General features: G+C 50.3%; 2 protein-coding genes across 3 annotated transcripts; one reads left to right on the top strand and one right to left on the bottom strand.

Annotated features, from left to right (window-relative positions):
- The first annotated feature begins 9,247 nt into the window (after positions 1-9,247).
- On the top strand, positions 9,248-31,480 carry MFAP2 (microfibril associated protein 2). 2 transcript variants are annotated; one of them, XM_082273933.1, is made up of 9 exons: positions 9,248-9,324; positions 25,011-25,069; positions 26,235-26,285; positions 26,380-26,406; positions 26,525-26,677; positions 27,542-27,580; positions 27,957-28,044; positions 28,888-28,961; positions 30,927-31,480. In XM_082273933.1, the coding sequence occupies exons 2-9, from the start codon at positions 25,033-25,035 to the stop codon at positions 31,028-31,030; spliced, it is 573 nt and encodes a 190-aa protein (XP_082130059.1). In that variant the 5' UTR covers positions 9,248-9,324; positions 25,011-25,032; the 3' UTR covers positions 31,031-31,480. The 2 variants fall into 2 exon arrangements, with proteins under 2 accessions (XP_082130059.1, XP_082130060.1); XM_082273934.1 differs by lacking the exon at positions 9,248-9,324 and adding an exon at positions 17,060-17,165.
- Positions 31,481-33,930: 2,450 nt separating this feature from the next.
- CROCC (ciliary rootlet coiled-coil, rootletin) lies at positions 33,931-108,356 on the bottom strand. The gene is made up of 37 exons (XM_082274555.1): positions 108,158-108,356; positions 101,982-102,123; positions 100,984-101,132; positions 85,224-85,415; positions 83,885-83,968; positions 83,448-83,545; positions 81,308-81,473; positions 80,673-80,779; positions 80,152-80,379; positions 79,952-80,036; positions 77,999-78,103; positions 75,872-76,117; positions 74,526-74,725; positions 74,200-74,382; positions 66,888-67,032; positions 65,757-65,903; positions 65,293-65,523; positions 65,014-65,207; positions 62,945-63,072; positions 60,091-60,260; positions 58,969-59,148; positions 58,701-58,835; positions 57,601-57,744; positions 57,175-57,413; positions 52,934-53,093; positions 51,123-51,290; positions 49,738-50,122; positions 49,455-49,657; positions 48,969-49,089; positions 48,700-48,863; positions 48,319-48,534; positions 45,647-45,871; positions 45,291-45,440; positions 44,934-45,134; positions 44,674-44,805; positions 35,276-35,455; positions 33,931-34,404 (listed from the first exon to the last, which is right to left on the bottom strand). Exons 1-37 carry the CDS (start codon positions 108,215-108,217, stop codon positions 34,318-34,320), a joined length of 6,150 nt encoding a protein of 2,049 aa, XP_082130681.1. The 5' UTR covers positions 108,218-108,356; the 3' UTR covers positions 33,931-34,317.
- Between the last annotated feature and the right edge of the window lie 22,471 nt (positions 108,357-130,827).

The raw sequence follows: 130,827 nt of genomic DNA, 5'->3' as shown, positions 1-130,827 counted from the left end.
CTATTAATGCACCTTAAAGGGACCGCAGAATTTTCTATTTCCACTTTGCTTTCTGATATGTATTTGTTTTATAGATCACTGTATGCAAATGTACAAAAACCCTGAGGAGCCAATCAGACATCGGCTTTCCTGGTTCTGCATCTGATTGGCTGCTACGTGTTTCTTATAATAAACTTATTTTTATTACATATTGAAATGTTTCGTTTTACTGGAAATTATCGGTGATAAGAGAATGGAGTCCTGCCTACGTGTCCGTGACGTTTTGTTATAAACATTGTAACAGCAACACTGACCACTAGGTGGCGCAGAGAGCTCAGAGACATTTTCAATGATATCCTTATTCTCCAAATATAATCCATACACATTCACTGCTTGGTGATCGGGTGATCTCATTTTCATTCAATTCTTATACTGTCCTCCCTGAGCTCCTGGACCCCTCCTTTTCCCCATCACTTTCTTTGTTTGGAATGAGCAGTGCACATTAGTTGTGGTCATGTGCACATCCCATAGAGCAGGGGTCCCCAAACTTTCTAATCAAAGGTCCGTGTTACCTGCCTTTCAGACTTTAGGGGGGCCAGACTGTGACCATCGGGAGTAGAAAAGGCCCCAATGTGGGGAAAAAACAGTGCCCCATCTTTTGTGTTAGTAGGAGAAATTGTCCCCCATTGTTGGAGTCATTGGGAAGAATTAAGTCCCATCCTTGGTGTCATTGGGTACCATTGTTGGTTTCATTGGGAAGAATTAGGTCCTATCCTTGGTGTCATTGGGCCCCATTGGTGGTATAATTGAGAGAAAATGTGCCCCATCATTGATGTCATCATGTCCCATTGTTGGTGTCATTGGGAGAAATTGAGTCCCATCCTTGGGAGGAATTGAGTCCCATCCTTGGGAGGAATTGAGTCCCATTGTTGGTGTAATTGGAAATAATTGAGTCCCATCCTTGGTGTCACTGGGCCCCATTGTTGGAGTCATTGGGCCCCATTGTTGGTGTCATTGGGAAGAATTGAGTCCCATCCTTGGTGTCATGCCCCATTGTTGGTGTTATTGGGAGGTATTGAGTACCATCCTTGATATCATTGGGCCCTATTGTTGGTGTCATTGGGAGGAACTGAGCCCCAATCCTTGGTATCATTGAGCCCCATCCTTGGTGTCATTGGGCCCCATTGTTGGTGTCCTTGGGAGGAATTGAGCCCCATCCTTGGTGTCATTGGGCCCCATTGTTGGAGTCATTGGGAGGAACTGAGTCCCATCCTTGGTGTCATTGGGCCCCATTGTTGGGAGTCATTGGGCCCCATTGTTGGTGTCATTGGGAAGAATTGAGTCCCATCCTTTGTGTCATGCCCCATTGTTGGTGTCATTGGGAGGAACTGAGCCCCATCCTTGGTGTCATTGAGCCCCATCCTTGGTGTCATTGAGCCCCATCCTTGGTGTCATTGGGACCCATTGTTGGTGTCATTGGGAAGAATTGAGTCCCATCCTTTGTGTCATACCCCATTGTTGGTGTCCTTGGGAGTAATTGAGCCCCATCCTTGGTGTCATTGGGCCCCATCCTTGGTGTCATTGGGCCCCATTGTTGGTGTCATTGGGCCCCATTGTTGGTGTCATTGGGACCCATTGTTGGTGTCATTGGGAAGAATGGAGTCCCGTCCTTGGTGTCATGCCCCATTGTTGGTGTCCTTGGGAGGAGCTGAGTCCCATCCTTGATATCATTGGGCCCCATTGTTGGTGTCATTGGGAAGAATTGAGTCCCATCCTTGGTGTCAGTGGGGGGGAATTTGCCCCATTGTTGGTATTAGTGGATTAAATGGTGCCCCAAGGGCTGGAAAAAAAAGAAATAAAGAAAAGAAAATAGTTTAGAAAGCAGAGGGTTCATAGTATTCTGCATTTATATATATATATATATATATATATATCTCATTTAAATGGACTGCTGAACCTGCAAGAAATGCAGGAGAAGGTCCGACACCTTTTCTAAAGCTGCATCTGTGGGGAAACTGCAACATGCCATGTTACCCAGTATGGGAAAATAGCTGCAGTTTCCAATGTGTCCGGGTGCCATTACCAGTTAATGGCGCCCCCATGTGTCTGCTAACAGCAGCAGGTTTTTTTCTGCAGGGGTGGGAAGATTTACACCCCGACCCGCACAGATCTGATCCTAACCTACCAGGAAGCCAGATCACCGCAACACAAAGGAATCTGTAGACTTGGAGGAAGCTGAGAGCCAAAGAAGGGACTATTATTATACATTTATATATCTCTGACATAGACCGCAGTGCTGTACAGAGAACAAAAGACTTATTTAATTATTTTATATTCAGCATGTGTGCGCTCTTATTACCTAAAGGGTCGCTCAGGTGGCGCCCCCTACCCACCCAGAATCATGAAAGTCCCCTGAAAGACAGGAGGTGATGGGACTTCATAAATCAAGTCGGCCGTCCTGTACAGAATAGGATCCCCTCAACGTCTCCAGAGTTCACCCAGCGGCCCCCGAGTCTTCACCCCACCCAACTGGTGGCCGGCCAGAGAAAAGGGAGGGTATTGCAGGAGAGGAAGGGAAGGGGGGAGGAGGAAATGAATAGGAAATGGAAGGTGCAGGAGAGGAAGGGAAGGGAGAGGGAGGAAATTAATAGGACATGGAAGGGGCAGGAGAGGAAGGGAAGGAAGAGGAGGAAATGGAAGGGAAGGGGGCAGGAGAGGAAGGGAAGAGGGAATGGAGAGGAGGAAATCAATAAGAAATGGAAGGGGTCAGGAGAGGAAGTGAGAGGAGAGGGGGAAATTAATAGGTAATAGAAGGGGTAAGTAAAGGAAGGGAGAGGGGAAGTAAATAGGAAATGGAATAGGGCAGGAGTGGAAGAGAAGAGGGAATGGAGAGGGGGAAATTAATAGGAAATGGAAGGGGGCAGGAGAGGAAGGGGGGGGGGATTAATAGGAGATGGAAGGGGGCAAGAGAAGAAGGGAGAGGGAGGAAATGGAAGGGGGCAGGGTAAGCGTAAAGGGAGAGGGGGAAATGAATAGGAAATGGAAGGGGCAGGAGAGGAAGGGAAGAGGGGGATGGGAAATCAATAGGAAATGGAAGATGGCAGGAGTGGAAGGGAAGAGGGAATGGAGAGGAGAAAATGAATAGGAAATGGACGGTGGCAGTAGAAGAGGAGAAGAGGGAATGGAGAAGAGGAAATTAATAGGAAATGGAAGGGGGCAGGAGAGGAAAGGGAGAGGGGGAAATAAAAAGGAAATGGGGGGCATGAGAGGAAGGGAGAGGGGGAAATTGAAGGGGGCAGGAGAGGAAGTTAAGAGGGAAGGGAGAGGGGGAAATGAATAGGGAATGGAAGGAGAGGAAGGGAGAGGGGAAATAAATAGGTAATGGAAGGGGGCAGGAGAGGAAGGAATGGAGAGGAGGAAATGGAGGGGGCAGGGGCCAAATGAATGGAGAGGAGGAAATGGAAGGGGGCAGGAGAGGAAGGGAGAGGAGGAAATTAATAGGAAATGGAAGGGAAGAAGGAATGGAAGGAGCAGAAGGGGGGAGGGGAAATGAATAGGAAATGGAAGGGGCAGGAGTGGAAGGGAAGAGGGAATGGAGAGGAGGAAATTAATAGGAAATGGAAGGGGCAGGAGAGGAAGGGAAGAGGAAAGGGAGAGGGGGAAATAAACAGGAAATGGGGGGCATGAGAGGAAGGGAGAGGGGGAAATTGAAGAGGGCAGGAGAGGTATTTAAGAGGGAAGGGAGAGGGGGAAACGAATAGGAAAGGGTGGCAGGACAGGAAGGGAGAGGGGAAATAAATAGGTAATGGAAGGGGGCAGGAGAGGAAGGGAAGAAGGAAGAGAGAGGAGGAAATTAATAGGAAATGGAAGGGGCAGGGGAGGAAGGAATGGAGAGGAGGAAATTAATTGGAAAGGGAGGGGGGCAGGAGAGGAAGGGAAGTAGGAATGGAGAGGAGGAAATGGAAGCGGGCAGGGGAGGAGGGAGAGGAGGAAATTAATAAGAAATGGAAGGGAAGAAGGAATGAAGAGTAGGAAATGGAAGGGGGCAGGAGAGGAAGGGAGAGGGGGAAATATATAGGAAACTGAAGGGGGCAGGAGAGGAAGGTAAAGGGGGAGGGGAAATGAATAGGAAATGGAAGGGGTAAGAGAAGAAGGGAGAGGGAGGAAATGGAAGTAGGCAGGGGAAGAGTAAAGGGAGAGGGGGAATTTAATAGGAAATGGAAGGGGCAGGAGAGGAAGGGAAGAAGGAATGGAGAGGAGGAAATGAATAGGAAATGGAAGGGGGCAGGGGAGGAAGGGAAGGGAGAGGAGGGAGAAGGGAGAGGAGGGAATTAATAGGAAATGGAAGGGAAGAAGGAATGAAGAGGAGAAAATTAATAGGAAATGGAAGGGGGCAGGAGAGAAAGGGAAGAGGGAAGGGAGAGGGGGAAATAAATAGGAAACTGAAGGGGGCAGGAGAGGAAGGTAAAGGGGGAGGGGAAATGGAAGGGGGTAAGAGAAGAAGGGAGAGGGAGGAAATGGAAGGGGGCAGGGGAAGAGTAAAGGGAGCGAGGGAATTTAATAGGAAATGGAAGAGGCAGGAAAGGAAGGGAAAGGGGGAAATGGAAGGGGCATGAGAGGAAGGGGAAGGGAAAGGGGGAAATGGAAGGGGCAGGAGAGGAAGGGAAGAAGGAATGGAGAGGAGGAAATGAATAGGAAATGGAAGGGGGCAGGGGAGGAAGGGAAGGGAGAGGAGGGAGAAGGGAGAGGAGGGAATTAATAGGAAATGGAAGGGAAGAAGGAATGAAGAGGAGAAAATTAATAGGAAATGGAAGGGGGCAGGAGAGAAAGGGAAGAGGGAAGGGAGAGGGGGAAATAAATAGGAAACTGAAGGGGGCAGGAGAGGAAGGTAAAGGGGGAGGGGAAATGGAAGGGGGTAAGAGAAGAAGGGAGAGGGAGGAAATGGAAGGGGGCAGGGGAAGAGTAAAGGGAGCGAGGGAATTTAATAGGAAATGGAAGAGGCAGGAAAGGAAGGGAAAGGGGGAAATGGAAGGGGCATGAGAGGAAGGGGAAGGGAAAGGGGGAAATGGAAGGGGCAGGAGAGGAAGGGAAAGGGGGCGGGGAAATGGAAAGGGCAGGAGAGAAAGGGGAAGGGGAAATGGAAGGAGGCAAGAGAAGGGAGAGGGTGGAAACGAATAGGAAGAGGCAGAAGAGGGGATAGAAGAACGGTAAGTAACCTTCCAGTCTCACTATCTCATTTCGGAGGCAGCTGTAGATACAATTTGTGGTTATTTTATTACTTTTTTTTTTCTCCTGTTCAGGATTTTCTGTATGTGAGAGACAACAAGGATCCAGCAGTGGGCGTGTCTGATAACCCTTCCCCCAAATCACCAGCCGGGGGTTCCCACATGACGGACAGAAAGGAGCGGGGTGGAGGGTGCAGTAATATGGAGGTAGGTAAGCTGTGCCCCCTCCCCCCATCCTGGACGTATCCTGGGGTTTAATCTATTGTGATTGGTGTGCCTCCATGTTTATTATCTTCTGTCTGGTTTTAATAATACAGCAAAGTTGCCCCCTGCAGGGGGAAGGGAGGTTATCTGATGATTAGTGAGGTGGGAAGTGGTTTAAACCATGGGGTAATGGCTCAACATGACCTGACTGCCCACTCACATTCAGGAAGAATATGCACAGAGAATATTGGCATGTCATTTCTCCAAGGGTTCCCAGAAAGGACCCGGCTGGATCTGGAAATCTATGTGCTGCCAATTCTCAGATGCCGGTAACCAGTGGTGACTGGTGATAAAAAAATCTTTTGGGGGCCCAAACAAACCCCTCCAGGTCCTTACCTGCAAACAGAGCCTCGGGCCTGGGCTCACAGCTCCCCTGATACCCGCCGGCTTCTGTGTTCCATATCTTCCGCCTCCTGATTGGCCGGGATGAGAAACTTGTCAGACCCACATGCAGTATTGCTAAGGGGTCCACGTTGCCTGACTATTATAAAGGTGCTCTCACACGGTATAAGAACAGTCAGGCATATCCATATAGTGAAACGCTGATAACAATAGGAGCAGCGGCGTACCCACACTCATAGATGAAATGCCGGCTAAGGGGGCGTGGCGACGTCACGTCTGGTACCGTCCAACGCGTTTCGTCCTAGGGGGTGACCATGTGAGAGCACCTTTTTTAATAAACTAGATTGCAGTTTTAAAACAGTATGACGCTACGTGCCTATGGTACCCCCTTTTACCTCTATGGCTCCTATGACCTTCTCATGGATGTGTTCCCACCCTGACATCCTGAGGATGGACACCTGGCGTTTTTGGTTAACCCCTTGTTAAGTGCTACTGGCCTCTCCATTAGTTTGGGTGGCCATTGTGATCTGGTAAGTTGCTATTTGGAGTGTTTATCCCACGGGTGATCTCTTCCTGTTTTGCTGTGAGAGGAAGTCTGGATAACATCTGCATGCTGGGACTTGTGGTTCCTTTTCATTTAACACAATTTTCTGTGTGAATTCCTTTTCATCTAAGGACTATTAGATGGACTTTTTATTGTCTTCATTTACAATTATGCACATTGTCTATGATTATTCATTTATGTCGCCATTTATTGTTAGCGTTACACGTTTTTTTTCTGTTTAATAATTCCTAAATAACAAATAATATTTTTATTTCATTATTATCACTATTATTATTGTTATTTAGTAATTATTATTATATTATTATTTAGTAAATATTATTGATGATAATAATAATAATAATAGTATAGATGGGAAGTGTTCTGTAGTCCACATAGATTGCTGAGGACAATGTATCTGCACAGGCAGGGAGTGCAGGAAGTTATCCGATGATCGGATTTCCGGCAGGATCAACAATGATTTTGTTTTCACTATTTAACTGTCTGTAATGGGAGGCAATTATAAAATAACATTATTCGTTAATTAGTAACATTTATTTTATTATTATGATTATTGTTACTACTTGGCGCGATGCGGGAACCCAGCGAAGTCACTGCGAGTTCTGCATCGCACCCGACTTACAGGCAGGTCACACGGCCATATGAGAATCGCTGGGGGTGTCAATACAAGGTTAACGACACCCCCAGATCCGTTCACATATCGCAGTGCTGTCAGTTCGGACATGAATCGGATCGCATACCTGTGAACACCCATGCGATCCGATTCTGGCGCTGACCAAAAAAATGGTCCTGTGCGACTTTGGTCCGAATGCGATGCGAATTCAGCCGTACAATCTGTATGGCGGAGATCACATGGCGCAGACATCTCATGTGATTTGCGGGGGGGGGGGTGAATCGCATGCAATGTCTGACGTCTCTATAGTGTGAAGCGGCTCTTACTGGTTGTCAGGATTGTTCCTGTCCCCGGATGGGACCCCCGGGGGCCCCTCAGGGCTCCTTCTCCACCATCACACATCTGTCTTCACTCTTCTCCTGTTTATTCGATGTTTTGTGTTCCGAGAACAATAAAAAAAAAAGATAAAACCTCTTTCCAAATTTCTGGACAATGTGAGACCCCCCCCCTCCCCCCCCCCCACAAAGTTCTGATGATTATCCCGCCAATGTCCGATACGCCATCCAGGGGTGCCAATGTCCTTTGGGGGGGTACAAGGCCACAATTCTGGGGAATCCCCCCTCCCCCCTCTGATACACAGAGAACCCCTTTAAATCTTCACTTTGCTGTACTTTACCCCCCCCCCCCCAGCACCCGGGGGGGGGGGGGTAGTCAGCGGGTGTGGAATGTGGTAATAGGGTGTGAATGGGACACAAGGAATCATTAATGGGGTGTAAAAATAAAACAATGGAAGCCGCAACAAATTGGAGGGGGGGGGAGGGGGGGTCACATTACAAAAACATCTGTTAGAGGGTCACACAATCCTCCAATACAGAGGATATCAGTGTGGGTCTGTGAGGGGGGGGGGGGGGAGGGAGCGATGTTCTGCAGATCTGTAGAGGGGTCAGTGATGGGATAATCTGCAGAATATATCAATGTGGGTCTGTCAGGAGGGGGGGGGGGGGGGACAGAGCGATGTTCTGCAGATCTGTAGGGAGGTCAGTCCTGGAATAATCTGCAGAATATATTAATATGGATCTGTCAGGAGGGGGAGGGGAGGGTGTGATGTTCTGCAGATCTGTAGGGAGGTCAGTGATGGGATAATCTGCAGAATATATCAATGTGGGTCTGTCAGGAGGGGGAGGGGAGGGTGTGATGTTCTGCAGATCTGTAGGGAGGTCCGTGGTGGAATAATCTGCAGCATATATTAATATGGATCTGTCAGGAGGGGGACGGGAGGGAGCGATGTTCTGCAGATCTGTAGGGAGGTCAGTGATGGGATAATCTGCAGAATATATTAATATGGATCTGTCAGGAGGGGGAGGGGAGGGTGTGATGTTCTGCAGATCTGTAGGGAGGTCAGTGGTGGAATAATCTGCAGCATATATTAATATGGATCTGTCAGGAGGGGGACGGGAGGGAGCGATGTTCTGCAGATCTGTAGGGAGGTCAGTGATGGGATAATCTGCAGAATATATCAATGTGGGTCTGTCAGGAGGGGGAGGGGAGGGTGTGATGTTCTGCAGATCTGTAGGGAGGTCAGTGGTGGAATAATCTGCAGCATATATTAATATGGATCTGTCAGGAGGGGGACGGGAGGGAGCGATGTTCTGCAGATCTGTAGGGAGGTCAGTGATGGGATAATCTGCAGAATATATCAATGTGGGTCTGTCAGGAGGAGGGGATGAAGCGATGTTCTGCAGATTTGTAGAGAGGTCAGTGGTGGAATAATCTGCAGAATATATCAATATGGATCTGTGGGGAGGGGGAGGGGGAGGGAGCGATGTTCTGCAGACTGTAGAGGGGTCAGTGATGGAATAATCTGCAGAATATATCAATAAGGATCTGACAGGAGGGGGAGGGAGCGAAGTTCTGCAGACTGTAGAGGGGTCAGTGATGGAATAATCTGCAGAATATATCAATTTGGGTCTGTCAAGAGGAGGAGGGGACGGAGCGATGTTCTGCAGATCTGTAGGGAGGTCAGTGATGGAATAATCTGCAGAATATGGATCTGTCAGGAGGGGACGGAGTGATGTTCTGCAGATCTGTAGAGGGGTCAGTGATGGAATAATCTGCAGAATATATCAATATGGATCTGTCAGGAGGGGGAGGGAGCGATGTTCTGCAGAGAGGTGATTGGTGGAATAGTCTGCAGGCTCCCCAGCTGGCTGTAGTGGGTGTCTCTAGGACCCAGTAGGAGAGTCAGTCTGTAGGTCTCTCCCCCTTGTGAGCCTCAGACAGACAGACTGAGAGCAGAGAGAGTGCAGGACAGACAGACGGAGAGACCACACTACAGAGGGGTAAGAGATCCATGTGGGGGGCACAGATTCCCCCCCCCAATTATTACAGGGGGGGGGGGCCCTGTGTCTGGGGGGGGGGAGGGGTGATCACTGAGGGGGGTCCCTGTGTCTTGGGGGGGGTGATCTCTGGGGGTGGGGGATTGGGGTGTTGTGATCTCTGGGGGTGTGGGATTGGGGTGTTGTGATCTCTGGGGGTGGGGGATTGGGGTGTTGTGATCTCTGGGGGTGGGGGATTGGGGTGTTGTGATCTCTGGGGGTGGGGGATTGGGGTGTTGTGATCTCTGGGGGTGGGGGGGATTGGGGTGTTGTGATCTCTGTGGGGGGTGGGGGGGCTGATTTGTGTGAATGGATTTTCCTTTGAAAGAAGCTGAAACTTTCTCCGGAAACTTTTCAGGAAACTTTGTTGCAATAGAAGTCTGCAGACAATGAAAAGTTCTTATCGCTGTCTGTAGCCCCGCCCACAGCCCAACATGGAGTTCCCCTTTAAATATTCAGCAAGCGTCCATTGAAGGAGAAATTAATTTTTTTTTTTTTTTTTTTTTTATTCTAACTTTCGAATTTAAATTTTTAAACCATTATTCAGACGTTTTCCGCCTCCAGCAGCCCGGCATGGAGTCTTTTGGCTTATTTTCAGCCGGTTTCTGCGGTTGAACCGCCGCATATGTTGGCGTTGTCCCGCGGCAGAACCATCGGTGCGTCCACGGCGACCGTCCGCCAAGTTTGATCTGCTCTGCTCCTGCATGAGGGGACCTGGGATCAGAACTTTCCCCTTTTACCAGTTTGGGGAACGCAGAATATTCTTCCTGTCTTCATATTGCTGGATATACGGCAACGCACAGCGACCCGCCATCGCCACACCCCCAATATTCCACAGCAAATCGTTTTATTACACGCCAAAGTCCCTCCCCCCAAATTCTACATTTCTATATATTATCCTTTATATCGCACTGACCACCACTCAGCGTCCCGCCCCCCATACATCCGGGTGCAAGGATATTCTGGGGGGTCTTCCACCATTGTACGCGTTACATATAACGTCCACCATTGTCCACGTTCCGTATAACGCCCACCATTGTACGCGTTCCGTATAACGCCCACCATTGTCCGCGTTCCGTATAACGCCCACCATTGTCCACGTTCCGTATAACGCCCACCATTGTACGCGTTCCGTATAACGCCCACCATTGTACGCGTTCCGCATAACGCCCACCATTGTACGCGTTCCGCATAACGTCCACCATTGTACGCGTTCCGTATAACGCCCACCATTGTACGCGTTCCGCATAACGCCCACCATTGTACACGTTCCATATAACGCCCACCATTGTCCACGTTCCGCATAACGTCCACCATTGAACACGTTCCGTATAACGCCCACCATTGTACACGTTCCGCAGAACGCCCACCATTGTACGCGTTACATATAACACCCGCCATTGTCCACGTTCCGTATAACGCCCACCATTGTCCACGTTCCGTATAACGCCCACCATTGTCCACGTTCCGTATAACGCCCACCATTGAACACGTTCCGTATAACGCCCACCATTGTACACGTTCCGCAGAACGCCCGCCATTGTCCACGTTCCATATAACGCCCACCATTGAACACGTTCCGTATAACGCCCACCATTGTACACGTTCTGCAGAACGCCCGCCATTGTCCACGTTCCGCAGAACGCCCACCATTGTCCACGTTCCGCAGAACGCCCACCATTGTACACGTTCCGCAGAACGCCCGCCATTGTCCACGTTCCCCAGAACGCCCACCATTGTACACGTTCCGCAGAACGCCCACCATTGTACACGTTCCGCAGAACGCCCGCCATTGTCCACGTTCCCCAGAACGCCCACCATTGTCCACGTTCCGCATAACGTCCACCATTGAACATGTTCCGTATAACGCCCACCATTGTACACGTTCCATATAACGCCCACCATTGTCCACGTTCCGCATAACGTCCACCATTGAACATGTTCCGTATAACGCCCACCATTGTACACGTTCCATATAACGCCCGCCATTGTCTGCGTTCCGCATAACGTCCACCATTGTACACGTTCCGTATAACGCCCGCCATTGTCTGCGTTCCGTATAACGCCCGCCATTGTCTGCGTTCCGTATAACGCCCACCATTGTACACATTCCGCAGAACGCCCACCATTGTACACGTTACGCAGAACGCCCACCATTGTACACGTTCCGCAGAACGCCCGCCATTGTACACGTTCCGCAGAACGCCCACCATTGTACACGTTCCGCAGAACGCCCACCTTTGTCCACGTTCCGCAGAACGCCCACCATTGTACACGTTCCGCAGAACGCCCACCATTGTCCACGTTCCCCAGAACGCCCGCCATTGTCCACGTTCCCCAGAACGTCCGCCATTGTCCACGTTCCGTATCACGCCCGCCATTGTCCACGTTTCGTATACCGCCCGCCATTTTCCGCGATCCCTATAACGCCCGCCGTTGTCCATGTTCCCTATAACGCCCGCCGTTGTCCATGTTCCCTATAACGCCCGCCATTATCCTAGTTCCCTATAACGCCCGCCGTTGTCCGCGTTCCCTATAACGCCCGCCATTGTCCGCGTTCCCTATAACGCCCGCCATTATCCTAGTTCCCTATTACGCCCGCCATTGTCCGCGTTCCCTATAACACCCGCCGTTGTCTGCGTTCCCTATAAAGCCCGCCGTTGTACGCGTTCCCTATAACGCCCGCCATTGTACGCGTTCCCTATAACGCCCGCCATTGTACGCGTTCCCTATAACGCCCGCCATTGTACGCGTTCCCTATAACGCCCGCCATTGTACGCGTTCCCTATAACGCCAGGCGTTGTCCGCGTTCCCTATAACACCCGCCGTTGTCCACATTCTCTATAACGCCCGCCGTTGTCTGCGTTCCCCGTAACGCCCGCCCTTGTCCGCGTTCCCCGTAACGCCCGCCCTTGTCCGCGTTCCCCGTAACGCCCGCCCTTGTCCGCGTTCCCCGTAACGCCCGCCCTTGTCCGCGTTCCCCGTAACGCCCGCCCTTGTCCGCGTTCCCCGTAACGCCCGCCCTTGTCCGCGTTCCCCGTAACGCCCGCCCTTGTCCGCGTTCCCTGTAACGCCCGCCCTTGTCCGCGTTCCCTGTAACGCCCGCCCTTGTCCGCGTTCCCTGTAACGGCCGCCCTTGTCCGCGTTCCCTATAACGCCCGCCGTTGTCCGCGTTCCGTATAATGCCCGCTGTTGTATGCGTTCCGTATAATGCCCGCCGTTGTACGCGTTCCGTATAATGCCCGCTGTTGTACGCATTCCGTATAGCGCCCACCCATGTGCCTTTGCGCTACAATCACATCTAAGCATTCTGTGTTATTTATTATTAGAGGCATCCTAGACATGCAATAAATGCGCAAATTCAACACCCAAAACTACATACGAGCTTCTTTTGAGCATTTGTTGTGTGTAGGGGCGGTCCATTTGAATGAATGGGCGGTCCTAAGTGTGTAGCGGCAAAAAAAAAAATTTGCGTTCGCACAATGCTGACATGTGATTGCGGCCAATTCTTCGTGGCTCGAAAATGGAAAAATTGTGACATTGTTTAGAAAGGAAATAAATTTGTTTCGTTGTGTGCTGAGTGGTGAATGTCCCCCGGAGTGTGGGGGGAGGGGTCATGGAACCCCCCCAGGCACATTTTATATACATCATAATACTGGGGCGGGTGGGGGGGGTCACTGGTAGTCCATACTGGTGTGGCCCCCGATATACTGAGAGCACTGGGATGGGTCTCCTGTGCATTCGGCAGAGCGCCCCCCATAGGTGCCCCCCGCTCCCCGGCTGTATTCTGGGTACCAGCGGAGGGTCTGTCTGGTCATGTCTTTGTCGCTGTGTCTCACTGCGGGGGGGGGGGGGGCTGAGATGAAGGGGAGGGTCTGGGAGTGCTCCCTGGAGGGGGGGGAGGGGGGGGGGTATGATGAATCCCAGATGTTTCCATACTGTACGAGGAGAACAAAGAAATTCTTTATTTCACAGGATGATGGCGATCCCAGCTGTGCGTCACGCGCTTCACCATGGGGGGACGCCCCTCCAGCACCTCCGCTATTTACCTGCTGCACATCTCCCCTCCCCAAAAAACAAAACCACTGAGCCACAGAGCTGACAATCGCTGAGTCCGGAGACCGCAGGTGTCCCCACAGCTGGACAAACAACCGACCTCCATCGTCTCCGGGGACCGACCTCCATCGTCTCCGGGGACCGTCCTCCATCGTCTCCGGGGGCCGACCTCCATCGTCTCCGGGGACCGACCTTCATCGTCTCCGGGGACCGACCTTCATCGTCTCCGGGGACCGTCCTCCATCGTCTCCGGGGGCCGACCTCCATCGTCTCCGGGGACCGACCTCTATCGTCTCCGGGGACCGACCTCCATCGTCTCCGGGGGCCGACCTCCATCGTCTCCGGGGGCCGACCTCCATCGTCTCCGGGGGCCGACCTCCATCGTCTCCAGGGGCCGACCTCCATCGTCTCCGGGGCGGACCTCCATCGTCTCCGGGGGCCGACCTCCATCGTCTCCGGGGGCCGACCTCCATCGTCTCCGGGGGCCGACCTCCATCGTCTCCGGGGACCGACCTCCATCGTCTCCGGGGACCGTCCTCCATCGTCTCCGGGGGCCGACCTCCATCGTCTCCGGGGGCCGACCTCCATCGTCTCCGGAGACCGACCTCCATCGTCTCCGGGGACCGACCTCCATCGTCTCCGGGGGCCGACCTCCATCATCTCCGGGGGCCGACCTCCATCGTCTCCGGGGCGGACCTCCATCGTCTCCGGGGCGGACCTCCATCGTCTCCGGTGGCCGACCTCCATCGTCTCCGGTGGCCGACCTCCATCGTCTCCGGGGGCCGACCTCCATCGTCTCCGGGGGCCGACCTCCATCGTCTCCGGGGACCGACTTCCATCGTCTCCAGGGGGCAGAAGTCTGCTCACCTTCCACTTGTCCACCATGGTGCTTCTTTACCACCCTGTGCCCGCTTCCCTCTGCCGCTTCTCATTGGAATCCCCTCCTGGCGGCTTGTGGTATTTGTGAAGTCGCCCCGTCTTCCTCCAGACATCATGAACCCCCATTTCTGGGATCTCCTCAGATGGGCCACTCCAGATCCTTCACTGCTGCAGACACTAAAGGGGGGGCCCCAGCCATATGTTTGGGGTCCAGGTGTGCGCCAGGTCTAGTTTTCCTTCAATGCATTCACCTCCCCATCAGTTTAGCTGGGTACTGCAGAGATCCTATGCCATGCTTCACAGTAGGGATGGGGAACCACCACGCTTCACAGTAGAGATGGGAAACCACCATGCTTCACAGTAGAGATGGGAAACCACCATGCTTTACAGTAGGAATAGTGAACCACCATGCTTCAAAGTATGAATGGGGAACCCCCATGCTTCACAGTAGGGATGGGGAACCACCGTGCTTCATAGTAGGGATGGGGAACCACCATGCTTCATAGTAGGAATGGGGAACCACCGTGCTTCACAGTAGGCAGGATAGTGAATCACCATGCTTCACAGTAGGAGGGATAGTGAATCACCATGTTTCACAGTAGGAGGGATTGTGAATCATCATGCTTCAAAGTAGGAGGGATAGTGAATCACCATGTTTCACAGTAGGAGGGATTGTGAATCATCATGCTTCAAAGTAGGAGGGATTGTGAATCATCATGCTTCACAGTAGGAGGGATGGTGAATCGCCATGCTTCACAGTAGGCGGGATAGTGAATCATCATGCTTCACAGTAGGGGGTGGTGAATCATCATGCTTCACAGTAGGGGGGTGGTGAATCACCATGCTTCACAGTACGAGGGATGGTGAATCACCATGCTTCACAGTAGGCAGGATAGTGAATCACCATGCTTCACAGTAGGAGGGATTGTGAATCACCATGCTTCACAGTAGGAGGGATAGTGAATCACCATGCTTCACAGTAGGAGGGATAGTGAATCACCATGCTTCACAGTAGGAGGGATAGTGAATCACCATGCTTCACAGTAGGAGGGATAGTGAATCACCATGCTTCACAGTAGGAGGGATAGTGAATCGCCATGCTTCACAGTAGGAGGGATAGTAAATCGCCATGCTTCACAGTAGGAGGGATAGTAAATCACCATGCTTCACAGTAGGAGGGATGGTGAATCATCATGCTTCACAGTAGGAGGGATAGTGAATCACCATGCTTCACAGTAGGAGGGATAGTAAATCATCATGCTTCACAGTAGGAGGGATAGTGAATCACCATGCTTCACAGTAAGATGGATGGTGAACCACCTTGGTTCCCAGTACGGGGGGATGGTACACCACCATGCTTCACAGTAAGGATATTGTCAGCTCCACAACATTAACATTAAACGATTTGACACATTTTTATTAGTGCACCAGAAAGCGGATATCCAATGTGCGTTGCTGTAGAATGTGACACGCGTGCCACAAACGAGACAATTCCCATCACCATTTTCACAGGAGAGTTCCAATTTGTGCGACCGAGAACAGAACGGCGCGCAGAGGTTTTGGGCGCATAAAATAAGAAATCAGTCGCCCACTGCACAATTTTGCAGATCTTTTCCCGCTCGCGGTTTGTCGCTCTGCGTCACGGGCAGTTCATGGAATCGCAGCGTTCACCGGTGTGACCGAAAGATTCGGTTTTAGTTTCATCTCTCCAAATTCACTTTTTCCCGAAGTTTTGTGGCGATCTCTGGCGTTGGAGAATATTTTCCAGATTCTGGCTGGGGGGGGGTGTAAACTTATGATGGCAATGTGTGCCGAGTGTCCCCATCCTGCAGGACAGCCCTCTGCTTTGCCATATGCCCCCTCCCCCCCACATATAATCCCCCTATAGGGACCCTCCATGGCCAGGGTCCCCTCATATATGGCCGCCATCAGACCATCACCGCTAGAGTCGGGAGACGCCGCCCTGTGACAGTATTGTTACCATGGCAACCAGACATTTGTTTTTTCTGGGAAAAACCGGCCACACACGTTACAATCTCATCGTTCAATCAGCTTTATATTTACTCTTCATTTTCTGTATTCTTCTTTAGATTTACCAGACTAGAGCTGAAGGCTACATAGTAACGGGAGAATTGCATAAACTGGGCATACACTGTACAATCTGATTGTACAATCTCCTTTAGATTTACTAAAACCATGCAACATGAGGTCACACTGAAACAATCCCTTCAATTTGTATCCAATCAGGTCGAGTCGTGTAGTACATCGTTGCTGGAAGATCTGCAGAAGATTGTACAATCAGATTGTATAGTGTGTGGTTGCCTATAGGCGGCGCCATTCACTGGGAAGCTGTTGGTGAATCCTAATCTGCTCTGTCCAATCCTCCGTAGATTTATAAAATCGATGTAATACGAGGACACGCCTGAACTCTGTGTTCTGTATCCTATGAATCGTGTGATTGTATCGATTGTATGATCTGATTGCGGCACACGCTGCCATGGGCGACCCCCCCCCCTCCCCCTCCATCTCCTTGAGATAATGGAACGTTTCCCACACACCATATTGGGTATTGATTAGGTGGGCGGAGTCTGTCCGATCGTCTGACGCACAGCCTGGCGCTCGTGTAGCGCCGTCCTGCGTTTCCTGTGCGATGCGAATGAGCGATTGGCGTCTCGGGGGGTCACATGACCCAGCGCTGTTTTAACAGCTGGCATACCTCACCCCCTCCCCCGTCCTCCCCCACTGAGCACTGCCATGATGTCATCGTTTCCGTTTCTTCCACCTTTCCAGCCCCAAGCGAATGCAAAATTTACGTCAGCGAACGACCGCGCGCTCCCACCATAAAAATGGCCGCCGCTCCTCCTGAATCTGTGAGATCCATTCGACTTTTTTTATCGTATTGGAATTGGAAGCCGGAATCCTCCGTGTCTGGAGGGGATAAGGAGGCATGGCAAGGGCTCAGTGTGTGATGAGGAGGAATGTGGTGGGGGGATGGGGGGGCCACCCACGGTGGGGGGGCCCCTCAGGCCCTCTGTAATTGGATGCCGGCGCTCTGAGGGGGTCTTGTCTGAACTCGCAGAATTCCGGGAATTGGCCGCCGTCCAGCCGTCTGATCTGCCCGCAGGATCCTCGCAGCTCGAGGCGCTGTTATGTCTGCAGCCGCCAAATAGAGCGTCAGCTCCTCTGCACGCACACAGTACTCCAGTGCAGGGATGGAGGACGCATGTAGGGATCACATTACCTGATGGATACCCCCCCAAACCCCACCATGTCACCTCCATCACCTCGCCAACCCCACCATGTCACCTCCATCACCTCGCCATCCCCACCATGTTACCTCCTTCACCTCACCAACCCTACCATGTCACCTCCATCACCTCGCCACCCCCACCATGTTACCTCCATCACCTCGCCATCCCCACCATGTCACCTCCTTCACCTCGCCATCCCCACCATGTCACCTCCATCACCTCGCCATCCCCACCATGTCACCTCCTTCACCTCGCCATCCCCACCATGTCACCTCCTTCAACTCGCCATCCCCACCGTGTCTCTTCCTTCACCTCGCCATCCCCACCATGTCACCTCCATCACCTCGCCATCCCCACCATGTCACCTCCTTCACCTCGCCATCCCCACCATGTCACCTCCTTCACCTCGCCATCCCCACCATGTCACCTCCTTCACCTCGCCATCCCCACCGTGTCTCTTCCTTCACCTCGCCATCCCCACTATGTTACCTCCATCACCTCGCCAACCCCACTATTTCACCTCCATCACCTCGCCAACCCCACCATGTCACCTCCTTCACCTCGCCATCCCCACCATGTAACCTCCTTCACCTCGCCATCCCCACTATGTCACCTCCATCACCTCGCCATCCCCACTATGTCACCTCCATCATCTCTCCATCCCCACTATGTCACCTCCATCACCTCGCCATCCCCACTATGTCACCTCCATCATCTCTCCATCCCCACTATGTCACCTCCTTCACTTCGCCAACCTCACCATGTCACCTCCTTCACCTCGCCATCCCCACTATGTCACCTCCATCATCTCTCCATCCCCACTATGTCACCTCCTTCACTTCGCCAACCCCACCATGTCACCTCCTTCACCTCGCCATCCCCACCATGTCACCTCCTTCACCTCACCAACCCTATCATGTCACCTCCATCACCTCACCATCCCCACCGTGTCTCCTCCATCACCTCGCCATCCCCACTATGTCACCACCATCACCTCCCCATCCCCACTATGTCACCACCATCACCTCGCCATCCCCACCATGTCACCACCATCACCTCGCCATCCCCACCATGTCACCTCCATCACCTCGCCATCCCCACTATGTCACCTCCATCACCTCGCCATCCCCACCATGTCACCTCCATCACCTCCCCAACCCCACTACGTCACTTCCATCACCTCGCCATCCCCACTATGTCACCTCCATCACCTCACCAACCCCACCATGTCACCTCCATCACCTCGCCATCCCCACTATGTCACCTTCTTCATCTCGCCATCCCCACCATGTCACCTCCTTCATGTCACCTCCATCACCTTGCCAACCCCACCATGTCCCCTTCTTCACCCCCCCTTCCCAACCCCACCATGTTACCTTCACCCCCCCCTTCCCAACCCCACCATGTCACCTTCTTCACCTTGCCGTCCCCACAATGTCACCTCTATCACCTCGTCAACCTCACCATGTCACCTCGCCAACCCCACCATGCCACCTCCTTCACCTCGCCATCCCCACCATGTTACCTCCTTCACCTCGCCATCCCCACCATGTCACCTCCTTCACCTTGCTTACCCCATCATGTTACCTCCTTTACCCCCCCTCCCCGCCCCGCCATCCCCACCATGTCACCTACTTTACCTCGCTTACCCCACCATGTCACCTCCTTCACCTCACCATCCCCACCGTGTCACCTCATTCACCTCCCCATTCCCCCCATGTCACCTCCTTCACCTCGCCATCCCCCCTGTGTCACCTACTTCACTTAGCCATCCCCACCGTGTCACCTCCTTCACCTCGCCATCCCCACCATGTCACCTCTTTCTCCTCGCCATCCTCACCGTGTTACATAGTGAGGTTGAAAAAATACATCGGTCCATCCAGTTCAACCTATGATGTGTGTGTGTTTGATGTTAACCGTACATTGTATACCCCTGTATGTTGTACATTGTATACCCCTGTATGTTGTACATTGTATACCCCCTGTATGTTGTACATTGTATACCCCTGTATGTTGTACATTGTATACCCCCTGTATGTTGTACATTGTATACCCCTGTATGTTGTACATTGTATACCCCTGTATGTTGTACATTGTATACCCCCTGTATGTTGTACATTGTATACCCCTGTATGTTGTACATTGTATACCCCTGTATGTTGTACATTGTATACCCCCTGTATGTTGTACATTGTATACCCCTGTATGTTGTACATTGTATACCCCCTGTATGTTGTACATTGTATACCCCCTGTATGTTGTACATTGTATACCCCCTGTATGTTGTACATTGTATACCCCCTGTATGTTGTACATTGTATACCCCTGTATGTTGTACATTGTATACCCCCTGTATGTTGTACATTGTATACCCCCTGTATGTTGTACATTGTATACCCCTGTATGTTGTACATTGTATACCCCCTGTATGTTGTACATTGTATACCCCCTGTATGTTGTACATTGTATACCCCTGTATGTTGTACATTGTATACCCCTGTATGTTGTACATTGTATACCCCCTGTATGTTGTACATTGTATACCCCCGTATGTTGTACATTGTATACCCCCTGTATGTTGTACATTGTATACCCCCTGTATGTTGTACATTGTATACCCCCTGTATGTTGTACATTGTATACCCCTGTATGTTGTACATTGTATACCCCCTGTATGTTGTACATTGTATACCCCCTGTATGTTGTACATTGTATACCCCCTGTATGTTGTACATTGTATACCCCTGTATGTTGTATATTGTATACCCCCTGTATGTTGTACATTGTATACCCCTGTATGTTGTACATTGTATACCCCTGTATGTTGTACATTGTATACCCCCTGTATGTTGTACATTGTGTACCCCTGTATGTTGTGGTCTTTAAGGTGCCCATCTAATAGTTTTTTGAAACTATCAATGCTCCCTGCTGATACGACTGCTTGTGGAAGAGAATTCCACATCCTTACTGCTCTGACAGTGAAGAACCCCTTACGCACTTTAAGGTTAAACCGCCTTTCCTCTAGTTTTAGTGATTGGCCACGTGTCTTATTGTATTTCCTTTCTCTGAATAGGTTTTTCCAAATGCTAGGGTCCCCAGTACAGTATTTGTACATTGATATCATATCCCCCCTCAATCGTCTCTTCTCCAGAGAGAATAAGCTCGGTGCTTGTAGTCTTTCCTCATAGCCGATGTCCTCCATTCCCCTAATTATTTTTGTTGCCCTTCTCTGGACTCTCTCCAGTTCCAGCACATCATTCCTGAGGACCGGTGCCCAGAACTGGACAGCATACTCCAGATGTGGCCGGACCAGAGTCTTGTAGAGAAGGAGAATAATCTCTTTATTTCTGGAGTGAATCCCCTTTTTTATACATCCCAGTATTCTGTTGGCTTTGCTTGCAGCTTCTTGGCATTGCATGCCACTGCCAAGCCTGTTGTCCACCAGTACCCCCAGGTCCTTTTCCATCCTAGACTCACCCAGAGGTTCCCCCCCTAGTGAGTAGCTTGCTTTCTGGTTTCTGGCCCCCAAGTGCCTTACTTTACATTTTTCAACATTAAACCTCATCTGCCATGTAGTTGCCCCCCCACCCCCACCCCGTTATTTTGTTCAGATCCGCTTGTAAGGTTTCCACATCCTGCATAGAAGATATTGGCATGCTTAGTTTAGTACCATCCGAAAAATACTGAGATTGTACTCGATATCCCCTCCTCTAGATAATTTATAAATAAATTAAACAGGATTGGCCCCAGGACAGAACCCTGGGGGACCCCACTTTCCACACCCGCCCAATCCGAGTACTCCCCATTAATCACCACCCTCTGTACTCTCCCCTGGAGCCAGTTCTCTATCCAGGTACTCACCTTATGGTCCATACCTACCTTCCTTAGTTTGTACAGTAAGTGTTTGTGGGGAACGGTGTCAAAGGCCTTTGCAAAGTCCAGATACACCACATCCACAGACCTTCCTTTATCTAGGTGGCAGCTCACTTCATCATAGAAGGTTAATAGATTGGTTTGGCAAGAATGATTTTTCATTAATCCATGCTGATTACTACTAATAATATCATTTTCATTACTAAAGTCTTGTATGTGGTCCCTTAACATCCCCTCCAAAATCTTGCAGACTACAGATGTTAGGCTGACCGGCCTATAGTTACCCGGGATATATCTCGGCCCCTTTTTAAATATCGGTACCAAGTTGGCTTTTTTCCAATCAGCTGGCACCATACCCGTCTGTAAACTATCCTTAAAGATCAAGAATAATGGTCTGGCAATCACCTAGCTGAGCTCTTTAAGAACCCTCGGGTGCAAGCCATCCGGTCCCGGTGATTTATTTATGTTCAGTTTCTCTAGTTTAGTTCTAAGTCTATCTTCTGTTAGCCATGGCGGTATTTCCTGAGGTGTATTATTGGCCTTACAAGCTGGGTTAGTGTAGCCCCCCGATTCCTTTGTGAAGACTGAAGAGAAGAAATTTATTTAACACTTCCGCCTTCTCTCTGTCCTCAGTGGCCATATTTCCTTTGTCATCTTTTATGGGGCCAATGTGTTCTGGCCTCGCTTTCTTACTGTTTATATACTTAAAGAACTTCTTGGGGTTCTTTTTACTCTCCTCCGCTATATGTCTCTCGTGTTCTATTTTAGCCGCCCTGATTTCGTCTTTACATTTCTTATTACACTCTTTGTAATGCTTAAATGCTGCCAATGACCTCCTTCACCTCCCCATCCCCCCTGTGTCACCTACTTCACTTAGCCATCCCCACCGTGTCACCTCCACCTCTCCATCCCCACCGTGTCACCTCCTTCACCTCGCCATCCCCACCGTGTCACCTCCTTCACCTCCCCATCCCCCCTGTGTCACCTCCTTCACCTCTGGTAGTGAACAAGCACGTAGCAGTCCTGTGAAATGCATCTACTGTCCTCCCCTGCTGTACCTTCTACCACTTATGTGAATAAAGGAACTTTTCTTCATTGGATTCCATGGTGGTGTGCGACCATTTTCTTCTTTTATGCTTCTCCTGGTGGGGAGCCGAGGTTCAGCACCCACCCTGAATCGTGGACTTTGATTGACCTGAGAGGTGTTATCTGTCTTCATTGTATACCTCCTTCACCTCGCCATCCCCACCATGTCACCTCCTTCCCCTTGCCATCCCCACCATGTCACCTCCTTCACCTCGCCATCCCCACCATGTCACCTCCTTCACCTCGCCATCCCCACCATGTCACCTCCTTCACCTTGCCATCCCCACCATGTCACCTCCTTCACCTTGCCATCCCCACCATGTCACCTCCTTCACCTCGCCATCCCCACCATGTCACCTCCTTCACCTTGCCATCCCCACCATGTCACCTCCTTCACCTTGCCATCCCCACCATGTCACCTCCTTCACCTCGCCATCCCCACCATGTCACCTCCTTCACCTTGCCATCCCCACCATGTCACCTCCTTCACCTCGCCATCCCCACCATGTCACCTCCTTCACCTCGCCAACCCCACCATGTTACCTCCTTCACCTCGCCACCCCCACCATGTCTCCTCCTTCACCTTGCCATCCCCACCATGTCACCTCCTTCACCTCGCCAACCCCACCATGTTACCTCCTTCACCTCGCCACCCCCACCATGTCACCTCCGTCACCTCACCATCCCCACCATGTCTCCTCCTTCACCTTGCCATCCCCACCATGTCACCTCCTTCACCTCGCCAACCCCACCATGTTACCTCCTTCACCTCGCCACCCCCACCATGTCACCTCCTTCACCTCACCATCCCCACCATGTTACCTCCTTCACCTCGCCACCCCACCATGTCACCTCCTTCACCTCACCATCCCCACCATGTTACCTCCTTCACCTCGCCACCCCACTATGTCACCTCCTTCACCTCACCATCCCCACCATGTCACCTCCTTCACCTCGCCATCCCCACCATGTCACCTCCTTCACCTCGCCAACCCCACCATGTCACCTCCTTCACCTCGCCACCCCCACCATGTTACCTCCTTCACCTCGCCACCCCCACCATGTTACCTCCTTCACCTCACCAACCCCACCATGTTACCTCCTTCACCTTGCCATCCCCACCATGTCACCTCCTTCACCTCGCCAACCCCACCATGTTACCTCCTTCACCTCGCCACCCCCACCATGTCACCTCCTTCACCTCGCCAACCCCACCATGTCACCTCCTTCACCTTGCCACCCCCACCATGTCACCTCCTTCACCTCGCCAACCCCACCATGTCGCCTCCTTAACCTCGCCACCCCCACCATGTTACCTCCTTCACCTCGCCAACCCCACCATGTCACCTCTTTCACCTCGCCACCCCCACCATGTCACCTCCTTCACCTCTCCAACCCCACCATGTCACCTCCTTCACCTCGCCATCCCCACCATGTCACCTCCTTCACCTCGCCACCACCACCATGTCACCTCCTTCACCTCGCCACCCCCACCATGTTACCTCCTTCACCTCGCCACCCCCACCATGTCTCCTCCTTCACCTTGCCATCCCCACCATGTCACCTCCTTCACCTTGCCATCCCCACCATGTCACCTCCTTCACCTCGCCAACCCCACCATGTCACCACCCCCTCCCTCCTCTATTCTATTCTACTCTTTTATTTTATTTTCTATTTGTTTCTATTCTGCTTTATTCTTTTCTATTCTTTTTGATTTTTAATATCTGTTCTATTCTGTTCCAGTCCTTACTGTATATTCTATTCTGTTTTATTCAATTCTATCCAAATCTTTTCTATTCTTTTCTAATCCTTAATTTTCTATTCTGTTGTATTCTTTTCTATTCATTTCTATTCTACTCTATTATATTTTTTTATTTTCTAGTCTGTTCATGTCTATTCTGTTCTATTCTGTTTTCTATTCTGTTCCTTTCTATTCTGTAAAGCAGCCTAAGTAAGAATCCTCATCTTATTTCACTTTTATACGGCATTTTATTTATTGCAATAAGTTTTCATTTCCAATTCAAAATATTTCTTTAGTTCTAATTTATTTTGGATAGATTTTCGTTACTATTGTGATTCCGATGCATCAGAATTGACCCTAATTTCGGTTTGCAAAGACACAAATCACACTCGTCTGCTGGTGATAGGTGAGGCCTTTGTTGCTATGGGTTACCGCACTGAGTGAAGGTGATGGATCAGTTAATGGTCACAGATATCGGTGCAGCCAGGACCAAGCGCTGCGAGCCCCTCCCCCCTCCATGAGTAATTAGTGCAGCCATGCACACTGATTGGCTCTGATTTCCCCCCGCCGTTCCCGGGCAATTCTCCCAATTCCCGCAAACTTCAAAGAGAGAATTCCGCAGTGTTCTGAGGAGAGGAGGGAGCTAATCGGAGGGAACGCGGCGGGCGGAGGGGTGGCGGGATCATCGGGGTCCCAAATACAGGAGGAAGAATGTCGTCTGATATCTGAAATACCGAAAATTAACGAATATTTCTCTCCTGCAGATAAAAAACAATCACTGCAACTATGAGGATCACATGTCTCCTCCTCCTCTGCGTTCACGGTGAGTGCGACCCGCCAGACCGCCACCATCATGGTACAGCATCCTGTATGCCGGGTGTAATTCTCAGTATCTGTTCTTATTCTGTATGTATGGACTCTGCACAGTACTACTTCTCCTGTCCTGTATGCCGGGTGTAATTCTCGGTATCTGTTCTCATTCTGTATGTATGGACTCTGCACAGTACTACTTCTCCTGTCCTGTATGCCGGGTGTAATTCTCGGTATCTGTTCTTATTCTGTATGTATGGACTCTGCACAGTACTACTTCTCCTGTCCTGTATGCCGGGTGTAATTCTCAGTATCTGTCCTTATTCTGTATGTATGGACTCTGCACAGTACCACTTCTCCTGTCCTGTATGCCGGGTGTAATTCTCAGTATTGGTTCTTATTCTGTATGTATGGACTCTGCACAGTACTACTTCTCCTGTCCTGTATGGGGGGTGTAATTCTCGGTATCTGTTCTCATTCTGTATGTATGGACTCTGCACAGTACCACTTCTCCTGTCCTGTATGGGGGGTGTAATTCTCGGTATCTGTTCTCATTCTGTATGTATGGACTCTGCACAGTACCACTTCTCTTGTCCTGTATGGGGGGTGTAATTCTCAGTATCTGTTCTTATTCTGTATGTATGGACTCTGCACAGTACTACTTCTCCTGTCCTGTATGGGGGGTGTAATTCTCAGTATCTGTTCTTATTCTGTATGTATGGACTCTGCACAGTACTACTTCTCCTGTCCTGTATGGGGGGTGTAATTCTCAGTATCTGTTCTTATTCTGTATGTATGGACTCTGCACAGTACTACTTCTCCTGTCCTGTATGCTGGGTGTAATTCTCGGTATCTGTTCTCATTCTGTATCTATGGACTCTGCACAGTACTACTTCTCCTGTCCTGTATGCTGGGTGTAATTCTCAGTATCTGTTCTCATTCTGTATCTATGGACTCTGCACAGTACTACTTCTCCTGTCCTGTATGCCGGGTGTAATTCTCGGTATCTGTTCTTATTCTGTATGTATGGACTCTGCACAGTACTACTTCTCCTGTCCTGTATGCCGGGTGTAATTCTCAGTATCTGTTCTCATTCTGTATCTATGGACTCTGCACAGTACTACTTCTCTTGTCCTGTATGCCGGGTGTAATTCTCGGTATCTGTTCTTGTTTTGTAGGGATTGTGGCTCAGCAGTATGACGTCGCCCCGCAGTACGATTTCTCTACAGGTGGGAAGTAGTAATGTGTACGGTGGGTCAGGTGACCCGAGGCTGCAGACTCTTCTGTGTGATGTTTCCTCATCTCAGTTTTTTCTCTTTACAGATCCTCCATATTTCTATGAATATGAAGGTAAGTGGGGGGAGGGTGGTGGCGCCCTCTGCAGTTGGAATTCTATGTTGGCGCTCGGATCCATCTTGGGTGAGGATGGATTTTCCTCCTGGATTGAGGATTTGGATTTGTTTTGCAGAGCAATCGCCGGGGCAGCAGCAGCCGCAGACGGGTTTCCATGTTCTGACCCAACCGGACCTCCACCAAACTCAGGACAACTTCGCCCCCCAACAGTTCGTTCCGCAACAGCAGCAGCAGAGCCAGCAGGAGGTCATCCCCGTCCCGACCTTCGGTAAATATGGAACAGCAAAGAGTGACCGGACAATCAATGCAGACAAATTCCCTCTGCCGGGCTGAGTTCCCGGGTCTGTACCCCCGCTGTGCCCATTATGAGGGGTTCCCCCATCCCTGTGCTGAGTTCCCAGGTCTGTACCCCCGCTGTGCCTATTATGAGGGGTTCCCCCATCCCTGTGCTGAGTTCCTGGGTCTATACCCCCGCTGTGCCCATTATGAGGGGTACCCCCATCCCTGTGCTGAGTTCCCGGGTCTGTACACCCGCTGTGCCCATTATGAGGGGTACCCCCATCCCTGTGCTGAGTTCCCGGGTCTGTACCCCCGCTGTGCCCATTATGAGGGGTTCCCACCATCCCTGTGCTGAGTTCCCGGGTCTGTACCCCCGCTGTGCCCATTATGAGGGGTTCCCACCATCCCTGTGCTGAGTTCCTGGGTCTGTACACCTGCTATGCCCATTATGAGGGGTTCCTACCATCCCTGTGCTGAGTTCCTGGGTCTGTACACCCTCTGTGCCCATTATGAGGGGTTCCCCCATCCCTGTGCTGAGTTCCCGGGTCTGTACCCCCGCTGTGCCCATTATGAGGGGTTCCCCCATCCCTGTGTTGAGTCCCTGGGTCTGTACCCCCGCTGTGCCCATTATGAGGGGTTCCCCCATCCCTGTGCTGAGTTCCCGGGTCTGTACACCCGCTGTGCCCATTATGAGGGGTTCCCACCATCCCTGTGCTGAGTTCCCGGGTCTGTACACCCGCTGTGCCCATTATGAGGGGTTCCCTCCATCTTGGTAGGTCGGGGGTTGGATGTATCCTGGCGCTGTGAATTGATATCTGCTGTCACATATAAATCTTTATTTCTCATCTTGCAGATACGTATCAGACGGAACCCACAGAGCCCGGCCCCTTAGGTGAGTTCAGCGCTTATTTTCTCAATATTAGGTGAGACGGCTCCTGATTGGCTGAACACATCTGGCAGTAACAAGCCAGGAGTCCATAGAGAGACTGATAACAGAGTAATGGGGAAAGAGAAACACAGAATGAACAGGCTGCATGGACTGCAATTGTCTTACAGGTTGTGGTGGTTTTATGACACTGTAGCGGATTGGTGGAATATTGATGTGATCCGGGATTGGTCAATGATTTTCTTGTATTAATCTCCCAGCCTGTATTTTCATGTTTGGTCCATCGGGGGGCGGTGTGGAGCTGGCTGGTGTTTCTTGTCACCCTGGTTGGTGGGTGTTATGTCTCTGCAGATACAATGTAACATCATGTCTCCCCCCACAGATTGCCGTGAAGAGCAGTACCCGTGTACCCGCCTGTACTCCGTACACAAACCCTGCAAGCAATGCCTGCAAGGAATCTGCCTGTACAGGTAAGTGACTGACGCAGATCAGCCCCTGATAGGAGGGGACCACCAGTCCTCCTGTAGGGGGCCCGGGTATACAGCACGGGGAATCGGCACAGTTGGGGGGGAGGGGCAATTACAGAAGGAAGCCCTGTGCGGCTCTCTGCAGCAGCTGAAACCCAGTTACTCCCCCTCCTACCGGCTTTCAGCTGCTGCGGGGAGAGACAAAGGGCATCGTTCCTATAATTCCTTCTCTGACACCGATCCCCCCCCCCAGAAATGCTTCCTCCTTCTACAAAGTTACAATGTATAGTCTAATCACTGGAGGAGGGGAGACTGAGGAAACGCCTCTTCCTGCCTGCAGCAGACTGATGACATCATCTCAGCCTAGGCAAACTTACTGATTGGACCAAGGATGAATACAGTGGTGTAGTGGTTGGCACTTTCACTTGGAATCCCAACCACGACACTCCCTGCCTGGAGATTGCATGTTCTCCCTGTGCCTGCGTGGGTTTCCTCCGGGTACTCCGGTTTCCTCCCACACTCCTAAGACACGCTGGTAGGTTAATTGGATCCTGTATAAAAAAAAAAACAGTTCTGCTTCCTCTCCATGTACAGGTGGACTGGTCTTGTCTCTGCCCCCCTCCTGTAGTTTTTTGTAGTGGGTGGAGCCTGCTAGGTCCCTCCCACAGCTCTGCACAGGCTATGTACGGTGATGACATCACTGTGACTTTCACAAGGTAATATCTGGGTGTGCTAAGGCACTTTGCGCACACAAAGTAGATTTTGAACCTTTGTGGATATCGAGGAAATGATGGCATTTTCCCTTCTCCGACTCCAGACGCTGATCTGCTTGTTTCTGTTTTGCAGTCTGCGGCGCATGTATGTAATAAACAAGGAGATCTGCACCCGCCTGGTGTGCCAACACGACGAGCTACTGAGAGGTGAGTGCGTAAAACTGGCCTAGGGGGTGGGGCTTAATCGCTGGGTGCAGGAAGGCAGGGCAGCCAATCAGGGGCTCATTGCTGGTCTTTTTTGAACTGCATTTTTCATTGACCACATTTGATGGGTATACTGACCCCCTGAGGTGGGGAGGGAGTTGGAAGGGGGGGGAGGAGTCTTTTATGAACTGCGGTTTTTCATTGATCACATTAATGGGTATACTGACCCCCTGGGGTGGGGGGGGGGAAGGGAGTTGGAGGGGGTCTTTTATGAACTGCCGTTTTTCATTGACATTGATGGGTATACTGACCTCCTGGGGTGGGGGGGGGGGTTGGAGGGGGGAGGGAGGGAGTTGGAAGGGGGTGGAGGGGGGGAGGAGTCTTTTATGAACTGCTGTTTTTCATTAACAACATTGATGGGAATACTGACCTCTTAGGGTGGGGGAGGGGGGGGAGTCTTTTATGAACTGCCGTTTTTCATTGACAACATTGATGGGTATACTGACCTCCTGGGGTGGGGGGGGGTTGGAGGGGGGAGGGAGTTGGAAGGGGGTGGAGGGGGGGAGGAGTCTTTTATGAACTGCCGTTTTTCATTGACAACATTAATGGGTATACTGACCTCCTGGGGTGGGGAGGAGGTTTGAAGGGGGTGGGGACTCGGGAGGGGTGGTTTATGCTCTTTAAAGAGACCCTGTTACCAACTGCAGGTAAGAGCAGAAATGATTAAATATTTGAATTGCTCGTTTACCTTTAATGATTCTTCATGTGAATGAAATGTGCCGCTGATCTCTGACTACTCCAGGAGAGTTCATCCCCAGCACAGGCCCCTCCCTCCTTCCACACCATACCCCGCCCCTTTCCTGGGAGTGTCTAATTATTCTTTGTGCTGGCCCAGCTCCCCTGCCCCCTCCCTATGAGGTATCCACCCCCTCCCACTATAATATCTGCTGAAATGGAAAATCTCCCCCACACTATGAGAGGAATGTATATGAAAAATATTGTCCCAGTGCAAAATTCACCACAAAAGGAAATGCTGAAGAAAGGTGAAGAAATAATCTTTGATAATCTTTGCAGTGGTGAATGGTGGCCCTGTGGGTGAATGGTGGCCCTGTGGGTGAATGGTGGCACATGTAATCCTATGGAGGGAATTGTATGGTGTGGTGTCAGGTCTCTTTGTCTATGCAGTTGGCACCATGCCCACTTATTGTATGTTGGCACCATGCCCCCTTATTGTATGCTGGCACCATGCCCCCTTATTGTATGTTGGCACCATGCCCCCTTGTATGTTGGCACCATGCCCCCTTATTGTATGTTGGCACTGTGCCCCCTTGTATGTTGGCACCGTGCCCCCTTATTGTATGTTGGCACCATGCCCCCTTATTGTATGTTGGCACCATGCCCCCTTGTATGTTGGCACCATGCCCCCTTATTGTATGTTGGCACTGTGCCCCCTTGTATGTTGGCACCGTGCCCCCTTATTGTATGTTGGCACCATGCCCCCTTATTGTATGTTGGCACCATGCCCCCTTATTGTATGCTGGCACCATGCCCCCTTATTGTATGTTGGCACCATGCCCCCTTATTGTATGCTGGCACCATGCCCCCTTATTGTATGCTGGCACCATGCCCACTTATTGTATGTTGGCACCATGCCCACTTATTGTATGTTGGCACCATGCCCCCTTATTGTATGCTGGCACCATGCCCCCTTATTGTATGCTGGCACCATGCCCCCTTATTGTATGTTGGCACCATGCCCACTTATTGTATGCTGGCACCATGCCCACTTATTGTATGTTGGCACCGTGCCCCCTTATTGTATGTTGGCACTATGCCACCTTATTGTATGTTGGCACCGTGCCCCCTTATTGTATGTTGGCACCGTGCCCCCTTATTGTATGTTGGCACCGTGCCCCCTTATTGTATGTTGGCACACCGGACTCTCTAACCTCTCTGTTCTCCCTCCAGCTGACTTCTGCAGAGACAAGTTCTCTCGCTGCCCCGTGTTTGCCGCCAGCGGGAACTGCCATTCCATTGGATCTCAATGCAGCAAGAGCTGCGGCAGCTGCTAGAGGAAGAGTGTGTGCCGTGCAGGGAGGAGAACCCGCCACCAGAGGGCGCCCCGAACCCTCACTCGCAGTCAGTGTGATTACTGGAGGTGGGGGTGTGGGAGATGCTAGTATTTTACCCATATTATTACCATTGTGTACTGTAAGTGCCGCAGCCGGGGGGCGCTGTGGTCGTTTTAGCCTTCTGTCCAGTGTCTATTATTGTGTCCTGTAGCCCAGCGCACTGCACCGCTCCTCACAGTGACTCCGCTCTGCTTGGGACTGGCTTCTCCGGCAGCTGATGAGTCCGGGGGGCTCCGGCCAGTCGCCTGCCGTGAAAATGGGGGGGGGAGGGGTCATTATGGGTGATAGAGGAAACACGGCTTTGGCTCATATTATGCCCCCCGGGGGCACCAGATTCATTTATTGTGTACTGTATGACTGTCTAATGCCCCTCCCCCGTCTGTCCACGCTCTAGTCACCCCCTTTATTTTTTTTATTGTTGCTGAATTTTCTGCTTTTCATTATTGAATTTTTGTTCATTGGACTTTTTTTGTAATTTTGTTTTGTACAAAGATGAATAAAGTGCAGAATTTTACCGTCTGCGTCTCTGTATACCGTCTGCATGTCGTAACATTTACACCCAATGCAGGGGATGCCCTTTACTCGGGACGCTGCTCTGGGGCAGGTAAGTGCCATTGAGAAATGTAGAAATCAGTACTGGGTGACATTTACATTACTATGTGCAGGCTTCCCTTCCTCTAGCATCTCATTGCTGCTAATCCCATGCAGCCTCTTTGCAGCAACTTCCTGGTCTACATGCGCTCTGGCGATGGCTGCATGACATTTCTCAGGGCGGGTTTCCTGATGGTGACAACAGGGGGACTAAGCCTGTGTAATGTTTGTTGAGAGAGCCCCCATGGGCTTCTAATAGAGATTACAACACAGGAGAGAGATGGGTGGCACCCTATAACAGGAAGTGCCCAAACAAGGACCTTCATGGCAGGATCACCCGGGGGGGGGGGGGGGAGTTTATAATGGAAGCTGCAGATTGTAAAAGTTTGAAAATGATTTTCTGGCACTTTTTGTTTACAAGTTTAGATCAGTATTGTGTGCTAAAATATTACTTATATCCCCTCAAACATTTGTTTTTTTTTAGCAAGAGACCCTGGAGAATTATATGGTGATTGTTGCAATTTTTTTTTTGTCACATGCAATTTTCTTTTTGGTAAAAAATACACTTTAATGCATTTAGAAAAACACACAATATATCTACCCAATTCTTTACATTTTTTTGTAAAATATTTAAGCTGATGTTACATGACAGGCTTTCAAATTGCGCACGCTCGCAGAATGTTGACAAAACTACGGTATTTAAAAATCTCCATAGGCAATGCTTTACATTTTTTTACAGGTTACCAGTTTAGCGTTACAAAGGGGGTCTAGAAGTTTTGCTCTTGCTCTATCATTCGTGGTGATACCTCCCATGTGTGATGGGAACACCGTATACATCTGTGTGCAGGCACGAAAGGACGGGGACGCTTTAAATGTATTACTTTTTTTCGTATTTATTTTATTCTTTATTTTACTGTTCCTTTAATTTAGTTTTTTTAATTACATTTATTCCTATTAGAAGGAATGAAAACATCCCCTGTGATATAAATAAGGATGACCGCTCCTCTTTATGGAGAGATCTGGGGTCAAAAAGACCTCTAATCTCTCCTTTACCTTTAAAGAGGAAGTAAACCCTCCTCTACAACTTGTACCTATAGGCAAGCCTATGATAAGGCTTACCTATAGATACTGTAAATATCTCCTAAACTTGCACCGTTTAGGAGATATTTACCTTACATGTCGCCAGTGACGTCACTGGCGCATGCGCTCTGAAGGAACGGCCGATCGTGCCGTTCCTTCAGAGACCCGTGCCGTGACTGTCGGCTCCCGCGCGCGTGCGCGGGAGTGACGTCACCGCGGCTCCGGCCAATCAGATGGCCGGATGCCGCGATCCCGGAAGACGGGCGACTAGACATGTCGCCCGTCATAGAGGTGAGTGAGCGGCACGGCGGGGGCTCGTTCTGAGGTAAGTATTGCATAATGAGCTAATATGCGATGCATACTAGCTCATTATGTCTTTCTTTTGCAGGGTGTAAGAAAAAAAAAAAAAATTATACGAGTTTACAACCTCTTTAAGCAAAAGATCACATTTTTTTTTTTATTGATCTTTTGCTTTTAAATAAAAAAAAAAAAAGGTTTACTTCCACCCTGGACCGGGATTAACGTAATTGTTTTGCTCCAGTCCTCCAAGGCCAAAGAGGTGGTCAGAGACGATCTGGTCTTTTATCTCCTCTGTGAAAAAAATACTGGGGTTATGGAAGAGATCTTCAGCCACAGCCCTGGTAAAGCACTTGGAAACCGCAATGTATACGTAATGTGGTTGGCAAGTCAGTACTGTGCCTGAATGACCCCCCCCCCCCCCCCCCCCAGTTGAAGCACTTCCTGTTAGGGTGACAACACTTTGTCCTTGCCTCCCAAATGTACTCCTGTGTTGTCTCCCTTAAACATCAACTTCAATAGAGACTAAAAGTGGCCACATTATTACACAGACCACTGTTGTCACCATCAGGAAACCCGCCCTGAGAAATGTCACGGAGACAGGAAGTGGGTGCAAAGAGGCTGCCAGAGATCAGCACTACTGAGCTGTAACAAAGGGAGGGAAAAAAATGTATATACAAGGATTGATTGAAGAACTGTTAGAGAGTTCATGGTGCACAGAGCAAACCAAAAACACCATCCAGTTAAGAGGGGGGGGGGGGGGGTCACCTCTATTTTTAAAGTGGAATTCCAGCATGACCCCAACTCCTCCTGAATGTACAATAATATGTAAAGCGCTGTGTAGGATGTCGGGGATATATAAAAACCTGTAATAAATAACAAACACATTTTTATTTGGTCTGGTAGATTAGAAAAAACAAGTGATTTCAGCTAAATTCACAGTTATGTTGGGGCCCCTGGAATGGAATGTTTGGCCCCGGATTGGTTACATTCAGTGTCTTCACCACAAGGAGTGCAAACGTTATAAAAGTGTGCTTTCTGGAATACAAAAATACTAATATAAAAAGGTACAAAGTGTCCATGGCCCCTCGGGGGATGGCTGAAAAAGTCTTCGCCCCCAGCTCAGAAATGTGCAGGGGCCGTCCTCACCTTCAGTGCTCAATCCAGCGTGATTCATTAACAAAAATACAACGTAAGAAATTATTCAAGGTGGCTGGGGGAGGGGAAGCTGAACATGAGACCCCCTGATACCTTCGCTATTATTTCCCTGAGAGCAGCGCAGCCGCCGTGTAGCGAGACGGGCAATGGCGCAGCTCCTGCTGGAGTTGTTCCTTCAGGGTGGAGATCTGTGGGATGGAAGGACACAAAATGTAACATTTCAGGTTTCTTTGTGGTTTTTACTTTGTTTTTCTCTCCGGGTTTTCCCAGCTCCGGCCTGAACTATCCTCAGTCCTTCCCCCACAGCTCCAGCTTAACCCCCCCCCCACAGATGGCTCCTGCTTAAACCCCCCCCCCCCCACAGGTGGCTCCTGCTTAAACCCCCCCCCCCCCACAGGTGGCTCCTGCTTAAACCCCCCCCCCCACAGGTGGCTCCTGCTTAAACCCCCCCCCCCACAGGTGGCTCCTGCTTAAACCCCCCCCCCCCCACAGGTGGCTCCTGCTTAAACCCCCCCCCCCCACAGGTGGCTCCTGCTTAAACCCCCCCCCCCCCACAGGCGGCTCTCGCTTTAACCCCCCCCAACACAGACGGCTCCCAGCTTCACCCCACCGCCGCAAGCAGTGCAAGGGTCCCCCCCCCCGCTGCAGGCAGCTCCAGTTGGGAAGGGGCGCTCTGCTGACCTTACCTTGTGGATCACTGTCCAGGCCACAGGTGTCAGTACAGGAAGTGAGGGGACACAGCACCGATAATCCAGTGGAAACTCTTCCTCACTTCTTAGCAGATTTTAAAAATGTGCCATAAATGCCCCTCTAAAGCTGGTTTCTATCTCCTACTAAGGACCTGTGGCTGCTACCCCATCTAAGGACGGAGACCTTATTGGTCATTCAGGAACTCCTGCTGGACCAGGAAATAGCAGAAAGCAAGCCCCTGGGTATAAAGGGAAACTCGTTTCAGAGGGACACACACACAAGCTTTCTATCCCTTAACGAGGAGAAGAGAAGGCGGTCATATTAATAAAGCACAGAGACCGCTGCCCATCAGCCGGTGAGTGGACTCACCTGTTCCTCCAGGCCTTTGATCCGCTGGCGGTGTGCCCTCTCCCTGGCATCCAGAGTGCGCTCTGCCTGGAGCTGAGCATTCCGCAGCCTCTCTATCTCTGCCTGCAGCTCTTGGCGGTGCCGCGCCGCAGTCTCCATCAGAGTTTGGGAATGCGTCTGCTCCATGTCTGCGATCTGAGCCTGGAGAGGAAGGAGAGGAGATTATCGGTGTGTGGACACAGGAAGTGGATGCAGGAAGATGGAGTCCCGCTAGTCTAGAAGAGCCGGATAATGACTAGCTAAGAGGAGGAGGATGAAGAGGCTGTAAGTAGAAGACTATTGATCTGTTTAGAGAGAATCTCTAATATGAGTCTGAAGAAGAAGATGATGATGTCTAGAGCTGCATGCAGGGAGAGCAGAAAGGGGGGGGGGGGGACATAGTGCTGGATATGCCAAAAAATACAACTATGACCTGGGGGAACAGATGGAAGGCTGGGGGTGCAGACAGCAACATAGCAGAAGACAGAATGAGAATAGCTATGGGGGATAATTAGTAATCATTGGGGTTCACATCACAGACGGGATGGGCAGGAAAAGGAGGTCTGGGTGTTGTGATTTGGGGCACAGGGAGGACAGGATTCATTCGAGGGGCTGACAGTTGGAATACACAGCTAGTGGTGAATGCCTGGTATTAACAGGAATGGGGAGACATAGCAAGAAATCATATGGTGATGGAGGATCAGCAGTAATAATGGGGGTTCAGGAGACATCAATGGGTTGAAAAATGACTGCAGTACACAGGACAGTGATGGGGGATCAATAATGGTAATGGCATTCAGAAGACGTAGGGGAGGGTTGGATGGCACCGGGGACAGATGATGGAGGATCAAAAATGAAGACATTCAGTATTCCATAGTTGGTGTACAGGGGAAGGCAATGGAGGATCAATAGTATTAATCACATCCAATATTCATAGTTGGGGGCTGGACTACAGGGGGATGGTGACATTCATTAGACATAGTTGAGGATCAGGTGGTTGAGGTAGAGGACAGTAATGGAGGATCAGTAGTTATGACATTCGGTGAGCATAGTCAGGGGTTGGATAGTTGAGGTTCAGGGGAATAGTAATGCAGGATTAGTAGTGATGACATTCGGTAGACATGTTTGGGGGTTGGATGGTTTGGGTACAGGAGGATCAGTAGTGATGACATCTGGTAGACACATTTAGGGGTTGGATAGTTGGGGTACAGGGAATGGTGATGGAGTAGTATTAATGACATTCAAAAGATAAAAGGTGGGGGCTTGGGTACGGGGGATGACGATAAGACTCAGTAGTGATGACATTCGATAGACCTGGTTTGGGTACAGGAGGATGGTGATGGAGGATTAGTAGTGGGGTTGAATGGTTGAGATACAAGGGATGATGATGATGATGTAGTAATCCTACATTACCATCCCTTGTATCCCAACCATTCGACCCCAAGTATGTTTGCTAAAGTCATCACTACTGAGTCTTATCATCATCCCCCATGCCCCAGCTATATCTTTTGAATGTAATTAATACTACTGATCCTCCATCACCATCCTCCTGTACCCCAAACATATCTACCGAATGTTATCACTACTAATCCTCAATCACCTTTCTTCTGTACCCCAACCATCCAACCCCCAAATGTTTCTACCAGATGTCATCACTACTGATCCTCCATCACCATCCTCCTGTACCCCAAACAACCCAATGTTATTACTACTAATCCTCAATCACCTTCCTTCTGTACCTCAACCATCCAACCCCCAAACATATCTACCGAATGTCATCACTACTAATCCTCAATCACCTTCCTCCTGTCCCTTAACCATCCAACCCCCAAACATAAATACCGAATGTCACACACACAGTTGACATTCAATGGATATAGTTGGGGTACAGAGGGACAGTAGTGATGACATTTGTTAAGACTTAGTTGGGGGTTGAATGGTTGGGGTACAGGAGGGCAGTAATGGAGGATCAGTAGTAATTATGTTCTATAAACATAGTTGGGGTGGGATGGTTAGGGGACAGGGATGAAGGACCAGTAACATCATTGCTATTTATTAGACATAGTTGGGGGTTGGAGTATGGGAGGATGGTGATAGAGGATCAGTAATGATGACATTCAGTAAACATACGTGGGATTGCGGTACAGAGGCAGGTGATGGAAGATCAGTAGTGGTATTATTGACATTCTATGGACATAGTTGGGGTACAGGGGGATGGTGACGGCGGATCAGTAGTGATGACATTAGGCATAGTCGGGGGTAGGATAGTTGGGTCACAGGGGACGGTGATGAGGATCAGTAGACACATTTGAGGGCTGGATGGTTAAGGGTACAGTGATGGAGGCTCAGTAGTGATGACATCTGGTAGACACATTTGGGTGTTGGATGGTTGGGGTACAGGGATGGAGGCTCAGTAGTGATGAGGATCAGTAGACACATTTGGGTGTTGGATGGTTGGGGTACAGTGATGGAGGTTCGGTAACGATGGCATCTGGTAAACACATTTGGGTGTTGGATGGAGGTTTAGTAGCGATAACTCTGGGTAGATATAACGGAATTTTTGTAAAATCTTACCTGTAAAATTCCTTTCTCTGAGTCCTCCGACAGTCGCCGCCTCTTCATATTCGTCACATATGGGGTATTAGACTTTGCTCCGAAGGAGTAGCTAGGCAACAGAATATGTTAACAATAAAGCTTTAACATATCCCACCCTCAAGGGGTGGTCCCCTCAGTCAATACCCTCCTACTTCCTGCAACCATATCTCAGTTTTAGTGGAATAGCAGTAGAGTATACAATCAAACCCCAAAAGAGGGGCGGGGGCGGCGACTGTCGGAGGACTCAGAGAAAGGAATTTTACAGGTAAGATTTTACAAAAATTCCGTTTTCTCTTACGTCCTCCGACAGTCGCCGCCTCTTCATATTCGTCACATATGGGGACGTCCCAAAGCAGTGCAAACATGAGGGGTGGGAAACGCATCCGCGCCGAAAGGCAACGCAGTCTCCGCATCAAAGAAGGAACCTTACCAAAGGAAGGAAACCAGCTGGGCAACAGCAAAAAATAAGTGCTCAACAGGAGCAACAACCCAGGAAAAGACAAAAAAACCAGGGGATACAAAACTTATCCCAACAGCCAGGAGTCCCCAACAAGGGACCCTAGGGAACAGCCGCACTAAGAACCTTGCGGCCAAAGGAAGCATCCGCCGATGCCTGAACATCTACTTTGTAGAATTTTGTGAAAGTGTGCACGGTCGACCAAGTCGCCGCCTTACACACCTGGGCTACAGAAGCCCCATGACGACAGGCCCAAGACGTACTCAGAGATCTAGTAGAGTGCGCCTTCACAGGCACAGGGGGAACCTTCCCCTGCAAGGCATAGGCCTGTTCAATGGTCTGCCTGATCCATTTGGCGATGGTAGAGGCCGAAGCCGCCATGCCCTTCCGAGGACCCTCTGGAAGAACAAACAAGGAGTCCGTCTTTCGAAAAGACTCAGTCGATTTAAGGTAAACCCTTATCGCCCGAACAACATCCAGAGAGTGCAATCTCACCTCCTTTGGATGTTTAGGCTTCGTGCACAACGAAGGCAAGACAATATCCTCATTAAGATGGAATTCCGAAACTCGTTTCGGCAGAAAAGAAGGATTAGGTCGCAAGACCACCTTATCCAAATGAATAACCAGGTACGGAGACTTGCAGGACAAAGCCGCCAGCTCCGACACTCTGCGAGCCGAAGTGATCGCCACCAAAAAGGCGACCTTTTTGGACAACATAGACAACGAGATCTCCCTGATCCGTTCAAAAGGAGCACGTTGTAACACAGATAGAACGAGATTCAAGTCCCAAGGGGGCAGAGGATCCCGCCTCAGGGGAACCAGATGCCGCACACCCTGAACAAAGGTGCCAACCAATGGGTTGGAAGCCACGGGACGTTGAAACAGAACGGCCAGAGCAGACACCTGACCCTTTACCGTAGCCAGCGCCAAACGCTGATCAACACCCGTTTGAAGAAAAGACAGCACACGGGACACCGAGTACGTGCGGGGTGAAAACCCCCTGGACTCACACCAGGCAAAATAGGCCTTCCAAGTACGGTAATAAACCTTCCCCGAGGAAGACTTCCTCGCGTTGATTAAAGTATGAACAACCTCCGGAGAGAGACCCCTCTCCTTCAGGACCTCGGTCTCAACAGCCAGGCCGTCAAAGCCAGCGACTGTAAAGCAGGATGGTATATCGGTCCTTGAGACAGTAGATCGTCTCGAAGAGGCAGACGCCACGGGGCGTCGACCGCCAGATTCACGAGGTCTGCGTACCAGGACCGGCGTGGCCAGTCCAGTGCCACAAGAATCACCGTGTTGCGTTCCGAGTGTAACCTGCGAAGGAACCTGGACAGCAACTGAATCGGTGGAAACGCGTACATCAGCCTGTACTGATGCCACGGGGCCACTAACGCGTCCGACGCGTCTGCCCGAGGGTCGCGCGTCCTTGCCACGAACCTCTTCACCTTGTTGTTGAGGCGAGACGCGAACAGGTCCACATCTGGAAGACCCCACTTCGCGCACAACGTCTGGAAGACAGCCGGATGGAGAGACCATTCCCCCTGATCCAGGGTCTGGCGACTCAGATAGTCCGCCTGCCAGTTCTCCACTCCCGGAATGTGAACCGCCGTTATCGCCGGGACATGAGTCTCGGCCCAAGACAGAATGTCGGCCACTTCTCGAGCCGCTCGGGCACTCCTGGTGCCCCCTTGGTGGTTGATGTAGGCCACCGCCGTGGCATTGTCCGTCTGCACCCGAACCGGGCAACCCTGCAGCCGGTCCGTCCAGCGATGAAGACAGAGCCTTATCGCACGCAATTCCAGAATGTTGATCGGAAGGGAAGACTCCCCCTCCGACCAAGTCCCCTGAGCAGACAGAACGCCCAGAACTCCACCCCAGCCCGACAGGCTGGCATCCGTGGTGATTACCGTCCACGATATTGGACGAAACGACTTGCCCCCGGACACCAACGGGGACTGGAGCCACCACAGAAGGTTTTCCCTGGTGCGAAGACTCAACGAGATTTGAAGATCCAGAGATTGAGGCCGCCCGTCCCACTTGGACAAGATCTCCGCCTGGAGACCCCGCGTGTGAAACTGCGCGAAAGGAATCGCCTCGAAAGCCGAGACCATCAATCCCAGACATCTCATACACGTCCGCAGAGACGAGTTCGGAACGTCCCTGAGGGACCTGACTTCCTCCCGGAGAGTCCTGAGTTTGTCTTCCGGCAGGAAGACCTTCGCCTGCACCGAGTCCAGTATCATTCCCAGATAGGGGAGACGAACCGACGGACTCAGTGTCGACTTTGGAAAATTTATCGTCCAACCAAACTCCTGCAGAGTTTGCATGGTGACAGACAGGTCCTCCTCCAGACCCTGTCTGGTCGCAGACCGAACCAGAATGTCGTCCAGATACCCCAGGACAGAAACGCCCTGGGCCCTCAATAATGCCAGAACCGGTGCAAGCACCTTGGTGAAGACCCGCGGAGCCGAGGCGAGACCAAAGGGCAACGCCACGAACTGGTAGTGATCCTCCGCAATGGCAAATCGAAGGTACCTCTGATGACCCTCGAATATGGGGATGTGAAGGTACGCATCCTTCAAATCGATGGAGGCCATGAATTCCCCCGGAACCAGGGCAGCCACCACCGACCGCAGGGATTCCATGCGGAACTTGCGAACCCGCACAGAGCGGTTCAGAGCCTTCAAGTCCAGAATCGGACGAACCTTGCCCTCCTTTCTGGGCACGGTGAACAGATTGGAATAAAACCCCCGAAACCTGTCCCGATGAGGCACCGGAACCACCACTCCCTGAGCCCTCAGGTCCCGCACCGCCAGGTGCAGGTCCCGCAAGCGCTCTGGAGACAGTTGAAGATTTGAGGGAAAAAATCTGCTCTCCGGCCGAGAGAGAAACTCGATCTTGTAACCAGATCGAACGATTTCCAGAACCCATCTGTCCCACACACGGGCCAACCAGGGCTGAAGAAAACCGAGCAAGCGTCCCCCCACCCCAAAACTGGGTGAGGGCGCCCCTTCAGGCCGAACTGTTATGGGCTGCAGGGCCGGATTGGCCGGACTTCTGTTTCCCAGACCAGGGCTTCTTCTGAGAGCCTTGACCTTTGAACGGTTTGCCCTTGTAGTGCGGCCGAAAGGCACGAAAGGACCCCTGAGGGGGCCGAAAATTTGCATGCTTCTTCCCAGAAGCCCCCTTAGCCTTGGGGAAATGGGGCAAGAGAGTGCTCTTACCCCCGGTGATCCCCTTAATCAACACATCCAGGGACTCCCCAAAAAGGCGAGACCCATCATAAGGCAGTTTGGCTAAGGTCTTACGTGAAGATTGGTCCACCGACCAACATTTTAACCAAACCAGGCGGCGAGACAACACCGCCACGCTGTGCACACGTGCAGCCAACGGAATCAGGTCCAGGTCCGCATCACACAGATACATGACACCCTGGTGGATCTGATCCACCATATCCAGGGTCGCCGGCGAGGCCGAATCGGCCACTAGGACGCGCCTAAGCATCTGCGTCCAACTTGCGATCGCCTGGGCCGCCATGAGAGAAGCAAACAGAGCCTTAAGCATAGAACCCGTAACAGAATAAGTATGACGGGCAAGAGACTCCAGTCTCCTATCCGTGGCATCACGGAAAACAGGGGAACCCTCTGCAGGAATCGCAGTGGCTTTGTTCAAAACCGCAATTGCATGATCCACTGGTGGAGGCACACACCACCTTTCATCAGTGGCAGGCGAAAAAGGATAACGCAGCTTGAATTTACTTGGTACCGCAAAAGGTTTGCGCAGATCGCGCCATTGATCCTTAACAGCGCGCTGAAAATCAGCATTGCAGGGAAAAACCTGCGGCGTCCTGCGTTTTCTCTGCGTCCCATAAGCCGCCAAGGCAGCGGGGGGACACACTTCGTCCTGCAAACGCAGCGTTTGCTTAATGGAAGCAATCAACTCATCCATGATTGCAAGCTCTTCAGGCGAGCCAGGGGGAGAATTATAGACCCCCTCAACTTCAGCCTCCACCTCAGACCCCACTAGATCAAGAGAGGAGCGGGACCCCGATAAGGAGGCCCCTGCCAGAACAGCCCCATCACCTTCACCCTCAGAATCAGAGGAAAGAGCAACTCTGGGCCTTTTAGTAGATTGAGCAGCCACCAGCATTTGCACCTGAGCAGCAAGGCCAGCCACAATAGTGGCTAAATCCCCCCCTGGGGGGGAAACAGCGGTCCCCTGGCTTTCCACCAATACTGTAGGAAATTTGCCCTCCTGAGAATCCATTGCCCCTGTAATGCCAGACAACCAAGGGTTAACTGCCCCTTTTAAGCAAGCGCGGCAAGCGCAGCCCACCGCACCACACTCAGGCACAATGAGACCCCCACAGGGAATATGCAAACTGAACACAGGCAATGGATAGCAAGAACAGAAGGATAAAACCTGAGGAGACCCTCGCCGCTGCTGCTGCCTCGATCGGTGTTCCTGGAAAGAGGAAGTGATGCTGCCAGGGCGCTCTATGTAAGCCTATGGAGGCTACAAGAAAATGGCCGCCATGCATGTAAACCATGCGGCCGGAGCGGGTGTAGGCAAAATGGCGTCGTTTGGCGCCGAAACCGCCGCTCCACAGTGCATTAAAACACACATTACATTCCAATATAAGAATACATGTCAGATCGCCGCAGCGATCGCTGTATATGCCCAAACATGCCAAAAAAAACATGCCCCACAGCACACAGCTTCTCACACTGCCCAGTCTGACACACACAGTGTCATACAGCTCCCCCCCCCCCCCCTTGCAGCCCACAGCATGCAGCCGAGAGATAGGGAGACAAGCAGTGTGAATAGAGGCAGGTTACACAGTCCCAGACTGACCCCCCCCCAGACAGACAGGTCCCCACATAAATACACTTACCTCACATGGCGTGGGGGACCCGCACAGGCGAACAAGCCGCTGCACATGAGGCAGGGAGAGTCGCAATCCAAGACGCACAAAATGGGGGTTAAGAAACCGCACAGCGTCCGGTGAGGTAGCCACCTCACCAATCATCCCTGCACCGAACAGGGATGGGTCGTTCACTATGCCAGGAGCGTTACCTGGCTGAACGCTCGATGGCAGACTGGGAAGCCACTGACCCACGACCTGCGACCAGGGGGATCAGCCCGAGACCCAGTCCGCATGATCCTCTTTGTCCGAAGAACTAACTAACGCTGACAAAATAACAGCTAATTAAAGGTAGAGAGAAAAACTCAAATAAAATATTAAAAAGAAGAAAGAGTCTGGGACAGAAAGTCCCAGCACAGAGAGAGCCAGCCACTCCTGACAAGCTAGACATTAAAACTGAGATATGGTTGCAGGAAGTAGGAGGGTATTGACTGAGGGGACCACCCCTTGAGGGTGGGATATGTTAAAGCTTTATTGTTAACATATTCTGTTGCCTAGCTACTCCTTCGGAGCAAAGTCTAATACCCCATATGTGACAAATATGAAGAGGCGGCGACTGTCGGAGGACGTAAGAGAAAATTGAATTCAGATTGTTGGGGTACAGGGAATGGTGAGACAGGATCAGTACTATAATAATGACATTAAAAAGACACAATTGGAGCTTGGGGTATGGGGGATGATGATAGGACTCAGTAGTGACAACTTTAGCAGACATGGTTGAAGAACAGGGGATGGTGATGTAGGATCAGTAGAGTTGACATTCAGTAGTCTTAGTTGGGTGACAGTGATGGAGGACCAGTAGTGATGAGGTTTGTTAGACTTGGTTGGGGGTTGAATGGTTGGGGGGGATCAGTAGTAACGATGTAAGGTAAACATGGTTGGGGTTCAGGGGCAGGTGATGGAAGATCAGTAGTGGTATTATTGACATTCTGTAGACACAATTGAGGTCAGATGGTCAGGGTACATGGGACAGTGATAGAGGATTAACAGTATCAATGACATTCAGTAGACATAGTTGGGGTTGCATGGTTGGGGATAGTGATGGAGAATCAGTATTAATGACATTCAGTAGACATAGTTGGGGTTGTATGGTCAAGGCACACAGGACAGTGATGGGGAGGAGGGGGGTCACTAATTCAGAAGCTGGGGTACACTACCAGGACACTCCTTAGCACCTAGTCTCCTACACATTACTGGGCCACACTCACCAGACTGAACGTAATCTTGCGCCTAACCCTGTTTAACTGCGTCTTCATGGTACAGCGGGGAAGGGGAGAAAGAATGCCATGAACCAACCAATAGGAAGACAGATCTCAGCCGCAGCCCCTGTCAGTCTATCACTTACACAGGGGTTAAGGTGGTGACCTCAGAGGTCAATCTATGACTCGGCTCTTCTCTCACCTCTAGTAGATGGACTTGTCTCTGCGCATCCGCTAACTCCTGTTCCACAGTGGTCAGCGATCGATCCAAGCGACCCTTCTCCGCAGACAGCCGCATTGTGTCCTCAGCCGTCTTTAGCTTCTCACGCTCCACCTATCGAAGATGAAACATTTTATTGTCCTCCAATAGTTTGTTATGGGCACCCTATTCCCCCCCCCCCCACACTCAATCCTCTGGGGGCCACTGGACAGACGCACCTCCCTAGTCTTGTCCCCCCTCACCTTGTCCAGGGTCTTCTTCAAGGCATTTTTGTCTTTCTCCATTCTCATAGACGAGCGTTCCATCTCTCGCTTTTCTGCCTCCAACTGAGCCAGCGTGCGTTGAAGCCCACCCAGGCGCTCCTGTAGCCCCTCCCTTTCCTCCTGCAGCTTCTGGAGGTTTCGCAGCGAGATGCCTTCGCTCTCCTGGCGCTGTCGCAGAATCTGGTATGTGAGAGAAGTTAGGTGAGGCCCTCATACCCATTACCAACTGGGATTTCTTCTTAAAGGAGAATCCCATCAGATTATGACATGCTGATTGGTTAGCTGATAACAATCTCAGCTGCTCCTTAAGACACCTTCCAAATGATGGCCACTTACCTCCTGCATTTGTCGCACTTGTCCCTCCAGCTCCATCCGTTGAAGTTCTCCTTCAGCCACCTCATCCCGCAGCTCTTGAATCTGCTCGAGAAGTCCCGTGTTCTGCTTCTTGCTGTCTGACGCAGTCAGCCGTGCGGCTTCCAGACGTTCCTGTATGATGAACCGGCAATGAAAGTTTAGAACTGATCACCATTGGAAATTAAATGTATATACGTAGTAATAGAAGTTATATCAAGATGGAGAGGGAGCAAAATAGCTCCTCAGAGGACATGCTGGTATTCTCAATAATTGAAGCTTCTCCCTCCCCTCCAGCATAGCTGACACCCCATATTGTAGTAGTGTTCCTCCACACTGACCTGCAGGATGCGCCTCTCGTGCTCGCTGGAGGTCAGCAGCTTCTGCAATTGTCCGATCTTCTCATGGGAGGAGCTGGAGGTGGAGTTACATTCAGAGAGGGAGCTGGACAGACTCTGGACCTTCTCCTTTAAGGAGGACTCACTTTCCTGAACCTTCCCCAGAGTCGCATTCAGACGGTCTACGCAGAGCTGCAGGGTACTCACTTTCCCTTCGCTGTCCGCCAACTGGAGACATAACAAAGTGTTAGACATGGGTGCGGGAGATGTGAGATCATACAATCAGGTTCTGTCCCTCTTAGAAATATGAGGAATTTTGATGCATCTGTAAATTCCGCAGCATTTTGCTGGCAGTGTTCAGAGTAGGTGAGTACCTACCTTCACATATGGTGGCGCTGCCACGTATGCACACAGTTTTGGGGGAACATTTTTAAGGCATATAAATCTGTGTGTATTTCAGATGTCCAAGCTGTCCCTGCAATCACTCTTTTGTCAATGATCCCTGGATCCATATCCCAAAAAATATATATATATATATATATATATATATATATCTTTCGGCACTCTCTTTGGGCAGCCAGAGTAGTTATTTCACGTCCTCTTCCCCCCCCCCCCCCCCCCGCTCTTGGAATGGGTCCACGTTCTTAAAGGCATAATGGCAATTGAGTCATTGGTGGTAGAAGATGGTGCAGACCATGAAAAAGCTTGCACCAGTTGGACCTGCTGGCGAGCTTACAGCGATTCTGCAGATTTCCAAGCTCTCCTCACTTGATATCCATCCAAACCTGTTTTTAGCCCCCCCCCCCTTTTTTTTTTCTCCCCTTGGTGTGTATGTCTTTGGGTGCTTTTCTACCTAATTACCTCGGGTGAAACAATCTCTAGACCCCTTATTGTTTGGTCTTTACCATGTTTAGAGGTTTTCTTGCTTACATAGGTAATACCTTCACAGTTATTCCCCCCCCCCCTCTTTTTTTTACCTTTGATCTTGTTGATACTTTACATTTATGGCCACTTGTGAATTCTATATTCTATAGTCTTATCCATACCTTGTTAGGCTGTACAGATAATATTTGTATCTGGCTATTCACTATCTTCCGGAGAATCCCCCTTGAGACCAATCTTTGTACCATTTTCCTCTTTTATTATGTACCATGTTCTTACATACTAAACATTTGTCATCTAAACTCTAAAATTGTCTAATAAAAACTTATTTGACCATTAATTCTGTATCATGAAGTGCAGGACATGGGAATTGATTCATAAACGACATGTTATAAGTCGCTACCTTCAGGTGATTGGACACCGGCGAAAGCTTTGGTGGGTCTCCCCCCTTGTGTATCCACATAACTGCCCACTCCGTCAGACTCCAGTTTTCTTAGCAAACAATAAAGAGATGACAGAGAAGCGAGGGAGACCCGTGTCCTGCACTGCTCTCCAAGATACGGAATACAGAGGTACAACAAAATTCCTTTTTATCGTACAGTAAAGGACACCGGGATCGATTCACAGACCAAGGGACGTCCCAATGCAATAATCAAAGAGTCTGACATCAAACAGTAGCAACAGGTCTGCAGGAAGACAAGGTGGGTCATTATACACAAAGGGGGAGATTTACTAACACTTGGAGCACTCAGAATCTGGATGCAGCTGTGCATGGCAACCAATCAGCTTCTAACTTCAGCTTTGACAATAAAACCTGGAAGCTGGTTGGTTTCTATATAGAGCTGCACCAGATTTTTGCATTCTTGGGGCCATTAAGTAACCACAGTGTGAAAGACCGTAAATCTATACAGGCGGGGGTGCTCTGTTTAAGGAAAAGCAATAGAGCCAAGGGACTGCAGAAGTCCCAAAACCTGACCTCAACAGGAGGATGGGTTTAAACATAGAAGGGGAGACCAATTCTCAAAAGGCAGAAGTTCCCTAAGGAAAAAAAACTAACGGACCCAAAGTGCGGTGGAAAATCCAGAGGCAGCGATACTCCACAATCACAATCGGTAGACTTCCAACCCAAAAGCAGTGAATAAAACCAGCCAGCTTTGACCTCAGAAGTATAGACTTCCATGGTGTAGTATGTAAAAATTCCCAATTTATTAAGATAAAAATAATACACTCACATTTGCTTGGCAACAAACAGGCATATCAGCATGTCAATCCGTAAACAAAGATGGCCGCGACGTCAGGCATGCTTGCGTCATGTCATAGGTTCCATCTTACGCGTTTCATCACAATTAACATCTCTGAAGATGTTAATTGTGATGAAGCGCGCAAGGCGGGACCTATGACATGACGCCTGACGCCGCAGCCATCTTTGTTTAGGACAACCGGCGTACCTCCATATATATTACAGCCGGTTTATCCCCATATATTATGGCTGACGTATCTCTATACATTACAGCCGGTTTATCTCCATATATTATGGCTGACGTATCTCTATACATTACAGCCGGTTTATCTCCATATATTACGGCCGGCGTTTCTCTATATATTACAGCGGGTTTATCTCTATATATTACAGCGGGTTTATCTCTATATATTACAGTCGTAGTACGGAGTCTACATTTTCCTTGACATTGATTATGTGGCACAGTTACCACTGATGGGGGAGGGACGACAGGATATAGATACACACTTGGCTGGGGCCCCTGGTTATACAGAGGGCCCCTGTCTGCACTCACCTGTCTCTGTAATTTTTCTACCCGCTGTTGCAGTTCCTGTATTTCGGCCTCTCGGTCACCCAGCACCAGTTTCACCCTCTGCAGCTCCCCCTCCAGCCCCCGACGGGAAACCTCCAGTTTGGTGTTGCGGTTCTCGGCGGCGTCCAGCACTTCTTTCAGACGCCGCTTGTCACCGTCCAGCTTGGCCTCGTTGGCTTTTATTTTATTGAGTTTTTCCTGAGAAAGAAGAAAGGTTCAGGGTACAGAACAGACTTCTATTGTGACAGATACACTTTCATACATGTCCCGGGTTCTATATATCTGATGCATTGTGTCCAGTTATACCATCTGGGTACCATGAGCAGCATCCCGCATATCCATCCCATCCCCCACCTGACATACCTGGGCCGCCCTGTGCTCGTTCTCTGCTGCTTGCAGGCTGCGCTCCAAGCTGGCGGCTTTCTCAAGAGCCAACCTGCGCTCCCGCTCGCTGCGTCTCAGAGTCTCCTCCTGCAGGATGAGTGTGGTCTGTGCATTGCTGAGCTTACAGTCCACGCCACGTTTACCTGGATCCAAAGAGAACAGACAAATAAGCCTGTTAAGAGCCCTGACCACAGAGTCCCCGCCCCCCAACCCCCACACCTATCCCCCACCCCCCGAGAGCTCCTCACCCTCCTCCATCTCCGAAAGCACTTTCTGCAGCTGCTGAACACGTGTAGTCGCCCCGTCGCGCTCGGCCTCCACCTCCACCAGCTGCCGAGACGCCGTTCCCAGCTGAGTACGCAGCTCATCCTATGGAATGAATGAGAAATGCTGAATATACAGAGGGAAGCTGCACCGTTCCATACCGGGTGCCTGAAACTACAACACCAATACTTCATTCCGAGGATTTCCAATAATGGGTCAGATAGGAACGAGAAGAAAGCATTTCCTCAGTCTGCCCCTCTCCCATTGATCAGACTGTACATTGTAACTTTGAGAAAATGGGGGGGTGGTCCTGTGATCTCTGTGAGAAGGAATAAATACCTGGAAGTGTCACAATGACACGTTATGCATCTCCAGTATGATTATCCCCTCTGCCCTCCCTTGGGATACATCCTGGGCACACCATCTGAATGAAGTGATTAGTCCTTACACTATGCCCCACCCCCACTCACCCTCTCTCTCTGAGTGTCCCGGAGTTCCTGCAGGAAGTCTCGCAGGGCGGTGCGGATGACCTCGGGGTCAATATCCGCTGACAGTTGCTCCCCTCGTGTAGGAGAGGCGGAGCGATCCGGAGTGCGGCTGCGGTCCGGGCTGCCTGTGCGGGGGATGGGGCTGCCTCGTCCATCAGTAGTTGTTGTGTATGTATTATCGAATCCTGGGTGTGAAAGAAGAGAAGAATAAAAAGATCTTCCTGTGCCAGCCTTGATGTGCCAACTCTCTGTGATGCCCACTTACCCTTTAGTGGGGAGAACACTCTGCGGGGTGAGCTACTGCGCCCCCTAACGGCCGGACTCGGCGTGCGTCCTGCTCGGCCAATCCCAAGAGTTCTCCTCAGGGCGGAGTGCAGGCTGCTGAGTTTGAATTCTGTCTCCCTTTTTAGTCCTTCAAGTCGTGCCAGCTCCGCCTCCAGTCCATGGACCCGCCCCTCGCTGGCGCTCAACTTCAGGCTCAGCTGAGCCACTTCCTCCTGCGATGCCACCGCTTTAATCTCCAGATTGCGGGTGTTGTCCAGCAGCTTCTTCTCGTTACCGCGAGCCTCCTCCAAATTTCCCTGGAGTTCCTTCTCCCGCAGGCCAAAGTCGCTCTCCACCTCAGTCAGTTTCCTCTGCAGGGCGCTGAGCTGTAGAAAATCAGAGGAAGTGAGGTCAGTGGTGGGATTAGGATTTCCTGTCCAGCATTATCCACTTCCACATCCATCCGCACTTCCACCACATCCTCTTCCACATCCATCTGCACTTCCACCACATCCATCCGCACTTCCACCACATCCTCTTCCACATCCACCCGCACTTCCACCACATCCTCTTCCACTTCCACCCGCACTTCCACCACATCCACCCACACTTCCACCGTAACCTCTTCCACATCCACCCGCACCTTCCACCATATTCTCTTCCACATCCACCCGCACTTCCACCGTAACCTCTTCCACATCCGCTGGCACTACCCACACATCCGCTCGCACTTCCACCATATCCCCATCCACATCCACCCCCACTTTCACCATATCCCCTTCCACATCCGCTGGCACTACCCACACATCCACTCACACTTCTACCATATCCCCTTCCACATCCACCCGCACTTCCACCACATCCACCCACACTTCCACCGTAACCTCTTCCACATCCACCCACACCTTCCACCATATCCCCATCCACATTCAGCCACACTTCCACCGTAACCTCTTCCACATCCACCCGCACTTCCACCATATCCTCTTCCACATCCACCCGCACTTCCACCGTATCCTCTTCCACATCCACCCGCACTTCCACCGTAACCTCTTCCATATCCGCTGGCACTACCCACACATCCGCTCGCACTTCCACCATATCCACATCCACCCCCACTTTCACCATATCCCCTTCCACATCCGCTGGCACTACCCACACATCCACTCACACTTCCACCATATCCCCTTCCACATCCGCTCACACTTCCACCATATCCCCTTCCACATCCGCTCACACTTCCACCACATCCACCCGCGCTTCCACCATATCCCCTTCCACATCCGCTCACACTTCCACCATATCCCCTTCCACATCTGTTCACACTTCCACCACATCCACCCGCACTTCCACCATATCCCCTTCCACATCCACTCTCCTACTTACCTCCTTCCTGGCAGCTTCCCGGCCGCTTTCCGTCTCCACCAGCTTCTGCTTCAAGGAGAAGTTGTCTTTGCGCAGATCTTCCTCTCGCTGCTCGCACATAGAAAGGCGCGCCTGCACCTCCGCCATGTCTCGGCTGCGCTTTGTGCTCTCGTCATCCAGAACCTTGAGCTGTGAAGCGGTAGAGAGATTACAGAGGCTGCGCTCATCTGTGAGGCCGGACACACAAATAACAGCCATTTTCTAAACATGAAAGTGAAAAATCCTAAAACCCGGAGATACTCATAACCCGAAATCCGAAATACTCATTAAAAAATAAATTCACACTGCACAGCCGAATGTCACAATTCCATTAAATATGACACTGCCAGAACATCTGATCAACTGGAAATTCTGGGTGTAGATCAAAAGCATCGCCCGTGTACCATTAAAAAAAAATTATAACTTGAAACCTTACAAACACTTATGGTCACTTTATAGATATTTAGGGGAATTAACAAAGAGTTGTGCAAGCACAAAGCCTGCATGACTCTTCTAAACATGGAGCAGATGCTGTTGCTAATCCAGACTTTTTTAACCAGGGGGCCCTGAGGTTTCTTCAGGGGTGCCTTGGCAAAATGCCTAAAATTTCATCACAAATTGTATAAAAGCCGGCAGGTGTATAAAGCCCGCCTATTCATTACACAAAGCCACGGCTTTTCATTATTCACCATTTCAACTTTCTAGAGACCGACATCCTAACAACCAATGACGCCATCAGTTAATAAGGATGTCTGTTGCCTCCACAGCATCCTGGTTTGGCACTTATGTGCCCCTCCCCCTCAGCACTGGGGTCACATTAGCTGAGAGAATTAAAGGAGAAGAGAAACATAGGAACACTAATCAGTACCAGTGTGCAAATGTTATTTGATTTGAAAGAATAAATCCCTGCTAACGTTGGGTGTCCAATGTGTGGATGTTGCTGCATTATGTAAAACTATTAGGCTCCTTTCACACAGTCCACTGTCCGGTGCGGACCGTTCTCTGCTCAGCGGGGATCGATCCGCTGATCCCCGCTGAGCAGGCGGATGACAACTCCATCTCCGCTCTGTGTGTGGAGAGGGAGGTGTCAGAACCCCGCTGCTCTCTATGGGGGATTCGGATGAGAGCGGACTGCCTGTTGGACAGCAGTGGTATTAGTAGGTGCTCCACATGGCCGCACAGGAACAGGTGGAACGTGGCGGTTACTTTGGTGGCCATTACCCTGGTTGGGAAGTCTCACTCAGTCTCAGGCTGCTTATCCCTGGACTCGCTCCTGCACTGCTTATCCCTGGACTCGCTCCTGCACTGCTTATCCCTGGACTCGCTCCTGGACTGCCTATCCCTGGACTCGCTCCTGGACTGCCTATCCCTGGACTCGCTCCTGGACTGCCTATCCCTGGACTCGCTCCTGCACTGCTTATCCCTGGACTCGCTCCTGGACTGCCTATCCCTGGACTCGCTCCTGGACTGCCTATCCCTGGACTCGCTCCTGGACTGCCTATCCCTGGACTCGCTCCTGGACTGCCTATCCCTGGACTCGCTCCTGGACTGCCTATCCCTGGACTCGCTCCTGGACTGCCTATCCCTGGACTCGCTCCTGGACTGCCTATCCCTGGACTCGCTCCTGGACTGCCTATCCCTGGACTCGCTCCTGGACTGCCTATCCCTGGACTCGCTCCTGCACTGCCTATCCCTGGACTCGCTCCTGCACTGCCTATCCCTGGACTCGCTCCTGGACTCACAATGATGTCTTTCACTTCACAAGTGGCGCACCCAGAAGCACAAACCCTCACCTGCCGCCGCAGATCCTGCAGTTCTCTCCGCGCCTCCAGACGTGACCTCTCCACATCTCGCAGGTTGCTGCGCAGATCGACGGCCTCCTTCTCTGTGGCAGTTCTGGCCTCCTCCAGCACAGACAGCCTCTGCTCCTTCTCTTCATTGGACCGTTTCAGACTGTTGGTGCAATGCAAGCAGCATGGTCAGCGCTGTCAATCTCGATAGATCAACCCACCCCCAATGGTGTGTGATTAGGTTGATTTACCCCTCTCTATTATAATATAATGCTCCTGGTGACCATTGTCACTGCTAGGAACAGTGATGCAGAACAGGAATAGCAAGAAAGTCTTTCAATGGGGACACCAGGTCTGGTGACAACTGTCTTCATTATTTCTTCACTTCCTGTTGTGCCTCTTGGAGAGGAAGTAAAAAGAAAAACCTGAAAGGAGTTCTCACCCTACCCCACACTATCCAAAACTTTAACCCCTTCAAAACCGGGCACTTTCCTCCCCAGGCCAATTTTCAGCGCCGTCACATTTTGAATGACAATTGCGCAGTCATGCAACACTGTACCCATATGACATTTTTTTTATCATTTTTTTCACACAAATAGAGATTTCTTTTGGTGGTATTTAATCACTACTAGTTTTTTTGTTTTTAGCTAAATAAAAAAAAGTGAAAATTTAAGGAAAAAAATGCATTTTTCTTTGCTTCAGTTATAAAAGTTTGCAAATAAATAATCTTTATCATAAGTTTAGCTCAAATTATATTCTGCTACATTTCTTTGGTGAAAATAACCCAAATCAGTTTATATTATTTAGTCTGTAGGAAAGTTATAGAATCCACAAATGATGGGATATATCTTAAAACCGACCAATCCTGATGTACTGACGGCCGATCTCATTTCTTGAGGCCCGAATATATCAGGACCAATGTTCCCTCTAATTTTTTACTGTGCTGAGCAAATAAAAAAATTTCTGAGCGCAAACCTTTAGACTGAGCAATGGGGGGGGGGGGGGGGGGGGGGAGAACGTCAATGCAGAGTGCCCACAGCAATGCCCCCAATAAATTGCAGAGTGCCCACAGCAATGCCCCCAATAAATTGCAGAGTGCCAACAGCAATGCCCCCAATAAATTGCAGAGTGCCCACAGCAATGCCCCCAATAAATTGCAGAGTGCCAACAGCAATGCCCCCAATAAATTGCAGAGTGCACAGCAATGCCCCCAATAAATTGCAGAGTGCCAACAGCAATGCCCCCAATAAATTGCAGAGTGCCCACAGCAATGCCCCCAATAAATTGCAGAGTGCCAACAGCAATGCCCCCAATAAATTGCAGAGTGCACAGCAATGCCCCCAATAAATTGCAGAGTGCCAACAGCAATGCCCCCAATAAATTGCAGAGTGCCAACAGCAATGCCCCCAATAAATTGCAGAGTGCCCACAGCAATGCCCCCAATAAATTGCAGAGTGCCAACAGCAATGCCCCCAATAAATTGCAGAGTGCACAGCAATGCCCCCAATAAATTGCAGAGTGCACAGCAATGCCCCCAATAAATGCAGAGATGCCAGTGTTTCCTCCAGAGACCCGTGCACTTACCTCACGAGCTCACAAGTCACGGCAGCTTCTCTTTAGTCCTCGGCTCCCGTGTCCCCCGCGTCTCCTCAGTCCTCCCGCCTCCTTCTCGGACCTCGGCCAATGGCATGGGGTGGTATGCCTTTCGGCCAATCAGGAAGCGGGAGGACCCGCTCCCTGATTGGCCAGGAGGAGGATCCGTGTGACAATAGCGAATTTTCATTCGCTATTGTCACGCAATGGGCGGGCTCTCGGGGCGCACTGCATCTCACTACCGTCATCGTCTGCGCCGTCTGACTTTGTGCTGCGCGGGACGGTCAATTAGACTGCGCTGCCACGCATGCGCGCAGCTTAAAGGGAACAGTGGTCAGGACAGTACAATTACCCCCCAAATCACCCCTTTTTGGAAAGTAAACAGTCCAAGGTATTTAGTAAGAGGCGTGGTGAGTTTTTGGAAGCTGTAATTTTTTTTGTCATAATTTTTTGGAAAAATTAGGAACTTAAAAGTTTTTTTTTCACATTTTTTAAACTCTTTTTACATACTGTCACCAGTGCAGTACAGCGTCATCATATGACTGGTGTGGCGGTGAGCAAGGACACTGACTGGTGAGAGTATGCAAAAAAAATTATTTTTTTTTTTCAATTTCTTTTTTTTATTTTTTTACATATGGTGACCAGAAAAATACAGTGTTACGATAGCATAGGATTTTTTTTTTTCACTAAGATTGCTTAGAGCAGTGAATTTCACTGTTACAGGCAAGCATTTTTACATAATGTAAAAAAAGAAAAAAAAAATTGTAATTTTTTTCAGTTTATTTTTTTTTATTTTTTTACATACTGTGACCAGAAAAATAGGACACTGACTGGTGAGGGTATGTAAAAAAAAAAAAAAAATACAGTGTTCAATAGCATAGGAGTATTTTTTATTTTACACTATGATTGCTTATAGCAGTGAATGTCACTGTTACAAGCATATATTTTTACAGAATGAAATAGATTCTCTACTGCGCATGCGCGAAGCGCGCTGTGCTTTCTAAGGGGGGAAGGAGGAGGGAGGCCCAAATTCTGAGGGACGGTGCCATCTCCCAAAAGTGTGGAAGGGTACCTTCCAAAAACAGGTACCCCCTTTACCCCCCCCCCTCCCCCGAAAGGTGCCAAATGTGCCACCGGAGAGGGGAGGAAGCAGATCAGCGAAAGTTCCACTTTTGGGTGCTTCCCTGCTGTAGGCCGCATCCATCTTCACCCGTCTTCCTTCCAGGTCTGTGGACTCCGGCTGTGCTACTGGCCGGAGCCAAATGACGTCACTCCCGTGCATGCACGCAGGAGCAGCTGGTCACGGCACAGGGTTCTGAAGAAACTGTACGGGCGGCCGTTCCTTCAGAGCGCATGCGCGGATGACGTCATCGGCTGCACGCAATGTAAATATCTACTAAACGGTGCAGGTTTAGGAGATATTTACAGTATCCATGGGTAAAAACCTTATCATAGGATCACCTACAGGTACAAACATCACGGGGGGGGGGGGGGGGGGGTGTACAACCACTTTAAGTGGTTAAACTGACCTCATTTGCAGACCAAAGTTCATCTCTTTGATCTAAAAGAACCAAAGGATACAATGTTTCTTTTTATCTCAGCGCTGAGGAATGTTGCGATAAACTTTGCCGGTGTTCTATTAGAATAGCGCTACCTATCAGATTCTGCAACCGGAAGTGAAGTTCGGATGAGAACTTACTGCGCGTGCGCCATGCACTACAACATGGCCGCTGTGCGTTCCAATAGGTTTCCTAATGTGACAGAACATGAAGCAGCGGCGGACATCTTCTTACACCCACGCAAGTCTTGAATTTTACATTTATTTTAGCAGTAAACTCACCTTATATACTGATACCGCGACCGAGTGAAATATTCTATTTCACTATATAATCAGTTTGTCTCTGAGCAGTGATGGGTGTACCAAGATGGCCGTTGCCACCTTCTACCTGGCAGGTTCCTCGCTATATTTACTATATTACAATAATAATAGAAATGTAATACGGTGAATCAGTATATAAGGTGAGTTACCTGCTAAATAAATGTAAAATTCAAGACTTGAGTGGGTGTAAGAAGATGTCCGCCGCTGCTTCCTGTTCTTTCACATTGGAACGCATAGCGGCCATGTTGGAACCCAAGGCGCATGCGCAGTAAGTTGTTCTCATCCGAACGTCACTTCCGGTTGAGGAATCTGATAGGTAGCGATATTCTGACAGAACAACGGCTGCCTTTTTCTTTTTTTGAAAATTCTGAGCAGAGAACGGCTCTGCACTTGTTACAAGAATCGTGGAAATGCCGGATTAAGATCGTGAGGGGGGATTAAATCGAGATCGTGATTTTTTTTTTTTTTTAACGATTCATTTTGCAGCTCTAGTACACAATGAATGGCAGGAATGGTAAGCCATCCATTGTGTACAATAATCGTGATTTGCTGTGATTGGTCACAGCAATCACATGGTACCGGCAGCGGGCCATTACACTGATCTGTAATCATCCGATGAACACAGTGGGTGACAGATCACGCCGGAGCGTGGTCCACCCTGGGGGGACATCATAAGACGTCCACCCAGAACAATAGGGCCCCTGCTCACCTATCATTTTACAATGGTCCAGACAGGAAGTTTGGGTCATATATCCAATGTTACAAGACGTACCTAATGCGTTCGCTCTCCGCCCGGCGCACCGCTCCACGCAGCTCCTCATTGGATCTCTGCACAGCCTCCTTCTCTTTGGACTCATCACTGAGAGACCTGCGCAGGTCCTGGGCCTCCTTCTTATGCACCTCCACCGCCTCGTGACTCTCACGCACCCGCCGGTGGGCCTCGATCAGCTCCCGCCGCACGGCGTCCCGGCCGTCCTCTACTACACACAGCTGAGTCTTCAGTTCGTCCACCTGAGAGAGAACACAGAGAATTAGCAGTCCTGCTCAGACGATGAATTGTGATTGGTTTGTACGAGTTGCAGGCTTGCACAGATTCCTGAAATTTGTAAAGTAATGGCAACAAACTCAGTCAGGTGGGTTTTATAAGGAGGAACTCTGATCGCTCTATAGACAGTCTGAATTATCGGACAGGCCTTACCTCTCGCAGTGCCACCTCCCGCTGTTTCCCCGTCTCTCGGATTTGCTCGTTGAGCCTCTTTAGCTCTCTATCAAGAGATGTCAGCGATTCCTCAGACTTCTCCTGCAGACTCTTCAGGTCGGAGTTCAGATTGATGATGGTACTCTGCAAATAAAACAATTGATATATATTTGTAGAATAATAAATCTGCAAGTTATACCATTTATTCCAATAAGACAATCAGATATAAGACTTTGTCAAAAAGCCAACGCATTTCAGGGGAGGCCGCCCCCTTCATCAGGGCTTGGAGATGGTAAACGGTACATACTGGACTAAACTGAACATAAAGTATGCAATATTTTAGCCAAGCAAGTGCAGAGCTTACTAGCAGATGGTTTGTGGAAAAAACAAACTGCAGACAAGCTCTGAACTTAACTGCTTGTCAAAACTTCCCCCATCTTCAAGCCCTGATGAGGGGAGTAGTCTCTGGCACCTGAAACCTGTTGGCTCTGTAACAAGGGCTGATCTTATATTTGAATCAATTTATATCTGGACGATTGGGTGCGGTACGACCTCTGGCGCTACCCTTCTATTTCTCTCCAGTATTTCTTTAGATGACACAAAGATCTACCAATAGCAGTACAATGGCCAAACACCATGATATTGTATGTGACCTGGACACATGGTACAGTGGCCTGGTCACACGGTGTGCTCGCCTGATCACTTGGTACATGGTGCACTGATCACACGGTGCACTGGTCTGATCACACTGTGCAGTGACCTGGACACTTGGTACACTGGGTGCGGTGGCCTGAACACACGGGTGCGGTGGCCTGATCGCATGGGTGCGGTGGCCTGATCGCATGGGTGCGGTGGCCTGATCACACGGGGGCGGTGGCCTGTAAACACGGGCGCGGTGGCCTGATCACACGGGTGCGGTGGCCTGATCACACGGGTGCGGTGGCCTGATCACACGGGCACAGTGGCCTGATCACATCCAGCTCAGTCAGGCACTGAATAATATGTAGGTGCTGTATAAGTGAGGAGAATGGTTATAAATGGATGATGTTTATGTGCTGGTAGTGAGCGCACACTGTGAGCACACATTATGGAAGCCTCACCCGGTCCTGCTCCTGTCTGCTGTGGTGCTCCCGTTTCTGGCGCTCCATCTCCAGGCTTAGTGCGGTCAGTGTGTGCTGTGTGTTGTTCAGCTTCTCGCTCAGTGAAGCCTTTTCGGACTCCTTCAGGGACAGGGCCTGTGGGAGAGAGGGGAGCACAAATTATACCAACAAATCCTCCAATCAGGGAACATAGGAGGCTACAGGGATGGTCAGGCTTGGGAGGAAAGAGCTAAATGATGCTGGATGAGGTGGTCCTGGGCCTGCTCACCTGCTGCTTCTCATTCTCGGCCTGTAAGAGGCTGTCATCACGATCCTGCTGCAGAGTGGCTATCTCCTCACTCATCTCCTCGCGTTCCATCTCGTATTTAGCCAGTAACTCTTCCCGCTCCTGCGTCAGGTGATGGACCAACTGCTCTTTATCGGATTCCAGCTCCAGCCGCTGCGCTTCCTGCAATGCATCATATGTCACACATCCTGCACAGGAGTATCAGGGACAGGCTGGCCATATGTGTCCTGCACAGAAGTCCAAGCATGCACCACTCCACCCATACTCAGGTCACACTAGGATCATTAAATGTCATGATACTACAAGTCCCAGCATGCACCACTCCACCCATCCTCAGATCACACTAGGATCAATAAAAGCAGTGGCACTACAAGTCCCAGCATGCACTACTCCACCCATCCTCAGATCACACAGACACATTAGGATCAATAAATGCCATGAAACTACAAATCCCAGCATGCACCACTTCACCCATCCTCAGATCACACTAGGATCAATAAATGCCATGAGACTACAAGTCCCAGCATGCACTACTCTACCCATCCTCAGTATCACACAGACACATTAGGATCAATAAATGCCATGAAACTACAAGTCCCAACATGCACCACTCCACCCATCCTCAGATCACAGAGGCACACTAGGATCAATAAATATCATGAGACTACAAGTCCCAGCATGCACCACTCCACCCATCCTCAGATCACACAGGCACACTAGGATCAATAAATGCCCCAGCAATGCATACCTGATCCCAGCAGGTTTATATTGGCTGTACCCATTCCCCACCCCTAACTCCTGGTACATTGTATTGGATAGAGTGTGGGGGGGGGGTAAATCTTCTGACAGGGTTTTATTGAAGTGACCCCACTAGGTCTATCTTCCTGTGTAGTCACCATGACAGGAAGTGAATATCTCCTATAAACACCGAGAACTCATGTAGCACCAGCTTTGGATGGAGAAGGGTCTAAAAATATTTTTTTTTACTTTTACTGTCCGTGTCCCTGCTAAGGTCCCCACTCCAACCTCACTTCCTGTGTGGTCACCAGGTCAACATTATCTCTGTATATGGACTGATCTGGAAACATCAGAGGAAATAGAAACCTTCTCCCTCAGCAGGCGTTCCACGTCCTCCTCGTGTGCTTGCTGTTCGTTCTTCAGGGCGATGTGGGCTTCCTTCTCCGCCTGGACCAGCTGTAGGCTGAGGGCCTCCCTGTCCCGCTCCAGTCTGGCCACCTCGGCCTCCATTTCCCGGCGCAAAGAGACAACATCCGCTGCAGAGAGAAAAGCGCTGATTACTGGCGGAGCATGAGAGCCTTTCCTCCTCCCCGATACACAATTATTATCTTCCAGAAGGCATACCAGTAAATCTCATCACTCGGCGTACAGTGCAGGACTCAGGCTTGGTATTCATAGACCCCGAGGTGTCCCCAAGCAATGCATGAGAAGGATGGACTACAACAAGGCCAACAAAAATGTGCCAACAGACCCAACAATAACAGAACAAACTCAGAGCGCTGCTTTAAGAACCTTAGGGCTGAAGGCTTCGACTGCAGAGGTCTGGACGACCACCTCGTAGAACTTAGGGAAGGTTTAAACTGAAGACCAAGCGGCTGCCTTACAAAGCTGGACAAAAGACTTCATGTCAGACTGCCCCAAAACACCAACCCTTCTGGTGGAGGATGGAAGATTCCGCAGGCTCCACCCTACGCGTTACGTCACGCACCACATGATTTCATCATATGATGGAGTCACGTGGTGCATGATGTAGGGCAAAGCCAGAGGGATCGCGGATCGTAAGTGACATCATATTAAAGAAGGTTTATAACCACAGTGAATGCTTTTATCTACTTCCTTTATGTAAGCAGAATTTTAATATGTTAAGTATTTTAAGCAGCATTACACTATTGATTTATTCTCCCTGGAGAAGAGACGCCTGAGGGGGGACATGATAGCAATTTTTAAATATCTCAATGGGGATCTCAGCTTAGAAAAAAAGCTTTTCAGTCGAAGGGATTGCATGAGGACTCGAGGGCATACAATGCGATTAGAGGAGAAGCGTTTCAACCTCAGGCAACGTGGGGGGTTCTTTACTGTTAGGGCTACAAGATTGTGGAATTCTCTACCACAAGAGGTGGTTTCTGCGGGTAGTATGGTTGCTTTCAAAAGACTATTAGACTTACATCTCAAGGATCAGAACATTCAGGGGTATGAGAGATGATTACAGCCACACACACCTACACAGGGGAAACTGGATGGACTATTGTCTTTATTCAACCTCACCTATTGGGGGTATGTGTCCCCTTTATTGTAACATGGCCTAGGAATAAACCATCTCCAAGATGATAAGGCGCTCCTAAAGGACCAAAACCTGTTTTTTCCTTGGGTAGTTCCTGACTACATACCCGTACCCTGATAAAAAGTCTGAAATAGAGGCAGAAAAGTCTGCCTTGGTCAGGTAGGCCGTCTGTTGAGTGCCAGAGATAGAGCTAGAATCAGATACGAAGACCAGGGTTAAAATAGGATCTTGCTGCGGTGCAAAGAAAGTATCACCACTCTGAGTGGTTTAAGTGATTTACAGATCTTCAGCAAAGCAAATGTTTGCCTGAGCTTTTGCTGCGGTTCCCTTGCGCCTGGTTTCCGCCATTTTAGTTAACGAGGATATTCCCTTGTAGAGTTGTCAAGAAGTAGGGTGTGGAAATGGGGTAAGGGTGTTCGGCATCGATAGAACAGCAAACCTGGGTGTCAACCATCCTATAGTGAAGTCCTTGTGGCAAATGGGTGGGAAGAAGTGCCCGAGTACCTAAAGATAGATCTATAGGCAGAAGTGGTGGTAATAATGCAATGTAACGCCGAGTCATAGTGGACTATTACCGCCAAGTTTGACTCTCCATAAGTAAATAATTTTTCTGATACTTTAACATAAAAAACAAATACTATGCAAGATACACATAACAAGTATATCAGTCCAATAGCAGTGTGATCCGTCTTACATATCCATGTTAAAGGTCCCTATGTTGGGTGCAGGCTTCACCGGTCACAGTGGACATACCCCCAGAGGGGTCTTCAAGGTCTGGGTTCCATAGAGATGGGCCATGGCCTTGGGCCTGCACCAAATGCAGAGTTAAACACACGATCCAGTGCTGGAAGCAATTTTACAAGCGTCCCCACATGTGGGGTTCGGGTACGGTTCCCAAGGTTTTACCGAGGTTACACCGATCCAGATGCATTGCTTCTATTGTTGTAGTAGAAAACAGTGAGGATATGATTTAAGAATCTGAGTTAGGACAATAAACTAGTTAAGCATTGAATGATTTCTCCGTAAGGGGGGAAGAGGTCCAACACCTAAGGACACTAGCAAAAAAGCTGAGGTCCCATTAAGTGGGGTGGGGTTATAAGAGTAAGGGATAAGGGGTGTGTCCAGCAAGGCTTTGCCAGTGTCCAATCACCTGAAGGTAGCAGCCTCTAACCCGGGGTCTATGAATATCCAGCCTGTGTCCTGTACTGTATGATGAAGATTATTGGGTATCATATCATGGGGAGCAGAGAAGCACTGAGGGGAATGAGCAGGAAATTTCTATCTCATGGTTTAATATGTATCAGATTCTCACACTGCATTATTTTCCTTTTATACCAAATCTTTGCTGTAGAGCTCCAGCTGCTTCTTGTAGTACGGAGTACTGAGTGCCACCATAACCATGCAGGTTCTCCTGAACATGTGTAGCTGTATGAGGCATTGTCCATCGTTGGGTGCAGCCTGTACTGCAGGCTGGTGTCAGATTTAAGAGACGAATACCATCCTATATATTACTCTCTATTACACATCTGCAGTTGTACAATCTCACAGCCTGACCTCTCACGTTACTCTGCAGGTGCTGCTAAACCTATGTAGCTGCCAACACAATTTCCAGCAGCTTCAGTCCTGCAGCCTCCCTTCTATTCAGAATTGGGTCTGTACCTTGCAGAGCCTCTTTAGCCAGCCGCAGACTCTGATTCTCGGCCTCCAGCTGCTCTTTGCGGGAGGTGATGTTGGTCAGTTGTTGCTGCACATCAAACAGCGCTGTCTCCAGAGCCTCCTTCTCTGTCCTGTGGAGAAGAACAGAGCTCTATAGATGCTGGAGGAAAAGGAGGACAGAGCTCTATAGATGCTGGAGGAAAAGGAGGACAGAGCTCTATAGATGCTGGGGGAAAAGGAGGACAGAGCTCTATAGATGCTGGAGGAAAAGGAGGACAGAGCTCTATAGATGACAGAGAAGAGGGACAGAGCTCTAGATGACAGAAGAGAAGAGGGACAGATCTCTACAGATGACAAAATGAAGAGAGACCGAGCTCTACACATGAAAAAGGAGAAGAGGGACAGAGATCTGCAGATGACAAAGGAGAAGCTGGACAGAGTTCTACAGATGAGAGGAAAGGAGAGATGGGGCTCTATAGATGCCAGAGGAGAGGAGTGATGGGGCTCTATAGAGGAGGCTCTATAGATGCCAGAGGAGAGGAGTGATGGGGCTCTATAGATGAGGCTCTATAGATGACAGAGGAGAGAAGAGATGGGGCTCTATAGATGACAGAGGAAAGGAGAGAAGGGGCTCTATAGATGCCAGAGGAGAGGAGAGATGAGGCTCTATAGATGAGAGAGGAGAGGAGAGGAGAGGAGAGGAGAGTTGGGGCTCTATAGATGAGAGAGGAGAGGAGAGGAGAGATGGGGCTCTATAGATGCCAGAGGAAAGGAGAGGTGAGGCTCTATAGATGCCAGAGGAGAGGAGAGATGAGGCTCTATAGATGAGAGAGGAGAGGAGAGGAGAGATGGGGCTCTATAGATGCCAGAGGAGAGGAGAGATGAGGCTCTATAGATGAGAGAGGAGAGGAGAGGAGAGGAGAGATGGGGCTCTATAGATGCCAGAGGAAAGGAGAGGTGAGGCTCTATAGATGACAGAGGAGAGAAGAGATGAGGCTCTATAGATGACAGAGGAAAGGAGAGAAGGGGCTCTATAGATGACAGAGTAGAGGAGAGATGGGGCTCTATAGATGAGAGAGGTAAGGAGAGATTATTCTGCAGATTCCTCTCTAAAGAGACTCAAATTATCTTTATTTGTCAAAGTGTCTGGGGCAATGGTGGCCAAATATCTTGATATAGGGAGACTCAGGTGCAGCCCCCTGGCATCATCAAAGGGATGCACATTATATTCAGTAAATGTAACGCTATATAAAGCTGTCAGAGACCTCAGACATTCAACAGGGAATGATCAGAGACTGCAGACATTCAACAGGGAATGATCAGAGACAGCAGACATGCTACTAGAGGAGGTCAGAAATTGCAGACATGATATGGGATGGGTTGGAGACTGGGAGTGTAAATGTAAACCCAGCCTCTTAGCTATTAGAATTCAGTCCAAAAAATACTTTACTAATCTTAGGTATGTAAAACAAGTACTTCTGTCAGCAGGGGGAGATTCACACAATAGTTGACAAAGGGCCACAGGTTGGGCTTCAAGGGTCTAGAACAGTGGTCCAAGCTGTGGCCCTGGGGCCAGATAGGGCCCTTTGCTTGCATTTATCCAGGTTTGGGACACTATTCCTCCCACTAATCGAGACACTATTCTGCCAACCGACACCAACAAATGGGCACCAATTCTCCCACTAACACCAATAATGGGGCACTATCCATTCCAATGAAACCAACAATGGGGCACTATTTCTCCCCCCAATACAAAATGTGGCGATGTTTATTCCCACTGATGCCAGGAAAATTTCCACTCCTGCTAGTCACAGTCCGCCCCCCCCCCCCTAAAATCTGAAAGACAATAAACTGGCCCTTTGTTTAGAAAGTTTGGAGACCCCTGCTCTAGAGGAAGAGCTGCCAATTGCCACCAACCATTTCCATTCTCCCATACTGCATTTTGGGACTATAAATGATATACTGATCAGTAGTCAGTCCCTTTCTTGCTCATACTGTGTTGTCACAACTATTATATAAAACTGAAGCTAAACGGCAATTCTGCCACTGGAGACCGAAGTGTTTAATGTTACCTTAGAGCCGCTATCTCTTCTGACTGCATTCGGTTCTCGCGCTCACACGCAGTAAGCTGCACCACCAGGTTGCCCTTGTCCTTCATCATAACCTCCTTCTCTCTGGAGGCCCGGAGGAGACTCTCACTATGCTGCTCCACCTCCTTCCGGCTATGCACCAGCTCCTCGCTCAGAGAGTTCCTGTGCCGTGTCACCTGCAGGGGTAGTAGCATGAGCATTGGGGGCCCCCGCTTTACCCACCCCACTTATTCAACCTTTCCTATAGTGCCCAGTTCTCACCTGCCCAAGCTGCTCATGAAGATGTGTCTTCTCCTTTCGCAGGGATTGGAGCTCCTGCAGGAGTTTCTCGCCTGTTTGCTCCATGGCCTGCAGGGAGTTATCCAGGCCGAAACGCTCTGTGTCCAGCTCCAGCTTTTCCTGCTCCAGCCGCACTAGCTCATCCCGAATGGAGGCCTTCTCCTGCTCCACCTCATGCTTCTGTCCACGCAAGGTGGAGCGCTCTTCCTCCAGCTGCAGAAGAAATAAACACAGGTGTCTATTTATGCTTGGATCTCTGAGAGCAAATCTACTGTGCCAACCAGGATCTGCTCGCAACTCGTTTTACCCCGAGGCTGGCAACCCCTGCAGATCCCAGTCTGGGCCGTCATACACTGTATACATCATAGTGGATCATCATGGAACCCTGTGCACCGTTCATCTCATCAGTGATAAGCCTACTGACCCCACTGTGGTGTGAGCCGTACCTGAGCGATGACCTTGTTTAGCTCCATCTTGTCATGGGCCAAACTCTCATTCAATGCACTCATCTTGGATAAAGCATCTCGCAAGGTGGCCTCTTCCGTCCTCTGCCGATTGAGCGCCAGCTCCAGCTCGGCCCGGCTGGTCTCGGCCTGGTGGGAAGAAAAGAAGGTCTTTGAAATCGTTCCCTTGCTGGTCTCATTAGTAGCCACAGCAGTCCAATGCGGGACAAAATCATTGATAACCTAGAAGTTTAGGCTTTATGGTAAAAAAGCGTACAGAAGAAGATAGCGGTGACTAGCAGGCTTATTCCACAACGCAATGCAAGAAGCAGTGTACAGCAAGACCCTTACTTACAAACGAGTTCTGTTCTGGGAGTTTGTTCGTTAGTTCAACTTGTTCATAAGTACAGCAAAGATCAGCGCTTGCAGACAAAGACTGTGGGCACTGATCAATGGGGTCTGGGGGGGGGGGGTCAGAACACAAAGGAACAGCATTGAGGATCGCTGCACCAGCATTGCTTGTGTTGGTACAGCGATCTGTGAGAGTGTACCAAGCTTTACAGCAAGGGTCTTCAAACTATGATCCTCCAGCTGGTCAGGAACTACAATTCCCATCATGCCTAGTCATTTCTGTGAATGTCAGAGTTTTACAGTGCCTCATGGGATGTGTAGTTCCCCAACAGCTGGAGGGCCGTAGTTTGAGGATCCCTGCTTTACAGGGTTGGAAATGTTCGTATCTGGGAAAGTTTGTAAGTAGAATGTTGGTATGTAGAGGACTTTCTGTACAAGCCGTGTACAAAGTGCAGTAACTAGAGAATAAGCCTGCAATGTGGGCAGGGAGGAAAGTAAACTAATCTGATTATGTTTATTACACAGATCACATCATGGCTATGTCTAAAAACCTTACAAAGGATAGCGATTCTCTAAAAGTCAACCTTAAAGATTTCAGAGATGTCACTGTGACCTGGAGGAAGCATGTGGCCAGTGAAACCATCCTCCATGCTTCATCCACGTCAATGAGTCACTAAGTAGTGGAAAGCTGTGTCATTATATCATCTTATCTGCTGCTCATTGACAGTAAATCGGCCTCTATGAGGATTAGGAAGCGTGTTCTCTGTAATGCGGAGATCTCACCTTAGACAGGGCCTGAGAAATGTCAGCCTTCTCCGCGTCAGACACTTCCTTCTCCAGACTGGACTGCTGCAGAGCCTCTTTCACCACCACCAGCTCCTTACGTAGTGCGGACAGCTTCACCTCTAACTGCTCCTGAGCCTTGTGCCTGCAGAACAAGAGGGTACAATGCATTAAATGAAAGCCATTATGAATGGTAAATCTTCTGTGCAGTGATTATCTCTTGTATTGACTTAAGCTCTTCATGGCACTGCATCCATCATCCTTCTCCACCCGGCTAATAGCTGGGGACTCTTCATGGCACTGCATCCATCATCCTTCTCCACCCTGCTAATAGCTGGGGACTCTTCATGGCACTGCATCCATCATCCTTCTCCACCCTGCTAATAGCTGGGGACTCTGCATGGCACCGAATCCATCGCCCTTCTCCACCCTGCTAATAGCTGGGGACTCTGCATGGCACCGAATCCATCGCCCTTCTCCACCCTGCTAATAGCTGGGGACTCTGCATGGCACCGAATCCATCGCCCTTCTCCACCCTGTTAATAGCTGAGGATTGCCCGCTCAGTGGTGACACAGCCGACATGTTCGGCCATCCTGCTTCCTGGTTTGCGTCCCCTGGCCATCTAAATGGCCGGAGGAGCGATGACATCACTTCCGCGCATGCGCGCGGGAGCGGCCGTTCACAGCACAGGGCTCTGAAGGAATGGCACTGATGGCCGTTCCTTCAAAGCGCATGCAGCTGCATTAAAAGAAAATATCTCCTGAACTGTACAAGTTTAGGAGATATTTACAGTACCTATAGGTAAGCCTTACCTATAGGTACAAGCAATGTTCCCTCTGTGCTGAGCAAATAAAAACATTTCTGAGCGCAAACCTTTAGATTCACAGCATTGCCCCCAATCAACTCGCAGACTTTTAGACCCACAGCATTGCCCCCAATCAACTCGCAGACTTTTAGACCCACAGCATTGTCCCCAATCAATGCAAAGTGCCCACAGCATTGCCCCCAATCAATGCAGAGTGCCCACAGCATTGCCCCCAATCAATGCAGAGTGCCCACAGCATTGTCCCCAATCAATGCAGAGTGCCCACAGCATAGCATTGCCCCCAATCAATGCAGAGTGCCCACAGCATAGCATTGCCCCCAATCAATGCAGAGTGCCCACAGCATAGCATTGCCCCCAATCAATGCAGAGATGCCAGCATTCCCCCCACGAGACCCGTGCACTTACCTCACGGTCACGGCAGCTTCTCTTCAGTCCCGCGTCCCCTCAGTCCTCCCGCCTCCTCCTCGGCCAATGGCATGGGGTTTGCCTTTCGGCCAATCAGGAAGCAGGAGGACACGCTCCCCGAGATTGGCCAGGAGGAGGATCTGTGTGACAATAGTGAATTTTCATTTGCTATTGTTACACGATGGGAGGGCTCCGGGCGCAGTGCTCTGCTCCCCGGCCGCCGTCGTCTGCGGCTGGGCGGTCTGAATATGTGCTGCGCTGGACCGTCAATTACACTGCGCGTCCGCGCAGCTTAAAGGGAACATTGGGTACAAGTTATAAGAGAGGGTTTACAACCTCTTTAAGCAGGAGGACCTTGCGGGTGCTGCAGGATTTCAGTCCTTCATGGCGTGTTACCAATTGTTTTCTTGGTGACTATGGTCCCAGCTGCCTTGAGATCATTGAGAAGATTCTCCCATGTAGTTCTGGGCTGATTCCTCACCGTTCTCATGATCATTGGAACCCCACGAGGTGAGATCTTCCATGGAGCCCCAGACTGAGGGAGACTGACAGGTATTTTGTGTTTCTTCCATTTGTGAATAATCGCACCAACTGTTGTCACCCTCTCACCAAGCTGCTTGGCGATGGTCTTGTAGCCATTCCAGCCTTGTGTAGGTCTCCAATCTTCTCCCTGACCTCCTTGGACAGCTCTTTGGTCTTGGCCATGGTGGAGAGATTGGAATCTGATTGGTTGCTTCTGTGGACAGGTGTCTTATATACAGGTAACAAGCTGAGATTAGGAGCATTCGCTTTAAGAGAATCCTCCTAATCTCAGCTCATTACCTGTATAGAAGACAACTGGGAGGCAGAAATCTGCTGATTGATCGGGGATCAAATACTTATTTCACTCAATAAAATGCAAATCAATTTATAACTTTTTTGAAATGCGTTTTTCTGGATATTTTTGTTGTTATTCTGTCTCTCTCTGGTAAAATAAACTGACCAATAAAATTATAGACTGATCATTTCTTTGTCAGTGGGCAAACGTACAAAATCAGCAGGGGGTCACATACTTTTTCCCCTCACTGTATGATCTCCATTGGTTTACAGGCTGCATTTCTGCACTAAAAATAATAAAACTTGCACAAAATCGAATCTTTCTGAACCCAGAACAACCCAGACCGGCCGGCACTCTGGTTGTACAGATCTGGTCATGCATTGATATGGTGGGAGGATGGGGGTTGTACAGATCTGGTCATGCAGTGATATGGTGGAAGGATGGGGGTTGTACAGATCTGGTCATGCAGTGATATGGTGGGAGGATGGGGGTTGTACAGATCTGGTCATGCAGTGATATGGTGGGAGGATGGGGGTTGTACAGATCTGGTCATGCATTGATATGGTGGGAGGATGGGGGTTGTACAGATCTGGTCATGCAGTGATATGGTGGAAAGATGGGGGTTGTACAGATCTGGTCATGCAGTGATATGGTGGAAGGATGGGGGTTGTACAGATCTGGTCGTGCAGCGATATGGTGGAAGGATGGGGGTTGTACAGATCTGGTCGTGCAGCGATATGGTGGGAGGATGGGGGTTGTACAGATCTGATCATGCAGTGATATGGTGGAAAGATGGGGGTTGTACAGATCTGGTCATGCAGTGATATGGTGGAAGGATGGGGGTTGTACAGATCTGGTCATACAGTGATATGGTGGGAGGATGGGGGTTGTACAGATCTGGTCATACAGTGATATGGTGGGAGGATGGGGGTTGTACAGATCTGGTCATGCAGTGATATGGTGGAAGGATGGGGGTTGTACAGATCTGGTCATGCAGTGATATGGTGGAAGGATGGGGGTTGTACAGATCTGGTCATGCAGTGATATGGTGGAAGGATGGGGGTTGTACAGATCTGGTCATGCAGTGATATGTTGGAAGGATGGGGGTTGTACAGATCTGGTCATGCAGTGATATGGTGGGAGGATGGGGGTTGTACAGATCTGGTCATGCAGTGATATGGTGGAAGGATGGGGGTTGTACAGATCTGGTCATGCAGTGATATGGTGGAAGGATGGGGGTTGTACAGATCTGGTCATGCAGTGATATGGTGGAAGGATGGGGGTTGTACAGATCTGGTCATGCAGTGATATGGTGGAAGGATGGGGGTTGTACAGATCTGGTCATGCAGTGATATGTTGGAAGGATGGGGGTTGTACAGATCTGGTCATGCAGTGATATGGTGGAAGGATGGGGGTTGTACAGATCTGGTAATGCAGTGATATGTTGGAAGGATGGGGGTTGTACAGATCTGGTCGTGCAGTGATATGGTGGGAGGATGGGGGTTGTACAGATCTGGTCATGCAGTGATATGGTGGGAGGATGGGGGTTGTACAGATCTGGTCATGCAGTGATATGTTGGAAGGATGGGGGTTGTACAGATCTGGTCGTGCAGTGATATGGTGGGAGGATGGGGGTTGTACAGATCTGGTCATGCAGTGATATGTTGGAAGGATGAGGGTTGTACAGATCTGGTCGTGCAGTGATATGGTGGGAGGATGGGGGTTGTACAGATCTGGTCATGCAGTGATATGTTGGAAGGATGAGGGTTGTACAGATCTGGTCATGCAGTGATATGGTGGGAGGATGAGGGTTGTACAGATCTGGTCGTGCAGTGATATGGTGGGAGGATGGGGGTTGTACAGATCTGGTCACGCAGTGATATGGTGGAAGGATGGGGGTTGTACAGATCTGGTCATGCAGTGATATGGTGGGAGGATGGGGGTTGTACAGATCTGGTCATGCAGTGATATGGTGGGAGGATGGGGGTTGTACAGATCTGGTCATGCATTGATATGGTGGGAGGATGGGGGTTGTACAGATCTGGTCATGCAGTGATATGGTGGAAGGATGGGGGTTGTACAGATCTGGTGATGCAGTGATATGGTGGGAGGATGGGGGTTGTACAGATCTGGTCATGCAGTGATATGGTGGAAGGATGGGGGTTGTACAGATCTGGTCGTGCAGTGATATGGTGGGAGGATGGGGGTTGTACAGATCTGGTCATGCAGTGATATGTTGGAAGGATGAGGGTTGTACAGATCTGGTCATGCAGTGATATGGTGGGAGGATGAGGGTTGTACAGATCTGGTCGTGCAGTGATATGGTGGGAGGATGGGGGTTGTACAGATCTGGTCACGCAGTGATATGGTGGAAGGATGGGGGTTGTACAGATCTGGTCATGCAGTGATATGGTGGGAGGATGGGGGTTGTACAGATCTGGTCATGCAGTGATATGGTGGAAGGATGGGGGTTGTACAGATCTGGTGATGCAGTGATATGGTGGGAGGATGGGGGTTGTACAGATCTGGTCATGCATTGATATGGTGGGAGGATGGGGGTTGTACAGATCTGGTCATGCAGTGATATGGTGGAAGGATGGGGGTTGTACAGATCTGGTGATGCAGTGATATGGTGGGAGGATGGGGGTTGTACAGATCTGGTCATGCAGTGATATGGTGGGAGGATGGGGGTTGTACAGATCTGGTCATGCATTGATATGGTGGGAGGATGGGGGTTGTACAGATCTGGTCATGCAGTGATATGGTGGAAGGATGGGGGTTGTACAGATCTGGTCATGCAGTGATATGGTGGAAGGATGGGGGTTGTACAGATCTGGTCATGCAGTGATATGGTGGAAGGATGGGGGTTGTACAGATCTGGTCATGCAGTGATATGTTGGAAGGATGGGGGTTGTACAGATCTGGTCATGCAGTGATATGGTGGAAGGATGGGGGTTGTACAGATCTGGTAATGCAGTGATATGTTGGAAGGATGGGGGTTGTACAGATCTGGTCGTGCAGTGATATGGTGGGAGGATGGGGGTTGTACAGATCTGGTCATGCAGTGATATGGTGGGAGGATGGGGGTTGTACAGATCTGGTCATGCAGTGATATGTTGGAAGGATGGGGGTTGTACAGATCTGGTCGTGCAGTGATATGGTGGGAGGATGGGGGTTGTACAGATCTGGTCATGCAGTGATATGGTGGGAGGATGAGGGTTGTACAGATCTGGTCGTGCAGTGATATGGTGGGAGGATGGGGGTTGTACAGATCTGGTCATGCAGTGATATGTTGGAAGGATGAGGGTTGTACAGATCTGGTCATGCAGTGATATGGTGGGAGGATGAGGGTTGTACAGATCTGGTCGTGCAGTGATATGGTGGGAGGATGGGGGTTGTACAGATCTGGTCACGCAGTGATATGGTGGAAGGATGGGGGTTGTACAGATCTGGTCATGCAGTGATATGGTGGGAGGATGGGGGTTGTACAGATCTGGTCATGCAGTGATATGGTGGGAGGATGGGGGTTGTACAGATCTGGTCATGCATTGATATGGTGGGAGGATGGGGGTTGTACAGATCTGGTCATGCAGTGATATGGTGGAAGGATGGGGGTTGTACAGATCTGGTGATGCAGTGATATGGTGGGAGGATGGGGGTTGTACAGATCTGGTCATGCAGTGATATGGTGGAAGGATGGGGGTTGTACAGATCTGGTCGTGCAGTGATATGGTGGGAGGATGGGGGTTGTACAGATCTGGTCATGCAGTGATATGTTGGAAGGATGAGGGTTGTACAGATCTGGTCATGCAGTGATATGGTGGAAGGATGGGGGTTGTACAGATCTGGTCATGCAGTGATATGGTGGGAGGATGAGGGTTGTACAGATCTGGTCGTGCAGTGATATGGTGGGAGGATGGGGGTTGTACAGATCTGGTCACGCAGTGATATGGTGGGAGGATGGGGGTTGTACAGATCTGGTCATGCAGTGATATGGTGGAAGGATGGGGGTTGTACAGATCTGGTGATGCAGTGATATGGTGGGAGGATGGGGGTTGTACAGATCTGGTCATGCATTGATATGGTGGGAGGATGGGGGTTGTACAGATCTGGTCATGCAGTGATATGGTGGAAGGATGGGGGTTGTACAGATCTGGTGATGCAGTGATATGGTGGGAGGATGGGGGTTGTACAGATCTGGTCATGCAGTGATATGGTGGGAGGATGGGGGTTGTACAGATCTGGTCATGCATTGATATGGTGGGAGGATGGGGGTTGTACAGATCTGGTCATGCAGTGATATGGTGGAAGGATGGGGGTTGTACAGATCTGGTGATGCAGTGATATGGTGGGAGGATGGGGGTTGTACAGATCTGGTCATGCAGTGATATGGTGGAAGGATGGGGGTTGTACAGATCTGGTCGTGCAGTGATATGGTGGGAGGATGGGGGTTGTACAGATCTGGTCATGCAGTGATATGTTGGAAGGATGAGGGTTGTACAGATCTGGTCATGCAGTGATATGGTGGGAGGATGAGGGTTGTACAGATCTGGTCGTGCAGTGATATGGTGGGAGGATGGGGGTTGTACAGATCTGGTCACGCAGTGATATGGTGGAAGGATGGGGGTTGTACAGATCTGGTCATGCAGTGATATGGTGGGAGGATGGGGGTTGTACAGATCTGGTCATGCAGTGATATGGTGGAAGGATGGGGGTTGTACAGATCTGGTCATGCATTGATATGGTGGGAGGATGGGGCTTGTACAGATCTGGTCATGCAGTGATATGGTGGAAGGATGGGGGTTGTACAGATCTGGTGATGCAGTGATATGGTGGGAGGATGGGGGTTGTACAGATCTGGTCATGCATTGATATGGTGGGAGGATGGGGGTTGTACAGATCTGGTCATGCAGTGATATGGTGGAAGGATGGGGGTTGTACAGATCTGGTGATGCAGTGATATGGTGGGAGGATGGGGGTTGTACAGATCTGGTCACGCAGTGATATGGTGGAAGGATGGGGGTTGTACAGATCTGGTCATGCAGTGATATGGTGGGAGGATGGGGGTTGTACAGATCTGGTCATGCAGTGATATGGTGGGAGGATGGGGGTTGTACAGATCTGGTCATGCAGTGATATGGTGGAAGGATGGGGGTTGTACTCCGGGGCGGATCGCTATTTAGTTCAGTGTCAGATTTGTCTTTATATTTTGTCTCAGTTTACATGTAATATTTACTGTCTGTGTACACAAGCGCTCGCTCACCCTCTCTCCACCTCGCGCAGCACTCTGTTGCGGTCCTGGCAGGTGTCCTCCTTCTCCTCTTGTAGGAGGTCCCTCTGCCGCTGCAGGTCGCTGTTTGCTAGTTGCAGTTTCTCCGCCTCCTGTCGCTGCGTCTCCAGCTGTTCCTGAAGATTCTGGATGTTCTGCTCCAGTGCGGAGCGCTCACTGTAACACAGACAGGAGTGCCATCAATGCCGGGTCACATTTCACATACAAATCTTTAAACGCCTTGCGCAGGATTGTGAAACTGGAGATCCATCTCTAATTTTTCTTATCTCAGCATCCTGCCGGTGTCGGTGTGTCTGTACCTGTTGAGTTGCTCTAGGTTGTTTCGCAGTCTGGAGACGGTGCGCTCGGCGTCATCCTTGGCAATGGTGGTAGTGTCGAGGTCTTGCTGCGTTTGGGCGATTTTCTGCTCCAGGGAGTGTCGCTCATCCTGGCTGTCGCTCAGCTGTTTGCGCAGCGCACCGGCCGTCTCCTGTCCCGCCTCCAGCCGCCCTCGCAGTTCCTGTGACAAGAAAGACTGAACGTTCCTCACTTCAGTATAGAGAGCTCACCTCCAACCAGGGCCGGGACAAGGGGTGGGCAGGAGGGTGCTGCACTGGGCACTGTGGTTTCATGGAAGGTGGGGGTGGGGGGCACTGCAGGGAGATTGGGGGTGAGGGTTTTTTTTTTTTTTTGAGAGGGGCAATTTGGGGGGCGGCAGGTGGTAAGAATTGCTAGGAGTGGCAATTTAGAGGGATTTGTGCTGGGAGGGGGGGTATTTGTGCTAGAAGAGGTGATATGGTGAAGGGGGATGGAGAATGGTGTTAGAAGGGGAACTTTTTACCTGGGGGGAGGTGTGCTAGGAGGCGATATTTGGGGGATAGATTTGTGTTAGGAGGGGGGGGGATGTGTACTCGGAGGGGAAATTTGAGGGGTAGAGAATTTGTGCTAGGAGTGACTTTATTGGAGAGTGGGAGGTGAAGATGATTTGTGCTAGGAGCGGGGATTAGGGGGGGGGGTGCTAGAAGAGGTTATTTGGTGAAGGGGGAAAACATTTGTTGGGGGGGGGAGTTGTGCTTGGAGTGAGAATTTGGGGGGTACATTTGTGCTAGGAGGGGGGGATTTGGGGTGGAGTGGGAAAATGTGTACTTAGAGGGGAAATTTGAGGGGTAGAGAATTTGTGCTAGAGGGGTGACTTTTATGGGTAGGGGCATTTGTACTGGGGGTTGTGCAGGATGGGGAGCAAAGATTTGTGCTGGGAGGGGGGATTTCAGCAGGAGAGCAGATTTGTGCTAGGTGGGATGACTTTTTTTTGGGGGGGGGGTGCATATGTGTTGGGGGGATAGGGAACAAAGATTTGATCTGGGGGGGGGGATTTGGGGTGGAGGGGAGAGGATGTGTACTCAGAGGGGGAATTTGAGGAGTAGGGTATTTGTGCTAGGTGGGGGTCGACTTTTTTTGGGGGGGGGGGGCATTTGTGTTGGTGGGATTTGGGGGATGGGGAGCAAAGATTTGTGCTGGGAGGGGGGATTTCAGCAGGGGGGTGGATTTGTACGGGGGGGGATTTTACGCTCGAGGAGGGATTCAGTGTGGTATATTGCCCCTGAGCTCTCTGTGTTCTGCAGCATACAATGGGATTGGTCAGGCGCTCGGTCGCTGCGGCTCTTACCTGCACTTGCAGCTGTCTCCTCTGTAAAGCGGAGTGCACGGCGGAGAGCGCCGAGTCCCGGAACGCCGGTGATTGGCTGCGTCTTGGTGAGGTGCTGCGGTGCGGGGAAGAACGGCGGATGGGGGAGGAGGTGCGCAGGCTGCTGGAGAGACCCCTCAGGCTGAGTCCCGGACCCTCGCTCTCTATAAACTCCGACGTCCTATCGCTGGAGATCTGCAGACCGCTGTCTGTGTCACTCAGCACCGCCTGCCGGACAATTCCAATAAAAGCAAAAACAATCAGAAATTCAACAAAATTCACTGAACCGTAATCAGCGCCATCTAATCAATATTCCTGGAGCCCCGCCTTCCCCAGGATTCCCCTCCCCCAGACCTCTGTTACTGGTATTAGAAAAGGGGCAATTCCTTTATACTGAATGCTACAGAATGGAAAGAACTGAGGGAGGTGGAGAGATAGCGCTGGGCCCGAAGGGTTATCTTACTGGTATCAATGAGGGTGTAAATCAGTGGTCTCCAAACTGCATTCCAGGGGGCGGATACCGCCCTTTTCATACTTTTAACTGGCCCTTGAGACATTATTTCCTCCCACCGTCAGCAACAGTGGGGCACTATTCCTCCCACTGACACCAATGATGGGGCACTATTCCTCCCACTGACACCAATGATGGGGCACTATTCCTCCAACTGACACCAATGATGGGGCACTATTCCTCCCACTGACCCCAATGATGGGGCACTATTCCTCCCACTGACACCAATGATGGGGCACTATTCCTCCCACTGACACCAATGATGGGGGGGCACTATTCCTCCCACTGACACCAATGATGGGGCACTATTCCTCCAACTGACACCAATGATGGGGCACTATTCCTCCCACTGACCCCAATGATGGGGCACTATTCCTCCCACTGACCCCAATGATGGGGCACTATTCCTCCCACTGACACCAATGATGGGACACTATTCCTCCCACTGATACCAATGATGGGGCACTATTCCTCCCACTGATACCAATGATGGGGCACTATTCCTCCCACTGACACCAATGATGGTACACTATTCCTCCCACTGACACCAATGATGGGACACTATTCCTCCCACTGACACCAATGATGGGGCACTATTCCTCCCACTGATACCAATGATGGGGCACTATTCCTCCCACTGACACCAATGATGGGGCACTATTCCTCCCACTGACACCAATGATGGGGCACTATTCCTCCCACTGACACCAATGATGGGGCACTATTCCTCCCACTGACACCAATGATGGGGCACTATTCCTCCCACTGACACCAATGATGGGGCACTATTCCTCCCACTGACACCAATGATGGGGCACTATTCCTCCCACTGACACCAATGATGGGGCACTATTCCTCCCACTGATACCAATGATGGGGCACTATTCCTCCCACTGACACCAATGATGGGGCACTATTCCTCCCACTGACACCAATGATGGGGCACTATTCCTCCCACTGATACCAATGATGGGGCACTATTCCTCCCACTGACACCAATGATGGGGCACTATTCCTCCCACTGATACCAATGATGGGGCACTATTCCTCCCACCGATACCAGTACATTTTTTCCCCCACTGGCCACAGTCTGGCCCCTCTAAAGTTTGAAGGACAGTAATCTGGCCTCTGTTTATAAAGTTTGGAGACCCTTTGGCGGCTTCTACACCCCGGAGGATCTCCTCAGTCTCCTTGGCTTGTAGTGTAATGTAACAAGAATTGACATTGAAGCGCCACATCAGATACAACTTTATTCCATAAAAGAAATCAGGGGTATGAACCAAAAAGTAGCCAACACGTCTCAGGGGTCCAAGCACCCCCTTTCCTCAGGGTTTCCAGTGTGAAGTACAAGTACAGGCCTTACCAGCAGCTTGCTTGGCAGCAGGTGACCCCCCCAAACGCGTTGGCTACTCTCTTGGGATTGTATCTGGACCTCTCAGCAATGGCGTGGCGCTTCAATTTCAATTGTTGTTACAGAATTTAAGGAAACAGCAGAAATTATCACTTCTAATATTTTATTGGTAGGATAACTGTCTCTCGAAGCCTCTTCCCCTCATTAGATTGTCAGCTCCTCAGCCTACATCTGTGGGGTGTCAGACCTGGGTTAGTTCTCGGAGGGTCTCTTGTAGAATTTCTCTCTCAGCCTTCAGTGCTTCCACTTCCTCCCCGACCAGCATGGCCTGCTCCTCCATCTCACTCTTCTCCTGCAATGATAAATGAGACGTCTCAAAGTCCAAAACATGATGAGGGAGGAAAAGCCTCCCACCTCACTGACCCCGCGTATGTCTCATACTGCCCCCCCCCCCCAGCAGATGCCTCACACTGCCCCCCCCAGCAGATGCCTCACACTGCCCCCCCCCAGCAGATGCCTCACACTGCCCCCCCCCAGCAGATGCCTCACACTGCCCCCGCACAGCGGATGCCTCACACTGCCCCCCCACAGCAGATGCCTCACACTGCCCCCCCCCCCAGAGGATGCCTCACACTGCCCCCCCAGCAGATGCCTCACACTGCCCCCCCCCCAGCAGATGCCTCACACTGCCCCCCCCAGCAGATGCCTCACACTGCCCCCCCCAGCAGATGCCTCACACTGCCCCCCCCAGCAGATGCCTCACACTGCCCCCCCCCAGCAGATGCCTCACACTGCCCCCCCCCCACAGCAGATGCTTCACACTGCCCCCCCCCCCCACAGCGGATGCCTCACACTGCCCCCCCACAGCGGATGCCTCACACTGCCCCCCCCCCCCAGCAGATGCCTCTCACATGCCCCCCCCCAGCAGATGCCTCACACATGCCCCCCCCCCCCGGCGGATGCCTCTCACTGCCCCCCCCCCCGCATTCTACTCTTATATCTCAAAAAATTCCAGCAACACAGGTAACTGTAACCAAACACAACGCCTAAAATATTTTGGGGAGTAATTTATTAAAGCTGAACTCGGGACAATAAAAACTTCTCATTAGCCTCAAAAGGTTGTAAATCCACTTTGTGTGCACCAAATGCCTTTGTAAACCCAGATATTACATTGTAAAATTGGCAGCGACATTATCACTGTGTTCTTCATAGCCTGTACTGGGAGCAAAGCTGTGGGAGAGGCCCAGAAGGCTCCACCCACTACAGAAAACTACAGGAGGGGGCAGAGACAAGACCAGTGCCCCTGCACAAGGAGAGGGAGCAGAGCTGTGGGAGGGGCCCAGCAGGCCCCACCCACTACAGAAAACTACAGGAGGGGGCGGAGACAAGACCAGTGCCCCTGCACAAGGAGAGAAAGCAGAGCTGTGGGAGGGGCCTAAGAGGCTCCACCCACTACATAAAAACTACAGGAGGGGGTGGAGGCAAGACCAGTCTTCCTGCACAAGGAGAGAAAGCAGAGCTGTGGGAGGGGTCCAGCAGGCTCCACCCACTGAAGGAAACAAGAGGTGGATAAAAGACCAGTCCCCCTGCACAAGGGGAGAGCAGCAGAGCCGTGGGAGGGGCCCAGCAGGCTCCACCCACTACAGAACACTACAGGAGGGGGTGTAGACAAGACCAGTCCCCCTGCAAAAGGAGAGAAAGCAGTGGAAGAGGCCCAGAAGGCTCCACCCACTTTTGGCATCCTGAAGAGAACTGCAGGAGGGGTGGAGACTAGTCCAGACCTCCTGCACAAGGAGAGGGAGCTGTGGGAGGGGCCCAGCAGGTTCCACCAACTACAGAAAACTATAGGAGGTCGGCGGAGACGAGACAAGACCAGTCCCCCAACAAAAGAAGGGAGAGCTGTGGGAGGGGCCAGCAGGCATCACCTACTTCAGGCATCCTGGAGAGAACTGCAAGAGGGGGCGAGGACAAGACCAGTCACCCTGCACAAGGAGAGAGAGCAGAGCTGTGGGAGGGGCCCAAAAGGCTCCACCCACTACAGGAGTGGGTGGAGACAAGACCAGTCACCCTGCACAAGGAGAGAGAGTAGCAGTGAGCGGTCCAGAAGACGACACGTGACCGATGGATTTAGACAATATTTGATTATTCCGGAGTTCAGCTTTAAGCCTCTAATCATTCGTGCGCCCATTTATTTCTATACCTTCTCCTGCAGCCTCCGGATCTGAAAGTCTTTTTCCTTGTTGTCGCTCTGCAGACGTTCTATGGTCTTACTCAGTTCTGCCGCCCTGCAGGACAAAACCAGTATAAGTCACAAACCATAAAGGGTCAGCTGTGGCACGGGCAGCCAGTCACAGGGCATCGGACACACCCTCAGACTAGATGCATTACCAAGTAACTAACCTGGCGCTAAGCTCCGCCTTCTCTGCGTCGTACGCCGCCTGTAGCTGGATCATTTGTCGCACTTTGTCCTTCAGCTGCTCGTCCAGCTGGGCCAGCTGCAGCGCCTGCCTCTCCACTACGACAACGCCATTATTTTCTACCAGCCGCTGGGATCCGCTAACGTTCAGGCACGAGGCGTGAAGAGTGCGGCAGGACTGCGACAGTTCCTTCTGGATCAGCGTCAGGTCCCTGCATACAGAGAGGAGAGAATTCATACAGGGCCTCCTGCTATAAATAGGAAGAGGGAGAAGATGCAGACTCCATGCAGACTCCATGCAGACAGCGTCCTGACCCAAGAGCTAAGCACTAAGTCACTGTGCTGCCTGCTATAGACACTTCATTCCATTATCTTCACTCTATTTTCATACATTTACAGCCAGGTTTATGCCATGTGGACTGGTCTTTGGAGCTTACAGTCACATGTTCTTGATGCAGCCAGATCTTAGAAATTTTGGATAAAATACAAAGCCATCATTACCCACCTCTCCGTCATGGTTTTCATCTCACTGAAGTGTCTGCGGAACCCAACAACCTGCCTCCACAGTGACAGCAGCCGGCTGTGCTCATTACTGAAGTAGGCGTTAAAGGACTGCAGGGGGCGACAAAGGAGCAGGAGAAAAGGAATTATATTTAATTTCCTATTTATATATCATCAATATATTACATAAAGTCACTTACAGCAGTCTCTGCACCACAGGAGCTTACACATCTATATAGCGCTGACATATACCGCAGTGCTGTACAGAGATCACTGAGCCAATCACATCAGTCTCTGTACCAGAGGAGCTTACACTCTAATGTCCCCCCCCCCCCCCCACACACACACACACACACACACACACACACACACACACAGTCACACACTATTATTATTATACATCTATATAGCTCTGACATATACCGCAGCACTGTACAGAGATCACTGAGCCATTCACATCCGTCTCTGTATCAGAGGAGCTTACACTCTAATGTCCCCCAACCCCAACACACAGTCACACACTATTATTATTATTATACATTTATATAGCTCTGACATAGACCGCAGTGCTGTACAGAGATCACTGAGCCAATTACATCAGGTGGAACCTGGCTCTGATCTATGGATGATGTCACTCACCTCTTCCTCTCTCCTCCACTCACTCTCTTTCTGCTCCAGCTCATCGCGAGCCTTGGTCCAATCGTTTGTCAACTTGCGCAGATCCTCACTCAGAGCCTGATTGGCGGCGTTGGCCTGGTCCAGCTGCTCTCTCAGCATGGCATTGACCTGGGTGAGGCTGGAACTCCTACGTAGAGAAGATGAAAATCTGAACACTGACATGTACCTGGTCTCTGGTTACTGCACAGATAGGGTGGCAGGAGATAAGGAGGCTCCATAGAATTGACATAGGACATTTGGCAGATCCAAAATCCTCAGACATTGGAAGTCTTCGTAGTCCTGGGACAGGACACTGGAAGTCTCCGTAGTACTGGGACAGGCCATTGGAAGTCTCTGTAGTACTGGGACAAGACACTGGAAGTCTCCGTAGTACTGGGACAGGCCATTGGAAGTCTCTGTAGTACTGGGACAGGACATTGGAAGTCTCCGTAGTACTCTGACAGGCCATTGGAAATCTCTGTAGTACTGGGACAGGACATTGGAAGTCCCCGTAGTACTGAGACAGGCCATTGGAAGTCTCCGTAGTACTGGGACAGGCCAATGGAAGTCTCCGTAGTACTCGGACAGGACATTGGAAGTCTCCGTAGTACTGGGACAGGACACTGGAAGTCTCCGTAGTACTCGGACAGGCCATTGGAAGTCTCCGTAGTACTCTCCGTAGTACTGGGACAGGCCATTGGAAGTCTCCGTAGTACTCGGACAGGACATTGGAAGTCTCCGTAGTACTGAGACAGGACATTGGAAGTCTCCGTAGTACTGAGACAGGACATTGGAAGTCTCCGTAGTACTGAGACAGGACACTGGAAATCTCCGTAGTACTCTCCGTAGTACTGGGACAGGCCATTGGAAGTCTCCGTAGTACTCGGACAGGACATTGGAAGTCTCCGTAGTACTGAGACAGGACATTGGAAGTCTCCGTAGTACTGGGACAGGACACTGGAAGTCTCTGTAGTACTCGGACAGGCCATTGGAAGTCTCCGTAGTACTCTCCGTAGTACTGGGACAGGCCATTGGAAGTCTCCGTAGTACTCGGACAGGACATTGGAAGTCTCCGTAGTACTGGGACAGGACACTGGAAGTCTCCGTAGTACTCGGACAGGCCATTGGAAGTCTCCGTAGTACTCTCCGTAGTACTGGGACAGGCCATTGGAAGTCTCCGTAGTACTGGGACAGGCCAATGGAAGTCTCCGTAGTACTCGGACAGGACATTGGAAGTCTCCGTAGTACTCGGACAGGCCATTGGAAGTCTCTGTAGTACTGGGACAGGACATTGGAAGTCTCCGTAGTACTCTGACAGGCCATTGGAAATCTCTGTAGTACTGGGACAGGACATTGGAAGTCCCCGTAGTACTGAGACATGCCATTGGAAGTCTCCGTAGTACTGGGACAGGCCAATGGAAGTCTCCGTAGTACTCGGACAGGACATTGGAAGTCTCCGTAGTACTGGGACAGGACACTGGAAGTCTCCGTAGTACTCGGACAGGCCATTGGAAGTCTCCGTAGTACTCTCCGTAGTACTGGGACAGGCCATTGGAAGTCTCCGTAGTACTCGGACAGGACATTGGAAGTCTCCGTAGTACTGAGACAGGACATTGGAAGTCTCCGTAGTACTGAGACAGGACATTGGAAGTCTCCGTAGTACTCTGACAGGACACTGGAAATCTCCGTAGTACTCTGACAGGACACTGGAAATCTCCGTAGTACTGGGACAGGACATTGGAAGTCTCCGTAGTACTCTGACAGGCCATTGGAAGTCTCCGTAGTACTCTGACAGGACACTGGAAATCTCCGTAGTACTGGGACAGGACATTGGAAGTCTCCGTAGTACTCTGACAGGACACTGGAAGTCTCTGTAGTACTGGGACAGGCCATTGGAAGTCTCTGTAGTACTGGGACAGGCCATTGGAAGTCTCCGTAGTACTGGGACAGGACATTGGAATCAATAAAACACTCTTCTACTGGCTGGGGAGACCTGAGGGGCCAGGAGGCCAGTGTGCCAGAAACATGTTTTAGGCTTCCTATCACTAAGAGAACATTTAGTGGCCACAAGCACCATAGCTCCGCCCATTGCTGTTACCGCCGTAGATTGTCTCTCTCCTACCTCTGCTGTTCCTCCTCCAGGCGTATCAGTGCATTCTCTAGCTCATTGCTGGTCTCCTCCTCCTGCCGCAACCGCGAGTCTGTCATCTCTAGGCGGCTCTATACAGCAAACATGGATCGTTATTACACAAATCATTTACGTCCTCATTAGAGAAGCTGAAGCAACTGTCCATAGAATGGTTATAACATTGTTTTTACGATGTGTATAATCAAAGTGAACCTGTCATCAGATGTAAATTTTCATGATGAGTAATGTGCCAGTATAACATGTCCAGATATTTATTACCTCTCACAGAGATCACAAACACCCCTTCCCCAATAATGCCTTCATCTTCTTTTCCCTCCATAATGATAGCGCCATCTTTGTTCAGGCAACATCTAGGGCTTAAGTTTAACATAAAGGAATTTGACCTTTATTTTATATAAAATAAGGCTTACACTAAGACGTTCGTGCTCCAGTTCTGTTGATCGTTCCAGCAACTGCTGCTCCACCTCTCCACATCGCTTCTTGTACTGCAGAACCTGAGGAGACACACCGGGAGGATTACCATCAAACGTTCCTTCCCTGTAATAAATTCCCTCGCTAAAGCTACAGTCACTTCAAAATAAAGCAGTGCTTCCAACCCAACTCTCAGAAAATACTAACAGGTCACGTTTTCCAGATATCTTTACAGAATTGCAGGTGAAAAGATAAGTGTGCTACTAGATCAGTCTGTGACTGAAGCTGATTAGAACATGACTGTACAACTTTCCTTAAGTTGACCGTACATGGTACAACCTATTGTCAATCACTGTTAAGTCTACCAAGAACTTTGTAGTGCAAGGCCCTCAACCTCAAAAGATTTGGAAAGTAGGCCCTCACCCTCCACAGATATGGTAAGTAGGCCCTCACCCTCCACAGATATGGTAAGTAGGCCGTCAAACTCAAAAGATTTGGTAAGTAGGCCCTAAACCTCCAACGATTTGGTAAGTAGGCCCTCAACCTCCAACGATTTGGTAAGTAGGCCCTCAACCTCCAACAATTTGGTAAGTAGGCCCTCAACCTCCAACAATTTGGTAAGTAGGCCCTCAACCTCCAACAATTTGGTTAGTAGGCCCTCACACTCCATAGAATTGGAAAATAGGCCCTCAACCTCCAACGATTTGGCAAGTAGGCCCTCAATCTCCATTGATTTGGCAAATAGGCCCTCGAACTCCAAAGATTTGGCAAGTAGGCCCTCGAACTCCATTGATTTGGCAAGTAGGCCCTCGAACTCCAAAGATTTGGTAAGTAGACCCTCACACTCCAAAGATTTGGTAAGTAGGCCCGCACACTCCAAAGATTTGGCAAGTAGGCCCTCACACTCCAAAGATTTGGTAAGTAAGCCCTCACACTCCAAAGATTTAGTAAGTAGGCCCTCACACTCCAAAGATTTAGTAAGTAGGCCCTCACACTCCAAAGATTTGGCAAGTAGGCCCTCACACTCCAAAGATTTGGCAAGTAGGCCCTCACACTCCAAAGATTTGGCAAGTAGGCCCTCACACTCCAACGATTTGGTAAGTAGGCCCTCAACCTCCAACGATTTGGTTAGTAGGCCCTCACACTCCATAGAATTGAAAAATAGGCCCTCAACCTCCAACGATTTGGCAAGTAGACCCTCAATCTCCATTGATTTGGCAAGTAGTTCCTCGAACTCCAAAGATTTGGTAAGTAGGCCCTCACACTCCATAGGTTTGGTAAACATAGACAGCTTTCTCTGTAACGGATCTCTGCGCCCTACTCCCTATCCATTCACACCTTAGCTTGCAGCTTCTGGACCAGCTGGGCTTGTCGCTGTTGACCCTCCTGGTAGGCCTGAAGCTTTCGCTTATACGCGGCTTGTTCTTCCTCCAGCCGCCGCCTAAGCTCTACATTCTGCTGCGCCAGGCTCCGCGTCTCCAAGGAGTCTCTCTCACGCTCGCCACTGTCCAATCGCAGAGTCTGCTCCAGCTGTCAGCAAAGGAGACAAAAGTAAATACAAGTAATCCTTATATTCTGGGGGGGCAGGATGATGACCCTCAAATATGACAGTCATTATTCTTCTAGACAATCAGAGAACATGCAGGTTGTACAGATAGCAAGCCAACATTACTTTCATTTTCTAAACTGCCCCAAAAAACGATGGCTGAAATCTGCCATTGCCAACATTGGGCTACATGCCACTCTCTAAAGACAGACATTAAAATGATATAGAACAAATCCTGAGCAAGATTTTTTTTTTTTTAATTTTAATAATAATAATAATAATAGGATGTACTTGTAAGAACAACCTGCAACTAATAGAAGTAAAGGCCCGTACACACGTACCGATCGTCGGCATACAAACGTCGGTGGACGAAGGATCTGCCGATTGTACGCGTGTTAGTATGGTGCCTCCGACAGATGTCTGCGCACAATCCGCGGACAAAAGTCTTTCTTGCAAACATGAAAATTTTTGTATGCCGACACCAGAACGGACGATTGTTCGCCTGTCAGTACACAATTCGGCCGACAGACCGCAGATTTGCAAGACTGGGCATGCTCAGAAAATAGAAAACACAGGGAAAGCTAACCATTACATGACATCACTTCTGCAATCGGCGGACAAAATTCTTGTGCTGTCCTTGTGCTGTCTTTGCACTTTTCAGCAGACACCGACATCCCGGGGAGAAAAGAGGAACATTTGTATGCCGACCATCGGTACGTGTGTACGGGGCTTAAATGTCTTTATATCAGTCTTCTATACAGTTTATCCTGCAACCCAATGCCCAGACACACTCTTCCTGCATCAGAGTTTCTATCGTCACTCATCCACCCTCACTCCTTCTGCACCCTATTCCCAGGAGGAAGGAGGTCCTGATTCCTCTATATAGATCTTTATATCATTAGAGGGGTCACCAGGAGGAAGGAGGTCCTGATTATTCTATATAGATATTTACAGTGGGTACAGAAAGTATTCAGACCCCCTTAAATTTTTCACTCTTTGTTATATTGCAGCCATTTGCTAAAATCATTTAAGTTGATTCTTCTTCCTCATGAATGTACACATAGCACCCCATACTGACAGAAAAACACAGAATTGTTGACATTGTTGCAGATTTATTAAAAAAGAAAAACTGAAATATCACATGGTCCTAAGTATTCAGACCCTTTGCTGTGAAACTCATATATTTAACTCAGGTGCTTTCCATTTCTTCTGATCATCCTTGAGATGGTTCTACACCTTCATTTGAGTCCAGCTGTGTTTGATTATACTGATTGGACTTGATTAGGAAAGCCACACACCTGTCTATATAAGACCTTCCAGATCACAATGCATGTCAGAGCAAATGAGAATCATGAGGTCAAAGGAACTGCCTGAAGAGCTCAGAGACAGAATTGTGGCAAGGCACAGATCTGGCCAAGGTTACAAAAAGATTTCTGCTGCACTTAAGGTTCCTAAGAGCACAGTGGCCTCCATAATCCTCAAATGGAAGACGTTTGGGACGACCAGAACCCTTCCTTGAGCTGGCCGTCCGGCCAAACTGAGCTATCGGGGGAGAAGAGCCTTGGTGAGAGAGGTAAAGAAGAACCCAAAGATCACTGTGGCTGAGCTCCAGAGATGCAGTCAGGAGATGGGAGAAAGTTGTAGAAAGTCAACCATCACTGCAGCCCTCCACCAGTCGGGGCTTTATGGCAGAGTGGCCCGAACGGAAGCCTCTCCTCAGTGTAAGACACATGAAAGCCCGCATGGAGTTTGCTAAAAAACACCTAAAGGACTCCAAGATGGTGAGAAATAAGATTCTCTGGTCTGATGAGACCAAAATAGAACTTTTTGGCCTTAATTCTAAGCGGTATGTGTGGAGAAAACCAGGCACTGCTCATCACCTGTCCAATACAGTCCCAACAGTGAAGCATGGTGGTGGCAGCATGTGGGGGTGTTTTTCAGCTGCAGGGACAGGACGACTGGTTGCAATCGAGGGAAAGATGAATGCGGCCAAGTACAGGGATATCCTGGACAAAAACCTTCTCCAGAGTGCTCTAGACCTCAGACTGGGCCGAAGATTTACCTTCCAACAAGACAATGACCCTAAGCACACAGCTAAAATAACGAAGGAGTGGCTTCACAACAACTCCATGACTGTTCTTGAATGGCCCAGCCAGAGCCCTGACTTAAACCCAATTGAGCATCTCTGGAGAGACCTAAAAATGGCTGTCCACCAACGTTTACCATCCAACCTGACAGAACTGGAGAGGATCTGCAAGGAGGAATGGCAGAGGATCCCCAAATCCAGGTGTGAAAGACTTGTTGCATCTTTCCCAAAAAGACTCCTGGCTGTATTAGATCAAAAGGGGGCTTCTACTAAATACTGAGCAAAGGGTCTGAATACTTAGGACCATGTGATATTTCAGTTTTTCTTTTTTAATAAATCTGCAACAATGTCAACAATTCTGTGTTTTTCTGTCAGTATGGGGTGCTATGTGTACATTCATGAGGAAGAAGAATGAACCTAAATGATTTTAGCAAATGGCTGCAATATAACAAAGAGTGAAAAATTTAAGGGGGGTCTGAATACTTTCCATACCCACTGTATATCATTCGAGGGGTCACCAGCAGGAGGATGGAAGGTCCTGATTTCTCTATATAGATCTTTATATCACTCGAGGGGTCACCAGCAGGAGGAAGGAAGTCCCAATTCTTCTAGATCAAGGTTTCTAAACCAGGGTTCCATGGAACCCTAAAGTTCCTTCAGAGGCTGCTAGGGGTTCCTTGAGCAATTTTTGCCTCTCAGATAAGTCTCCACTGACACCTATGAGGTTTTTTTTATGTATGAGCATTCTTCCCAAAGACCATCACACTAATGTATCATGAGTTGTAATAATATAAATTTTTAGCAGGGGGGTTCCCTAGGACCAGAAAGTTATAAGGGATCCTTTGTGTTGAAAAAGTTGAGAAATGCTACTCTATATAGATCTTTATATAACTAGAGGGGTCACCAGCAGGAGGAAGGAGGTCCTGATTCCTCTATATATATCTTTATATCACTAGAGGGGTCACCAGCAGGTAGAAGGAGGTCCTGATTCCTCTATATAGATCTTTATATCACTAGAGGGGTCACCAGCAGGAGGAAGGAGGTCCTGATTCCTCTATATAGATCTTTATATCACTAGAGGGGTCCCCAGCAGGAGGAAGGAGGTCCTGATTCCTCTATATAGATCTTTATATAACTAGAGGGGTCACCAGCAGGAGGAAGGAGGTCCTGATTCCTCTATATAGATCTTTATATCACTAGAGGGGTCACCAGCAGGAGGAAGGAGGTCCTCATTCCTCTATATGGATCTTTATATCACTAGAGGGGTCCCCAGCAGTAAGAAGAAGGTCCTGATTCCTCTATATAGATCTTTATATCACTAGAGGGGTCCCCAGCAGTAAGAAGAAGGTCCTGATTCCTCTATATAGATCTTTATAGAACTAGAGGGGTCACCAGCAGGAGGAAGGAGGTCCGGATTCCTCTATATAGATCTTTATATCACTGGAGATGTACATGGAGGGCGTGATTAAGGAAAGTTTAAAACTAACCTTAGAAAATATTTTACTGAAAGAGTAGTTGATGGTTGGAAGAGACACCCAGCAGAGGTAGTGAATCAGTCAGCAGTAAGTGAATTCAGACATACTTATGATAATCATAGATCTATATTCAAATCGCAGACTTGATGGACCAATCAGTATTTTTGCTGTTAGTTTTACATCTGGAAATAACAGATAACAAATGTTGGGGAAGTGGCGAGGCTCAGAGACGGCGTCTGGGGGAGGACGAGGATAGGAACCCAAATCCTTTGCAGCTCTTAGCCGACATCAAGATGTCTGTAAAAGATTCAGATGAGGTTTTGGGCTGGTGAGCAGATTACCCAGAATCCTCCATGGACAAGAAGGGCACAATATGGCCGGTGACTGATAGGAAGACCGCCTTGAATCATTTATATGAACTTTACTTTACTCCAGTGTTTCCAGGGACAGACTTCAGCATCCAGTATTCCAGGGATAGGCTCCAGTATTCCAGGGATAGGCTCCAGCATTCCGGGGATGGGTTCTAGCATTCCCTGGATGGACTCCATTATTCCAGATATAGACTCAAGCATTCCGGGGATGGACTCCAGCATCCAGTATTCTGGGAGTGGGCTCCAGCATCCATCATTACAGGGATAGGCTCCAGTATTCAGGGGAGTGGCTCCAGCATTCCAGGAATGGGCTCCAGCATTCCAGATATAGACTCAAGCAATCTGGGGATGTACTCCAGCATCCAGTGTTCCAGGGATGGACTCCAGCATCCAGCATTCCGGGGATAGGCTCCAGTATTCCAGACATGAACTCCAGCATTCCAGGGATGGACTCCAGCATCCAGCATTCCGGGGATGGGCTCCAGTATTCCAGATATAGACTCCAGCATTTGTGGGTTGGACTCCAGCATCCAGTATTCTGGGGATGGGCTCCAGCATTCCGGGGATAAGGTCCAGTTTTCCATGGATGGGCTCCATCCAGCATTCCAGATATGAACTCTAGCATTCCAGGGATGGACTCCAGCATACAGTATTCTGGGGATGAGCTCCAGGTTTCCGGGGATGGGCTCCAGCATTCCGGTGATAGGCTCCAGTATTCCAGATATGACCTCCAGCATTCCGGGAAATGACTCCAGCATCCAGTATTCTGGGGATGAGCTCCAGCTTTCAGGGGATGGGCTTCAGCATCCAGCATTCCGGGGATAGGCTCCAGTTTTCCAGATATAAACTCCAACATTCCGGGGATGGACTCCAGCATCCAGCATTCTGGGGATTGACTCCAGCATTCCGGGGATGGGCCCTAGTATCCAGCATTCTGGGAATTGGCTCCAGTATTGCAGATATGGGCTCCAGCATTCCGGGGATGGGCCCTAGTATCCAGCATTCTGGGAATGGGCTCCAGCATTCCGGGGATAGGCTCCAGTATTCCAGATAGGAGCTCAAGCATTCAGGGGATTGACGCCAGCATCCAGTATTCTGGGGATGGGCTCCAGCATTCCGGGGATAAGGTCCAGTTTTCCATGGATGGGCTCCATCCAGCATTCCAGATATGAACTCTAGCATTCCAGGGATGGACTCCAGCATACAGTATTCTGGGGATGAGCTCCAGGTTTCCGGGGATGGGCTCCAGCATTCCGGTGATAGGCTCCAGTATTCCAGATATGACCTCCAGCATTCCGGGAAATGACTCCAGCATCCAGTATTCTGGGGATGAGCTCCAGCTTTCAGGGGATGGGCTTCAGCATCCAGCATTCCGGGGATAGGCTCCAGTTTTCCAGATATAAACTCCAACATTCCGGGGATGGACTCCAGCATCCAGCATTCTGGGGATTGACTCCAGCATTCCGGGGATGGGCCCTAGTATCCAGCATTCTGGGAATGGGCTCCAGTATTGCAGATATGGGCTCCAGCATTCCGGGGATGGGCCCTAGTATCCAGCATTCTGGGAATGGGCTCCAGCATTCCGGGGATAGGCTCCAGTATTCCAGATAGGAGCTCAAGCATTCAGGGGATTGACGCCAGCATCCAGTATTCTGGGGATGGGCTCCAGAACCCAGTATTACTGGAATAGGCTCCAGGATTCCAGGGATGGGCACCCGCAATACGGGGGTGGGTTCCAGCACTCCGGGGGCGGGTTCCAGCACCCCGGGGAGGGTCTCCATTGTTCCAGGAACACAACACTTTACACAAAGCACTCTGGTTTGTTTAAAACCGTAGCGGATGAATGACCTGCAGCAGCCAATCATATTTAAGTTTACTGTAGCCTTATCAGTGAAGGGTGAATTCTGATTGGTTGTTGGTCATTGAAACCTTCTGATGGCTGAGCAAGGTGGACTGACTACACCAATACATATCAAAGGATCTTAGAATAGTGGTCCATCTATACAGTGGATTTGCTGTGGGGGGGGGGGGGGGGGGAACATTATATGCAGCAAGCTATGGGACATAAGCTGAGATTTGGGGGTCAGACAGGGTGGCGGGGAAGGGGCACACAGGAGGCGTGGTGCTGGGCACAACATTGGGTGTGGCCTTGGGTTGGGCATGTTATCTTCAGATTGCAACCACCATCCAGCTCTGGGGGGGGGGGGGGGAGCTCCTCCAATAAAGACCCTTGAAGAATACCCATTGTACCTCACTAAAGGACACAGAATGTGATGAGTTTACCGTCCCCCCGGCAACCGTCACCGCAGCGACCACCAATTTACGCCATTGTGACAGTCATTGGTGGGGCCACAAAGAACGAGGGGGGCGCTGACACAGACAATGGCGCACATAGAGGGAGGCTCACAGAGCAAAGTCTCTGCTCAGTATGGAAACTAATAAAGTGGAGTGCTAGCTCTGTGTACCAGATCCCAGCGATCCCACACTTATCTCAGCTGCCAATTTAATGAGTTTCATCGCCTTCTGACTGTCATTCTGATCTTTATTACCATAAAACAGCGGGGGGCGCTCACTACAATGGCCGCCTATTGTACAGAAGAATCTGCACACATTCCATGTGACGTCCATCTATAGGGGGGGGGGGCTTCCATGCACATGGGGGCTCCTGCCAGCGGAGTGCTCCCTCCAGTCATCCCTCACAGTCAGCTCATCTGTCATTTCCCTGTGGACCCTGACAGACGTCTCACCAGCCCAGCCTACTGCCCTTCACCCGGGGTGACTAGCTACAAGGTTACAATGTACAGTCTGATCCCTGGGGGAGGGGAGACTGAGGAAATGTTTCCTCCTCCTTCTACAAAGTTACAATGTACAGTCTGATTACTGGGGGAGGGGAGACTGAGGAAATGTCTCCTCCTGCCTGCAGCAGACTGATAACGTCATCTAGACTGCAGCTGAAGGACGGCTGTTAATGATAAAAGGCGGAGCTTGTCAGATAAATGATGCTGTTGCTGTGTAAGAATACAAGACATGGACACGGAGTATTGAAAAAATATATGAAGTGCGGGAAACAAATATGCGGTCCGGTTTGTGTCCCCGTTTCATCCTTCTCTATATTGGTGTCACCAGACATGTGGAGACTGGAATATTATTATAATATACTGGAGGGGGGAGGGATGTCTATAGAGGGATTTTATCTTCTATAAAGACGATAATCTGTGATTGGGGACACAGCCAGCGATCCTCAGGGTGGGGTGGCCCATGGACTGTAATAAAAGGGGACTGGGTCACAGAGCTGGCACTCTCCCTGGCAGTGCGGACCCCCCGGGGTCAATGCTTCCCTCTGGGGGGTCTGGACAGCAGCATGGGAAATATGTGAGAGGACAATGACGGCGCTCGGTGCGTCACCAATGTCACACACTACACTGACTGCGGGCAAGTCCCAGCCTGCCCGATGGCACCCGCTGCCCGCTGCCTGTCCGGACACGACTCTCCCCGCATCAATGGGATGAAAAGACCCATATCCTGGGAAAACGCAGCAACCAATCCCGGGCCGGGGAACCAAATAAAGGACGCAACTCATTGGGGGGTTATTTACTAAAACTGAAGGGTGCAAAATCTGATGCAGCTCTGCATGGGAGCCAATCAGCTTCCAGGATTTATTGTCAAAGCTTAACCATTTATTGACCAGGTCTATGTCTGACATTTGTTGTTTACAAGCTAAAATCCGTATTTTTTTGCTAGAAAATTACTTAGAACCACCAAAAAAATATATATATATATATTAGGGCTGCAACTAACGATTAATTTGTCTGACGACTAATCTATCGATTATTTTTACGATTAGTCGACTAATCTAACGATTATTTTTATTTTATTTTTTTTTGATTAGCTAATTAATCCTGTAATTAATACAGACCCCACAGTAAGCCCTCCCACCTAGTACAGACCATTACAAGCCGCCACAGTACAGTACAAGCCGGTGTAGCGCCGCACATGTGACATCTCGAAGTACCTGGGTGATCGGGGAGGATGGCGAATGTGTTGCGGCAGAAGCTGTGGCGGAGTACAGGGGTGCTGGAGACGGTCAGCACTCACCTTTTGTCTCCGACATCGGTGTGGACAGAGCCGGGGGGGGGGGGGGGGGGGGAGGATTTCACCCGGCCGGCAATGCGTCAAGCGGCGCTGCGGCCGGCCAGGGGGCGTGTGACGTCACGCGTTGACGCGTCGAAGCCTTTCACGCACGTCGACGATTTTTTGTCGTCGCCGTAGTCGTGGCAGCCCTAATATATATATATATATATGTATATATACACACACACTTTTTGAGCAATAAATGGAGAATAAATGGCGGTCGTTGTAACATTTTTTGTCACACGGTATTTGCGCAGCGGTCTTTCAAACGCAATTTTTTGGGGAAAAGATACATTTCACTGCATTGAAAAAAACGAAACAGTAAAGTTAGCCCAATTTTTTTCTATAATGTGAAAGATGATGTCACGCTGATACCTAACGTTACGGTTTAAAATTGCGCACACTCGTGGAATGGCGACAAACTACAGTACTTAAAAATCTCCATAGGCAACGCTCTAAATAGTTTTTTTTTTTTTTTTTTTTTTACGGTTACCAGTTTAGAGTTATAGAGGAGGTCTTTTTTTTAGAATTATTTCTCTTGCTCTGGCGATCGCGGCGATACCTCACATGTGTGGTTGGAACACTGTTTACATTTGCGGGCACGACTTACATATGCATTTCCTTTGGTGCGCAAGCTCACGGCGACGGAAGCGCTTTAATTTAAATTTTATTTTATTTTTAACACGGTTTCTTTTTTTTAAATCTGATCACTTTTATTGCTGTGAGAAGGAATGTAAACATCCCGTGTGACAGTAATAGCAGTGACAGGTACTCTTTATGGAGAGATCGGGGGTCTAAAAGACACCAAACCCCTCCCCCGCACTTCAATGTGTTCAAAATGCCAAATTCAGCATTTTTGAATACTGACACTTTTTTAACTTCTTCTGGCCCGCGCTATAGCCGAAAGACGGCTACAGCACGGGCTCTAATTTCTGGGAGGCCGTCTTTATACGGCCTCCCAGAGACAGGCTCCCCGTGAGCGCGCATCGGGGAAAATCTGTGTCGGCCGTGTCCCTTGGACACAGCCAATCACAGATCGTGGTAAATGGCCAATCACAGCGGCCATTTACCACGTGATCGGCCCATGCAATGAGAGATGATCTCCTATGTAAACATATGAGATCATCTCTCATCGCCAGCTCTCCTTCCTCACACAGAGACTGCAGTGTGAGGAAGGAGCAGAGCCGATCAGCCGTTCGTGGACACGGAAAAATGTAATCAGGGCACTGATCACCAGTGCCCTGATTACAACAGAGGTAAATAAAATACAATGTGCCCACCATCAGTGCCCACAGTGCCCTCCATCAGTGCCCCCCATCAGTGCCCACAATCAGTGCCCATAGTGCTGCTAGTCAGTGCTTATCAGTGCCTGCTCATCTAGGTACTGATGAGCACTGACTGGCAGCACTATGGGCACTGAGTGTGGGCACTGATGGTGCTGCCCATCAGTGCCGCCCATCAGTGCTCATCAGTGCCACCCGTCATTGTCCATCAGTGCCACCCATCAGTGTCCAGCAGTGCCGCCTCTCAGTGCCCATCAGTGCCGCCCGTCAGTCCCGCCTCTCAGTGCCCAGCAGTGCCACCTCTCAGTGCCCAGCAGTGCCACCTCTCAGTGCCCAGCAGTGCAGCATATTAGTACCTCCTCATCAGTGCCACCTCATCAGTGCCCATAAGTGCCACCTCATCAGTGAAGGAGAAAAATGTATTTATTTTCAAAATTTACTCGCAGAAAATAAGAAAAAAACTTTTTTTTTTTTCAAAATTTTCTTTTTTCTTTTTTTTTGTAAGAAATAAAAAAGCCAGCGGTGATTAAATACCACCAAAAGAAAGCTCTATTTGTGTGAAAAAAACGATACAAAATTTCATATGGGTACAGTGTAGCATGACCGCGCAATTGTCATTCAAAGCGTGAGAGCGCTGAAAGCTGAAAATTGGCCTGGGCAGGAAGGGGGTGAAAGTGCCTGGTAGGCAAGTGGTTAAAATTGACGCCGTTAGCAGCCGAGTAAACCGGAAGTGACACCACTTCCGGTTTACTACATCAGAGACCCGATCAAAGCCCAATCCGGCATTGTTGGCTGGCGGACATGCCAGGTGGTTGCTCGGGTCTCCCGGTGGGACAGAAGACGGGGACAGAGCCACAGAATATGGTGGGAGGAGGGGGGGGCGTCCCCAGGGCCAGACTGGGTATGAAAACCAGCCCTGGAAAAATGACATACCAGCCCCATAGCATTGCGTCATTATACCAGCGTAACGTCCCTCCCCCTAATACAATGCTGACCCTCCCTCCCCCTAATACAATGCTGTTCCCCCGGCCCCTCCCCCTTATAAAATGCTGACCACCCCCCCTCCCCCTAATACAATGCTGTTTCCCCCCTATCCCTAATACAATACAGACCCCTCAGTAAGCCCCCCTCCCAGTACAGATCCCTCCAGCAAGCCCACCTCTCAGTACAGACCCCTCAGCAAGCCCCCCTCTTAGTACAGACCCCCCCAGCAAGCCCCCCTCTCAGTACAGACCCCCCAGCAAGCCCCCCTCCCAGTACAGACCCCTCAGCAAGCCCCCCTCCCAGTACAGACCCCTCAGCAAGCCCCCCTCCCAGTACAGAACCCCCAGCAAGCCCCCCTCCCAGTACAGACCCCCCAGCAAGCCCCCTTCCCAGTACAGACCCCTCAGCAAGCCCCCCTCCCAGTACAGACCCCTCAGCAAGCCCCCCTCCCAGTACAGACCCCCCAGCAAGCCCCCCTCCCAGTACAGACCCCCCAGTAAGCCCCCCTCCCAGTACAGACCCCCAGTAAGCCCCCCTCCCAGTACAGACCCCCCAGCAAGCCCCCCTCCCAGTACAGACCCCCCAGTAAGCCCCCCTCCCAGTACAGACCCCCCAGTAAGCCCCCCTACCAGTACAGACCCATCAGTAAGCCCCCCTACCAGTACAGACCCCTTAGTAAGCCCCCCTCCCAGTACAGACCCCTTAGTAAGCCCCCTCCCAGTACAGACAGACCCCTTAGTAAACCCCCATCCCAGTACAGACCCCTTAGTAAGCCCCCTCCCTGTACAGACAGATCCCTTAGCAGTGGCGGCTGGTGCTCAAAATCTTTGGGGGGGGCGCAAAAAGAAAAATTTGCTGCAAAAAACGCGGTAAAAAATTGCCTGACTTTGATGCCACACAAGTGTTAAAGGGGCCATGAGTGATCAAGGAAGAGTGCCTTGATAAAGCATTCATAGTTACCCCTTTAAATAATCCATATTTTGTCATGTTATTTACCACCAAAAAACGTACATGTATTTCACGTGATAGAAGCGAACAAATAAAGTTGTAAAAAAAAAAATTGGGTTCGCCGGCCTCTGTGATGGAACTGGTGGCTGGGGGGGGGGGGGGGGGGTTTACGTCCCAGAAGAGGCGCCGATTGGCTGCCTTCTGGGGGCATAACCTGGGCGCAAGTCTTTGCGATTGGACACCCCCACTTTCTGATATCCTGGCTGTGATTGGTCCAGTCTACAGCCTGGACCAATCATCATCCTGGACATCCCATGGCCCCATACTGACCCCGCTGACGTCACGTCGCGTGCGTCAGTCACGCTGCCGCACTGAGTCAGAGACTAGTAGACGGACACGGCGGGAGACGGGAGTGACGGCGGCACCGGCAGAGAGCGGAGAGGAGACCGGAGTCACCGGACCGGAATCTGATCGATCCGTCCAGACCACCACCGGCAGCGGCCGCCAATGCTTAAAGCGCTGCTGGCGGCCTTGTCTCAACCACCGGGAGTTTTCCCGGTATCCCGATAGACCAGTCCGGCCCTGGGCGTCCCCTTCCACTTGCTAGGATAGCGGCTGCTGAGCTGCATCAGCTGTTATCTCCTGAAAGCCGACCGCCGGCTCTAAAGAACGGTACCAGGGTAATGCCTGCAGCTGCAGATCATCCCGCTACAACCACTTCTCCGAGCCAACGTACAGGGAAAGGGACGTCAATTCGCGGGAAGTGGTTAATTGAACAAACTGAAGTTAGAAGCTGATTGGTTGCCACACACAGCTGCACCAGTTCTGCACTCTTCAATTGTAGTGAATCAATGTTTATAAAATATGTTACTTTGTATCTCTCTATCTCCTGTCTGATCAATGTTTATAAACAATGTTACTTTGTATCTCTCTATCTCCTGTCTGATCAATGTTTATAAACAATGTTACTTTGTATCTCTCTATATCCCATCTGATCAATGTTTATAAACAATGTTACTTTGTATCTCTCTATATCCTGTCTGATCAATGTTTATAAACAATGTTACTTTGTATCTCTCCATCTGCCGTCTGATCAAGGTTTATAAACAATGTTACTTTGTATCTCTATCTCCTGTCTGATCAATGTTTATAAACAATGTTACTTTGTATCTCTCTGTCTTCTGTCTGATCAATGTTTATAAACAATGTTACTTTGTATCTCTCTATCTCCCGTCTGATCAATGTTTATAAACAATGTTACTCTGTATCTCTCTATCTCCCGTCCGATCAATGTTTATAAACAATGTTACTTTGTATCTCTCTATCTCCCGTCTGATCAATGTTTATAAACAATGTTACTTTGTATCTCTCTCAATGTTTATAAACAATGTTACTTTGAATCTCTCTATCTCCCGTCTGATCAATGTTTATAAACAATGTTACTTTGTATCTCTCCATCTCCCGTCTGATCAATGTTTATAAACAATGTTACTTTGTATCTCTCTATCTCCTGTCTGATCAATGTTTATAAAAAAAAATGTTACTTTGGGGTTAATTTACAAAAACTGGAGCACTCAGAATCTGGTGCAGCTTTGCATGGGAGCCAATCAGCTTCCAGTTTTTTTTTTTTTGTCAAAGCTTAATTGAATGCACTGAAGTGAGAAGCTGATTGGCTGCCATGCAAAGCTGCACCAGATTATGAGTGCTCCAGTCTTTGTAAATCTCCTTCATCGCCTCTCATAGTCAGTGTGGTGCTTGTGAAGTGTATTCACGGATATCATTCCCGCCCCGTACCGAACATGTCAGCGCTGAGGGATCCCAACACACCAATGGGATAAACCACCCAGAGCAAAGCGAGTCGAGGGATCCCTACACACCAATGGGATAAACCACCCAGAGCAGGTTGTACCTTTGGACAGCAGCATTGTCAACATGGGGAGTGTTAGATGGACTAGCAGATTTGGATACACTAACAAACTCCAGCTCACACTTTATAAATCAGATACAGCAAAGTTTTTTTTTTTTTTCCCTTTTGTGATAAAGGTTGTCAATAAAAAATAAAAGCTGATCATTGCAAGCACCCCCGCCAGAGGTAAGTGATTTGTCAGAACCTTCTAACTGCTGAATCTGCAGAAGGGCTTTTTCTGTAGATAAAAAAAAACAAACAGACTTACGGGGCAGATCACCAGGTGAAAATAAAACAAAGTCTAAGGCTGGGTTCAAACTATTGCAATGTCTGACATCGCATGTAAATCGCACCGCATTGCTGTGCAGAGCCCATGCCAAGTCTGTGTGATGTAAATTCACCCATAGAGATTGTATGTATGAATTTGTATCACATTCACACCAAAATGGTGCACACTGGAATCGGATCACATGGTTGTTCACACCTACGCGATCCGATTCCTGCACCATTTCCCACTGCGATCCGATTCCTGCACCATTTCCCACTGCGATCCGATTCCTGCACCATTTCCCACTGCGATCCGATTCCTGCACCATTTCCCACTGTGATCCGATTCCTGCACCATTTCCCACTGTGATCCGATTCCTGCACCATTTCCGACTTTGCACTGTGATCCGATTCCTGCACCATTTCCCACTGCGATCCGATTCCTGCACCATTTCCCACTTCGCACTGCGATCCGATCTGGGGGTGTCATTAACCACTTGCTGACCGCTTGCTGCAGATATACTGCGGCAGGCTGGCTCGGCTACTGCTGTGCCTGTACGGCGGTTCGCAGGAGCGCTCCTGGGGTGCGCGCATGTGCCGCCAGAGGCGCTCGCGCCCTCATTAGCCAGCGGGGAAGCTGATTCGCGGGGCCGGCGGCCGCCTTCCTTCCCCATGAAGAGAGAACGGCGGTCTGCCGTTGTAAACACATCGTTTGTTCTGTCAGTAATGAACACAGAGCTCCTCCTATTTAGGATCACAGGTCTCTGTGTTCATTCCACAAGCCCATCCCCCTCACAGTTAAAAAGAACCCCCTAGGCTCACGCTTAACCGTTTGATAACCCACAGAGTTAACCCCTTCCCTGCCAGTGTCATTATTACAGTGACAGTGAATATTTTTAGCACTGATTACTGTAGTAATGTCACTGGTCCCCCCAAAAGTGTCAAAAATGTCAGTTAGTGTCCGATCTGTCCGCCACAATGTCGCAGTTCCACTAAAAATCGCAGATAGCCGCCATTACTAGGAGAAAAAAAAAAAAACACACAACAATAAAAATGACATAAGTCTTTCCCGTAGTTAGTAGACCCCTTCCTCCATTGGGCCACCTATAATATAGGGGCCTTGCAATCTGGTAAGAAGATTTAAATGTTCACCTTGGGTGTGAAGAAACCATTTTTCAGTCCCCCTTTATTCTGCAATCATTTACATCACCGGAGGCTCCTCCCCTGCTCTGACTACTTCTGTCAGCCCAGCATTGGAAGTGGCGAGAAGAGGAGGAGCAAGCCAGGAAGAGGTGTGGGCTGTGCTCTCTCTCTCTCCTCCTCCTTCCCTGCTCTGACTACTTCTGTCAGCCCAGCATTGGAAGCGGCAAGGAGAGGAGGAGAAAGCCAGGAAGAGGTGTGGGCTGTGCTCTCTCTCCTCCTCCTTCCCTGCTCTGACTACTTCTGTCAGCCCAGCATTGGAAGTGGCGAGGAGAGGAGGAGAAAGCCAGGAAGAGGTGTGGGCTGTGCTCTCTCTCCTCCTCCTCCTCCTCCTTCCTTGCTCTGACTACTTCTGTCAGCCCAGTGCTGGAAGTGGCGAGGAGAGGAGGAGAAAGCCAGGAAGAGGTGTGGGCTGTGCTCTCTCTCCTCCTCCTCCCCCGCTCTGACTACTTCTGTCAGCCCAGCATTGGAAGCGGCGAGGAGAGGAGGAGCAAGCCAGGAAGAGGTGTGGGCTGTACTCTCTCTCCTCCTCCTCCTAAGCTCAAACAAGAGCTATACAGAGAGGAAACAAATCCTCCTACATAAATTGTACCTGTTTATCTGCAGCCCTCTCTTCTCTCCAGCATCTGAAAGCACACATTTTACACAGCATTTCTCACGTCCCGCAGGCAGGGGGCAGGTATCTGATGTCACACACTGCACAGAGAGCTGAGAGTAATCCGAGACCTGAGTGGAGGGAACAGACGCACGCCCCTCCCTCCCCCTCTCATGGGGAAACATGCACAGCTGAGGCTTTACGTGTGTCATGGCTGTACACTGAATTCCGCGCTGCCGCCTGGTATCAATAAAATGTAACAACGGGAGGAGCGATGTACAAAGAGGCCCGGCGGGCACAACTCACCCTCTCACTGATGGCGTTGTATTTGATGGCGAGCTCATCCCTCTCTGCGCGGCTCTGCGCCAGGAGATCCTCCACCCGGGACAGCTCCTGCTGCAGGATGCGATTCTCCTCTTGTATGGAGAGGAGGGAGGACATGTCTGCAGTGTCACCTGCGGAGAACATGCCATGAACACATTATATCCTGTATACCCCGCACTCACCTGGCTGCGGGGGAGGGGATCGGGGGTATACACTGACACATTATATACTATATACCGCACTCACCTGGCTGCGGGGGAGGGGATCGGGGGTATACACTGACACATTATATCATTATATACTATATACTGCACCCACCTGGCTGTGGGGGAGGGGACTGGGGGGTATACACTGACACATTATATACTATATACTGCACTCACCTGGCTGCGGGGGAGGGGATCGGGGGTATACACTGACACATTATATCATTATATACTATATACTGCACCCACCTGGCTGTGGGGGGAGGGGACTGGGGGGTATACACTGACACATTATATACTATATACTGCACTCACCTGGCTGCGGGGGAGGGGATCGGGGGTATACACTGACACATTATATACTATATACTGCACTCGCCTGGCTGTGGGGGAGGGGACTGGGGAGTATACACTGACACATTATATACTATATACTGCACTCACCTGGCTGCGGGGGAGGGGATCGGGGGTATACACTGACACATTATATACTATATACTGCACCCACCTGGCTGTGGGGGAGGGGACTGGGGGGTATACACTGACACATTATATACTATATACTGCACTCACCTGGCTGCGGGGGAGGGGATCGGGGGTATACACTGACACATTATATACTATATACTGCACTCGCCTGGCTGTGGGGGAGGGGACTGGGGAGTATACACTGACACATTATATACTATATACCGCACTCACCTGGCTGCGGGGGAGGGGATCGGGGGTATACACTGACACATTATATCATTATATACTATATACCGCACTCACCTGGCTGCGGGGGAGGACTGAGGTTTTGTGTTACAATCTGTCGGATGCGAAGCGGAAGGGGGTGTGGGGCGGTGTTGATGGTGTCACCACGGACGGTGAGGGACCTCTGATCCGGAATACTGAGGACCCGGAGGGTCAGTTTCTGAAAGAGAACGAATATCGCAGTCAGATCTCACCGAGGGTGCAAATCACTGATAACACATCTGGAATCACCCGCCATCTATTCCAAGCTCCTCCCACACCGCAAACAGCAGAGGATCGCAGTTATACACAGAAAATAATTGCCAGCATGCTGGAAGATAAATACAGGCTTACTGCACCATCAGAAGATCAATAGCACAGAAGCTTACACTCTAATATCCCCACCAGAGGAGCTTACACTCTAATGTCCCCACCAGAGGAGCTTACACTCTAATATCCCCACCAGAAGAGCTTACACTCTAATATCCACACCAGAGGAGCTTACACTCTAATGTCCCAACCAAGAAGAAGAGTAATGTTTCTACTAGAAGAGCTTACACTCTAATGCCTCCACTAGAAGAGGAGCTTACATTCTAATGTCCCCACCAGAGGAGCTTACACTCTAATGCAGTGGTCCTCAGGGCACACTAACAGGCCAGGTTTGCAAGATAACTGAAATACATTCCAGGTGATATCATTTGCTGCTCAGTGATTGCAGTATTCTAGTCTGCATCTCCCCAAGGTAATACTTAAAATCTGGCCTGTTAGTGGGCCCTGAGGACCGGAGTTGAGAAACACTGACCTAATGTCCCCACCAGAAGAGGAGTAATGTCCCCCCAGAGGAGCTTACACTCTAATGTCCCCCCCAGAGCAGCTTACACTCTAATGTCCCCCCCAGAGGAGCTTACACTCTAATGTCCCCCCAGAGGAGCTTACACTCTAATGTCCCCCCCAGAGGAGCTTACACTCTAATGTCCCCCCAGAGGAGCTTACACTCTAATGTCCCCCCAGAGGAGCTTACACTCTAATGTCCCCCCCAGAGGAGCTTACACTCTAATGTCCCCCCAGAGGAGCTTACACTCTAATGTCCCCCCAGAGGAGCTTACACTCTAATGTCCCCCCCAGAGGAGCTTACACTCTAATGTCCCCCCCAGAGGAGCTTACACTCTAATGTCCCCCCAGAGGAGCTTACACTCTAATGTCCCCCCAGAGGAGCTTACACTCTAATGTCCCCCCATAGGAGCTTACACTGTAATGTCCCCCCCCCCCCAGAGGAGCTTACACTCTAATGTCCCCACCCAGAGGAGCTTACACTCTAATGTCCCCACCCAGAGGAGCTTACACTCTAATGTCCCCCCAGAGGAGCTTACACTCTAATGTCCCCCAAGAGGAGCTTACACTCTAATGTCCCCCCCATAGGAGCTTACACTGTAATGTCCCCCCCCCCCCAGAGGAGCTTACACTCTAATGTCCCCACCCAGAGGAGCTTACACTCTAATGTCCCCACCCAGAGGAGCTTACACACTAATGTCCTCACCAGAGGAGCTTACACTCTAATGTCCCCCCAGAGGAGCTTACACTCTAATGTCCCCCCATAGGAGCTTACACTCTAATGTCCCCCCATAGGAGCTTACACTCTAATGTCCCCCCCCCCAGAGGAGCTTACACTCTAATGTCCCCCCCAGAGGAGCTTACACTCTAATGTCCCCCAAGAGGAGCTTACACTCTAATGTCCCCCCCATAGGAGCTTACACTCTAATGTCCCCCCCAGAGGAGCTTACACTCTAATGTCCCCCCCCCCCCCAGAGGAGCTTACACTCTAATGTCCCCCCAGAGGAGCTTACACTCTAATGTCCCCCCCCCCAGAGGAGCTTACACTCTAATGTCCCCACCAGAGGAGCTTACACTCTAATGTCCCCCCCATAGGAGCTTACACTCTAATGTCCCCCCAGAGGAGCTTACACTCTAATATCCCCCCAGAGGAGCTTACACTCTAATGTCCCCCCAGAGGAGCTTACACTCCAATGTCCCCCCAGAGGAGCTTACACTCTAATGTCCCCCCAGAAGAGGAGTAATGTCCCCCCAGAGAGGAGCTTACACTCTAATGTCCCCCCATAGGAGCTTACACTGTAATGTCCCCCCCCCCCCAGAGGAGCTTACACACTAATGTCCCCCAAGAGGAGCTTACACTCTAATGTCCCCACCCAGAGGAGCTTACACACTAATGTCCCCCAAGAGGAGCTTACACTGTAATGTCCCCCCCCCCCCAGAGGAGCTTACACACTAATGTCCCCCCAGAGGAGCTTACACTCTAATGTCCCCCCATAGGAGCTTACACTCTAATGTCCCCCCCCCCAGAGGAGCTTACACTCTAATGTCCCCCCCAGAGGAGCTTACACTCTAATGTCCCCCCCAGAGGAGCTTACACTCTAATGTCCCCCCATAGGAGCTTACACTCTAATGTCCCCCCCAGAGGAGCTTACACTCTAATGTCCCCCCCCCCCCAGAGGAGCTTACACTCTAATGTCCCCCCAGAGGAGCTTACACTCTAATGTCCCCCCCAGAGGAGCTTACACTCTAATGTCCCCCCAGAGGAGCTTACACTCTAATGTCCCCCCCCCAGAGGAGCTTACACTCTAATGTCCCCCCCCCCCAGAGGAGCTTACACTCTAATGTCCCCCCCAGAGGAGCTTACACTCTAATGTCCCCCCAGAGGAGCTTACACTCTAATGTCCCCCCATAGGAGCTTACACTGTAATGTCCCCCCCCCCCCAGAGGAGCTTACACTCTAATGTCCCCCCATAGGAGCTTACACTGTAATGTCCCCCCCCCCCAGAGGAGCTTACACTCTAATGTCCCCCCAGAGGAGCTTACACACTAATGTCCCCCAAGAGGAGCTTACACTGTAATGTCCCCCCCCCCCCAGAGGAGCTTACACTCTAATGTCCCCCCAGAGGAGCTTACACTCTAATGTCCCCCCCATAGGAGCTTACACTCTAATGTCCCCCCCAGAGGAGCTTACACTCTAATGTCCCCCCAGAGGAGCTTACACTCTAATGTCCCCCCCAGAGGAGCTTACACTCTAATGTCCCCCCCCCCCCCCAGAGGAGCTTACACTCTAATGTCCCCCCAGAGGAGCTTACACTCTAATGTCCCCCCAGAGGAGCTTACACTCTAATGTCCCCCCAGAGGAGCTTACACTCTAATGTCCCCCCAGAGGAGCTTACACACTAATGTCCCCCAAGAGGAGCTTACACTCTAATGTCCCCCCCCCAGAGGAGCTTACACTCTAATGTCCCCCCAGAGGAGCTTACACACTAATGTCCCCCCAGAGGAGCTTACACACTAATGTCCCCCAAGAGGAGCTTACACTCTAATGTCCCCCCCATAGGAGCTTACACTGTAATGTCCCCCCCCCCCCAGAGGAGCTTACACTCTAATGTCCCCACCCAGAGGAGCTTACACTCTAATGTCCCCACCCAGAGGAGCTTACACACTAATGTCCTCACCAGAGGAGCTTACACTCTAATGTCCCCCCAGAGGAGCTTACACTCTAATGTCCCCCCATAGGAGCTTACACTCTAATGTCCCCCCCCCCAGAGGAGCTTACACTCTAATGTCCCCCCCAGAGGAGCTTACACTCTAATGTCCCCCCAGAGGAGCTTACACTCTAATGTCCCCCAAGAGGAGCTTACACTCTAATGTCCCCCCCATAGGAGCTTACACTCTAATGTCCCCCCCAGAGGAGCTTACACTCTAATGTCCCCCCCCCCCCCCAGAGGAGCTTACACTCTAATGTCCCCCCAGAGGAGCTTACACTCTAATGTCCCCCCCCCCAGAGGAGCTTACACTCTAATGTCCCCACCAGAGGAGCTTACACTCTAATGTCCCCCCCATAGGAGCTTACACTCTAATGTCCCCCCAGAGGAGCTTACACTCTAATATCCCCCCAGAGGAGCTTACACTCTAATGTCCCCCCAGAGGAGCTTACACTCCAATGTCCCCCCAGAGGAGCTTACACTCTAATGTCCCCCCAGAAGAGGAGTAATGTCCCCCCAGAGGAGCTTACACTCTAATGTCCCCCCATAGGAGCTTACACTGTAATGTCCCCCCCCCCCCAGAGGAGCTTACACACTAATGTCCCCCAAGAGGAGCTTACACTCTAATGTCCCCACCCAGAGGAGCTTACACACTAATGTCCCCCAAGAGGAGCTTACACTGTAATGTCCCCCCCCCCCCCCAGAGGAGCTTACACACTAATGTCCCCCCAGAGGAGCTTACACTCTAATGTCCCCCCATAGGAGCTTACACTCTAATGTCCCCCCCCCCAGAGGAGCTTACACTCTAATGTCCCCCCCAGAGGAGCTTACACTCTAATGTCCCCCCCAGAGGAGCTTACACTCTAATGTCCCCCCATAGGAGCTTACACTCTAATGTCCCCCCCAGAGGAGCTTACACTCTAATGTCCCCCCCCCCCCAGAGGAGCTTACACTCTAATGTCCCCCCAGAGGAGCTTACACTCTAATGTCCCCCCCAGAGGAGCTTACACTCTAATGTCCCCCCAGAGGAGCTTACACTCTAATGTCCCCCCCCCAGAGGAGCTTACACTCTAATGTCCCCCCCCCCAGAGGAGCTTACACTCTAATGTCCCCCCAGAGGAGCTTACACTCTAATGTCCCCCCCAGAGGAGCTTACACTCTAATGTCCCCCCAGAGGAGCTTACACTCTAATGTCCCCCCATAGGAGCTTACACTGTAATGTCCCCCCCCCCCAGAGGAGCTTACACTCTAATGTCCCCCCATAGGAGCTTACACTGTAATGTCCCCCCCCCCCCAGAGGAGCTTACACTCTAATGTCCCCCCAGAGGAGCTTACACTCTAATGTCCCCCCCAGAGGAGCTTACACTCTAATGTCCCCCCAGAGGAGCTTACACTCTAATGTCCCCCCATAGGAGCTTACACTGTAATGTCCCCCCCCCCCAGAGGAGCTTACACTCCAATGTCCCCCCAGAGGAGCTTACACTCCAATGTCCCCCCAGAGGAGCTTACACTCTAATGTCCCCCCATAGGAGCTTACACTGTAATGTCCCCCCCCCCCCAGAGGAGCTTACACACTAATGTCCCCCAAGAGGAGCTTACACTCTAATGTCCCCACCCAGAGGAGCTTACACACTAATGTCCCCCAAGAGGAGCTTACACTGTAATGTCCCCCCCCCCCCCCCCAGAGGAGCTTACACACTAATGTCCCCCCAGAGGAGCTTACACTCTAATGTCCCCCCATAGGAGCTTACACTCTAATGTCCCCCCCCCCAGAGGAGCTTACACTCTAATGTCCCCCCCAGAGGAGCTTACACTCTAATGTCCCCCCCAGAGGAGCTTACACTCTAATGTCCCCCCATAGGAGCTTACACTCTAATGTCCCCCCCAGAGGAGCTTACACTCTAATGTCCCCCCCCCCCCAGAGGAGCTTACACTCTAATGTCCCCCCAGAGGAGCTTACACTCTAATGTCCCCCCCAGAGGAGCTTACACTCTAATGTCCCCCCAGAGGAGCTTACACTCTAATGTCCCCCCCCCAGAGGAGCTTACACTCTAATGTCCCCCCCCCCAGAGGAGCTTACACTCTAATGTCCCCCCAGAGGAGCTTACACTCTAATGTCCCCCCAGAGGAGCTTACACTCTAATGTCCCCCCAGAGGAGCTTACACTCTAATGTCCCCCCATAGGAGCTTACACTGTAATGTCCCCCCCCCCCAGAGGAGCTTACACTCTAATGTCCCCCCAGAGGAGCTTACACACTAATGTCCCCCAAGAGGAGCTTACACTGTAATGTCCCCCCCCCCCAGAGGAGCTTACACTCTAATGTCCCCCCCCCCAGAGGAGCTTACACTCTAATGTCCCCCCCATAGGAGCTTACACTCTAATGTCCCCCCCAGAGGAGCTTACACTCTAATGTCCCCCCAGAGGAGCTTACACTCTAATGTCCCCCCCAGAGGAGCTTACACTCTAATGTCCCCCCCCCCCCCCAGAGGAGCTTACACTCTAATGTCCCCCCAGAGGAGCTTACACTCTAATGTCCCCCTAGAGGAGGAGCTTACACTCTAATGTCCCCCAAGAGGAGGAGCTTACACTCTAATGTCCCCTCCCCCACAGTCACATCAGTCTCTGTACCAGAGGAGCTTACACTCTAATGTCCCCTCCCCCCGGGTGTCACCCACCTGTATGACGGCTTCCAGGCTGTCCTCAGCGGGGTCCGGGCCCTCCTCCGCCGCACTCATCTATACAGGGACCCCCGAGGACAGTCATGGGCCCCAGTGATCGGAGGAGCATTGTATGAGCAGATTATACACAAATCTCCCTCACTCCCCTCCCCCTCCCCCGCCTCCATTCACACCCATTGTCAGCACAGGCCACATGAATGGAGAGGCCGCATGGTGGTCTCTAGGACCCAGAGCTCCCCCCAGTGGGGTGCACCGCTTCCTGCATGTAACCATGGAAACAGCAAACTTCCAGGAGCGCCGCCTACAGACAGCGCACTGCGCCTGACATCCGCCAGAGGGCGCCCAGCACTCAGGAACACCGAATAGGGGGGAGGGGGGGGGGGCTAAATGCGGACCTCCAGCTTTTGCAGAACTACAAGTCCCATCATTCCTCTGCCTTTGGGAGTCATGCTTGTAACTGTCAGTCTTGCAATGCCTCATGGGACAAATCCGTATACATCGATCACCACAACCAATCAGATCACAGCATGCACCAGATTCCATTACACAAATCTCATATACTGGATGATGGACAAACACCCCTCCCCCACCCGCTGTGCCCATTATGAGGGGTTCCCACCATCCCTGTGCTGAGTTCCTGGGTCTGTACCCCCGCTGTGCCCATTATGAGGGGTTCCCACCATCCCTGTGCTGAGTTCCCGGGTCTGTACCCCCGCTGTGCCCATTATGAGGGGTTCCCTCCATCCCTGTGCTGAGTTCCTGGGTCTGTACCCCCGCTGTGCCCATTATGAGGGGTTCCCCCCATCCCTGTGCTGAGTTCCCGGGTCTGTACCCCCGCTGTGCCCATTATGAGGGGTTCCCTCCATCCCTGTGCTGAGTTCCTGGGTCTGTACCCCCGCTGTGCCCATTATGAGGGGTTCCCCCCATCCCTGTGCTGAGTTCCCGGGTCTGTACCCCCGCTGTGCCCATTATGAGGGGTTCCCACCATCCCTGTGCTGAGTTCCTGGGTCTGTACACCCGCTGTGCCCATTATGAGGGGTTCCCACCATCCCTGTGCTGAGTTCCCGGGTCTGTACCCCCGCTGTGCTCATTATGAGGGGTTCCCCCCATCCCTGTGCTGAGTTCCTGGGTCTGTACCCCCGCTGTGCCCATTATGAGGGGTTCCCCCCATCCCTGTGCTGAGTTCCCGGGTCTGTACCCCCGCTGTGCCCATTATGAGGGGTTCCCTCCATCCCTGTGCTGAGTTCCTGGGTCTGTACCCCCGCTGTGCCCATTATGAGGGGTTCCCTCCATCCCTGTGCTGAGTTCCTGGGTCTGTACCCCCGCTGTGCCCATTATGAGGGGTTCCCACCATCCCTGTGCTGTAATATATGAGATTGGTGTTTCTGGGAGGAGATACACATCCTCTACATTTATAAACGCATGGTAGACGGGGATAAATGAAGCTCACAGCTGCTGAAGCTTTAAGAACCAGTGAGGGTCTTTCCGATGAAAGTGATTGGGCAGTTCTAGAGCCAACTGATCACTTTTATGGGGGTTCCATAAGGGGAGCCCCTGGCAGCGGCACCCATAGAGGTTCTCAGACCCTTCCTTCCCACTGAGCAGCCCTGGACGGCTTCCCTGGAGATATCAGAAGGAATTCAGGGAACATCCATTTCCTTCCTGATCCCTCCTGTGACCAATGACCCCGGAAGGGATGTGCAATATGTCACTTCCGGGGTCACGGCTGTCATTCCTCAGCTAGTGGCGGAGAGGGGAGACAATAGGGGTGTCACCTGCCCATGGCATCACATAGGGAGCTGCTCAGCCTCCTGGAGATAACAATAAAGTAAAAAAAATGAAAAAAAGTGTAAAGAAATATATACTGTATATATATATATATATGTGTGGAATAAAAAAAATCTTATTTTATATATAAACCACTTCTGGACCGGAAGGTTTTACCCCCTTAATGACCAGGCTATCTTTTGCAATTCGGCACTGCGTTACTTTAACTGACAATTGTGCGGTCGTGCGACGCTGTACCCAAATAAAATTGATGTCTTTTTTTTTTTTCCCACAAATAGAGATTTCTTTCGGTGGTATTTGATCTCCTGTGCGATTTTTATTTTTTGCGCTATAAACAAAAAAAGAGCGACAAAAAATAATATTTACTTTTTTACTTTCTGCTATAAAACATCCAATAAAAAAAAAATAAAAATCTAATTTTTTCATCATTTTAGGCCAATTTCTATTACAATAATAAGCGTATATTGATTGGTTTGCACAAAAGTTATTCGCGGCTACAAACTAGGGGAAAGATTTAATTTTTATATATTTTTTTACTAGTAATGGCGGAGATCTGCGATGTTTAGCGGGACTGCGACATTGCGGCGGACAGATCGGACCCCTAACTGACACTTTTGGGGTTACCAGTGACATCACTACAGTAATCAGTGCTATAAATATGCACTGTCACTGTAACAATGGCAGGGAAGGGGTTAACACTGTGGGTGATCAAGGGGTTAAATGTGAGCCTAGGGGATGCTTTCTAACTATAAGGGGGCGTGGCCTGTGAAATGATCAAAGAGACATGTGATCCTATATAGAAGGCGCTCTGTGATCATTCCAGGGAGAAGAATTCTCTCTCCGTGGGGAACGATCGCGGGTGTCAGGCGGCAAGCAGAGCCGCCTGCCTGCTGCATCAGAGTCCCCGCTGACGAGTGGGGGCGGGAGCGCGCCGCCGGTGGTGCTTGCTCGCCCCCTAGCTGCAGGCGCGTGACCGACGTCGGCTCGCGCAGAAGGTCCGCCCCTGTCGCAGTATACATGCTGTGGGCGGTCAGGAACTGGTTAATAAAACCAAGAAATCACTCGCGCTAAAATAAATAATGATATAGTGAAAAGCGGCGGACTCCATAAATAATCCGGGTCAGGGGACATCAAAATATTCACACACAAATTCAGCTCTTAAGAGCTCTTGAAAAGTCCAACATGCAAATGAAAATTTCAAAAAAAGGGTCCATAAATGTGCAAAAATACACGCAGGAGAAGTGCGGAGAAGAATCCGCCACCGGAGGAAAGAGTTCACACGGACCCCAAAAACATACTGAGAATATCTCATTCCAACTCTCCACTGCTATAGCATCAAGGATCTTCAATAAAACGGCATTAGTGATGGGCACGTACGTCGCCACGCCCCCTGATGACGTCTGCTTATGACGAAACGCGTCGGAAGGAGCTAGCTTACGTGATGTCGCCACACCCCTGACGACATCTGCTTATGATGAAACGCGTAGGAAGGAGCTAGCTTACGTGACGTCGCCACACCCCTGATGACGTCTGCTTATGACGAAACGCGTCGGAAGGAGCTAGCTTACGTGATGTCGCCACACCCCTGACGACATCTGCTTATGATGAAACGCGTAGGAAGAAGCTAACTTACGTGATGTCGCCACACCCCTGATGACGTCTGCTTATGACGAAACACGTCGGCAGGAGCTACCTTACGCTGGTTAGTCGGCCATACTGTTGGATGGAAGCATCAGCTATCATGTGAGGACTTACATGCAGTTTTTATGCTTCTGTTTGTGAGTATTTTGGATCCTTCCAATACTTTTGAGTAAGGCCTCATGGACACGGGGCGTTCTTACAGCTGATTTTTTTGGGGGGTTTACGGTAATTTATAGGTTTTTAAACACGTGTGCGATAATAAAAAATGAAAAAATTGCCTTGGTGTGTGCTGTGTGAGTTTACCCCCCCCCCCCCCATCAGAAGTAATCATTGAGAGACCCGCGACTTCCTCCTGAAGAAAAAGGTGACCTAAAACAATGGAAATGAGAGACAGCAGAGAGCCTGGTGGGGGGTGGGGGGTGATGTCCCTTTCTGCTGTCACTCTGAGAGTCGGTTCCCATGACAACAACAGGTAATGTCACCATGTCACCTGTATACACTGCACAGGTGACAGACTTATCTACAGCAAACAGGTTCTGTACACGTTACCATGGGGACCTCACACCTCCACTGTGTACGTTGCCGGGACTTGTTGATGCCCCCCCCCCCTCCTTCCCCTCCCCCATACTGAGAGGGACCACTGTAGGATATTGGAATTTTTCCACCCTGCGTGTGACAGAGAGTGTCAGTAAATGTCAGTAAATGTCAGTACAAATAAAGTTGAAAAAAAAAAGTGCAATGCAGGGAAACGCACAGCGCTCTGCTCCCTGCGCAGTAATAGTGACCCTACGACTGCCACTAATGGCGGCCAATCACGGTGCGATCTCTTCCAATAGGACACGCAGATTTCCATCCATAGGTAAACCCTCCTCTCCGCGCCGCGCTCAAAGCTGTGCATTTCAGGGGCGCTGCGTTACACCGTCCTGCGTGCCCCCATCTTTCATGCGCGTTCCATAGAGTTTAATGGTAACACACCTGAAACACGCAAAAAAATGCTCTGCTGTCTGAAGAGTGATCCACGCTCGGATCGCTTTTCAGAGAGCATTTGACAGGCAGTGTGGGGGGGGGGGGAGTTCTGTTTTGATCCCCCAAATTCTGCACCACCGCGCCGTATCTATGTGCATTGTGCACAGTTGCAGCGCGGTCTTCTTCACTTGAATGGGGTAGAATTCCTGCCGCAGCCCCAACATGAGTACCCCCCCCCCCGTAGTTTAGGGACGATAAAAACGCAGCCCAACCGCAGTGTTTTACCACTCCCCCTCTCAACTGCATGTGTAACCAATCCCTTACAGACAAGGAAGCGGCCATCTTGGCCTCTCTTGATCTGCAGATGGCATTGCGCTGCACATGTGATCAGTTATGACTCCGGCCATTTAAGAGCACAAGCAACTGTGAGAGTTATCACTGACAGCATGCTGGGAATAGGATTTCCTCTCACTTCCTGTTGGGGCTATGGGACAGCAAGTGAAGGGAAATCTCCCTAATTGGGACACTAGTTCTGGTGACAACCAGGGATCCCCCCATTTGTAAGGATTTCCTCTCACTTCCTGTTGTGGCTATGGGACAGGAAGTGAAGGGGAATCCCCCCAATGGGGACACAAATTTTGAGGACAACCAGGGATTCCCTCACTTGTAAGGATTTCCTCTTGCTTCCTATTTTGGCTATGGGACAGGAAGTGAAGGGAAACCCCCCCCCCCCAAAGGGGACACTAGTTCTGATGACAGCCAGGGATCCCCTCACTTGTAAGGATTTCCTCTCACTTCCTGTTGGGGCTATGGGACAGGAAGTGAAGGGAAATCTCCCCAATGGGGACACTAGTTCTGATGACAACCAGGGATTCCCTCACTTGTAAGGATTTCTTCTCACTTCCTGTTTTGGCTATGGAACAGGAAGTGAAGGGAAATCTCCTCAAAGGGGACACAATTTCTGGTGACAGCCGGGGATTTATTGTAAATCTGATGGTTTTGGTTGCACTTTGAAGTCACATCTCTTCAGTATGATTGGAGAGTTACATTGGATCTCCTGACCGCCATTTCTAGGAGATGCTTGTATGGAGGCCTCATTCACCAAACAGAGGGAGGAGCCTGACTCAGACATCACTTTCATTTTGTAATGTGGAGCCCCTCCCCCCTGGGATAGAGGTAAACTGATTGCCATAGTTACAATAATAAACCCATCCAGAGGCCATTTTATTTACCTGACACTGTGGCCACATGACGCTCCAACACTGAGACTTCCTGGAGGGGTCCTTCTACGGGTGTCCCTGCCACTGCCTGATTGATGTGGACACTTCCTATTGGACGTCCGGCAGTGGGGTTCTCTCAGGATCCAGACCCCGGGCTGGGCCTAATGGCAAAACGTTTTGGAGTGGGGATGGATTGGATCTCCTGTCAGGCTTTTGTTGCTGTCTGTGTCCCCATTAGGGAGATCCACCCCCCCCCCCACCCCCTATATTTATCCTGTTTACCGTTATCACAGAGGGAAAGAAATTTTGGGTTGTCACCAGAACAGGAATAGAGGAGAAATCCTCCAATGGGGACACTAGTTCTGGTAACAGTCAGGGATTTCCTTACTTTAGAGTGATTTCCCCTCACTTCCTGTTTTGATCATGGGGCAGGAAGTGAAGGGAAATCTCCCTAATAGGTACACTAGTTCTGGTGACAACCAGGGATTCCTATCATTTTGGAGGGATTTTCCCTCACTTCCTGTTTTGGCCATGGAGCAGGAACTGAAGGGAAATCTTCCAATGGGGACACTAGTTTTGATGACAGACCGTGATTCCTATCATTTTGGAGGGATTTCCTATTACTTCCTGTTTTGGCCATGAGGCAGGAAATGAAGGGAAATCTCCCCAATGTGGACACTAGTTCTGGTGACAACCAGGGATTCCCTCACTTTGGAGAGGTTTTTCCTCACTTCCTGTTTCGCCCATAGGAAAAGGCTGCACTGACTTTAGAGGATCGATTCCCTTCCATAGCAGCTTTCATAAATTCAAATAAATTCCCGCTTACAGATGATAAGCCGATTTCCCCGGACTAATATCACTGGAAGTGGTCCTGGAAGCTGACACTTCACTCTATAACAAGGAAAAAGAACTCACCTTCTGCTACAATGATCTGCTGGGAGAGGGACCCCAGTCAGTGATCTGCCCGAAGAGGGACCCCAGTCAGTGATCTGCCCGAAGAGGGACCCCAGTCAGTGATCTGCCCGAAGAGGGACCCCAGTCAGTGATCTGCCCGAAGAGGGACCCCAGTCAGTGATCTGCCCGAAGAGGGACCCCAGTCAGTGATCTGCCCGAAGAGGGACCCCAGTCTGTGTCCTGCCAGGAGAGGGACCCCAGTCTGTGTCCTGCCCGAAGAGGGACCCCAGTCAGTGATCTGCCCGAAGAGGGACCCCAGTCAGTGATCTGCCCGAAGAGGGACCCCAGTCAGTGATCTGCCCGAAGAGGGACCCCAGTCTGTGTCCTGCCAGGAGAGGGACCCCAGTCTGTGTCCTGCCAGAAGAGGGACCTCAGTCAGTGATCTGCCGGGAGAGGGACCTCAGTCAGTGTCCTGCCCGTAGAGGGACCTCAGTCAGTGTCCTGCCCGTAGAGGGACCTCAGTCAGTGTCCTGCCCGTAGAGGGACCTCAGTCAGTGTCCTGCCCGGAGAGGGACCTCAGTCGGTGATCTGCCTGGAGAGGGACCTCAGTCAGTGTCCTGCCCCGAGAGGGACCTCAGTCAGTGTCCTGCCCCGAGAGGGACCTCAGTCAGTGTCCTGCCCGCAGAGAGGGACCTCAGTCAGTGTCCTGCTCGTAGAGGGACCTCAGTCAGTGTCCTGCTCGTAGAGGGACCTCAGTCAGTGTCCTGCCCCGAGAGGGACCTCAGTCAGTGTCCTGCCTGGAGAGGGACCTCAGTTAGTGTCCTGCCCTGAGAGGGACCTCAGTCACTGTCCTGCCTGCAGAGAGGGACCTCAGTTGGTGTCCTGCTCGTAGAGGGACCTCAGTCAGTGTCCTGCCTGCAGAGGGACCTCAGTCAGTGTCCTGCTCGTAGAGGGACCTCAGTCAGTGTCCTGCCCCGAGAGGGACCTCAGTCAGTGTCCTGCCCCGAGAGGGACCTCAGTTAGTGTCCTGCTTGTAGAGGGACCTCAGTCAGTGTCCTGTTCGTAGAGGGACCTCAGTCAGTGTCCTGCCCGGAGAGGGACCTCAGTCAGTGTCCTGCCTGCAGAGGGACCTCAGTCAGTGTCCTGCTCGTAGAGGGACCTCAGTCAGTGTCCTGCCTGCAGAGGGACCTCAGTCAGTGTCCTGCTCGTAGAGGGACCTCAGTCAGTGTCCTGCTCGTAGAGGGACCTCAGTCAGTGTCCTGTTCGTAGAGGGACCTCAGTCAGTGTCCTGCCCGGAGAGGGACCTCAGTCAGTGTCCTGCCTGCAGAGGGACCTCAGTCAGTGTCCTGCTCGTAGAGGGACCTCAGTCAGTGTCCTGCCTGCAGAGGGACCTCAGTCAGTGTCCTGCTCGTAGAGGGACCTCAGTCAGTGTCCTGCTCGTAGAGGGACCTCAGTCAGTGTCCTGTTCGTAGAGGGACCTCAGTCAGTGTCCTGCCCGGAGAGGGACCTCAGTCAGTGTCCTGCCTGCAGAGGGACCTCAGTCAGTGTCCTGCTCGTAGAGGGACCTCAGTCAGTGTCCTGCCTGCAGAGGGACCTCAGTCAGTGTCCTGTTCGTAGAGGGACCTCAGTCAGTGTCCTGCTCGTAGAGGGACCTCAGTCAGTGTCCTGCTCGTAGAGGGACCTCAGTCAGTGTCCTGCTCGTAGAGGGACCTCAGTCAGTGTCCTGCCCCGAGAGGGACCTCAGTCAGTGTCCTGTTCGTAGAGGGACCTCAGTCAGTGTCCTGCCCGGAGAGGGACCTCAGTCAGTGTCCTGCCTGGAGAGGGACCTCAGCCAATGACCTGGTTACATAAATCCATTTAGATTCTTCTTTATTTAGAAGCTCCATAATCTGAAGTGCATTCTGGGTAGGAGCGCTCGCTAATGGAGCGACATCGCCATGACTGCACAATGGTCTCCAGACAGTTACTTGTGTTTGCAAACAAAGTGGAATTAATCTGATCAAAGCGCGCTTATCTTCTCCGTCTACCTGGCGGTTACTATTTGACCTGGCAGGGAGTGAATGCACGGCACAATCTCTGGTCATTGTCCTCCCTGTGCTGCCCATCCTCCCTCTTCCCTGCGCTGACCCCAGGCTGTATGGTGACAGCAAACTCACCAAAGCCACACGAGGTAACTGCAATATTCCTCATTCATAAAAGTTTCCTCTATTTTCATCGTTTGCTGCATCGCAGTGGTGCTGCTGTCCTGCAGTCACCTCATGTCTCCATGCAGGGCCGGGGCAAGGGGTGGCTGCCCTGAACCTAACCCTAAGGGAAGGGAGGGTGCAGTTTGGCATCTTTGCCCTGGGTGCTGGATGGTCTTGTCCCGGCACTGTCTCCATGCACTCTAGTATGGCATTTCTCAGGGTGGGTTTTCTGATGGTGGCAACAGTTTGCCATGTCTGTGTAATGTGTGTTGGCGCAGCCATTGGAAGCCGGTGTGACAACGCAGGAGCACACTTGGGAGACAGGGACAGAGCGTTGTCACCCAATAACAGGAAGCGCCTGAATAAACCCTCCATGGCAGGATCACCAGGGATGAGTTTAGTGAAAACTGCAGATTTATAAAAGATTGTAAGTGACCTCTGAGATTTATAGAAACAGAAGAGTGACCATGGCAGAAAAAAGACCAAGTGGTCCAATGAGTCTGCGCCATTTTTTGTTTCCCCTTTTTCTTTAATTTTTTTTTTTATAGATCAATATCTAACCCCAGCATATCTGACACCACCTATTGTTGACTGACTCCCCACCTCTGCTGGAAGTCTGCTCCAAGCTTCAACTACTCTTTTGGTAAAAAAAAAAAAAAAATAAGATTGATTTTTAACTTTTCTCCTCTAATTTGTGGTTCATGACCATGTTAACCGCTTTCCGACTGACCGCCGTTATACTGCAGCAGGCTGCCGCTCCTGGGCAAACCGACGTAGCTATATGTCGGTCGTGAGCAGGAGGCTAGGGGGCAGGCGCGCGCCGTCAGCGAAGAAGCCGATGAAGCGGGCAGGCGGCTCCGATTGCTGACTGACACCCGCGATCGTTCCCCGCTGAGAGAGAAGGACGGGCGGATGTTGTAAACACAGCTGACCGTCCTTCACTCTGCAATGATCACAGAGCGCCTGTGATCCTTCAATATAAGATCACAGGTCTCTATGATCATTTCACAAGCCACGCCCCCCACAGTTAGAATCACTCCCCTAGGCTCACATTTAACCCCATTTGATCACCCACAATGTTAAACCCTTCCCTGCCAGTGTCATTAGTACAGTGACAGTGCATATTTATAGCACTGATTACCCTAGTAATGTCACTGGTCCCCCCCCCAAAAGTGTCAAAAATGTCAGTTAGGGGTCCGATCTGTCCGCCGCAATGTCGCGGTACCGCTAAACATCGCAGATCGCCGCCATTACTAGTAAAAAAATATATAAAAATTAAAGCATTCGCCTAGTTTGTAGTCCCACAAAAAAAAAAAAGAAAAAAAAAATCGCTGATCACTGCCATTACTAGTAAAAAACAAAAAAAAAAAAGACATAAATCCTTTCCCTTTGTTAGTAAACACGATAACTTTTGCACAAACCAATCAAAGTACGCTTATTGCGATTTTTTTAACAAACATATGTAGCAGAAAACAAAATTGGCGTAAAATGTTAAAAAATTTTGATTTTTAATTTTTTTTTGGGAATGTTATATAACAGAAAGTGAAAAATATTGTTTTTTTTCAGAATTGTCGCTCTTTTTTTGTTTATAGCGCAAAAAATAAAAAAAATCGCACAGGTGATCAAATACCACCAAAAGAAAGCTCTGTTTGTGGGAAAAAAAAGGACGTCAATTTCGTTTGCGTACAGCGTCGCACGACTGCGCAATTGGCAGCTAAAGTAATGCAGTGCCGAATCGCAAAATATGGCCTGGTCATTAAGGGGGAAAATCCTTCCGGTCCAGAAGTGGTTAAAGATTAATTGAGATTTCAGTGATCAGGTTTAGATTTATTTAATGCAAAAAGTTAGAAATTCGTGACAATTATTGCTTTGAAAGGAATCCAATCGGGGTCACCTCGGTCCCAAGCGGTGCAGCAGTGCTGCTGGTAACACCCCCACATGTAACTCAATGACTCAACCAGCGACTGGAATAAAGAAAATCACTAAGCCTTGGTTCACACTAATGCGATGCGGGAAGGCTGCGAATCCTCAACCTGTTCCTGCATCGCACACTCACCCCCGGCAGTTCACACTGCCATATGCGATACGCTGGGGGTGTCAATGTAATCTTAACGACACCCCCAGTTTGATCGCATATCGCAGTGCGATCGTGCAGTTTGCACAGGATCGGATCGCACAAGTGTGAACCGCTGTGCGATCCGATCCTGATGCGGCTTCCAAAAAGGGTCCCTGTGCGTGTTTGGTGCGGCTGCGGTGCGAATTTAGCCATACAAACTGTATGGCTAAACTCGCACCGCACAGCCGATCGCATATAATGAAGGAGCAGTGCGCTCCGACATTACATGCGAACCCGGCACTCGCACAAGTGTGAACCGGGGCTAAAACTACAAAAGTTTTTTTAAAAAATAAATAAAAATCAAAGTGTTTTCTTAGGCTGCATTCACACCGGTGCATTTCCTAAACGCCAGACAAGGCGCAAAATTTGCATTTTGCCACGCGTCTTGCAAACGTTGCAATCATGGGTTGCGTTTGCAGTGCCTTCTTCAAAGTCAGACTAGCATACAAAAAAAACCCCGGTGATCATTTCTCCAATAGTCTTATTGTGTGTGTATAGAGACTCTATACCCAGTGCTGTGCTGTCAGAGGGGCGATTTTTGTAGCAGCGCACCAATGGCAGCGATCAACAGCGATTTGTAGCAATTGAGTTGCTGATGCAAGGTACACCATATTGTCAAAAGTATTGGGACACCTGCCTTTACACACACATCAACTTTAATGGCACCCCAGTCTAAAGTGGGGTACACACTATGAGACAATATGTGTGAACGGTCGCCCGGCTTTCCTCGTCGTTTCACAGCAAGTCGGAACCGTTGAACGAAAAAGGCTTTTTTTCTGATCATGCGCAGTCTTTCTTTTCTGATTTTTCTTGTCCAAAAATCGTACGAAAAAAATGGTACATATTAAAAATACGCTCATTGAGAATTTTTTTGTCAAAGACATGGAGCTAAATACACTTTGGCCTAAATATATGACAAACATTGAATATATTGGATATTTATTAACTGTCAAAGTAGAAAAATATTGTTATTTTTTCAAAATTGTCGCTCTTTTTTTATTAATATCGTAAAAAATCGCAGAGATGATCAAATACCACCAAAAGAAAGCTCCGTTTGTGGGAAAAAAAGGGTGTAAATTTAATTTGGGTACGGCGTTGCATGACCGCGCAATTGTCAGTTAAAGTCGCGCAGTGCCAAGTTGCAAAAAGTGGCCTGGACGTTAAGCAGGAAAATCCTCCGGTGGTAAAGGGGTTAAACGAAAATCATTCACTTTTTCCCCCGTAGGAGAAACATTTTGGAGTTTCTCCCTTTGAGAATTTTTCGTACGAAAATTCAGAAATCGGCTGTCGAAATTCTTTGGGCAAAAATGTTCGCCGGATTTTCTTATATTGTGTACGACGCTTTAGTCTGTAGGGTTCAATATTGAGTTGGCTCCGCTCTGTGCAGCTATAACAGCTTCAACTCTTCTGGGAAGGCTGTCCACAAGGTTTAGGAGTGTCTATGGGAATGTTTCACCATTCTTCCAGAAGAGCATTTGTGAGGTCAGGCACTGATGTTGGACGAGAAGGCCTGGCTCGCAGTCTCCATTGTAATTCATCCAAAAGGTGTTCTGTGGGGTTGAGGTCAGGACTCTGTGCAGGCAGTCAAATTTCTCCACCCCAAACTCGCTCATCCATGTCTTTATGGATCTTGTGCATTCCAGTGCATTTTTCCCATTAAGGGCATGTGTGTTCCAGTGCGTTTTTTTGACGCGTTCCAAAAATGCAACGTTCTACTTGTTTTTCTGGAACTGGAATGCACTGGTGTGAACTATGGCATTAAAAACCATATAACCTTTTATTTATACGTTTTTGATGCAGGAAAAAAAAACGCACTGGACTGCATGAGGTGTGAACTGGCCCTAACCAAAGAAAAAAAAAGAAGATGAGGTTCACTGCAAATAAATCGCCGCCTGATATGACCCTCATTTTTTTCCTTTTTCATTCCTGTTGAGGAACTACAAATCCAAGCATGCCATCAGTCTGTAGCTCATTGCCTAGACTGGGAATTGTAGTTCCTCTGCAGCCCTGATAACATGGCTGAGATGTTGCAGAAGCTGGCAGTGCAAAGCTCACCTGTCTATGGAGATCTCCCACGGCTCTTCGATGCTCTGCAGGATTCTAGAAAGCTGGCCGGGTCACTTTTTTACCCCCCCCCTCCTCCTGAAACCAGGTGAGTGAGATCCCCGCCTCCTAATTACAGGACTTTTGTTCTGGTTACCAGGTAGGGGAGGCCGGCCAGGCGGAGACGTGCGATAATCCTGTGGCTGGGGCCTCGCTGCCCATCGTTAAGCTTATTAACATAGAAGCCGCTATAGCTGGTAAACACAACAATGGCAGCACACAAATGTCCGTTTGCAGGGGGTGGAGGGAGTTGCTAAGGAAGAAAGAGATTCAATAAAAGGCACTTTATGTTTGCTGCAGGAAAGTTTACAATGATAAGAGAGATCCATGACAGTGAGGACAAAGAGACGGTGCGCATATTATGTACAGCGTGCGAGCAAAGAGTGCGCAATCCTCACTGACACCCCGTCCCCTGCTGAGCTAAGGGGGGGGGGGCAATCCTCACTGACACCCCGTCCCCTGCTGAGCTAAGGGGGGGGGGGACAATCATCACTGACACCCCGTCCCCTGCTGAGCTAAGGAGGGGGGCAGTCCTCACTGACACCCCGTCCCCTGCTGAGCTAAGGGGGGGCAATCCTCACTGACACCCCATCCCCTGCTGAGCGAAGGGAGGGCAATCCTCACTGACACCCCGTCCCCTGCTGAGCTAAGGGGGGGGGGGGCAATCCTCACTGACTCCCCCTCCCCTGCTGAGCGAGGGGGGGGGGCAATCCTCACTGACACCCCGTCCCCTGCTGAGCCAAGGGGGGGCAATCCTCACTGACACCCCGTCCCCTGCTGAGCTAAGGGGGGGCAATCCTCACTGACACCCCATCCCCTGCTGAGCGAAGGGAGGGCAATCCTCACTGACACCCCGTCCCCTGCTGAGCTAAGGGGGGGGGGCAATCCTCACTGACACCCCGTCCCCTGCTGAGCGAAGGGGGGGGGGCAATTCTCACTGACACCCTGTCCCCTGCTGAGCGAAGGGGGGGTCAATCCTCACTGACACCCCGTCCCCTGCTGAGCCAAGGGGGGGCAATCCTCACTGATACCCCGTCCCCTGCTGAGCTAAGGGGGGGCAATCCTCACTGACACCCCATCCCCTGCTGAGCGAAGGGGAGGGGGGGGGGGGGGCAATCCTCACTGACACCCCGTCCCCTGCTGAGCTAAGAGAGAGAGGGGGTCAATCCTCACTGACACCCCGTCCCCTGCTGAGCGAAGGGGAGGGGGGGCAATCCTCACTGACACCCCATCCCCTGCTGAGCGAAGGGGAGGGGGGGGCAATCCTCACTGACACCCCGTCCCCTGCTGAGCTAAGAGAGAGGGGGGGGGCAATCCTCACTGACACCCCATCCTCCGCTGAGCTAAGAGAGGGGGGGGGCAATCCTCGCTGACACCCCGTCCCCTGCTGAGCTAAGGGGGGGGTGGGGGGCGATCCTCACTGACACCCTGTCCCCTGCTGACCTAAGAGAGAGGGGGGGGGAGGTATCCCTCACTGACACCCAGTCCCCTGCTGAGCTAAGAGAGGGGGGGGGAGGCAATCCTCACTGACACCCCGTCCCCTGCTGAGCCGGGGGGGGGGGGGCAAAGGAATCAACTAATCTGGAAAAAAAAACAAGTATACAGAATATACAGTGCCTTGCGAAAGTATTCGGCCCCCTTGAACTTTGCAACCTTTTGCCACATTTCTGGCTTCAAACATAAAGATATAAAACTGTATTTTTTTGTGAAGAATCAACAAGTGGGACACAATCATGAAGTGGAACGAAATTTATTGGATATTTCAAACTTTGTTAAATAAAAAACTGAAAAATTGGGCGTGCAAAATTATTCAGCCCCTTTACTTTCAGTGCAGCAAACTCTCTCCAGAAGTTCAGTGAGGATCTCTGAATGATCCAATGTTGACCTAAATAACTAATGATGATAAATAGAATCCACCTGTGTGTAATCAAGTCTCCGTATAAATGCACCTGCACTGTGATAGTCTCAGAGGTCCGTTTAAAGCGCAGAGAGCATCATGAAGAACAAGGAACACACCAGGCAGGTCCGAGATACTGTTGTGGAGAAGTTTAAAGCCGGATTTGGATACAAAAAGATTTCCCAAGCTTTAAACATCCCAAGGAGCACTGTGCAAGCGATAATATTGAAATGGAAGGAGTATCAGACCACTGCAAATCTACGAAGACCTGGCCGTCCCTCTAAACTTTCAGCTCATACAAGGAGAAGACTGATCAGAGATGCAGCCAAGAGGCCCATGATCACTCTGGATGAACTGCAGAGATCTACAGCTGAGGTGGGAGACTCTGTCCATAGGACAACAATCAGTCGTATACTGCACAAATCTGCCCTTTATGGAAGAGTGGCAAGAAGAAAGCCATTTCTTAAAGATATCCATAAAAAGTGTTGTTTAACCACTTTAATACAGGGCACTTCCCTCCCTTCCCGCCCAGGCCAATTTTCCCCTTTTAGCGCTGTTGCATTTTGAATGACAATTGCGCGGTCATGCAACACTGTACCTTCACCAAATTTATGTCATTTTCCCCCCACAAATAGAGCTTTCTTTTGGTGGTATTTGATCACCTCTGCGATTTTTACTTTTTGCTAAACAAATAAAAAAAGACCGAAAAGTTTAAAAAAAAAAAAAAAAATTTTGTTTATGTTATACAATTTTGTAAATAAATAATTTTTTTCCTGCACTGATGAGCACTGATGAGACTGCACTGACAGGCACTGATGAGGAGGCACTGATGGGGTGGCACTGATGGGGTGGCACTGATAGGCGGCACTGATATGCGGCACTGATATGCGGCACTGATATGTGGCACTGATAGGTAGCACAGATATGCAGCATTGGTGGGCACTGATAGGCGGCACTGCTGGGCACTGATAGGCGGCATTGATGGACACTGATAGGTGGCACTGACGGGCATTGATAGGTGGCACTGACGGGCACTAATGGGCACTGATAGGCGGCACTGGTGGGCACTGATGGGCACTGATGGGCGGCACTGATCGGCACTGACAGGCGGCACTGATGGGCACTGATAGGCGGCACTGGTGGGCAATAATGGGCACTGGTGGGCGACACTAAAGGATGGCAGTGATGGGCACTTGTGGGCAGCACTGATAGGGAGGACACTGGTGGGCATCACTGATGGGGAGGGCAAATGGGGGGCTCCCTGAGCCCTGATTGCCATCCCTGGTGGCCATAGTGGGCATCCCTGGGGTCATAGTGGGCATCCCTGGGGTCATAGTGGGCATCCCTGGTGGATCTAGTGGCATCCCCCCCCGAGGGTCTGCACTGGTAATCAATGATCTGATTACCAGTGCCGACCCCCCCCCCCTGTCAGGGGAGCCGCCGATCGGCGCTCCTTTACTCGTGCCTGTCAGGCACGAACTAAGGAAAGCCGATCAACGGCTGTTCCTATTTACTATGTGACCAACCGTGATTGGACACGGCTGATCACATGGTAAAGAGCCTCCGTCAGAGGCTCTTTACCGAGATCGGAGATGCAGGGTGTCAGACTGACACCTCGCATCACCGATCGCCGCTCTGCGCGCCCCCGGGGGGCGCCCAGAGCGGAGTTATCCTGCCGCCGTCATATGACGTCCGGTCAGGATAACTCAACCACATTCCCGCCGTCAATCTGTAATAGGGCGGGCAGGAAGTGGTTAAAGTTTGCCACAAGCCACCTGGGAGACACCAAACATGTGGAAGAAGGTGCTCTGCTCAGATGAAACCAAAATCAAATGTTTTGGCAACAATGCAAAACGTTATGTTTGGCGTAAAAGCAACACAGCTCATCACCCTGAACACACCATCCCCACTGTGAAACATGGTGGTGGCAGCATCATGGTTTGGGCCTGCTTTTCTTCAGCAGGGACAGGGAAGATGGTTAAAATTGATGGGAAGATGGATGGAGCCAAATACAGGACCATTCTGGAAGAAAACCTGATGGAGTCTGCAAAAAACCTGAGACTGGGACGGAGATTTGTCTTCCAACATAGAAACATAGAATGTGTCGGCAGATAAGAACCATTTGGCCCATCTAGTCTGCCCAATATATCTGAATCCTATGAATATTCCCTGGCCCTATCTTATATGAAGGATAGCCTTATGCCTATCCCATACATGCTTAAACTCCTTCACTGTATTTGCAGCTACCACTTCTGCAGGAAGGTTATTCCATGCATCCACTACTCTCTCAGTAAAGTAATACTTCCTCATATTACTTTTAAACCTTTCCCCCTCTAATTTAAAACTGTGTCCTCTTGTGGTAGTTTTTCTTATTTTAAATATGCTCTCCTCCTTTACCGAGTTGATTCCCTTTATGTATTTAAAAGTTTCTATCCTATCCCCTCTGTCTCTTCTTTCTTCCAAGCTATACATGTTAAGGTCCTTTAACCTTTCCTGGTAAGTTTTTTTCCAACAAGACAATGATCCAAAACATAAAGCAAAATCTACAATGGAATGGTTCACAAATAAACATATCCAGGTGTTAGAATGGCCAAGTCAAAGTCCAGACCTGAATCCAATCGAGAATCTGTGGAAAGAACTGAAAACTGCTGTTCACAAAACTGCTCTCCATCCAACCTCACTGAGCTCCAGCTGTTTTGCAAGGAGGAATGGGCAAAAATGTCAGTCTCTCGATGTGCACAACTAATAGAGACATACCCCAAGCGACTTACAGCTGTAATCAAAGCAAAAGGTGGCGCTACAAAGTATTAACTTAAGGGGGCTGAATAATTTTGCACGCCCAATTTTTCAGTTTTTTGTTAAAGTTTTAAATCTCCAATAAATTTCGTTCCACTTCAGGATTGTGTCCCACTTGTTGTTGATTCTTCACAAAAAAATTAGTTTTATATCTTTATGTTTGAAGCCTGAAATGTGGCAAAAGGTCGGAAAGTTCAAGGGGGCCGAATACTTTCGCAAGTCACTGTATATACAGCAATACTATATACAGCGATATTTGCCTTATCCATGAGAGTGGTAGGCAACAAATGAGGGTGAGGTGCTAATTTGAGGGGTGTGGATCACATCGGTGGGGGATCTCTTTTGGGCGTCACCTTATCCTATTAGCACTGGAATCTCACCATCTGGTCCATCACTACCCCAGCAATTGTTTGGACTTATTTTCACCATCACTATTGATTTTGGACTTCTAGATTTTTTCACCTATATTAATGGTTTTTTGCTTTTGATTTATCATGGAATATATTTCTGATTTTTCGGACACCGTCACATTGATTTATCACGTATAATAATTTATTATATTTTAGTACATTCACGGGTCCAGTGATTCTCTTTTTATTAATGGTTGTTGTGCGCACCTAGCGTTCTATTTCTCTTTCACTAATTCCCAGTCTGTATTTATAACTTCTATTGATTTTATGCAATAAATTGTGTTATTGGACCTTTCCCTGGAGTGGAGCCTTTATGTTTTTTTCCACCACTATGAGGTTCACCATCCGGTGTTTGTGACTGATTTCATGATTACCAGAAGAGCTCCCCAACTTCCAGCCTTCTCGCTGATCTGACTCTGCACCCCGGAGTCCCCATCGGAGCTGCTGAGGTTCATCCACTGCTTGTTTGGGCGCCCCGTCTCTCTTTGTCTGCCCTCCACAAGAGTATCAATCAAGTAATAAAAAAAGCATTTTTTTTTTTTTTTAAATGTAAGAAAATATCGGCCGATTCTGATATGCATTGGCAAAAATCGGTATCGGCAACGAAAAACTGATATCGGTCGATCACTAATTTGTATATAGCTGTGCCCTGTTGTAGTGTTAGATACGTTTTGTTTTTAGTTTGGGCACAGATGGGAAGGGTTAGAAGCTCTGTAAGTTTTTGGCTGTTTCCCCTCAGAGCTTCACCTTCCGATGTGATACAAAAATGTTACACAGAGGGGCAATCTTCTCATGGGGACACCTGCTCTGGTAAGGGGCATTTCCACTCACTTCCTGTTGTCTTTCTGGGACAGGAAGTGAAATCCCCCCCCCAGAGAAAAATAAAAAGTGTGGCTTTTTTTAACAATGAAATCTGCAATAAAATCTTCTAGCAGTGTTCTAGTGTAGAGTCAGCCCAACATCCAATCATCTGTGATTTCTATTATCACCTACAAATGTCATCCATTCAACTGCTGGTGTCACTGAATTCCTGAAAATAATAAAAAAGCTAAAAGATAAGCAGAGTCTGGTGAAGCCGCTTGGTCAGTAAGGGGGGAAAACTGAATCCAGAACACCGAGCTTCACATCCCATACTATTACCTGTATTACTCTGTGCTGCTGGATGCAAAGTATGGCAGATGGAAACTGAGAAGATTATCTCCCTACAGAATATCTGGGAGGATTCTACTGGTACTACTGGTGCATCCCTGTGCTGAGTTCCGGGGTCTGTACACCCGCTGTACCCATTATGAGGGGTTCCCCCCATCCCTGTGCCGAGTTCCCAGGTCTGTACACCCGCTGTGCTCATTATGAGGGGTTCCCACCATCCCTGTGCCGAGTTCCCAGGTCTGTACACCCGCTGTGCTCATTATGAGGGGTTCCCACCATCCCTGTGCTGAGTTCCCGGGTCTGTACACCTGCTGTGCCCATTATGAGGGGTTCCCACCATCCCTGTGCTGAGTTCCTGGGTCTGTACACCCACTGTGCCCATTATGAGGGGTTCCCCCCATCCCTGTGCTGAGTTCCTGGGTCTGTACCCCCGCTGTGCCCATTATGAGGGGTTCCCACCATCCCTGTGCTGAGTTCCCGGGTCTGTACCCCCGCTGTGCCCATTATGAGGGGTTCCCCCATCCCTGTGCTGAGTTCCCGGGTCTGTACCCCCGCTGTGCCCATTATGAGGGGTCCCCACCATCCCTGTGCTGAGTTCCTGGGTCTGTACCCCCGCTGTGCCCATTATGAGGGGTTCCCACCATCCCTGTGCTGAGTTCACGGGTCTGTACACCCACTGTACCCATTATGAGGGGTTCCCACCATCCCTGTGCTGAGTTCCTGGGTCTGTACACCCGCTGTACCCATTATGAGGGGTTCCCCCATCCCTGTGCTGAGTTCCCGGGTCTGTACCCCCGCTGTGCCCATTATGAGGGGTCCCCCCCATCCCTGTGCTGAGTTCCTGGGTCTGTACACCCGCTGTGCCCATTATGAGGGGTTCCCACCATCCCTGTGCTGAGTTCCCGGGTCTGTACACCCACTGTACCCATTATGAGGGGTTCCCACCATCCCTGTGCTAAGTTCCAGGGTCTGTACACCTGCTGTGCCCATTATGAGGGGTTCCCACCATCCCTGTGCTGAGTTCCCAGGTCTGTACACCCGCTGTGCCCATTATGAGGGGTCCCCACCATCCCTGTGCTTGCACCAGTACCTCCCAGCTCAGAACCCCCCCCTTCTCACCCCCAGCATGGAACCCCCCCCCCCAAAATTCTCACCCCCACCTGTGCCCTCAAGCTCAGAACCTCCCACCCTTCCCCCATTCTCACCCTCCCTAGTGCCCCCCAGCTTAGAACCTCCCACCCTTCCCCCATTCTCACCCTCACCAGTGCCCCCCAGCTTAGAACCTTAGCCGCCCCCAGAGCCCCCCACTCTCACCCCCATCAGAGCCCCCCAGCTCAGAACCTTCTCCTCCCAGAGCCCCCCCACCAATGCCCCCAGCTCAGAACCTTAGCCCCCCCCCCTCACCCCCACCAGTACCACCCAGCTAGGAACCTCCCCCCTGGAATCCCCTCTTTTCACACCCCACCCTCCCATTCTCACCCCCCCATCGGTGCCCCCCAGCTCAGAACCCCCACCTCCTCCCTGGAATCCCCCGTTCTCACCAGCGCCCCCTCCCTCTCACACTTCTACAATCAGAGAATACCTGGAGTCTGCTGACGTTTTATTCATATAAAACCAACTCTGCAATAAAAGCCGCACAGAAGTATTGAAATAAAACTTTATTTATCTGTTATAGATCTTTTATAAAATCTCAAATGTTACCGACAGGAAAGAGGAAAAAAAAAATGTGAGGAAACCCAACACAGCGTTAGATAAATAAAAGGTTGCCACAGCCCCCCCCCCCCCCCCCCCCGCGGGAACATTTCTCCTCTGCGTTGGGTCATCCGGATCTCTTGATTGGTCGCCGGGTGCAATCTGGTCCATTACATGACAGGAATGTTAATCTCAGTTCCGGGTGGAGGCCGGTGATAGGACACTTGAATCTTCATCAATCAGCCAACGGATTGCCTTGGATCCGAGATAAACTCTTAAAGCTTCTCCGACCACAAAACTGTACGAGAGGCGATCCGATAATAACCGGCCGCCGTCCTCGTGACTGGAACGCGTTTCAAGTGCTACAATCTGGTAGAAGACGATCGGAAACCCCCCACTCCACCCTCAACGTGTCTTTGGTCGGATGCGGGAATAAATCCCCGCCAACACACAGCAAACAATCCGCACGCTCATTCAATCAGCTAAAATCTTTGGAAAATATTGCACCAATTCCTCGTAAAAAAAAAAAAAGTAGGCGGTGGGAAAAAAAAAAGCTTCAAAACACGGCATAAAACATGGGGGTGCAAAAAAGATAAGCTCCACCCACCACGTACATTGCAGAATGGGGGTGGGAAGGCACTTTAGTAAAGGAGAAAACCTGAAAGGGTGACAACACATCCAAACTTCGTATCCAATACAGAAGGGGAGATTTCGGAGATCCACCATCACTTCATAGGAATCGCTTCATTACTTCAGAATGGAGAGAAGAGGCGCTGGGGGCGAATAAAGTAACTAAAGGCAAAACTTCTCATTTTGCATAGAGTGTGGGAGGGTCATAACCCCTGGCAGGTTTTTTTTTTTTCTTTTTAGCCATCTGTATCCCATTGGAGAGATTTCACTTCACTTCCTGTCCCATAACCAAAACAGGAAGTCTGAGGAAATCTCTCCAAAGCAAAGAGAAATTCTTCCAAAACTAGAGGAAGTCCCCTCCCCAAGGCCAGAGGAAGTCCCCTCCCCAAAGCCAGAGGAAGTCCCCTCCCCCAAAGCCAGAGAAAGTCCCCTCCCCCAAAGCCAGAGAAAGTCCCCTCCCCCAAAGCCAGAGAAAGTCCCCTCCCCCAAAGCCAAAGGAAGTCCCCTCCCCCAAAGCCAGAGGAAGTCCCCTCCCCCAAAGCCAGAGGAAGTCCCCTCCCCAAGGCCAGAAGAAGTCCCCTCCCCAAGGCCAGAGGAAGTCCCCTCCCCCAAAGCTAGAGGAAGTCCCCTCCCTAAGCGAGAGAAGTCCCCTCCCCAAGCGAGAGAAGTCCCCTCCCCAAGCGAGAGAAGTCCCCTCCCCAAGCGAGAGAAGTCCCCTCCCCAAGCGAGAGAAGTCCCCTCCCCAAGCGAGAGAAGTCCCCTCCCCAAAGCCAGAGGAAGTCCCCTCCCCAAAGCCAGAGGAAGTCCCCTCTCCAAAGCCAGAGGAAGTCCCCTCCCCAAAGCCAGAGGAAGTCCCCTCCCCAAAGCCAGAGGAAGTCCCCTCCCCCAAAGCCAGAGGAAGTCCCCTCCCCCAAAGCCAGAGGAAGTCCCCTCCCCAAGGCCAGAAGAAGTCCCCTCCCCAAGGCCAGAGGAAGTCCCCTCCCCCAAAGCTAGAGGAAGTCCCCTCCCCAAGCGAGAGAAGTCCCCTCCCCAAGCGAGAGAAGTCCCCTCCCCAAGCGAGAGAAGTCCCCTCCCCAAGCGAGAGAAGTCCCCTCCCCAAGCGAGAGAAGTCCCCTCCCCAAGCGAGAGAAGTCCCCTCCCCAAGCAAGAGAAGTCCCCTCCCCAAGCGAAAAAAATCTC

Source organism: Pelophylax lessonae, assembly GCF_965119305.1.
Source record: "Pelophylax lessonae genome assembly, chromosome: 12".
NCBI classification, from domain to species: Eukaryota; Metazoa; Chordata; class Amphibia; order Anura; family Ranidae; genus Pelophylax; species Pelophylax lessonae.
The sequence above is the reverse complement of the archived record's forward strand: the minus strand, read 5'-3'. Positions and strand labels throughout refer to the sequence as shown.

What these genes read in the sequence shown, in the direction of transcription:
- MFAP2 (XM_082273933.1), top strand. Translation starts at nt 25,033, where the DNA reads ATGAGGATCACATGTCTCCTCCTCCTCTGCGTTCACG. An exon ending in CATCCCCGTCCCGACCTTCG is followed by an intron (nt 26,678 to 27,541) that starts GTAAATATGGAA and finishes CTCATCTTGCAG; the next exon opens with ATACGTATCAGACGGAACCC. An exon ending in ACACGACGAGCTACTGAGAG is followed by an intron (nt 28,962 to 30,926) that starts GTGAGTGCGTAA and finishes TTCTCCCTCCAG; the next exon opens with CTGACTTCTGCAGAGACAAG.
- CROCC (XM_082274555.1), bottom strand. Translation starts at nt 108,217, where the DNA reads ATGAGTGCGGCGGAGGAGGGCCCGGACCCCGCTGAGGACAGCCTGGAA. An exon ending in GGGAGGTGGCACTGCGAGAG is followed by an intron (nt 57,414 to 57,600) that starts GTAAGGCCTGTC and finishes GTTCTCTCTCAG; the next exon opens with GTGGACGAACTGAAGACTCA. An exon ending in TGCAGGATCTGCGGCGGCAG is followed by an intron (nt 51,291 to 52,933) that starts GTGAGGGTTTGT and finishes ACCGCTTCACAG; the next exon opens with CTCAAGGTTCTGGATGACGA.